Raw genomic sequence first — 115387 nt, forward strand, 5'->3', positions numbered from 1 at the left:
AAGAAAAGCAAGATTGAACACAAGATTCAGGATAGTGTTGAGGGGGTGGGTAAAAATGCAGGGAATGGGATAAAGGGAATCACATTTCTAGTAAAGAATATGGCATTTAAGCTGTGCCATAAAGAATTGGCAAGATTTGGTTATTCACAATTCAGAAGGAATGGAAATCTAGTTAGACAGAATAATATCTCTTTATACCATAGCCCTATATTAATCTCTACCATCACTAAATGTGTATAATACTTATAATCTGTTGAAGTTAGGAATTCTCTGATTGCAAATAATAGAAAAATAATAGGATTGACTTTTAAAAGTAGATGATTTTTCTCACATAGCAGGAAGTTTAAAGGTGGAGATGGTTCAGCAGCTCAAAAATATAGATCTAAGCTCTATTTTTCTATTCTATCACAGTTCAAAAGACTTTCATCATCATGACTGTTGCCTAATGGTGACAAGATGACTGTCATAATTCCTGGCATCACGTCTGCATTTATAGCAGTAAAAAGGGGGAATCCCCCTGAGGACACTAGTGGCATTCATCCCTTTTAAGAGGAAAGTGAAAAAAAAAACTTTCCTAACAAGACCCAACAAACTTCCAGTTACATCTCAAAGGCCAGATTGTTTCCTTATATTTAAGAGAAGGAAAAAAAAAGTTTCTTGATTTTCCTGCCTCAATAACGGAAGCAAGCAAGGTAGATGGGGTTGGGGATGGGAGTTGAGTTAGCCAATCAATCATGACTCCACCATAAAATTTGGTCCAAATCTTATCTTTGAGACTGTTTTAGTCAATCCCTTCATTTTACAGAATGAATATAGAGGAAACTTATAATCCTTTGAGTGCCTGACATCCACTATCCACCCTCCCAACACACATCCCTGTACACATAAACACACACACACTCACTTCCTTAAAGAATCCCAATCTCCATTTTAAAAAATTCTTCTAATGGAAGATAAAGCTAACTCCCCACTACAGAAGCCAGAGAGGCACGATCCTACTTCTCTCCATCTCAGCACAAGCTTGGGAGCAGGCACGTAAGTTAGGTTCAGCTAATCAGCTACTAAGTCCCAGGATCCTGACTTTTTGTTGTTGTTAATCATTGTATTATTTTTGTTGTTGTTGACATATAACACTGTATTAGTTTAAGGTGTACAACATAATGATTTGATATATGTATATATTGCAAAATGATTACAATACGTTTAGTTAATATCCATCACCTCACATAGTTACAAAATAGTTTTTTCCTGTGATGAAAACATTTAAGATCTAATCTCTTAGCAACTTTCAAATACAATATTGTATTCAATGCAATACAATATTGTTAACTATAGTCACTATGCTGTACAGTACTTCCCCAGAAGGTATTTATCTTGCAACTGGAAGTCCTTTTGACCACCTTCATTTATTTCACCCACCCCCTACACCTGCCTCTGGCAACTACTAATCTGTTCTCTGCATCTATGAGTTTGGTTTTTTTTTAGCTTCTACATATAAAAAAAACAGGATCTTGACTCTTGAACATGGGCCACAAGGACATGAGGCTACTTGAAGGACATTCAACACAAGTGACAGCAACAGTGTACTGTTAGAACTTCCTCCTATGAGAACATGCTGTGGTTCTTGTGGTGTGAGCCCCCCAGAGCTCCCCTGGTTCCTGCTCATCCAGCCTCCCTAATCATGTGGGCCCCTGGTAAGTAGAGCACTCAGATAATTAGTTCTTTCTCAAAATCTAATCTCCCTCCCTCTTTTCTTTTAACCATACTTTTTTTAACCAATATTTATATTGGAATAAAACTATTTCCCAGGCACTCTTGTAATATGGTGTGGCCATATGTCCAAGTAGTAAACAACAAGATGTAAGTAGACATGTATTGATAGTATGTAACTTCTAGAAAAGTGTAATTCCTTCTCACTGGATTGCAAGCCTGATACCTAGAGCTTGCACAGCTCATTTAGACCATGAGGTAGATGTCCTGTCCAAATACATATATATTACTTCAATTATAATACATAGCATATAGTAGTTTGTCATATCATGTTTTAATTATACATGTAAACATATATAATGTCTATTAATAGGGTAACCAAAGAATTAATTTTTCAGTAGTAATGGACATTTTTATCTTGGGCACGTTGCATTTATGGGTATATTTGCATACATATAATTTAACAAAATATCATTTATCCTTACTACGTGTAACATACTGATGTTTTTAATCCCATCTATTTTTTAAGGCTGGGTGCCACCCACTAAATTGATTTCATGACCCACTAATGGGTTGCAACCCACAGTGTGAAGAAATATTAGTCTTGAATAACCACTAAGTAAACTCTACCACGAAATCAACAAGAGAGGCTCTAACAGAAGTTAGACAGCATGTGCTTGTGGTTTATAGCTTAGGTGACATATGTCCTCATGCACCCAGGACAGTTCCAGTGACATCTCTTCCCCTGGTGTGATTTTTTTTAAATTTATTTTTAGCTGCATTGGGTCTTCATTGCTGTGCACAGGCTTTCCTAGTTGCTGTGAGTGGGGGCTACTCTTCATTGCAGTGGGTGGGCTTCTCATTGCGGTGGCTTCTCTTGTTGCGGAGCATGGGCTCTAGAGCGCAGGCTCAGCAGTTGTGGCGCACAGGCTTAGTTGCTCTGCGGTATGTGGGATCTTCCCAGACCACTGCTCCAACCTGTGTCCCCTGCATCAGCAGGCAGATTCTTAACCACTGCACCACCAGGGAAACCCCAGCCCTGATGTGATTTTTAATAGCATCCTCTTTCACTCTCAAAACGTCCATTACTACTACACAATAAATTGTCACCTTACTAATATCGTGATATTCTGGAACATTCTACTAAAGATATCTATATTCAAACCTTAGAGAATGGAGGCAGGATGTGTTTGAAATGCCTTTCCTCACTGGCCCATCAGAGGCCCAGACATGAGACCTTGAAGATACTGAGAAAATTCTATTTGTATTTCAGATGTATTCCTGCTAGGCCTAGAATAGCTTTCTTTTTCTCCTCCACTCCTACTAGCAAAATCCTACGTAGGCCAAGCTATAAACCTACCTTCTTCCTAAAACATTTCTTCACTACTCTCTAGAATGTACCCAGGCCTTTCCCTCCTCTGAACTTCAAAGGTCATTATATATATTCTATACCGTACAATCTACCAAATATGGTATTGTATTATTTTCTATTTGTTTCAAGTACTTAAAACACCAACTCAATTTGACTGTAAACTGGATAGGAGCAAGTATCAAGCTTTTGTTTCTCTTGTGTCACTTTCAGACTTACCACAATTCCTAGCTTGTCGTATGCATTCAATAACTCTTAACATCAGGCTTGCAATTTCCCCTGCTTTTCTTCACATCCAAGAGCAATGGATTTTGGAGTTAGAAAGACTTGAGTACACAATGCAACCCTGCAACTTATTAGCTACATCATACTGGGAAATTTACCTAATCTCTGCTAGGAATAACACTAGAACCTAGTTTATATGATTATTCTGAGACTTAAAATAAATCAGATGATGCACGTGCTAAGCACATGGTGAGCACTTGGTATGCGGACCCTATCATCATCATTGTACCATCATTCCTAGAGCAAAAGCATCCATGAAGCAAAAGACAAGATGGTAATTCTATTAGTTCTTTTCTTTTTTTAATACACAGTTTTCCTACATAGGGTTTGAGTAAATGACTTTCTACTCTACAACCACCGAACACTTGATTACAGACAGATTATTCTGCATCTAGAGATCAATCTAATCACAGGTTAATTCAGAGATGTGGAGATAAATTAGATCAAATCTAGGAATATGATTCAGGCCAGAATACTAAAAGCTACCCTTGGTACACCCTTGAATAGAGTTTAATTTCCATATCAATCCAGAAGTAATATGATTAGGGCAGCAGTTCTCAAATTCTATGATCTCAGGGCTCTTCACGCTCTTAGAAATTGAGAACACCAAAAGTGTTTGTTTATGAGGGTTATATCTTCTGTATTTACCATATTAGAAATTAAAACTGAGAAATCTTTAAAATATTTATTAATTCATCTTAAAACAATTACATGTTAACACAAAAGTACAGCTTATAAAAAATAACTATATAAAGACAAAAAATGATGAGTGGCATTATTTTACATTTTTGCACATCTCTTTAATGTCTGGCTTAATAGAAGACAGATGGATTCTCATATCTGTTTCTGCATTCTCTGCAATGATGTGTGATATTGTGATACCACATGTCATGTGGCCTCTAGCAAACCACTGTGACATGTGAGAGAATGAGAGTGCAACGGCAAAAAACATCGAAGAATTAATGTGAAGATAGTTTGACTGGCAGACTCCCTGAAAATGTCTTAGTGATCCCCAGGGATTCTCAGACCATACTCTGAGAACAACTGCATTAAGACTAACCCTCAAGCCACTCCACTCTATAGTCAAGCTCCCAAGACTGTTCTAATCCAAATCTAGACTGAACTAGGATCAGCCTTTCTGTAATAAAAGGACAAAGTGAAGTTTTGTAGGCCATTTATCCTTAGGCCTAACTTTTGAAAGACAATATCTAATTAGGAGAATAAAAGTAAACTCTCATGTGTTTGGTGGTCTTTCACTGACTATGCCTTTCATCATATTGTCCTTTGAAGACAGAGCAAAGAATTCTATTTTCTATGGGTTTTTTCTTCTTATAACATAGAAGATTTAGAATATTTTAAAGTATTTTTACTGTGAATATAAGTTGTAACAAGGTGATCATACTAAGGTAGCTTTTCCTTTCTTCCTTTTATCAACATTCTAGATATTGAAAAAACTTAACTCACTAACATTTTTGTTTTAGAAAACAGTTTTTCCCATGAGAAATATGTAACTTGTGTTTAATATATAGTGGGTTTATTTGTGTTGTTGTTAAAACAATAAACTTTTTTTAATTCTCAGTTTTAAGTTCTAATTCTTACTATACCTATAATATTTACTGTATGGATAGATACTTTCTTTGCCCAGAACAGTTATAACATGAATCAAAATTGCAACCCCACTACATATAACCAACAGTTCACATAGAAAATGAGCGTGGAGAGGGGAGAGGGAGGGCTGGAACTCTGAAGGCAGAATGACTGTGAGTCAGAAGACCCATGCTTTAGTCCTGATTCTTGTATTTATTTTATTAAATATGCGACTTTTCTGAACTTACTCTCCTCAATTGTGAATTGAGAATAGTTCTGCCTTACTGAATTAGTGTGAATTTTAACTACTAAGTGTGAATTCTTTTGAGGCTGCTAAGGCACTAATAATAGAAAATCACATAGGTCCCTACTCCACAGGCATCCCAGTCTGGTGGGAAAGACACAAGTAAATCAGCAATGACAGAGTGAGATAAGGGGCATAATGGACATAAGCAAAGGGTGCTTGGAGAGTAAAGAGGCTGGACCTCTAAATTAGACTCCCGAGTGGGGAGGTCCCGGAAAGGCTTCGCAGAAGAGGGGACACTTCAGTATCGAAGAGCAGGAGTCTTAAAAGGAGAAAAGGGCAATCCAAGTAATGGGATTAGCATAAACAAAAGGCAAGGAAGGCAGACAAGACACTATGAAGTTGTGGTAGAGGAACAGATCTTAAGGGCCTTTTAAGCCAATTAAATTTTTTCTTCAAAAAATGTAGTCCCTTAAGGATTTTAAGTCCCAGCTCAAGGGAAAGGCCTCAAAGGGCGGCCCTGGGCTCCCAGGATTAAACAAAGGGAAGACCCGAGGATACAGACAGTGGCAGCCCCAGTGCGAGAACACGGAGGTGGGGCGGAGGGGGTACCGGTCATTTCTGGGCACCATAGTTCGCCTTTCCGCCTGAAGCCCGAGGGACCGCCCGCGGAGCGTGACCGGCTACGCAAAGCTCGGGGCAAAGGCAAAGACTGAGGACGCCGCGGTTGAGGCCCACTCCCCTCCAGCCCCTGCCGAGCAGCGTGGAGGGGAGATGCCCATTCTCTTCCACGCCCATGCGGAGAGCCCACCCCAGGCCCCTCGGACCCCGGACCCGCGACCCTCCGACCCGCACTCACCGCTCCCTAGGCCCGGGCTTCTGCGGTTACCATGGCGACGGCGCACCGGCGCTCGGCAGCGCCACCCCTCTGAGCGCGGCGGCTCCGGCTGCGCGCAAGCGTCAAGGGTACAAGGTGCAGGAAGCGGGAGGCCAAAGGCGGGGAGGAGTTCGTCAAAATGATTTAAATTGCTGTGTTTGGACGGTGGCGTGCTGGTTTTTTCTTTGTTTTGTAAGTTTTCAGTAATATGGTCCATATTTATTTTACAAATTTAAAAGATAAAATCTAAAAATAAGGTGTGTATATTGGTTGCCGGCCAGTCTTAGACGTTTGGCCTTTAAACGAAAGAATTTTCAGGAAATATGAGGATGCATTCTAAAACAACGGAAGATTGTAAATATAAAACGGACAACTTGCTTAATTTTCTAGTCTACTGAGGATCTTTCTCCTATGGTTCACAGTCATTGTCGCCAACAAAAGGCGTTTCTTGAGACCTCACAAGCGCCCACTATGGCAGGAGCGGAAGCAGTTTGGAAACTGTGTCTCTTTTGATTCAGGAATTTAAGATCCAAAACAGTCTTTTAAAAGGGGGGAAAGGAATGTAGGTGGGATAGGAGCATCGAAAGAAACCAGTAGAGAAGAGGTAAGCGTACCCAGAAATTATGTAAATGTTCATATCGATCACGGAGGGAAGACCGGGAAGTTTTTGTACTGAAAAGGAAAAAAACCTTCATTTCTTTCATCATCTATTTCTACAAGGAAAGGAAGAGGTACCATTTTAGAGAAACTACAAACATTTTAGCTGAAGGCTGAATAGCCTAGTTTTAAAGTGAATATTTGGCCAAAGGCCCAAGCAAAACATCACTATCATAGATCTGAACTTCTGAAATACAAGAGGAATTTTGAAAAAATTTTAAACTGTAGTATTAAAATTTTTTATTCAGATAAGTTGTGGTAATCAGAATTGTAGAGATGACTTTGTAGACAGAGACAGTTGTCTAGAAGCTTTGTCAGCTGCTAGCTTGCTCCGGCAATCACCAATACTGCGTATTTGCTCTACTAAACACTCATTTCCTACTGAAGTTGGTGGAGGAGCAAGACATTTTAGGCATTTCACTTTTAATATGTTCTTTTTCATAGTCTTTGGTTTGGGGAGAGTCTTTTAATGTCTGAATGCAAGATGACTTATGATGCATGACTGTGCATGATTATGTTTTTAATTAATCTTCATTGGTTGTGAAGGAGTCCCAAATACAATTGTTTCTTGAAAGTCTTAAATTGAATTAAATAACTAAAAATTAAATAGAGTTCTTAAAGATTACTTTTAGTACTCTGAATGCTAGAAAGTATGGGAATACACTAAATAGGTCTGAGAAACCTAAAAGTAAAGGGGCCTTGTTCTTAACTCCATGTCAGAAACAGCTGCATGATTCATTGGGGCAGACTAGGTTAGAAACAGCCTTACAAAGGAGATTCCCGCCTCCAGTGTGGCCCAGATGCAGCAGATAGACTCCTACAATCACCTCTAACTCCCATGCCCGCCACCCAAAGCTTGGGATAAAGAGCTATTGGATCTGAAGGGGGTAAATGGATGTACGAGAGACATGTCGACAACAACCTGTAGGTACTAACAATGGGGGTCCAGATAAGACAGTGAAGGCCTGATGTACAAATTACTTAAGGAGCAGATGAGATAAGCACTCTTCCAGCTCCCCTAAAATCAGGTCAGCTCCAAAAAATTATGGTAGAGAGGTTTCCAAATTGATTGAAATTCATTTTTTCCACTCTAGGAGAATGGGTCCTCTGATTAGAATTTAAATTATTGGTCTTCCCTGGTGGTGCAGTGGTTAAGAACCCACCTGCCAATGCAGGGGACACAGGTTCGAGCCCTGGTCCAGGAAGGTCCCACATGCCGTAGAGCAGCTAAGCCCATGCACCACAACTACTGAGCCTGCACTCTAGAGCCCGTGAGCCACAACTACTGAGCCTGTGTGCCACAACTACTGAAGCCCACGCACCTAGAGCTCGTGCTCTGCAACAAGAGAAGCCACCGCAATGAGAAGCCGGCGCACCACAATGAAGAGTAGCCCCTGCTCACAACTAGAGAAAGCCCGCGGGCAGCAATGAAGACCCAACACAGCCAAAAATAAAAATACATCTATTTTTAAAAAAGAATTTAAATTATTTTAATTATTATTATATTTCTTAAATTCCATAGTTCATAGACTGAGAATCATGTTCTTTATACAAGTTAATTTCCGGTGAAATAACAGGATAAATTAGTTGAGAAAGTTAAAGTTACTCCAAGGTAACTTAATGTACTATATTAATATTTATATTTCATTAACTAAAGGCCTATCATATGCTGAGTACTATGTAAGTGATTCTTATAAATAATCCCTAATCCTCAGAGCAACTCTGTGAAGGGAGTATAATTATTCTTCAAACTGGCACTCAACAAAGTTGGGTCACCTACCTAAGACCACACAGCTAGAAAAGAGCTGAACCAGGGTTTGAACCTAGGTCAGTGTGGTTTAAATTACCACAGGTTTGCCACTGGTTAGCTATAAACTAATTATGTATTAGAGGATGCCTGTCCAAACTGATAATTTAATTTTAAAATAATCTAACTTGAGCCATTGTTTTGGCAGTAATTAGAAAGTAACAATACCACTCCTTCTGTATGACTAAAGGACTGTTTCTGCATATAGCTAATCTTCACAGCTGAAACCTGAAGGAGAACGTACTGAACATCCATTGTTTCTGCCTGCCCATCCTTCCTCTTCTGGTTACAGCACACAGTTTTCTAGTAGGCAATCCCTTTCACACACTCTCAGCCCAGGTCGTTTGGGTGGGGCCAGTCCCACTCCAGATCAAGTCCCAGCCAAGCAGTGTTTTCTACACCCCTGGGCACAGTGATTAGGTCAGGAAAAAGCATGGGACACAGATCAGTGTAATCAAAGCTAATCCTGAATTTTTGCCAGAGCAGTAGGTAAATAGGCATTCTTTCTTCAGCAGGGGTTGATGAGAGACAGCCTGAGTTGCCAGTAACCATCTTGCCACTATGTGGAGAGAGCTTGACAGAGCAACGAAGAGCCAAGAAATGAATCCTGAGGCCATTCCTTGAGCCCTGGAGCTAGAAATACCCAAAGCCATTTTTTATCCCCCTTTTTCAATTGTGTAAGTCAATAAATTACTTTTTTCTAATTCAAAAAAAGATTGGATTTTTGTTACTTGTAACATCAATGTCCCATAATATGGAGGGGGGGTATATATAGGATGGCTTTATTTTAGAAACATGCTATCCCTAGGGGTAAATACCTGAAATTTGGAATGGATATTATTGCAGTTACGAGTTTCACTTATGGATGGACCACCGTGCTTGAATATTATTGGTTAGTTGATCAATGTTAACCTGGAGGCAGGTTTCTAGTAAAATGCCCTAATGTTCTGTCACCCTCTCCGTTTCACCATCTCTGAGTTAGTGACTTAAATATAACTATATAAGGCATACTTATCAGATGACCCAAGCCTTGGAATAATAAATATATAAGAGAGGATGACAGAGTGAAAATCCAAACTCAAAAGATAACTAGAAATTCAACAGGCAAAGGAGTAGAAAAAGGCAACCCAAAAGAAATGTAAAAATGCACGAGGCACAAAATAAACAGCAAAGTGCATTAGTGAATACCTAAGTGGGTTAAAATAGCAGGAGAATATGTGGTTGTGAGAGAGGCAAGAGATGTAGTTAGGGGGATTAGACGAGATCAGACAGCAATGGGGAGAATGGTTTGGAGAGGATAAGACTGCAGGCACAAAGAGGAGTCAAGGCTGACTCCCAGGTTTCTATCTTGTGTGACCAGGTGGTTTGTGGCTTGTGGTTTCCTAAATAAGAGAGATTTTGAGGAAGGGCTGGGTCAGAATCAGGATAATGAGTTCAGTCTTAGAAAAGGTAGAAATATCAGTGTGCCTGATATCAGTTACTGTATATTTGAATCCAAAGCTTAGTAGACAAGACCAGGATATAAATATAGATTTGGGAGTCATTGGAGTATAAATGTTATCAAAAACCTAAAAAGAAGATGAAGTCATCCAAGATGAGTGAATAAAAGAAAAGAGGGCTGAGGACAAAGCCCTGGGGAGCAATTACATAAGAAGTAAGCAGAGGAAGATAGGGAAAGAATGATCTGAGAATGAACAGACCCAGATGAGTGTGGCAACATAGAAGCCAAGGAAATAGTTTCAAAAAAGACTGAAAAAATGACAATGGAATTTGGCACTTAGGAGTAACCTTTGTGGGATCAGTTTTAGTGAAGGGTGGTAGGCAAAATCTAGATTTCAGTGGACTGAGGAATGAATGAGAGAGGTCAGGAAGTAGAACCACTAAGTTTTTTTCTTTTTTTAAAGGCTTTTTTGTTTTTGACTCTCTAAATGCAAGAAATATCTTTATTTTTAATGTAAGATAATTTTGGCATTTGTCAGATATAACATCAGGGTCATCAATTTAACAACTATAATTGGAAATGAGGAAGTGCTGGCTGTGAATATACACTACTCTTTTGAGAAGTTTGACTAAGATGTGGAGGGAGGAGATTGCCCAGAAGTTAAAGGAAGACAAGGTATTAAGGGAGATGTCTTGGCAGCGGGAGGATCACAGAAGCCTGAGTGTATCTATAGGATGATATCAAGGAACTAGTAGAAAGAGAAGATTAAGAAAGGAGATGACAGGTGAAGTAAGATCCTAAAGGAAATTAGAGGGAAAAGGGTTAAGGTATAGATGGGAGGGTTGGCCTCAGAGAGGAGGAACGTGGCTTGGTCCTCTAATTCTGGAATGGAAAAGGTAGCAGTGGTGTGGATACAGATAATTTTTCTAGACTATGGTATTGGAAGTTAAAGAAACCAAGCCTGATGGCCTTGAACAAAGTATGCTTAAACTGAGGGAGGAAGAGATGAGTGAGGGGCTTGAAGATTTGGCAAAATAAAGTTTAAAAATATTGATGGCAGGGCGCAGTGGTTGAGCGTCCGTCTGCCGATGCAGGGGACACGGGTTCATGCCCCAGTCTGGGAAGATCCCACATGCCGCGGAGCGGCTAGGCCCATGAGCCATGGCCGCTAAGCCTGTGCGTCCGGAGCCTGCACTCTGCAACAGGAGAGGCCACAACAGTGAGAGGCCCGCGTACCGCAAAAAAAAAAAAAATGTTGATGGCATTGAAGAGGTGAATGAGGATGAAGACCATGAATTTAAGTGACCCCCAACCTGCAGAGTCAAGTGCTTTTCTCCAGCAATGCTCAGACATCCAGCTTGATCTGAAGTGGGTGTGATGGAAGGATAAAGGTACATGAGGATAAAAAGTTCTGGTGAGAAAATGAACAGTAAAAGGATTAACCTTGTCCAAAGAAAAGTTGACCCTTTCCCCCCAGCTTCTTGGAGGTAACATCTAAACCCTTGGTATGTCCTGCCTGTCTTTGTTTACCTGGAGGCCTTGGACCATGCTGCATAGTCTGTGCTGATAATGTGCTTTATGGTGGGGCCATGGGTCATGCAGCATCAGCTCAGCCTCTCGAGCCATCTCTAACATCCCCAATGCAATCAGCGAGCCCAGTTTTGTATTGGCATCTCCTACCATCAATCTGGTCTACAGAGGAGAGCCACTACTGAACTTATTAGTGATTCTGGGTTCCCTTCTCTCTAGCACCTTCCTTATTACTTTGGTAAATGGTGTATCCTCTGGTCTGTCCCATGGAACATTATTGCCTGGTGAGTTTTCCAGGCTTATATATTTAGTACGTATATCCATTTTAGCATGCTCACTTCTTTGAACTTTTTAAGCCCTTGTTCTACTGCCTTCCATGGAAATTCAGGCATCTTTACCTCATTTAGTATGGGCCATCACTATCCATGTGTATGAAACCATTCTGACAGCATGTTTACACCATCTCCTGAGATCCTTGCCAGGTTGTTAAATCCTGTATCCCAGGAGAGTGCTTCCAAATTAATTAAACTCCCTTACTCAACTCTGTATTCTATCCCTCTTGATCCAGCACTCTCAGAATTCAGTCCCATGTGTATTCACCCACATCCTGAACTCCTAGGATATAGTCCCTTTTACTCCACCATCATATGTACCCTCCTGGATCTTGAGCACCTTAACGTATAGTCCCTTTCCTTCATCGTCAGGTCCATCACATCCCCAGTGACTTAACTCTAGTTACCGTATTGGCCTGGAAGGTAGAGCTGACCCCGAAAGGGCTCGAGTTGTCCTGCAGAAAGGAGGATCACTAGCCCTAGGGAGGTGGGAGTCATTTCCTTGGCTCAAAGTGTTCATGGACCTTTGGGAATTAAATATGTTAGGTGCATGAACCCAGATATCCCCATTCCATATGTCAAGGTCCCACTTTTTCCTAATTAGCACCACGTCCTTGGCATACCAGACTTGCCAATATTGAGAGTTTAAGCTCCTTTGAGGCTCTGCTACACTTATGATTAAGCCCTGGACCTGGTCCTCAGCTATTCCTGCTCTCCAGTTGCAGAAGATGAGAGCTTCTATATTTGTTACCAGGGAAATCCTTTAGCTTTCATGTTTAGTTTTTAATAACCAATGAATCACTCTCAGTATTTCATTAAATAGCATCAAATAAGCTTAGCAACATCCACCCATATTTCTTCTATATATCTCTAACACCTGATACACTGTACCCACTAGAATATCTCCTCCCCACCAGTTTGCTAATAGTGAAAGTTTTTAACGTATGCACTGCAATTGCGTCAGGGACTATTTATACACTTTCTACTAGAAGTGATGATATCTTCTGCCAGCCTGGCAGCAGGTGATCCAACACCACCATCTTAGTGACTGCTTCTTGACCCACTCCTGGCATTCCTGGCACCAACTGTCATAGTTGGGTGACCCAGGAAGCATATGCTGAGATGGAGTTTGCATGCAGGAAATTTATTAGGGAGTGCTCTCGAGAGCAACACCTGGAAAGAAAGGTAAAGAAACAGGGCACAAGTAGAATCTGGGCTGCGATATAGTCTCAACAAAGGTTGATGCAGACCATCTGGGGAGCTCTGAAGTTGGGTGGCCCTTCAGAGCTGTCCCAAGATGGGGCAAAGGAGCTGTACCTTGTACCCCTGCGTCAACCAGCTACTGGCTGCAGGCTGCCCCAGGAAGGAAGTGAGACCTTGGTCAGGAAGCCCCTCTCTTCCACCAAGGTGCTTCCCAGAAAGGGCTGCCAGCTGAGATCTCTCTGCCACTAGCACTTCTACTGGCTGGTGGATCGTGTCCCTCATTCCCCGAAAGATGTCTGACTGGTGCATTACAGGATTCACTATATGCCACCAATTTGTCATACAGTTTGGCCCATTTGTTTTTCAATATTCAGGTATTGCTTTTTTCTCTTCTGATTAAATTTTGTTTTAAAATTGTTAAAGACATTTAAATAAAATGCCTTTAATTTTATTGAAATAAAAAATAAATGTTATTTAATAATATATAATAAATAATAAAATAAATTTTTATTTAAATAAAAATGTAACTTGCTTAAATGAATTTTTAGTTATTAAGAACGTTTAATAAATAAAAATATAGAATTGAATACTTTCAGAGGAATCTGGCTTCCATCTCTAATTCCTCTACCCTGTTCCCTCCTTTCCCCGCTAGCTAACCATTTTTATTAATTCTCAGTTTATCTTTCCATTTTTTAAAAAAAAATAAGTAAATACACATATATACACTTGCACATATTTCTACCCCTTTTTAAATCAAACTTAGCGTATTGTAAACACTGTTCACTTAGGTTTTGTTACTTAACAATATACCCTGAAGATCATGCTGCGTAAGTATACAGAGATTGTCCTCACTTCTTTTTTTTAGCAGCATAATCCTCATTATGTGGATATCCCATTGCTTATTCAATCAGTCCCCTATTGAGAAGCCTTGGAGTTGTTTCAATTCTTTTGCTCCCACAAAGAATCCTGCAGTTAATAGCCTGGTGCATAATTTTTTTTAATTTTTGCAAGTGTTTCTTTGGGATAGTGAGTTTGCTGGGTCAGAGGTGAATGCAAATATAATTTTGCTAAATCTTGCCAAATGCGTCTCCATAGAAGTTCGATCATTTTACACACATACTAGCCATGAATGAGAATGCCTTTTTCCCCACAGTCATGCCAACAAACATGTTGTCCAATTCTGGATTTTTGCCTGCCTGATGTCTCAGTACAGCTATAATTTGCATTTATCTTATTATGAATAAGACTGAATATAATTTCAAGTGTTTAAGGGCCATTTCTATTTCTGTGAACTGCCTGTCCATATATTGCCCAAGTATCTTTATTATTTGTTTTTTTTCTCCATTTTTTAGAGCCATGGATGTAATACATTATGAATCCTATATTGCAAATATGTTTTTCCTAATTGTCATTTTCTTACTTCATTTGTAATATTTTTTCCATGGAAATTTTTATGCAGTCAAATTTATCTTTTTGCCTCTAGATTTTGAATCACAGGGAAGTTTTCCTCCACACTTAATAAAAAAATTCATCTGCATTTTCCTGTACTATTTTTTTTTTCCTGTACTATTTTTATACTTTCATTATTTGCATTTAAACTTCTGATACATTTGGTTGTTGTGGGATAGAAAGACCCAGCTCCTTTATTCCAACTTGTGAAAACTCTGAGGGGCCATCCCTGCTTCTGAGCTTCCCATAGTGTCTTCAGAGGCCTTTGTTGAGACTGCACTGGGGTTCAACTCCTTATATGGAATGCATTCAATTTTATCTTTTTCCATAGTATAGTATAATTTATGCAACAGTCCATATATTCCCCACTGATTTGAGATATCACCTTTATCACATGCTAAATATCCATGTGTTCTGAGGTCTATTTCTGGATTTTCTACCTTGCTTTATTCATCTGTCTGTTCATACACCAAAATCACAGTTTTAATTATAGAGGTTCAGAACATGTTGTCATAATATGTTAGGGTTAGCCCTCCCCTTTGCTGTTTCTACTTTTAGGCTATTTCTGGGTATTCTCATTTGTCTATTCTTTCATATGAACTTTATAATCAACTTATCTAGCTCTGTCAAAACTCTGATATTGATTTACTTGGATTGCATTAAATTTATAAATTAATTTATGGAGCACTGTCATCTCTATGAAACTGAGTCTTCTTCTCCAGTAACATAGGATGTCTTTCTCTTTGCTCAAGCCTACTTTTGTTTCTTTCAGGAGTGTCTTATGGCTTTCCTCATATAGTTTCATATAACTATAATGACTCTTGAATGAGAGTTGTAAAGAATTCAGATTCCATTTTACACATGAGAAAACTGAGGTCCAGAATGACCAAGTGATTGACTGAGGTCACAGAGTTAGCACTAGGACTCAGGTCTCCTGGCTCTCATCATGGTGCTCTCCACCCTATAATTCTATGGATGCATCTAGGCAACTAGGAAAATGCTCTTTCATTGTCTGATTTGTGCTCATTCCTCCTGTTATGTTCCTGAACTTTCCAAAGCACTTTCCCATTTCACCAGCTTTGTCTCACACTGCTCTCTCCAGTGAACTCTTGCCAAGATGTCCTTGCCTCTCTGGCTTCTGTGTCTTTGTCCAGAACACTCCTCCATCCCTTCAAACTCTGTCACCTAGTAACTCCCATCATCCTTCATATTCCTACATAAGAGTCACTCCCTCAAGGAAATCTTCTGTGCTACTTACCTATTGCTGCATAACAAGTTACCCAAAATTTAGTAACTAAAAACACAAACATTTATTATCTCACAATTTTTGTGTATCAGGAATCCAGGCATGGCTTAGCTGGATGCTTCTGCCTCAAGATCTCTCATGAAGTTGCAGTCAGGCTATTGACAAAGTCTGAAATCTCATCTGAACTCTCAACTGGGAACAGATTTGCTTCCAACCTCACTCACGTTGCTGATGGCAGGATTCAGTTCCTCGTGGGCTATTGGATTGAGGGCTTCAGTTCCTCACTGACTGTTGGCCAGAGGTCTCTCTCTCTTCATTACCACGAGGACCTCTCCATAGGGCATCTTACAATATGGCAGCTGACTTCCGTCAGAACAAGCAAGTGAGAGAAGACATCCACAACAGAAGCCACAGTCCTTTTGTAAACTAATCCTGGAAGTAACATTCCACCACTTTTAGTATATTCTATTTGTTAGTTACTAGGTACAGCTCACAGTCAAAGAAGGAAATTGCACAAGGGCATGAATACCATGAGGCAGAGAACACTGGGGGCTATTATGGACTAATTTGTGCCCCACCACCTCCCAATTCACATGTTGAAGCTCTAAGTCTCAATGTGACTGCATTTGAAGATAAGGCCTATAAGGATGTGGGACCCAGAAACCAAATCAGCTGGCACCTTGATCTTGGACCTCCCAGCTTCCAGAACTGTTGTTTAAGCCACCCAGTCTGTGGTATTTTGTCATGGCAGCCTGAACCAAGACAGGAGCCATCTTAGAGACTGTCCATCTCACTGCCCCTGATCCTCCAGACCAGATCTGGGCTCCCTACTATATATCTTCTTTAGCATGCTAGAGGTCTCTTTCAGACAATTATCCCAATAGTGATTAAACAATTAGTTGTGTAATTCATGGTTTCATTTTAGAACACCTGTCTCCTCAAGAATGAAATTCCATAAAACAAGGAACCTTGGGAGTCTTATTTACTGCTAAACCTTGAGTCCAAGCATAATATTTTATACACAGCAAAAAAGATATAATTTCTTTTTTTCTATTTATTGACTTTTTGTGGTAAAATATACATAGAATTTACCATCTTAACCATTTTTAAGTGTACAATTCAGTGGCATTAAGTAAGTTACAGTGTTGTACAACCATCACCACTGTTCACCTCCAGAACTTATCATCCCAAATAGAAACTCTATACCCATTAAACAATAACTTCCCATCACCCTCCTTCCAGCACCTGATAACCTCTATTCTAAAAAAAAAAAGGTGTAATTTCTAATTGAAAGATTATAAGGTAACCTCAGCAGCCCCTGATGACTTGTTTGGCTGTTATTACTGCCTCACACCCAATCCAGGTAAAATCTATTTCAGGGATATTTTCAACTAGAAATGCAGGTTTCCCAAGGGCGTAGTCTTACTAAGGGTGACAAAAATCCTTTGGTTGTTGCAAATGTCAGGTTTATTGTATTCATATTTCTAAATGGATGTTTTTAGACTTTGACATAAATAGAAAGGGTTGGTTTACATTTAATGCTCCACTTTAAAAAGAAAAAGTTAGCAGAAGCACAAATCGGATTGCAGTGGGGTAGAGAATGAATCATAGCTTTATAAAAATAGGAGAGAGTACTCTTATCCTGCCCAAGTATTTAAAAACTCAGTCATTGGTTAGCAGCAGTCCTTAACATTTTTATATCCTCCTCATTATAATTTCCTCACGTTGTAGAAGAAGCTAAGGGTCACTTTGAAGACATTTTTCACAACAGGCAATTTATAGAAGAGAAATCTGAATATGGGCTACACATGAAAAGATGCCTTGACTGCATTAAGTAATCAGAGAAATGTACATCTAAACTATAGTGAATTACCATTTTATACACATCATATTGGCAAAACAAATTTAATGTTGGGTAACACCAGGCCTAATGATAATATAGACGAACAAGAACCCTCAGACACTGCTAGTGGGAGAGGCAGCATAGCACTATGGCTGAAAGCATAGACTCTAGAGCCATTTTGCATGGTTTCAAGTCCTGGCTCTGCCTCTTTGGCTTAACTTGACTTTGGGCAAGTTAGTTAATGTCTTGGTGCCACCTGTATGATTGAAATGACAGTAATAATAGTCTCTACCTCAAGAGGACTAATGGGAGTATTGATGAGTTAATCTAAGAAAAGCAGTTAGAAAAAATGTCTGGCATGCAGTGCATGCTATGTAAGTATTTGCCAGGAACAGCAGCAGCAGTAGTAGCAGTGGTAGTAGTACTTGCTGTTGTTGCCATACAACCACATTGCAGAGCAATTTGGCTAGTGTAAAGTTGAAGAAATGCATTGCATACAACCTAACGGGTTTATTCCTACTTCGTATCCCAAAGAAACTCTTACAGGTGTACACAAGAGACATATACAATATGTATATGTATATACATATACAATATGAATACTGTAGAGTTATAATAGGGAAAACTGGAAACAGCCAAAATATCCATCTGTAGGATAATAGTTTTTTTTAAATCTGTGATATATTCACACAATAGAATACTATACAGCAGTGAAAATAAATAAATTAGAGTAGTGGTTCTCAAACTTTAACATACATTATAATCACCTGGAGGTCTTATTAAAACACAGATTACCAGCCCTCACCTCCAGAGTCTCTGATTCAGGAGGTCAGTGGTGGGGCTAAAGAATTTCCACTGCCGAGTGATGCCGATGCTCTTGGTCCAGCATCACATTTATAAACCGCTACAATGGAACCTTTATTGATCAATAGGGATAAATCTTAACATATAATGTTGAGGGATAAAAGCAAGTTGCAGGAGAATACATACACTTTGGTATCATTTATATAAATCTTAAAAACATGCACACACATACACACTACATATAAATATGTAGTAAAAATAAATACAAAGAAAATGCATAGTAATGTTAAAGCAATAACTTTAACATTGGAATGATGTTTACCTTGTGATGAAAGGAGAATAAAGAATCAAGAAGCTTATATAAGGGGCTTCAGTTGTATTTGTGACATTTTATTTCTTAAACTAAGCAGTGGATATAACATGTTTATTATAATATGCTTTATACATTTTAATTTAAAGTGAATTTCTTACAGACAATATATAGTGGTCTTGCTTTTTCTTATCCAATCTGATCATCTCTACCTTTTAATTGGAGTGTTTAGTCAATTTATATTTACTGTGAAATTACTGATATGGTACGCTTTTAAGTTCACCATCTTGCTATTTGTTTTGTAATTGTGCCATTCACTCTTCATTCCCTTTTTCCTTTTTTTAACCTTCTTTTAGATAAATTTGATATATTTTATTATTCCATTTTATCTCCTTTGTGGGTTTATTAGCTGTAACTCTTTGTTTTGTTGGAGTATTTTGTGGATGCTTTAGGGTTTATAGTATACATCTTTAACTATTAAAGTCTACTGTGAAATAATAAGGCTTTCATGTATGTAAATATATAAGAGCCTTACAACGATATACTTCCATTTCCCCCCTCCTCGCCTTTATGTTATGGTTGTCATTAATTTCACTTCTACATATATTATAAACCAAACTATACATTGTTATTATTTTTGCTATAAACAGTCATTAATCTTTTAAAGAGATTAAATATAAGAAAATATTCTTTCACATTTACCCACATATTTACCATTTCTGGTAGTTTTTGTTCCTTTATGTAGGTCCAGATTTCTACTGCATATCATTTTCCTTCTGCATGAAAGATTTCCTTTAACATTTCTTGTACTGCTAATCTGCTAGTGATGAGTTCTTTCAGCTTTTTTATGTGTCAAAAAAAAATCTTGATTTTGCCTTTGTTTCTTGAAAGACATTTTTGCTGGGTACAGAATTCTATGTTGACAGGTTTTTTCTTTCAATGCTTTAAAGATACTGCACCAGTCTTCTGATTTGCACTGTTTTCTATTAAAAAGTCTATTGTCATTCTTTTTTGTTCCTTTGCATATAATGTGTCTTTTTTCTACTTTTAAGATTTCCTCTTTATTGCTGGTTTTAATTGATTTGATTAAGGTATTCATTGATGTAGTTTGCTTCACATGTCTTGTGCTTCCTGCATCTGTGGAATTACAGTTTTCATGAAATTTTGAAACTTCTCAACCAATATCTCTTAAAATATTTTTTATGCTATCCCACCCCTGTCTCTTCTTCAGGAACTCCAATTACACATATATTAGGCCACTTGAAGTTGTTCCCCAGCTCAATGATGCTTTGTTCATTTTGTTCAGTCTCTTTCTCTGTTACATTTTTGATAGTTTCTATTGCTATGTCTTCAAGTTTACTAATCTTTGTTCCTGCATTGTCTAATTTGTTTTTATTCTGATCCAGTGAATCTTTCATCTCACACGTTTTTGCTTCCATATCTAGAAGCTGGAGTCTTTCTCTAATATCTTCTGTGAATATTCTTAATATGTTCAATCTTTCCTCCAACTCCTTGAAAGTATGGAATATAGTTTTAATAACTCTTATTATCTTTGTCTACTAATTTTATCACTTGTGCCATTTCTGTGTCTGTTTCCACTGACTAACTTTTCTCTTCATTATGAGTCAGTCATATTTTCCTGCTTCTTTGAATGCCTTGTAATTTTTTATTTGATACCAAATATTGTGACTTTTACTTTGTTCAGTGTTGTTTATTTTGGTATTTTTATAAATATTCCTAAACTCTGTTCTGGAATGCAGTTAAACTATTTGAAAACAATTTGTTCTCTCAAGACTTATGCTCAAGTTTTGTTACACAATATCAGAGCAATCTTTAAGCTAGGGATAATTTTGTCCCACTACTGAGGCTACACTCTTCTAAGTATTTTACCCTATGTCCTGTGAATTATGGGATTTTTCACTCTGACTGGTGAGAATAATCCCACCCCTATGTACATTCCACAGATTGTCCCTTCTAATCCTAGTGTTTTCCCAGGCCTCAGGTAGTGTCTTCACTTGTATATATTGATCAGTACTCAGATTAAGATTCAAGAGGGGGAACATCCCTGGCGGCCCAGTGGTTAAGACTTCACCTTCCAATGCAGGGGGTGTGGGTTCAATCCCTGGTCAGGAGCTAAGATCCCACATGCCTCGTGGCTAAAAAAATCGAAACATAAAACAGAAGCAATATTGTAACAAATTCAATAAAGACTTTAAAATGGTCCACATCAAAAAAATCTTAAAAAAAAAAGATTCAAGGGGGTCCCACCTTAAAACTTACATAATGTTATATGTCAATTACATCTCAATAAAGTTGGGAAAACAAAGATTCAAGATAAATACTCTGAAGCTGTCTGGAACTCTCCATGTAGCTCTTTCCTCTTTAGTACTCTGCCCTGGAAACTTGGGTTGCCTTGGTCTGCCCAGACTCCTAAATTTGTCTCATCAATTGAAGGAGATTGTCAGGCTCTGCCTGGATTCTCCTTTCCTGATCTGTGGCCAAATCTCCAAGAAAGAATCTGGGACAATCATAAGCTTTGCTTTGCTTGTGTCCACTCTCAGTGTTCATATTCTGTGCTGCCTGAAACTATTATTTCATATATTTTCTCCAGTTTTTAGTTGTTCTTAGTGGGAGGGGAAATTCAGTCCCTGTTACTCCATCTTTCTTTTTTTAAGAAACATTTTTATATCTTAATTATTTCATAGTCATTTCATCCTCTTCTGTGAGTCACTGAGCTTTCCCTTAAATTTTTCATTTAAAAATCTAGGTAATTGGGGCTTCCCTGGTGGTACAGTGGTTGAGAGTCCACCTGCCGATTCAGGGGACACGGGTTTGTGCCCCGGTTCGGGAAGATCCCACATGCCGCGGAGCGGCTGGGCCCGTGAGCCATGGCCGCTGAGCCTGCGCGTCCGGAGCCTGTGCTCCGCAACGGGAGAGGCTACAACAGTGAGAGGCCCGCGTATTGCAAAAAAAAAAAAAAAAGAAAAGAAAAAAAAATCTAGGTAATTGCATTTGTTGAACATCTATGATGTTCCAGGTACTTCCTAAGTACTTCACATATATCATGACATTTATTCTTCATAAGTCGAGACAGCACATCATCATTAACTTTCTTCTTGGACCAGGATAAGACATGACCTTCATTAGGTATTATTTGGGGCATGTATATTCTGGTGTTTAAATATATATATATTTTTGATAGCATTGAAAGGGTTCCACCTGGCAGAAGTTTGAGCACACTCTAAACACTTATTAGGTGTATTTCCTAAGTAGATTCTTCAGTGATTATTGTGATTTTTTTCTTTATTGATGAAGTTTTTTCGTAGTTTTTACAATGGTATGTTTTATTTTTCATGTATATATATGTGTGTGCCTGTATATATACACACACACACACATATTTAAATACATATAAATATGTACAGATTCTCATGTGAATTCTCTATTCAACATGGAGATCTGAATTGTGCATGAGGCCTTTGCCTTAGGATTTGCATTTAAATGGGCTCCGTCAAACTGCAATGTATAGGAGAAAATTTCTCACCCATCCTATGTTGGTAGGGTTATGATTCCATACCTGCTTTACTCTGACTAACAGGATGGCCCACAGTGCATTATGAAAAACAGACAAGCAAACAGAATTAACCCAGTTCTTTTAGGGATTCTCCTTCACTTTTATGTATAGAAAAGTCTGCATGGGTGGCTCCTCCTTGAGCCTTGAGGGAATCTGACATATCCAAGTAAGTAAATTCTCTAAATTTAATGTCTCAGATTACGATCAGCTAGCTACTCAGGATTATACAAATCCCTGGGGCTCTAACCCAGGGCTATAATCAGATGTATCATGAGGTCATGAAAAACTCAGATTTGTAGCTGTCCTTGGCAAAGAGTTTCTCACTCTTACTCTTTATCTGCAGTCTTGAGAAACTGGTATCTGACTAAAACTCATCTAAGGGGATTTACTATGTTTTTCCTCAGAAATATGCTCACAGCATGCTTAGAGTTCTACTTTTTTAAAATCTTCTATTTCTTCACATCTGGGAATAGCTCTAAAGTCTGCCTCCATTTTTATGGACCTTAGTTTCTGGTTACCTTATAAGCCATTAATAATTAGTTTAAATGGTACCCATTTGTAAGTGGTTAGTGTTGCTTAAATGTTAGATTGCTCCTCTACTACAGAATAAACCCATTTTGTGAAATAACTTTGTTTTTCCTTAGCTAATGACTTATTCATCATATGACTGGAGGGTTAGTAGGAGGCAGGGAACAGATTTGAAATTCTAAACTAAGTTAGGTCACTTTCTCCTTAATGAAAACAATGGGACTCTGGAGGCAATCACATCACATGCCTTCACTCTACTCAGTTCTCTCTGGTGACCTAAATGGGAAGAAAATCCAAAAAAGAGGGGACATATGTATACGTATAGCTGATTCATTTTGCTGTACAGTAGAAACTAACACAACATTGTAAAGAACTATACTCCATTAAAAATTTTTAAAAAAGAAAAAAAATAAATGCAGAGGGTTCACAGTATACTGAAGGCATACACAGCACTCAGATTTAGAACCTCTGAATTAGGTGCTGACTAGTCTTATAGATTTTGATAGGCTTTAATTTAATCATGAGTCTAAATTTTATCCTGTGGATAACTGAGAGTCTATATTATATTTTAAGTAAGGATGGAATATGATTATAGTTTTCAAAGAGCATGATTAAAGCAAGTCATTTAAAGGAGGTTCAAACATTAACATATTTGCCATTTAAACAGTAACAATCTGCCTACAATTCATATATATATATATATTTTTTTAAAGACAAAAGCAATACCATTTCATTTAAAGTTTTCTCTCCTTAATTTCTAAAAATTATTTTTGTGGGGTTTTTTTAATTGAGGTATAATTGACATATAACATTATATTCGTTTCAGGTCTACAGAATAACTATTTGATACTTGTATTTATTACAAAATGATCGCCATAGTAAGTCTAATTAACATTTATCACTATACATAGTTACAAAATATTTTTTCTTGAGATGTGAACTTTTAAGATCTACTCTTAGCAACTTTCAAATATGCAATACAGCATTATAAACTACAGTCACCATGTTGTACATTACATCCCCATGACATACTTATTTTATAATGGAAGCTTGTACCTTTTGACCTACTTCACCCATTTCACACACCTCCTGCCTTCGCAACCATCAGTCTGTTCTCTGTATCTATGAGCTTTTTGTTTGCTTGTATAAATGAAATCATATGGTATTTTTCTCTGTGTGACTTATTTCACTTAGCATAATACCCTCAAGGTCCATCCATGTTGTCACAAATGGATAAAATTTCATTATTTTTTATGGCTGAATAATATTCCATTATATATATAACATTTTCTTTATCCATTCATCCATTGATGGACACTTAGGTTGTTTCCATATTTTGGCTATTGTAAATAATGGTCCAATTAACTTGGGGGTATATATATCTTTTCGAGTTAGTGTTTTCATTTTCTTCAGATAAATACTCAGAAGTAGAATTGGTAGTTCTATTTTTTATTTTTTTATTTTTTTAGGAACCTCCATACTCTTTTCCATAGTGGTTGCACTAGTTTACATTCCCCACAACAGTACACAAAATTCCCTTTTCTCCACATCTTCACCAACACTTATTTCTTGTCTTTTTGAGAATAGCCATTCTAAAAAATGTGAGATTATATCTCATTATGGTCTTGATTTGCATTTCCCTGATGATTAGTGACGCTGAGCAACTTTTCATGTGCCCATTGGCCATCTGTATGTCTTCTTTAGAAAAATGTGTATCCAGGTCATCTGCCCATTTTTAAATTAGATTGATTTTTGTTTGTTTGTTTTTTGCCAGTAAGTTGTATGAGTTCTCTATATATTTTGGATATTAACCCCTTATCAGATATATGTGTTGCAAATATTTTCTCCCATTTAGTAGGTTGCCTTTTCATTTTGTGCAGAAGAGTTTCCTACAATTCATATGACAAATTTTTAAATTATAAGATGAGGGGGAGTGGCATTAGATTGATTTTATTTAACTCTATACTTTATCACCTACTAGTTTAATGCTAACTAGCTGCAGAATCTTAAGTCAGTCATTTAACACATATGTACCTCAACGTCCTCATCTATAGAGTGGGGATAATCTCTCTCCTAGTGTTTTGTTTTTAAGGCTATTTTTGTAGAATTTGTGGTGATTATTATCTAATAGTTCCTATAGCACTATGAATATTGTAAAATTGTTTTCCATTTTACAGATGAGTTTATATAAGCACAATTTGGGTTGCTTACACAAGATATCCAAGTTCATGGATTTTAAATCATAGATTTAAATTAAATCTACATAAAACCAACCACATACCCCTCCTGATATCCTAAAACTCCCTAGGATTTCCTATCCCCAACTCAAAACTCACTGCTTTCTGGCTTAGTCTTATTATTTTACACCTGAAGTCAACCTTAAATTCCCAGATGAGAAAGCAAAAACTGAGAGCTATCTTAGTGCCTACATTTGGTTCCTTTATAAGTCATTAACACACTCTGGGACTAATGATTAGCTATGGACAGCAGTTATTTTAGATTATAGCCATTAATTAATTGTATGATTGAATTCTACCAAGGAAAATTTTCTTTTTTAAAGTCCCCAATTTAATCAAATAAAATCTGCCTTTATTTTCCATCAGCCATAGCAAGAACAGTTCTGGAAATATTGATCTGTATTCTTTCTCACATGTGACTGTCCCTATAGTTAATATGGAACTTCCACATTTTCCTCCTCTAATTTTCAAGGTTTTGAATTTAGGATCAGCTGTTAAACCTAAACTGAGCTGAAATATCGCCAAATACCTCCATAGAATTTAAAATAAAATCTGAACTTCTTACAATATCCTACAAGACAATATATGATCTTGTTCTCGCCTATCTTTCTTACCTCATATCTAATATTATTTCTAGTCACAGTGGCTTTTTTTAAGTTCCTTGAACAGGATGAGCTTATTTATGTCTCAGGTCATTTCCCTTTGCTATTCACTCTGCTTGAAACACTCTTCTCCCAGCTTTCCACCTGGATTGCTTCTCCCTCACCTTTCAGATCTCAACCCACCTTTTCAGAGAGCACTTACCTGATCATGCTACTTAAAGCAGCCTCTCCTTTCCCTAAATAGTCACTCTCCATAACATCACCTGTTTAGCTCCTTCCTCGATAGCATTTGCCACTGACTGAAATTATTTTACTTATTTGTTTACTTGTTTATTTTGTCTGTATCCTTTTACACAAACTAGTATGCTTTTGGCTGCAATTAATAGAAACCCCCAACTCACTTATTGGAATTTTATTATCTCACATAACTACAAGTCCAGCAATAGGGAAGTGTCCAGGCAAGGGAAAATGAGTAGTTTAAAAACTACATTCAAGAACCCCAATTCTTTCAGTCTCTCTGTTCTACCATCCTTATTGTCTAGCTTCATTCTCCTCTGCTTTCCCTCATAGTTGCAAAACGGTTGTGGTCTTCCAGGTGTCTCATCCAGGCACAACAATGGCCAAATGGAAAAGATGCTATTTCTTCCTGCATCTCTTCTAAAAATGCTAGGAAATCCTACCCCACAGTCCCCATTAGATTTCCTCTGATTTCTCATTAGTCGGTATTGGTAATTTGCATGGAGATGGTTTAGACCAATTACTCATAATGAAAAAGTTGTTCGAAAGTCAACCATCATAACCACATAAATGATCACTAGAGCTTCAGGATGGTGTCTATCTTGTTCACGACTGTATTTCCAAAGCCTAGCATGGTACTTGGCATGCAATAAGTGCTCAGTTGAGTCCATTTAAAGAAAGAGGAGAGAAAACTGACATTTGTTGAGTGCCTACTAAGTGCCAGACATACATGATCTTCATTATAATTGACTTCTCTCAACAATTGTATAAAAAGAGTATTATTTCCCTTTTATACAAAAGAAACTAATGCCTAAGAGATTAAGAAATTTGACCAAGATCACAAATCTGGTGAATCACAGGACTAGGATTTGAAACTATCGGTGTCTGGATCTAAAGACCATGCATTTCCTACTACAAGCTAATTAACAAAATGCATTCTTTCCCTTTCAGACACAACTGCAAAAATCTGTGTAGATTCCATGTGAAGAACAGCTAAAGAAAATCTGGTTACGTTCATGCTCAGCCTATAATAGTTATCAGGAAACCAGCAACAGTCTTTCACTGATATTACTGAAATTGTATCCCCCACCCTATCACTTGTTTGTTTTCTAAACATATAGTGAAAATTAGGTGGCTGTGTGCTATGGGAAAATCAGGCAAAGGACAAACTGACAAAGATTTTTTTTTTCCTCAGTAATACTAAAGTGAGTTCAGAGAAGTGTTTGGTGAAGTGTCTCTTGTAGAATACTAAGTGAAAGGGAAGCTGACATAGCCTTAAAATCCTGAGTAAAACCCTGGTGTCTTGAAAGCTAAACTGGGAAATCTGGAGCATAATAGATATATGGGGCCTAATAGATATATGTCGACTGAATGTACGCATGTGTCAATCATTCAATCCACAATAAGGGAAAAGATTGTGCCAACAGGAAACGCACCAGCTACAAATAAATCAAAATTCCTGGCTTTCCGTGACTCCTCCCATCTTTCTATTGGCTTCTGATGGGGAGAAGAAAGAAGCCTTCAGTATTTAAATATTGCCAGTTCAGCAGTGAACTAGCACAGTGGTCACCGTGGGGATACAAGGAACTGGTAACGAGGACTGGCAGTCTTTGAAGGGACGTAAGCCCCCAACAAAGGGCGCATCTACTTCCTTATCTGCGCCGGAACCTCTTGGCAGGGTATGTGGGTTCCAGAGGGAACGATTTAGAAACAGGACTACTTCCTGCTGCTGAAGTGGGGCGGGGGGTGTGGGGGAAATAAGCTCGAGGAGCGGCACCCTCCTTGCGCTACCCGAGGCAGAGAAGAGGCCAGAGAGGAGGCGGCGGGCGGAGGAGGCGGAGGAGCCTACTGCAGAGAAGGAAGTGTCGGAGCCGGTAGGTTAGCAGCCTTAGAGTAGGGGACAGTGGACAGCACCCAGGACTCGCTTTGCAAATCTGTGGTCCCAAGTTGCCGAGCTGCCCATTGGGTAGGGGCCGTGCGTCTCCCGCCGCCTGTCAGTCGGCACCAGGAAGGGACTGTTGGGGGACTGGGGCTGGGCCTTGCGGGGCACCAGACTGCGCTCGAGCTGGCTGACAGCCCTACCCCGGAGCCAGGGGAGCCGCTGGGCCGTTCTGCCTGAAGGCGTGGGGTTCCGCACCCTGGACAACTTCCCTAGACAGGGGTTGGAATTTGCGGGGAAGGAAGTGGATATCGTGAGTCCCACTTAACCCTCGGGACCTAGCGAAATCTTGCCAAGTGGGTGGTGGACATTGTTTCGGGAATTGAGGGAAGGGCTTGTAAAGAGAATGTTAGTCTGCAGCCATAGTTTCTCTACCCTGTTCTATCTGCCCGGGCTATCGAAAGTGGAGTTGTTTGTTCTTAAAGGCAAGTGACTGCTCCTACTCCTGTCCCTTCGGGACAACTTAACAGCTTTCAGATCCGTTGTTAAACCAGCGTGTTCCCTATCCGATCTATCATGTTAGTACTGCTATGGGTATCTGGTGAATACTCTGTAGATATACTTGATAGGTCAAAGTTAAATGTCTCCAAAGCACTTTTTGAAGAGAGACAAGACCAACCTGGCAGTCGGGACTATTTAGCGCACTTACCCTCACATTCACATAGAATCTTTTTAGCATTCAGAGTAAAGACGGTCATCTTAAAGGTACTAGGTAAGGGTTATAATTGTGCATGTGCAAAAGGCCTGTCGTATAATAGGATATAAAGTTCTTTATCACTGAACGAAATTATTGTATAGAGATTGTTATCGGAAAGATCAGAAATAGTTTTTAAGTACTGCTTTTCTATTGTCTTAGGTTCGGCTTTAGAGTGTGGTGAAGGGTACTTTTCATGTTGCATGGAAGGAAAGCCAATGCGCAGGTAGGCATTTAGGAAGAAAACCTTCGGTTTCACTAAATGCAATTCACATAATAATCCAGGGCTTCGTTTAAAAAAAATTTTAAACGTTTTCAAATCTTACCAAATTCTGCTTGTAACTAATGATTCTTGTTCTAAAATAAATCAAGAGTAGTATCAGGAATTAATAGCTTTTTAAATAGAGTAAGATATAAAACTTAAATTGCTAAAGAGTGCTGTGAGTTTTATATAGTTAACACTTCAGTTTTCCTTTTTGCATGGTAATTTTTTGTGGTAATCACTAAGTGTACTGTGATACTGTATGGGTTTATTATAGTCTTCAACCATAGAATGTAGAGGGTTCTGTTGCCATATAAGACTAATGATTGCTTATAATACGCTGTACTGAATGTCTAATTATGGTTTTGGTTATTTCATTGATGTTCATTAATACATTTGTTCTATTAATTAAAATAGCTGCATTGCAGGGAAGTTTGGTCAAGGACTAAAAAAGTTATTGGACATAACTTAGTCCATAGAAAAATACAACAGTGTGTGGGAAAACATAGACAATTCTCCTAACCCTAGAATTTAGAAATTTGGTAATGCTTTTTCTCAATCTGTTCCAACAAATAGGACTCAAATCCTTATCGAAAATCAGCCCACTTCTATTTCTTCATTTGTAAAACTCATTTTACATTTATTGAACTGTATTAATCATTTTTGTTTAACATCAAACATAAATAGCTCTGGTAGACCCTTTTAAGAGAAGAAGCATTTTGTGATGGGGGTATGACTTAGAACCAGGAGGAAGAACCAGAATATAAATGTTTTTTCCAAATCAGTTATTGATTTTTTTGATTGCCCTTGACCTGTTCACCTTCTTCGTGCCCCAGTTTACTTCTGTAATATATCTGACCAGGATATTGGGAATTAATGAATGCTTGCAAGTGCTTTGAGATCGCCAGATGAAAAGATGTTATGGATATAACAAATACCATTATCTTATTTGTGTCTGACTCTAAAGTAGGAATAATATTTGACTGAAAGTACATGAAGAAATTAACAACACATATATTAAATGCTTCATCACTTCAACTTCTAACATGATTGCAAGAACCACTGATTGCTTCTCATCCTCAGCTGCCATAAATGTCATATCTTATGTAATTGTTTAATATAAGCTTATTATTTTTCAAAAAGAGAAGGCACAGCATGAGAATGTTTTTGGTTTATCAGTAATTTCTGTATAAAATATTTGCTTAATCACTCATACCTACCCTTTTTTTTCTTGCTTTTTTTATATAACATTGCCAGTTGTTTAAACGTATTGGAGAATTCTGATGCCATTAATTGTTAAGTTACAGTTCTTTTTTCATCACCATCACTTGGCCAGAGCCTGGCCTACCGCTGCTCTCTGGTTTTACTTTTACCTGCTACCTATGTTAAGTCTTGGTCACACCCTTTCCTTATTGGGCTGTCATTCTTGCTGCTGCAACCCAGAAAGCAGTCTCTGGAAAGTAATGTTGGGTTTATACTTACCAGCTATTGGAGAAGCTTTGAATGAGAAATAACTGTTTATATTGAGATTATTTGAATACATGTTTGTTCTCACTACTAGAGTGTGAGCTCTTTTTTTTTTTTTTTGAGTGTGAGCTCTTTGACTGTCATATGTCTTCTGTATCTTTGTATCCCTGGCACCTAATGATCACTGAATAATTGTTTGAATGACTGAACAGCTGAACCGTATCTACAGACTTTTCCCATGAGGGGGGAAAAACTATGAACAAGAAAAGATTGAAAATTGCTGTTAGGGTATTCCGATGCTTAATCATAAAGCTTTATGAAACTGATTGGCATTTTACTAGTAAAGCTTCATTGCATTCATTTATTTAACTACCTATTATGGGTAAATGCTACAAAATTTAAAAGATAAGATATTCAATGAAAAGTAAGTCTCCCAATGCTGACCCTAGCTCCCAATTTTCCTCTCCCGAGGAACCACTTGAAAGCAGTTTCTTATGCATTTTTTAGTATTGTAATGCATATACAAGCATATATAGAATATCTCCCCTTTTTAAAAAACACTAATGTTCACACATCATGCGCAGTCTTCTGTATCTTTCTTTTTTCACTTCACACATTATCTTGTAGATATGACAAATACATAGACCCACCTTATTCTTTTTAATAGTTACATAGTATTTTATTATCTGTAAGTACCATAGTTAACCAGTCCCTTTGAGAGATGTTTATTTCAAATGGTTTGCTGTTACAACCAATTCTGCAGTGAATATCCTTGTATGTAGTTTTTGCCCAGTTCTGTAAGTATAGGATAAATTCTTAGATGTAAAATTGCCCAAAGAGTATATGCATTTCAAGATTTTGGTTAATATTAACATATTCCTCTCCTTAGAGATTATCCAGTCTGAAGTCTCACCAACAGTGTGCCCGTCTCCCAAGATACTATTTTTTAATCATTGATTTAATTTAGAGATACTAAAACATTTTGCAATGTAATTCTTCCATCTTTTCTTAAATATACAAATGGGAAACTGAGCCTGATTTTATTAGGAATTGGTTTATTCACTCACCAAACATTTATATAGTACTTGTTCTATGCCTGTATACTGTAGGTATACAGATGAAGTGATGGAAAGACATGTAAACAGGTACCATAATACGACATGAACAGGACTTTATTTTTTTTGGCTGCGTTGGGTCTTTGTTGCTGCACATGGGCTTTCTCTAGTTGCAGCAAGCGGGGGCTACTCTTCATTGTGGTGCACGGGCTTCTCATTGCGGTGGCTTCTCTTGTTGCGGAGCACAGGCTGTAGGCAAGTGGGCTTCAGTAGTTGTGGTGCACGAGCTCAGTAGTTGTGGCTTGCGGGCTCTAGAGCACAGGCTCACTAGTGTGGCACACGGGCTTAGTTGCTCCGCAGCAATGTGGGATCTTCCCAGACCAGGAGATCGAAACCGTGTCCTCTGCATTGGCAGGCGGATTCTTAACCACTGTGCCACCAGGGAAGTCCCATGAACAGCATTTTAGTAGAGATGTAAACCTGTGCTCTGTGGAGATGAGGAAAGCTCACCTTCACAGAGGTGGTGATATTTGAGCTGGATCTTTTAGAAAGGATAAGAATTTGCTTTAAAGAATGTACTTTAAAGGATAAGAATTAAAGAAGGGAGATAATAAAGACACCATAAACAGAAGGAACAGATATGCCAAAAACAAAAACAAAAACACAAGAAGACACCAAGACCTGGAAGTGTATAACATGTATGGAATGGTAAGTATATCTGGAGTGCAGAGTATATGAGGGAGGAAGAAGGGGAAACAAGGGGGGAAAATCATGGAAAATGAGGCTATAACCATGGGAAAGAGTTCAACTTTACCCTTTAGGTATTTAAGAGGCAATGGATGTTGTTATACAAATCAGATTTGGTTTTTGGGCTGATATTTAAGAAGATAGGATGTAGACCAGAAAGAGGGAAAAAATAATGGCAAAAAATACTAATTTAAAGGAGTTGTAGTAGTTTAGATGAAAGCTGATGAGGCCCTGAAGTAGATCAGTGGCAGCGGGGATTGAGAGAAGAGGATGGAATTAAGAGTTTAATAGTAAAATCAAAAGGATTTGGTGAATATAGAGTGAGGAAAAGGTAACGATATAAATGACTCCAAAGATCTTAGCTTGGGCAACTAGGGGCTGCCATAATGAGATCAAAAATACAGGAAGAGGGGCTTCCCTGGTGGTGCAGTGATTGAGGGTCCGCCTGCCGATGCAGGGGACGCCGGTTCATGCCCCAGTCATGGAGGATCCCACATGCTGCGGAGCGGCTGGGCCCGTAGGCCATGGCCGCTGAGCCTGCCCTTCCGGAGCCTGTGTTCCGCAACGGGAGAGGCCACAACAGTGAGAGGCCCACGTACCACAAAAAAAAAAAAAAATACAGGAAGAGGAACAGGTTTTACTAAGCCAAGAATAGTTCTCTTTTGTATTCTTCAAGATTATTATGTCTAGGAAACAGCCAGGTAGAGATAGCCAGCATGTAATTGGACTATGGATCTGGGGCAGAAGAATAGTTTGGGCTGGAAAGAAAAAAACAATTGTGAGTCATCAGTATGCAGAAGATTCTTGAAGTTGTAGGTGTGAATGAGGGTAGAACAGAAAAGGAAGATGCCAAAAGCAAAATCCTAGGGAGTACCAAGGGTGTTTAAGGTGGGGCCTAAGATGAAAACCCATTGAAAATTCATAAATGGGTAAGAAGCTTTAGGTTCTTTGGGTTTTGTTTTATTAATTGTATCTAGAGATTTTATTGATAACGTTCACTCACGGTGAAGATCACAGATGAGCTCCTTGAGTTCAACATCAAAAGACAAATCCCATTCAGATCTCTTGTCTAGAATTTCCAGTTTATTCTACTTAGCCTAAAATGTATGCTTTAAAATAGTAGTATAAGGAGACTTCCCTAGTGGTGCAGTGGTTAAGAATCCACGTGCCAATGCAGGGGACATGGGTTCGATTCCTGGTCTGGGAAGATCTCACATGCCGCGGAGCAGCTAAGCCTGTGTGCCACAACTACTGAGCCCGCATGCTGCAACTACTGAAGCCCGTGTGCCTAGAGCCCGTGTTCTGCAACAAGAGAAGCCACCGCAATGGGAAGCCCACACGCCGCAACTAGAGAAAGCCCGTGCGCAGCAATGAAGACCCAACTCAGCCAAAATATAAATTAATTAATTTAAAAAAATAATAATATAAGATACACCTGCTTGATTTGGCTCTTTCTTGGTGTGCCATGCCAAGTTGGCTTACTCAACACCTCTCCTTTCTTTCCTCCTACTATATAGACACAAGAAAAAATATTATACTTGATATGTTTAATATTCTTTGCATTTGGGGTTGGCTATGTAACACAGTGCTGCCAATGAAATGTCAGTGGAAGTTGCTGAGAGGTATCTACCTAGGAAGACTTGCTTTCCTGACATAAAGGGAGACCAGCTTGTTTGCATGGCCAATTGCCCTTTCTCCATCTTACCTTGGTTGCTGGGCCAAGGCACCCAATGCTGACCCTCATTTCATCCAATAAACAGTGATGCCTTAAGGCTGAAGTATTCATGACCTACTTTCAGATTAAGGAATTAACTGCCTGGCTTTCTGGTGTGGTAGGGAATGTACTGCCTAGTGGATGCTCTTCTAATAAGCTTCACTGGCACCTTGAGATGTTATTTCTGTTTTAAGGATTTGTATGCTCAAGTCTCTAGCTCTCCCTATTCGTGTGTGCTTAGGACTTTAAATGAGGGTCAACTCAGCTGAATCTTCTAAGAGCAGGCTGTTAATTTCCAAATTAAAACAAATGTTTGAAGTATAAAGGGAGAGATGCTCATTTGATAGATAAGGAGCACAATTCCAAGCTAAGGAAAGATTCTGCAGGTCTTTGGACTAAGAAATAAAACTTGATTATAAATGCTTTAGAAGGCTATGTTTTTCTAAACTTTTTATTGTGTTTGATTTCAAATTATCATAGCCACTTATAGAACATGACTCTTTCCTCAATTAAGACTATTACTTTTGAAGTAGATCTGAGGAACGAGTGCCATGATAGCTGTGAAATTTAAGTTGACTCAAATATTTGGGGTATGTGGAAATGCTGTTATTAAATGTACTTAGGGAGGTACTAAAGTTGTAGCATTCCTTTAGCAAACATGAAGAATATTTAAGATATTTTATTTGTTCTTTGGTTTATGTTTCCTACATGCACATGACTTGATTCTTCTATCATTCGAGATATCAGTATTCATGGGAATGACCCATGCATTTATCTAGCCTGCATTTCCTTGACCTCCTAAATTCTTGGGACTTTTACCTTCACTCACTTCAAAAATTCATTCCTACTATCACTCAGAAAATCTCTCTCCGAAATCGTTTTAAGTCCTGATAACTTGTTTTCTGACCATAACCTCTTGAATGCCCATTCCAGCTGTTCTTTGACCTAATCATAATCAACACACTTTTGTCTCTTGTGTTTTTACAGTTTACTCCTGCAACCACTTTAACCATTTTCTAGCCACCACTCACTGAACTCCCGAGTTTGTCCGTGGCATTTACCCATTCTAGATTAAGGCAGACATTTATATTCTGTAATTTGGGCTGTTGATTACTGCTGGATAAAACCAGCCACAGGGAATTCATGCTACTGTATTCAGAGTCTTTAATATCATTTGGGCCAACAATGTCATCCAACAGTATTTCTGTGAGTCCCTAATCAATGCTTACTCATTCCCCACAGTAGCTATTTCACATCCTTACCCATTCTTCTCATAACCCTCTTAACACTCCTTTCAGTGGCAGCAAGTGACCTGCTCCCCCAAATCCCAGCTTCACAGAAAACAGAGGCCATCAGGTATGAACTTCCTCAAGCTCCTGACACCTCCTTACCCGAAAATAAATGTATCTGTTTCCACACTATGTTTCCTCCCATGCCCTTAATCTGACCTCTTATGGTGAGCTCTCTCCCTTTTGTCTAAGATCCATTCTTCTGTATTTTGTTTCGAAATACCCCCACTTTTCAAGAATTTTGCTCCATCATTTATTCTCTCCCTCTTTACATATATTTTAAAACTTCTCCCTCCTTTTGGTTCTTTGCATCAATATATAATCATTTTCCAGTTATTACTCTCTTTAAACAGACATAGTAGTTTATGTCTCTTTTCACAGCCAAGCTTCTTTCTAGAAATACTGCATACTCACTGTCTCTCTCTTCATCTTCATTGACCACTGCCATTGAATACCTCAGGATTTTACTGAAAGTTTAGGGATAATGAAGGAGACCATAAAGGTTTGGCCATTCATTATTTTCTCACTGGCTGTTTCTCTCCTTAAATCACAACCTGCCACCAGTTTTAATCAGTCTCTGTTTCTTTTCCTTTCTAATTCTCTTTCTCGCCCTAAAACTTTCTCCCTTTGAAATTACTGTTACTTTATTATACTGAGTAGTTTAGTTCTCTTTGTTACAATCTTGCTGCCTCTAGAACAGAGGTTAAAAAACAAAATCCTCGTATATCTTATACGTAGTTCATATAAGTGCATGGCTTTCACATAAGAGAGAGTGGTGGGGTCTGTGGTGAACTAAGATTCCAAGCCCTCCTAATGATATTCAAATTCAATTTAAATTTAAAAACAAACCAAAAAATACTGCAGACGAAGTACATCTAATGGTTTTATCATCCCAAAGAGCCCTCACCTTGCGTTTTATAATTAAAAGGCCCAAATAGATGTTTTCTTAAAAGCACCATCTGTCTCTGAAATAAACATTGCCCTTTCCCACAGAATGTGAAAGAATAATTGAAAAAATTTTAATAGCAGCTTTTTCCTTCCAATTATATGTACAACTTCAAATGTAGTAATTAGTTTTTTGTGTTTTTTTTTTTTTTTGGCTATGTTGGGTCTTCGTTGTGGCACGCCGGCTTCTCTCTAGTTGTGGCATGCAGGTTTTCTCTCTACTTGTGGTGTGCGTGCTCCAGGGCATGTGGGCTCTGTAGGTTGCAGCCCCCAGCCTCTCTTGTTGAGGCGTGAGAGCTCAGTAGTTGTGGCGCGCGGGCTTAGTTGCGCTGCAGCATGTGGAATCTTTTTCCCCGACCAGGGATCGAACCCGGGTCCCCTGCATTGGAAGGCGGATTCTTTACCACTGGACCAACTGTAAGGAAGTCCCTACAGTTTCTTAAAATGATTTCATACATAATGTCTGATTTTTTAGATTTATTGACATTTTGGTAAATGTGAATCCTTCTTGTTTTATTTCATTTTGTATGTTTGACAAGACTTCGCTCTTACTTTTTTTCTTTCCTTTATAGCTACATTTTGAATCATTACTTTCTCCATGTTGTTATTTCCTTTCGACTTAGGTCAACAGTCTCGTTGTAAAAGCCAACAGTTTCCGCTAATAAAGAAATTTTATTTATTAGTCAAATTTATTAGCCAGTTATTAGTCAAACTTTAATTTGTGTTAAAATAACCTGCTTGCTAAATGCAGACTCTGTAACTACACCCCCAGAGATATTGATTCTCTAGCCCCCCTTAAGAATCTGTGCTTTTACCAAGCACCCCCGCATAGCTGGTGTTAGAGAAACAGTATTTTAAAACTTAATGTAACAGCCTAACAGGAAGGGGCAGTCCTTCCACCCCCCCTTTTTTTTTGAACATCTTTATTGGAGTATAATTGCTTTACAATGGTGTGTTAGTTTCTGCTTTATAACAAAGTGAATCAGCTATACATATACATATATCCCCATATCTCCTCCCTCTTGGTGCTGGGAAAACTGGACAGCTACATGTAAAAGAATGAGATTAGATCACTCCCTAACACCATGCACAAAAATAACCTCAAAATGGATTAAAGACCTAAATGTAAGGCCAGACACTATAAAACTCTTAGAGGAAAACAGAGGAAGAACACTCTATGACATAAATTACAGCAAGATCCTTTTTGACCCACTTCCTAGAGAAATGAAAATAAAAACAAAAATAAACAAATGGGACCTAATGAAACTTAAAAGCTTTTGCACAGCAAAGGAAAACATAAACAAGATGAAAAGACAACCCTCAGAATGGGAGAAAATATTTGCAAATGAAGCAATTGGCAGTCCTTTTGTGGGAGAAGGCAAAAGCTCTATTTGGTCTCCTTAGTTTGTTAACTGTGGATGGAGTCCAGAATAATCCTTCCACCTAGCTCCTTCAGCCTTAAAACATATGTAAATTAGTCTTGAAAATTAAGTTAATAAAAATGTTATTTGAGTTCAATTTCTTTATGTATATATTATATAATATATATATATTTGTAATGTCATTAGTTCACTATTGGGATAGAAAAGCAAATAATTTGAGATCCTCTGGTTTTTCCAGATGAATTTTCACTTGGACAATCAGGCTTGCTCCCCCAAGCCTTTAATTAAAAGCTTTCCTAATGAAAAAAAACAAAAAAACAAAAACAAGAAAGCAAATGAACTTATTTACAAGATAGAAATTGACTCACAAACATAGAAAACAAACTTACAGTTACCAAAGCAGATAGTGGGGGGGGGGCGGTATAAATTAGGAGTTTAAGATTAACATATACACAGTATAAAATAGATGTACAATAAGGACATACTGTATAGCACAGGGAAATATATTAAATATCTTGTAATAACCTATAATGGGAAATAATCTGAAAAAGAACATATATATATATGTATGTATACATATATGTATGTATAACCGAATCACTTTGCTCTGCACCTGAAACTAACAACATTGTAAATTAACCATACTTCAATTTTTAAAAAGTGGTTAAAAAAATAGCTTTCCTAGGGTTTTTTCCTCTTGCTGGGGAGCAGTTCACACTTTAGTTTACCACCCCACCCCTCAAATCATTAGAGTACTTAATCCATCAGACTCCAAACAAAGAATTTGTGAATATAGATGTGACAAGGTATGAACACAACCTATTTCTGGGACACTTATTATAACTTCCCCTCAAAGATGCCCAGAAAAATGTATGGGGATGTACGGGGCAGGGTGGGGGGGGAAGGTAGAAAAAACGAACCATTTCTGCCAGTAGAACCCTTTGGATGTGATGAGACTGTTGGAGGATGTGGGCTTAGATTTTTTGAAAGTAAACATTTACAAAAACAAATAGCAGAACCACAGAAGAAATAACTTAATGTATAGAATTAAATATAACGTCTAGAATTAAATTGCTAGAAATAAATACAACTTCTCAGAAGATTTAAAATGAGGCACCCCTTATCGTCTCGGTGATCCTTGTTCTTGCTCCTCATTCTCCTAAAAGAGCAGCATAGTCCAGCCATGTGGCAGCATGCTTGCCTTTTCTCCCTTCTAAGAACAATAACCACGTAAACCAGATTGCCAGGATCATTTCTGCTTCAAATGCTCCATCTAGTTGACCAAAACAGTTCAGGATAAAGCACTGACTTTGGAGTCAGAGGACTTACATTCAGACAAATCCCAACACTGTCATTTTCCTTGTGAGGTAAGTGTAATTATCCCCACAATTACAGATGATGAACTTGAGGATCAGAGACATTAAGTAATTTGCCAAAGATTATACCTAATAAATGATGCAGCTAAGGTTTGAATCTATGTTTGCCTGGCTACAAACTGGGCATTCTTTCAAGAGAACCAGACAGGAAAGTTTGGAGGGTATAGTTTATTTTGGCAGGAAGAAAAGCTGAATTTATTTGACAGCTATTTAATGAGCACTGGATCCACGTGTTGAAGGATAGCATTGAGTAAAAGAGAACAGAGGCCTTGTTTTTATGGAGCTTATGTTCTGGTTGGGAGAGAAAGCCAATACATTATATCAGGAGGTAATTATTCAAGAAGAAAAATTAAGCACAGTAAAGAGTATAGGGTAGTAAAAGTAAGAGATGCTGTTTCGTATAAGGTGGTCTGATAAGTTGACATTTGAACAGAGATCTGAAAGAAATAAGGGAATGAGCTCTGCAGATATTTGGGGAAGAACCTTTCAGGAAGGAGGATTAAGGCTCTGAAGCAAAAGAGGCCTTGGCGTGTCCCAGAAATAGCAAGGAAGTCTGTGTGACTAGAGAACCATGAGTAAGGAGAAAGTGGGAGACGAATTCAGAGTTAGCCGGGGGAGGAGTCATATAGAAGTTCGTAAACTCTATAGGCTTTGTTTTTTGCTACTGATATGAGTGTTTAAAGGATTTTGAGCAGAGGAAAGGTATAGTCTGACTTTTCTAAAGGATCATTTTGGTTGTTTAGAGAAGAGAATATAAATCAGCAAAGGTGGAAGCAAGCAGACCACTTATGAGGCTATTATCATATAAAGAAGTGTGAGGATAGCCTGAATTAGGGTGGGACTAGTGGAAAGGTAGAGAAATGGTTGGATTCTAGGTATTATTTGGAGGTAGAATGACAGAATTTGCTGATGGATTGGGTTTGAGGGTATGTGGAAGGGAAGGGGCTCCAAGATTTTTGGCCTGGGATGTCCCTAGTGGCATAGTGGTTAAGAATCTGCCTGTCAGTGCAGGGGACACAGGTTCGAGCCCTGGTCCAGGAAGATCCCACATGCTGCAGAGCAACTAAGCCTGCAAACCACAACTACTAAGACCGCGTGCCACAACTACTGAAGCCCGCGTGCCTAGAGCCTGTGCTCCACAACAAAGAGTAGCCCCTGCTCGACACAACTAGTGAAAGCCTATGTGCTTTAGCCATTCACATATGGGTGATGGGAACCATGAGATTAAATGCACTTCCCCAAGAATGTGTATAGAGAGCAGAGAAAACAGAACTTTTGAGAATGACCACATTTAAGAGAATTCCTTCCAAGTTTGCAAACCAGACAGTTGATAAGCATAGAGAAATTACCAATTATTGAAAGTCAGAATCTATACAATCTAATACAATCATAAGTGTTTTTATTTGCATACTGTTTTATTTTTAAAAAGTAGATATGTAGAAATTAGCTTTCATATTGTACTTAGGTGAAATAAAAAATTGTTTATGTCTGAGTTCAACAGTACCATCTTTGTGTACATAATTAAGGTCACAACAAAAACTCTTTAATTTCAACATACAATGTCAGTATTATAATGGAAAAATTTTAAATGGTCTTGTCTTTAATGGTGTAACACTGTTAACCACGTGATGTATTATTTCAGCATCTACTACAAACAAGAGACCATTAAGTACTGTGGCTGAAAGCTTTTTTGCTTGTTTACATGGGTGGTAACAATTATCCTTTAACTCAGTTTTGCTCAGTTTTATGTTTCAGTTTTAAATTGTCAAGCATAAACAGTGCTGTTTCTACCAGATGTCAGGAATTATGAACAGTTTGTACTATAGAATACAGTTACCTGTAGGCTGAGGCCAAGCGTAGAAATATTGAATTTATAAGTACTTGGGAAAAACAGGTTGCTGCTGAAGAAAGGAAGAGCTAAGTGTAGTTTCTTCTTCCTAAAATGTCCTTTTATATTCTCCTCTCCTTCCCAGGGGATTCTGTCAACACTCTAGTGTTTTATTATACTGTAGGTCTTGTCAGTGCTACAGCTTTAGGGGTAGTAAACTGATACTGTCTCTTGCAGGCCAGTATTAGACTATCTCAGTACAGTCATAGATGATTAGTTTCTGAGACTCACATGAGTCAGAAGACTGCTTAGTAAGTAGAGAATCAGAAACAGGAGTATAACGATCTGAAGCATGTGTGTAGGATATTTCACCTAAGCTCTGGAAAAATGCAATGTAATATTCCTACTTCACACACACAAAAATACATACCCTTGTAATAACCTGATAGCTTATGCCAGGTCTATGTTCCAGTATAAACAAATAAGTATAGACTTTGCCTTTCTGAACCACATTTTTTATCCTGGTTGCCCGCTTTCGGCTATTCATGTGTCTCTCCTTCTAGATAATTAGGTTCCCTGATTACCTCTTTATATTTCTTTGAATTTTCCTCAGTCCATAGCAAAATGCTCTGTAAAATATAAGAACTAGTAAATATTTGTTAAAAGCATAGTTATCATCTTAATTGAGGGGCATAGATTCTCTTTTTTTCTCCATGTCGATAGATACAGTGTGATGATTATGAAAATCCAAATGTCTTAGTTCTAATTATTTGTCAATAATTTAAGTTTGTGGCATTTACCTAGTAAGTTAGCACCTGAATTTCTACATACAATATACATGTGAAATGCAGGAATTAGCTTCTAAAAATATTGCCATCTTCTCTTCTCTCTCCTACCCCCATCTCTGTAGGTGTACCAACATTCGACCAGGAGAGACTGGAATGGATGTAACAAGCCGCTGCACCCTTGGAGACCCCAACAAACTGCCAGAAGGGGTTCCCCAACCTGCCCGCATGCCCTATATCTCAGACAAGCACCCTCGACAAACCTTGGAAGTGATTAACCTTCTGAGAAAGCACCGGGAGCTGTGTGATGTGGTGCTAGTTGTGGGTGCTAAGAAGATATATGCCCATCGAGTCATTTTGTCAGCCTGTAGTCCTTACTTCCGAGCTATGTTTACAGGAGAATTGGCAGAGAGCCGTCAGACGGAAGTTGTGATCCGAGACATAGATGAGAGGGCTATGGAACTACTGATAGACTTTGCATATACCTCCCAGATAACTGTGGAAGAGGGCAATGTTCAGACCCTTCTGCCAGCTGCTTGCCTCCTTCAGCTGGCAGAAATACAGGAAGCCTGTTGTGAATTCTTAAAGAGACAATTAGATCCTTCTAACTGCCTGGGCATTCGGGCTTTTGCTGACACACATTCATGTCGTGAGTTGCTAAGGATAGCAGACAAGTTCACTCAACATAACTTTCAAGAGGTGAGTTGTACTTGGTGGTGTGATGCATTCACAGTGTATTTGTCAGAAGAACAATATGGGTTCACCATTCTGCTAACACATACCTGTTTAGGTATTTACTGCTAATTCTAACTCATAATATCAAAGAAATGTTACAAATTCTAAGCCTGGTTTTTATTTTATAGGACAATTTTGTGTTCTTTTAGCAAAAGCTAAAGTTTTCAGGGATTGATTTCCCTAGACATATTCATAAAAGGCTCATTTATAAGCCAGAATACAGTTTATTACTGATAGGATAGTTGGTATTGGTCGTTTTTATAAAGCACTTCCTTCCTGATTATATGAGTGTTCAGCAGAATAAACTGTAGATCAGAGATTGTTTGAACTAATAATCAGAAAAATGAATTGGATGTTATTAGAAGGAGTTTTTTATTAAACCTGTTATTTTTCATTTATTCATTCATTTAATAAGTATTTGTAAAGCTACTATACTTCAGCCATTGTGCTTGGGAACAGAGGCTACAGTAATGAACAAGATGCCTAGAATGTCTGTTCTAGTGGAAATTATAATCTAGCAGGGAAGATAGCCATTGAATTCATAATTACAGTTAATGGGTGCTACAGAGAAGAAGCCTTGGATGATTTAACAGTGTATTACAGAGAGATTTAACTTTGGTTCTGGAACACTTCATACAAAATTCTGAAACATGAAGAAGCATAACAAGTTCAAGGAACTGAAAGAAACCCAGTGAGATCCAGAGGGCAAAAGGGAGGATGTAACATAATGATTTTATAGAAAGAATAGAGCCATATCACAATGGAGCTAATAGACCATGTTAAGAATTTGAAATTTAATCTTAAGACCAATAGAAAACCATTAAAAGGGCTTCCCTGGTGGTGCAGTGGTTAAGAATCCACCTGCCAATGCAGGAGACATAGGTTCAAGCCCTGGTCTGGGAAGATCCCACATGCTGTGGAGCAACTAAGCCTGTGCGCCACAACTACTGAGCCTGTGCTCTAGAGCCCTGAGCCACAGCTACTGAAGCCTGCACGCCTAGAGCCCACGCTCTGCAACAAGAGAAGCCACAGCAGTGAGAAACCTGAACACCACATGAAGAGTAACCCCTGCTCGCCACAACTAGAGAAAGCCCACGCACAGCAATGAAGACCCAACATAGCCAAAAATAAATAAATAAATAAATAAATTTTAAAAAAGAAAAGAAAACCATTAAAGGGTTTTAAGCAAAGGAAAGACATGGTTCATTTTATTCTTTAATACCACTCTTCTGTCCAACAGGATAACTTCCAATGGATCAAAGATTTAAAAAATACAAAGTGAAACCATGAAAATAGTAGCAGATGACATGAAGCAATTCCTTTATAATCTCGAAATGAAGAAGGCCTTTCTAATTGACTAACCCAGAAAGCATAGAAGAAAATATTGATAGATTTTACTATATAAAAATTAAAAATTTGTGCATGGTAAAACAAAATAATATCAAGACAAAAATCAAAGACAAACTGGGGGGAAATATTTTCAATTCATATTACAGATGATATATCCTTAATACATCAAGAGCTCCTATTGGTCAATAACCTAGACCAGTGACCTAACAGAAAAATGGGCAGTAAACAAGAAGTTCAGATTGCCCTTAAACATACGAAAATCTGCTCGTTTGTTCATAATAACTTAACAACGAATTAAAACTATACCAAAGTACTATTTTTTATCTATCAGATTACAAATTTGTAATCTATTAGATTGCAGTTATCCAGAAGTTTGATTACACACCCTGTTGACAAGACCATGGAGAAATAGCTACACTGCTAGTGTAAGTATAAATTGATAAAACCCCTCTGGAAGGAAACTGGGCAATATATCAAAATTACACACTTTTTGTTCACACTCTTTGACTCGCCAATATCATTTCTGGGAATCTGTACTAGAAATGGAGAGGGGAACAGTTTGAGGAGGTAAAATCATGGATTCCATTTTAGATATATTCAGTTTGAGATGCCTGTGAGATAGCTAAATAGAGATACTGAGCAGCTCACTGTTTATATGCATCTGTATCTTAGAAAAGAAGTTAGGCTGAGACTAAAATTTAGGAGTCATCAACATAGTAATGAAGTCATAATAATTAAACTATGGCTTAACCCTTTTTAGGCAGGATATAACCTTGAAGCCATAAAAGAAAATGATATATTTGATTGGATATAAATTTAAAACTTTTTAATATTTTATATAAATATAAAACTTTTTTACAAAAATCACCATAAACAAGGTTAAAAAAATCAGTGCCAATGAGATCACCTAGTAGGAAGAGAGAAGAGAAAAGCCCTAAAATTTTTCCAAATATTGAAGGATGATTAGCAAAAAAGCAACTGACAAAGGAAGCTGGGAATAACTAGCGTAGAGAAAGGAGGAAAACCAGCAACGTGGGGGTCATGAAATGCAAAGGAAGGGATTGGTTAAGGAGGATACACACACACACACACCACACACACGTACATATAGTTGGCCTTCCATATTTGCTGGTTCTGCATTCACAGATTCAACCAACTGTGGATCAAAAATATGAAAAATTCCATAAAGTTCCCAAAGATAATGTTTGAATTTGTCAGGTGCTGGCAACTATTTACATAACATTTATATTGTATTAGGTATTATAAGTTAATCTAGAGATGATTTAAAGTATATGGGAGGATTGTGTAGATTATGCAAATACTGTGCCATTTTATATGAGTCTTGAGCATCCATGAATTTTGGTATCCTGGGGGCACAGGGGAGTGGGGTAGAGGGCAATCCTGGAACCAATCCTCCTCAGATACCAACGGATAACTATTTATGCTGGAACAGCCAGGTAGTTTCCAAAATTTAATATTAGAATCATTGGCTTTAAGAAATATTAAAACAATACAGTTTGGAACTAAAGAAGGAACAGATCAGTGGCACTGAGAAGGGTCCAGAAGTAGATGTTTCAAGTCAGTGGAGGAAAGTAAAATTGTTTTAATATGTGTCTTTAGTAAAACTGGTGATTTGGGGAAAAAATAAACTCTTTAAACAGATGGAATTCCCAACTGATAAATAAATTAAACCTAAAAAATTAAATTCTAAAAGTACTAGAAGAAAGCATTAGTAGTCTGGGGGTAAAAACGGCCTTTCTAAGCAGGATATAACCCAGAAGCCATATAGAAAGATTAATAAATTTGATTGCATAAAAATTAAATATTTTTCAACCAAAAAAGTACCATAAACTAAATTAGGTAATGCCAAACTCAGAAAACCTATTTTGTGCATATGTGTCAGAAAAAACACTAATTCCCATAAGACTCATACAAATTCAATGAGAAAAACCATAAAAAATACATTAGAAAAATAGGCAAAGGATATGAATAAGCGATGTGTAAAAAAGATATTCAGGTATAAAATAAACATATGAAAGGATACTCACCATTACACATAACTAAAGAAACATACATCAAAACATTTCTTAACCTATCAAATTGGAAAAATAATTTTTAAACTTTATTTGAAAAAAATTCCAATGTATAAAAAGTTGTAGGAAAAAGAAAACTTTCATGTTCCCTTTACCAAGATTCACCAGTTGTTAACATTTTGACACATTTTCTTTATCATTTTGTCCTTATTATATAAATATTTTTCTTTCAACAATTTGAGAGTATACTGCATACATCATATTCCTTTACTCCTGAATGCTTCAATGTATATAATCCCTTATTGGTCGTATCATTTGCAAATATTTTCTCCCATTCAGTATGTTGTCTTTTTGTTTTGTCAATGGTTTCCTTTGGCATGCAAAGGCTTTTAAGTGTAATTAGGTCCCATGTGTTTATTTTTGCTTTTATTTCCTTTACTTTAGGAGACGCATCCAAAACAATATTGCTGTGATTGTGTCAAAGAGTGTTCTGCCTGTGTTTTCCTCTAGGAGTTTCATAGTATCTGGTCTTACATTTAGGTCTTTAATCATTTTGAGGGGTTTAAAAAAATTTTTTTTTCAAAAGCAGCCAGTTTAATTCATAGTAGTATTCATAGAACTTTTGTGGGGGTGGTTGTTTATTTTTTAAATTTTTATTGAAATATAGTTGACTTACAATGTTGTGTTAGTTTCAGATGTACAGTAAAATGATTCAGTTATTATTCTTTTTTACATTCTCTTCCATTGTAAGTTATTACAAGATATTGAGTATAGTTTCCTGTGCTAGACAGTAGGTCCTTGTTGGTTATTTTATATATAGTAGTATGTATATTTGAATCCCAAACTCCTAATTCTTTTGAGTTTATTTTTCAGAGAATGTTCTAATTCTCTTTTATGTAGCTGTCCAGTCTTCCCAGCACCACTTATTGAAGAGACTGTCCTTTCTCCATTGTATATTCTTGCCTCCTTTGTTGTAGATTAATTGACTATAAGGGTGTGGGTTTATATCTGGCCTTTCTGTCCTGTCCCATTGATATATGTGTCTGTTTTTGTGCAAGTATCATACTGTTTTGATTACTGCAGCTCTGTAGGATAATCTGAAGTTAGGGAGCATGATTCCTCCAGCTCTGTTCTTTTTTCTCCACATTGTTTTGGCTATTTGGGGTCTTTTGTGTTCCCATACAAATTTTTAAATTATTTGTTCTAGTTCTGTGAAAAATGCCATTGGTCATTTGATAGGGGTCGCATTGACTCTGTAGATTACCTTGGGTAGTGCGGTAATTTTAACAATATTGATTCTTCCAATCCAAGAACACAGTATATCTCTCCATCTGTTTGTGTTGTGTTCAGTTTCTTTCATCAGCGTCTTACAGTTTGCAGAGTACAGATCTTTTGCCTTCTCAGGTAGGTTTATTACTAGGTATTTTATTCTTTTCAATGTGATGATAAATCGGATTGTTTCCTTAATTCCTCCTTCTGATACTTCATATTAGTGGACAGAAATGCAACAGATTTTTGTATATTAATTTTGTACCTGCAACTTTACCAAATTCTTTGATGAGTTCTAGTAGTTTTCTGGAGGCATCTTTAGGATTTTCTATGTATAGTATCATGTCATCTGCAAACGATGACAGTTTTACTTCTTCTTTTCCAATTTGGGTTCCATTTATTTCTTTTTCTTCTCCGATTGCTGTGGCAAGGACTTCCAAAACTATGTTGAATAAAAGTGGTGAGAGACTTGGTGGCACAGTGGTTAAGAATCTGCCTGCCACTGCAGGGGACACGGTTTGATCCCTGGTCCAGGAAGATCCCACATGCCACAGAGCAACTAAGCCCACTACTAAGCAACTAAGTTGCACCACAACTACTGAGCCTGCGCTCTAGAGCCCATGTGCCACAACTACTGAAGCCCGCGTGCCTAGAGCCCATGCTCCACAACAAGAGAAGCGACCGCATTGAGAAGCCTGTGCACCACAATGAAGAGTAGCCACTGCTCGCCACAACTAGAGAAAAGCCCATGCAGCAATGAAGACCCAACGCAGCCAAAAAAAATAAATTAAAAAAAAAAGTGGTGAGAGAGGGCATCCTTGTCTTGTTCCTGATTTTAGAGGAAATGCTTTCAGCTTTTCACCATTGAGGGTGTTGTTAGCTGTGGGTTTCTCATGTATGTAGCCTTTACTATACTGACGTATGTTCCCTCTATGCCCACTTTCTGGAGAGTTTTTATTTTATCATAAATCGATGTTGAATTTTATCAAAAGCTTTTTCTGCATCTTTTGAGATGATCGTATGGTTTTTATTCTTCAGTTTGTTAACATGGTGTATCACATTAATTTGCAGATATTTAAAAATCCTTGCATCCCTAGGATAAATCTCACTTGATCATGGTGTATGATCCTTTTAATGTACTGTTGGATTCAGTTCGCTAGTATTATTTTGTTGAGGATTTTTGCATCTGTGTTCATCAGTGATATTGGCCTGTAATTTTCTTTGTGTGTGTGATATCTTTGTCTGGTTTTGGTGTCAGGCATCAGCCATCAGGTATGATGGCTTCATAGAAGAGTTTAGAAGTGTTCTTTCCTCTGCAATTTTTTGGAATAGGATAGGTGTTAAGTCATCTCTAAATGTTTGGTAGAATTCACCTGTGAAGCTCTTTGGTCCTGGACTTCTGTTTGTTGGGAGTTTTAAAATTACTGATTCAATTTCAGTACTGTTTCAATTTCTGTTTCTTCCTGGTTCAGTCTTGGGAGATTGTACCTTACTAAGAATTTGTCCATTTCATCTAGGTTGTGCATTTTATTGGCATAGAGTCGTTCATACTAGTCTCCATGATCCTTTGTATTTCTGTGGTGTCAGGTGTAACTTCTCCTTTTTCATTTCTGATTTTATTGACTTGGGCCCTCTCCCTTTTTTTCTCTCTCTCTCTTTTTTAATTGAAGTGTAGTTGATTAACAATGTTGTATTAGTTTCTGGTGTACAGCAAAGTGATTCAGTCTATATATATATATCAATTTTATATATCTATATATTCAGTTTTTTATGAGATTCTCTTTCATTTTGGTTATTACAAGATACTGAATATAGTTCCCTGTGCTATACCATAGCACCTTGTTGTTTATCTAGTTTATATATAGTAGGGTATATCTGTTAATCCCAAACTCCTAATTTATCCCTTCCCCATCCTTTCCACTTTGGTAACCATACATTTGTTTCCTATGTCTGTGAGTCTGTTTCTGTTTTGTAAATAAGTTCATTTGTATCATTTTTTTAGATTCCACATATAAGTGGTATCATATAATATTTGTCTTTGTCTGGCTTACTTCACTTAGTATGATACTCTCTAGATGCACCCATGTTACTGCAAATGGCATTATTTTGTTCGTTTTTATGGTTGAGTAATATTCCATTATATATAATGGAATATATATAATATAGGGTATACATACATATTATATATATACACCGTATCTTCTTTATCCATTAATCTGTTGATGGACACTTAGGTTGCTTCCATGTCTTGGCTATTGTAAATAGTGCAGCTCTGAACATAGGGGTGCATGTGTGTTTTTGAATTAGAGTTTCTGTCTTTTCTGAATATATGCCCAGGAGTAGGATTGCTGGATCGTATGGTAACTCTATTTTTAGTTTATTAAGGAACCTCCATACTCTCCATAGTGGCTGCATCAGTTTACATTCCCACCAACAATGTAGGAGGGTTCCCTTTTCTCCACATCCTCTCCAGCATTTATTATTTGTAGACCTTTTAATGATGGCCATTCTGACCATTGTTATGATACCTCATTGTAGTTTTGGTTTGCATTTCTCATTAGCAGTGTGGATATCTTTTCATGTGCCTGTTGGCCATCTGTATGTCTTTGTTGGAGAAATATTTATTTAGGTCTTCTGCCTACTTTTTTTTTTTTTTCTTTTTGTGGTACACGGGCCTCTCACTGCTGTGGCCTCTCCCGTTGTGGAGCACAGGCTCCAGACGCGCAGGCTCAGCAGCCATGGCTCAGGACCCAGCCGCCCCGCGGCATGTGGGATCTTCCTGGACCGGGGCACGAACCCGTGTCCCCTGCATCAGCAGGCGGACTCTCAACCACTGCGCCACCAGGGAAGCCCTGCCTACTTTTTGATTGGGTTGTTTGTTTTTTTGATATTGACCTGTATGAGCCGTTTGTATATTTTGGAAATTAAGCCCTTGCCAGTTGCATCATTTGCAAATATTTTCTCCCATTCTGTAGGTTGTCTTTCTGTTTTGTTTATGGTCTCCTTTGCTGTGCAAAAGCTTGGAAGTTTGATTAGGTCAAATTTGTTTATTTTTGTTTTTATTTCTATTGCCTTGGGAGACTGACCTAAAAAAATATTTGTACGATTTATATCAGAGAATGTTTTGCCTGTAATCTCTTCTAGGAGTTTTATGGTCTCATGTCTTACGTTTAAGTCTTTAAGCCATTTTGAATTTATTTTTGTGTATGGTGTGAGGGTGTGTTCTAACTTCACTGATTTACTTGTGGGTGTCCAACTTTTCCAACACCACTTGCTGAAGAGACTGTCTTTTTCCCATTGTATATTTTTGCCTCCTTTGTCGAAGATTAATTGACCATAGCTGTGCAGGTTTATTTCTAGACCCTCTGTTCTGTTCCATTGATCCATATGTCTGTTTTTGTGCCAATACCAATATAGTTTTGGTATATTGTTATATATATTGGTATATATAGTTTTGGTATATTGGTATATATACCAATATAGTTTTTCTGAAATCTGGGAGGGTTATGCCTCCAACTTTGCTCTTTTCCTCAGGATTGCTTTGGCAGTTCTAGATCCTCTGTAGTTCCTTATATTTATATATTTTATGATTATTTTTTCTAGTTTTGTGGAAAATGCCATTGGTATTTTGATAGGGATCACATTAAATCTGTAGCTTCCATTGGGTAGTATGGCCATTTTAACAATATTAATTCTTCCAAGAGCATGGGATATCTTTCCATTTCTTTGAATCATCTTCAGTTTCCTTTATTAATGTTTTATACTTCTCAGCATGTAAATCTTTCACCTCGTTGGTCAGGTTTATTTCTAAATATTTTATTATTTTTTTGATGTTATTTTCAAAGGGATTTTTTTAAACTTTTTTTTCTGATGTTTCATTGTTAGTGTAAAGAAATGCAAGATTTCTGTATGTTAATCCTGTATCCTGCTACCTTGCTGAATTCGTTTATCAGTTCTAGTAGTTTTTGTGTGGAGTCTTTAGGTTTTTGTATATATAGTATCATGTCATCTGCATATAATGACAATTTTACCTCTTCTGATTTGGATACCTTTTATTTCTTTTTCTTGTCTGGTTGCTGTGGCTAGGACTTCCAATACCATGTTGAATAAAAGTGGCAAGAGTGGGCATCCTTATCTTGTTCCAGATTTTAGCAGGAAGGCTTTCAGCTTTTCAGTGTTGAGAATTATGTTGGCTGTGAGTTTTTCATAAATAGCTTTTATTATGCTGAGATATGTTCCCTCTGCACTCACTTTGGTGAGAGTTTTTATCAAGAATGGGCGTTGAATTTTGTCAAATAGTTTTTCTGCATCTACTGAGATGATCATGTGGTTTTCGTCTTTTGTTGATCTGGTGTATCACATTGATTGATTTGCTGAACCACTCTTATGACCCTGGGATGAATCTAACTTCATCATGATATATGACCCTTTTTGTGTTGCTGGATTTGGTTTGCTAATGTTTTGTTAAAGATTTTGGCATCTATATTCGTCAAAGATATTGGCCTGTAATTTTCTTTTTTGGTAGTGTCTTTGTCTAGTTTTGGTATCAAGGTGATGATAGTTTCATAGAATGACTTTGCGAGTGTTCTGTCCCCCTTAATCTTCTGGAAGAGTTTAAGAAGGATTGTTATAAGTTCTTTTTATGTTTGGTAGAATTCCCCAGAGAAGCCATCCAGTCCTGGACTTTTGTCTGCAGGGAATTTTTGGTTTGGGGCTTTTTTTTTCCCTTTTGTTTTGTTTTTAAATTACAGATTCTATTTAAATTCCAGTGATTGGTCTGTTCAAATCATCTATTTCTTCTTTTTTTAAAATTAATTAATTTCTTTTTGGCTGCATTGGGTCTTTGTTGCTGCACACGGGCTTCTCATTGCAGTGGCTTCTCTTGTTGCAGAGCACGAGCTCTAGGCACGTGGGCTTCAGTAGTTGTGGCACATGGGCTCAGTAGTTGTGGCTTGTGGGCTCTAGAGCGCAGGCTCAGTAGTTGTGGTGCACGGGCTTAGTTGCTCCACGGCATGTGGGATCTTTCCAGACCAGGGCTCGAACCCATGTCCCCTGCATTGGCAGGCTGATTCTTAACCACTGCACTACCAGGGAAGCCACATCTATTTCTTTTTGATTCAGTTTTGGTGGGCTGTACGTTTCTAAAAACTTGTCCATTTCCTCTAGGTTGTCCAACTTGTTGGCATATAATTGTTCATATTTTTTCTTATGATGTTTTAGTATTTTTGCAACATCAGTTGTTATTTTTCCCTTTCATTTCATATTTTGTTCATTTAGGACCTCTCTCTTTTCTTCTTGGTGAGCCTGGCCAGAGGTTTATTGATTTTGTTTATCCTTTCAAAAAACCAGCTCTTAGTTTTATTTGTTTTTTCTGCTGGTTTTTTTAAATCTCTCTTTTATTTATTTCCTCTCTGGTCTTTATTGTTTCCTTCCTTCAGCTGACTTTAGGTTTTGCTTGTTCTTCTTTTCTAATTCTTTTAGGTGGTAGGTTAGGTTTTTTATTTGAGATTTTTCTTATTTTTGAGGAAGGCCTGTATTGCTATGAACTTCCCTCTTAGGACTGCTTTTGCTGCCTCCATAGATTTTGTATGGTTGTGTTTTCATTGTCATTTGTGTCAAGATATTTTTTAATTTCCTTTTTTATTTCATTGTTGACTCATTGGTTTTTTAGTAGCATGTATTTTCGTCTCCATATAATCTTTTTTTTTTCATTTCTCATTCTGTGGTTGATTTCTAGCTTCATACTGTGTGGTCAGAAAAGAGCCTTGAAATAATTTCTATACTCTTAAATGTGTTAAGAGTTGTTTTGGGGCTTCCCTGGTGGCGCAGTGGTTGAGAGTCCGCCTGCCAATAGAGGGAACACGGGTTCGTGCCCCGGTCCGGGAAGATCCCACATGCCGCGGAGCACCTGGGCCCGTGAGCCATGGCCGCTGAGCCTCTGCGTCCGGAGCCTGTGCTCCACAACGGGTGAGGCCACAACAGTGAGAGACCCCCGTACCAAAAAACAAAAAAAAAAAAGAGTTGTTTTGTTTCCTAGTATGTGGTCTTTCCTAGAGAATGTCCCATGTGTGCGTGAAAACAATGTGTATTCTGGGTTTTTTTGGATGTAATGTCTTGAAGATATTAATTAAATCTAACTGTTCTATTGTGTCATGTAGGGTCTCCACTGCCTTATTGATTTTCTGTCTGGAAGATCTGTCCATTGATGTCAGTGAGATGTTAAAGTCTCCTACTTTTGTATTCCCATCATTTTCTCCCTTTATGTCTGTTAGTATTTGTTTTATGTATTTAGGTGCTCATATATTGGGGACATGTATATTAACGAGTATAACGTCCTCTTCTTGTATTGATCCTTTTATCATTATATGATGTTCTTCTTTATCTTTCTTTATGGCCTTTGTTTTAAAGTCTATTTTGTCTGATATGAGTATTGCTACCCCTGCTTTCTTGTCATTTCCATTTGCCTGAAGTATCTTTTTCCATGTGTGTGTCCTTCACCCTAAAGTGAGTCTCTTATAGGCAGCATATTGTAGGCTCTCATGTTATTATCCAATCTGCCACTCTTTGTCTTTTGATTGGAGCATTTAGTCCATGACATTTGGGGTAATTACTGATATATATGTATTTATTGCCCTTTTAAAGCTTATTTTCCAGTTGATTTTGTATTTCTTCTCTATTCCTTTCTTTTTCTTTTGCTTTTCCTTTTATGTGTGATGGTTTTCTTTTCTATTATGCTTGAGTTCTCTTCTTTTTCCTTTTTTGGAATCTATTGTATGTTTTTGATTTGTGGTTACCCTGCTTTTCAAGTATGCTAACCCATAACTAGATCTACTTGCTTTAGACTGATAATCACATAATCTCAAACACAGTCTAAAAAAAAATCTACATTTTCTTACTTCCCTCCCCTACATTTTATCATTTTGATGTCCTATTTTACATCTTCATGTTTATCCTTTTGCTGTTTACTGTAATTGTAATTGCTTTCACAAAATATTTTGATTTTTTTAAAAAAACCTCTGTACTGGTAAGTGATCTACAGTCCTTTTATATATTTGCTTTTCCTATTGTGATTTTTTTCTTTCCTATAGATTCTTTTTTCTTTTCTATTTGGAGAAGACCTTTCAATATGTCTTTTAGGAAAGGTTTAGTATTGCTGTATCCTTTTAGTTTTTGCTTGTCTGAGAAATTCTTTATCTCTCCTTCTATTCTAAATGATAATCTTTCTGGGTAGATTTTCCTAGGTTGAACGTTTTTCCCTTTCATGACTTAGAATATATCTTGCCACTCCCTTCCACCATGCAGCATTTCTGTAGAGAATTCAGCTGATAGCCTTATGGGGATTCCCTTGTAACTGACTTTTTGTTTTTCTATATCTGTAACTTTTGCCATTTTAGTTATAATATGTCTTGGTGTAGGTCTATTTGGGTTCCTCTTGTTTGGGACCCTCTGTGCTTCCTGTACCTGGATATCTATTTCTTTCTTTAGGTTTGGGAAGCTTTCAGCCATAATTTCTCCAGAGATTTTTTTATCCCCTTTTCTCTTTCTTCTCCTTCTGGGATCCCTGTTATGCCTAGTTGGCATACTTTGTATTATCCCATAGGTCTCGTATGTTGTTTTCATTTTTTTTTCATTTGTCTTTCTGTCTGCTATTCTTATTCAGTGATTTCCATTATTCTGTCTTCCAAATCATTCATTCTTTCTTCTGTATTATTTAGTTTGCTATTTCTTATTGCCTTTAGCTCAATTTTCATCTCAGCATTTAAGTTGTCTAATTTTGATTGGCTCCTCTTCAAAGTTTCTTGTTACAGTGATCTTCATTTCTATCAATAGCCTTTCTTAATTCCTTCTGCATTTTTATTACCTCCTTTTTGAATTCAGAGTCTAGTAGACTGGAGAGATCTGTTTCATTGTTCTTTCGGGCATTTTCTCTTGTTCTTTTAATTGGGAGTAGTTCCTACCTCTTTGTTTTACTTATATTTCTCTATGAATTTAGGAGAAACAGTTATCTACTGTGGTCTTGAAAAGCTGTTTTTGTACACAGGGAACATCCCTGTGTAGCCTGCATGAATCTAATATTTTTGATGTGAGGGCTGTTTTTGATATGGATGCCTACCATGTCTTTCCTCAGGGAGTGCTGGTTGTTATGCCCTTGATTGGGAGTGTGATTGGTGTTGTGGTGACCAGAGCCTGCGCTGGATGTCACATCCCTGTTGGCAGCAGGGTTGGCTCCCCAATTGTTGGAGTAGAAGCCCCTAGAATCGGTTCTAAGCTGTGGTGTGAGATAAGCTGGACTGGAGCACTGTCACTGGGAAAGGAGCTACTGAGTATTCCTCTGCAGGAGCTGTTCACCAAGACATTTACTCTTTGACATTGCCTGTCACCCCTTGTGCACATTCACAAAGTACAGTGTTGTTGGCACTGCCCTCGGCCCCACCTTAGTTGTGGGAACATGGGCAATCAAGTCCCTCAGGCACTGTGTTCACAAAGCTGCCAGTGCAAATCCGCTGAAATTGCAACACCCAGACCTGCCGTAGTTGCACACCTTGACCCATCTGGGAGTGCTGGGAATCAGCCCATATCCCAGCCCTGCCTCCGCATGTGCACGCCCACAAAGTCCACTGCTTCTAATGCCTGACCTGCCCCAGACGAGGGAGCAACAGTAATCCACTTGCATGTCCCACAGGCACTTCGCTCACAAAACTGCCAGCTGCATAAATTCACCAGAGTCACGCCCCTGCCGGCAACTGGATCAGATTTGAGCCCCGCCTGTGTGTGGGCAACCCACCAATGCTTGCTTATAGCAGCAGAGTTGTGTCCGTCATGAGCACACTGAGAATGAGGATGCTATGATGAGGCCGTGCCCCTCCCTTTGTGTGCAAGTTGATAATGGAGCTCCTGTGACAGACCCGGGCTCTGTCCTGCCCACACCCCAAGTTGTGGCCCACACCACACTACATGACCTTCAGGCTGTCTCCACACAGCCAAACCAAGTCATTTTCTCAGATCTTTCTGTTGAAGCCCAAGTTGCAGCACCCAGCCACTGTACACACCAGCAGGAGTCTTGGGCTGAGAAGTACACCATGGTGTCCAGGACTCTCTGTGCTGGTCTCTCTCTAGCCTACCTGCCACAAGCCAGCCGCTGCACTCTCCTCTGAGCCTCTGAAGCTTCCTTTCTGTCCCAGCTGATCTCCCAGTAGGTAAAGGAGGTTCCAGGGTGAGCGAACCTTTCCCCATTCACAGCTCCCTCCCAGGGGCACAGGTCCCATCTCAATTCCCTTTATTTATTTTCCTTTCCTCCTGCCTGGTTACATGTTGATCTTTTCTTGCAGCTTTGGTTGTATGAGATCTTCTGCTAGTGTTCAGTAGTTATTCTGTAATAACTGTTCACATGTAATGTATTTTGATTAATTTGTGGGAAGAGATGAGCTGCATGTCCTTCTATTCCACCATGTTGATCTCCCCTCCTTTTCTTGATGAGTCTGGCTAAAGGTTTATCAGTTTTGTTTATCTTTTCAAAGAACCAGATTTTAGTTTCATTGTTTTTTTTTAAACTCTCTAATTCATTTATTTGTGCTCTGATTTATGATCTCTTTCCTTCTACTAACTTTGGGTTTTGTTTGTTCTTCTTTCTCTAGTTCCTTTAGGTGTGAGGTTAGGTTGTTTTTTTGAGATTTTTCTTGTTTCCTGAGGTAAGCTTGTATCGCTGTAAATTTCTCTCTTAGAACTGTTTATGCTGCGTCCCATAGGTTTTGGATCTTTCTGTTTTCATTTCTCTCTAGGTATATTTTAATTTCCTCTATGATTTATTTCTTCAGTGATCCATTGGTTGTTTAGTAGCATATTGTTTAGCCTCCATGTGTTTGTGTTTTTTGCAGTTTTTTTTCTTGTAATTGATTTCTAGTCTCATAGTGTTGTGGTCACAAAAGATGCATGACATGACTTCACTTTTCTTAAATTTACTGAAGCTTGTTTTGTGGCCTAGCATGTGATCTACCCTGGAGAATGTTCCATGTGCACTTGAAAAGAATGTGTTTTTTGCTGCTTTCAGATAGAATGCTCTGTATATATCAGTGAAATCCATTTGGTCTAATGTGTTATTTAAGGCCTATGTTTCTTTGTTGATTTTCTATCTGGATCATCTGCCCATTGTTTTAAGTGGGGTGTTAAAGTCCCATACTATTATTGTATTACTGTTGATTTCTCCTTTTATGTCTGTTAATATTCGACATATATATTTGGGTGTATATATATTTACAATTGTTATATCTTCTTGGATTGATCCTTTGATCATTATATAGTGTCTGTCTTTGTCTCTTGTAACAGTCTTTATTTTAAAGTCTGTTTTGTCTGATATAAGTATTGCTACTCCATCTTTCTTTTATTTCCATTTGCATGGAATATATTTTTCCATCCCCTTTGATTCTGTATGTGTCTCTAGATCTGAAGTGAGTCTCTTGTAGGCAGCACATATGCAGGTCTTGTTTTTGTATCCATTCAGCCAGTCTATGTCTTTTGGTTGAGCCTTTAGCCCATTTACACTTAAGATTATTATCGGTGTGTATGTTGCGATTGCCATTTTGTTAATTGTTTTGGATTTGTTTTTGTAGGTCTTTATTTCCCCTTTCTTATTCTTTTGTTCTCTTCTGTTGTGGATTCCTTTTTCTTTTTTGTGTGTATATCTATTATAGAATTTTGGTTTGCAGTTACCATGAGGTTTTTGTATAGCAGTCTATATATAAACACGGTTGTTTTAACTTGCTGATCTCTTAATTTCAGATATATTCTAAATACCCTGAATTTGTACTATCCTCCCCTCAGAGTTACTATTTTTGATGTCATATTTTACATCTAATTGTTTTGTGTATCCCTTAACTGCATATTGTGGATACAGATGATTTTACTGCTTTGGTCTTTTTTTAAAAATAAATTTATTTTTGGCTGCATTGGGTCTTTGTTGCTGCATGCAGGCTTTCTCTAGTTGCAGCCAGCAGGGACTACTCTTTGTTGAGGTGTGCAGGCTTCTTGTTGTGGTGGCTTCTCTTGTTGGAGTGCACGGGCTCTAGGGTGCGTGGGCTTCAATAGTTGTGGCACATTGGTTCATGGGCTCTAGAGTGCAGGCTCAGTAGTTGTGGTACACAGGCTTAGTTGATCCATGGCACGTGGGATCTTCCCAGAGCGGGGGTTGAACCTGTGTCCGCTGCGTTGGCAGGCGGATTCTTAACCATTGAGCCATCAGGGAAGTTCCTACTTTTGTCTTTTAACCTCCCTACTTGCTTTGTGTGTGGATGATTTCCTACCTTTACTGTATGTTTGCCTTTACCGGTGAGCTTTTTCATTTCATAATTTTCTTGTTTCTATTTGTGGCCTTTTCTTTTTCACCTAATGAAGTTCCTTTAACAATTTATTGACTGGAGACCTATTAATGCATCTTTCATTACCTGAACGTTATTGACCAGAGGCGTATCAATGTGTTTTTAGAGAGTGATATAATTAACATCACCATGCGAAGTTGTTAGAGCTTAAAATTGATCAAGGGTTCATTTTACAACTTATGATTGTTTTTATTCACATTTTGCTTCGTTAGGTTTTTGTTCCAACCTTGTGTATGTTATAAATGCAAGTTCATTACCATAAAATTTTTTTAAATGACTCATCACAAAATTTGAATGAAGAATAATTTTTCAGTGAATTTTATGCAGATACTTTCTCCGACTGTCCAAATGACATATATGCTAGTGTGTTAGAAGATGATAGCTCCTCAGAATATAGTTCTGATTCAGACGATGTGGATATTAGACCAACAAAAAGACAAAAAAAAACCTTAGTGATTGATTCTGATACAGAAAGTGAAAATGAAACTCATGGTTCTGGAAAATGCTCCTTTGCTTCCACAGAAGAGTGTATTGAAGACAACATTTCATGAAAATTAGAAGACTTTACAGGTGTGTCAGGTGTAACTGTTGAATGTAATATCCCGCAAAGTGTTAGTGAAATAACAGAACTAATTTTTGGTAACGACTTTTTCGAGTTGGTCACTTCTCAAACTTGTATCACCAACAGAATGAAAAATCATATAAAAAGTATGAGAAGGCTTTAAAATGGACTGATGTAATCAATAGTGACATGAAGAAGATTCTTGGATTATTAATTTTGATGGGACAAATAAGAAAGTCACACTGGAAAGAATACTGATCGACTGATCCCTTACGTGAAGTACATATCTTTCCAAAGATTATCATGAGAAGAAGGTTCGAACAAATGATGACATTTCTTCACTTTAATGATAAATCAGAAACTCCACTTCCTGCAGACAGAATTTCAAAAGTTAAACCTCTCTTGGATTATTTTCTACCAAAATTTCAGTCGATCTTTATACCCAAACAAGAGCTATCACTTGATGAGGCAATGATAAAGTGGAGAGGACGACTCAGATTCAAAACGTATAATTCCAGAAAACTTACAAAATATGGAGTTTTGCTCAGGATGGTTAGCTAAAGTGAAACTGGGTATACATGCAAACTTGAAATTTAAACAGGTGAAGGAAAGAAACTGCAAGAAACAAAATTATCAGTCATACAACTTTATCTTGGTTCATGGCACCATATTTACCAAGTGTGTCCATATCTGAAATATTGTTGAAAAATAAAACCAGAGTTTGTGGGACTATAAGAGAGAATCGTGGTCTACCAAACCAATTAAAGGAGAAATTTTAAAAAGTCTACAGAGGGGAGAAATGACATTCTTATGGAAGGGAGAAGCGATTCTTCTTACATGGAAAGACAAGAGGCTAGTCCGCATGGTGACAGCTATTCATGAAGACTCCACAGCACCTACAGGAAAGGAAGACAGGAGGACTGGCCATCAGATAACTAAGCCCACTTGTATACTAGAGTATAATAAATATATGAAAGGAGTTGATTGATCTGATCTATATCTGGCAAACTTCAGTATCCTCTGGAAAACTCGAAAACGGTATAAGAAAGTGGGTTTCTATTTGAGTAATTACAGTTTATTCAATGTGTTTAAAGTTTATTGTAGCCTTAATGCACAGAATAAAATGACTTACAAGCAATTTTTGTCAGCAGTAGCTAGAGAATGGGTAACTGGGCATTCTGATGAATGTAGTGGTAGTCCCACACCTGGTCCTTCTTGTGGCATTTCTAAAAGAGCCACCTTGTCAACTATCAGGTAAAATAAAAGAACATATTCTAGAGATAATAATACCAACAGGACTAAAAAATAAATAAAAATGCCGCCAGAAAGTGTAAGTCTGCTCTTCCAGGGGAAAGCACAGTGAAACACAGTACATTTGTAAGAGATGTTCTTTTCCCCTGCACAGAGGTTCCTGCTATATTGCCCATCACACTCTAATGAAATATTAGAATGCTTTAGTAAGATATGTACAAAGTTTCAAATAAATACATTAAGTGCAAAAAAAGTTGATATTTACTCAAATGCAGGTGTTTCAATATTCACTTATATAGCAAATCACTGGCCACAGGTGTTAGTTTCTGCAAAAGTCCCCCAGTCAATAATGTGTCAACATTTGTCATAAAGCTAATTTGGTGGTGCTGAACTCTTAGATTTTGCTTGTCTTTAAAGCTTTTGATTTCTCCATCAAATCTGAATGAAAGCCTTGCTGGTGGAGTATTCTTGGTTGTAGGTTTTTCCTTTTCATCACTTTAAATATATTGTACCACTCCCTTCTGGCCAGCAGAGTTTCTGCCGAAAAATCAGCTGATAGCCTTATGGGAGTTCCCTCGTATGTTATTTGTTGCTTTTCCCTTGTTGCTTTTAATATTCTCTCTTTATCTTTAATTTTCGTCACTTTGATTACAGTGTATCTTGGTGTGTTCCTCTTTGGGTTTATGCTGTGTGGGACTCTCTGAGCTTACTGAATTTGGGTGATGGTTTCCTTTCCCAGGTTAGGGAAGTTTTCAGCTAGCATGTCTTCAAATATATTCTCAGGCCCTTTCTTTCTCTCTCCTTCTTCAGGGACCTCTATAATGCAAATATTATTGCACTTGATGTTGTTCCAGAGATCTCTTAAATTGTCCTCATTTCTTTTCATTCTTTGTTCTTTTTTCTGTTCAACAGCAGTGATTTCCACTACTCTATCTTCCAGCTCACTGATCCGTTCCTTTGTATCATTTAGTCTGCTACTGATTCCTTCTAGAGTGTTTTTCATTTCATTTATTGTATTCTTCATCTCTGTTTTGTTCTTCTTTATATTTTCAATCTTAACCACTGGAGCACCAGGGAAGTCTCATAAGTAAAGTTGTCTTTTGTTTTTTTTTAAAAAAACTTCTGACTTCTCATTCTGTGCATCCATTCTTCTCCTGCGTTCTTTGATCTTTATGATCATTACTCTGAACTCTTTCTCAGGTAGATTGCTTTTCCCCACTTCACTTAGTTCTTCTGGGGTTTTATCTTGTTCTTCCATCTGCAATATATTCTTCTGCCACCTCATTTTGTCTAAGTTGGTATTTTATTTGTATGTATGTGGTGTGTTAGTTACATTTCTCAACCTTGAAGAAGTGCCCTACTCTAGGAGATGTCCTTTGCATCCCAGCAGTACACTCCCCTCTTGTCACCCAAGCTGTATGCTCTAGGGGTTCCCTGTAAGAGGGCTGTGTGGGTCCTTCTGTTGTGAAGGGCTGACTATGTGTGTGGACTGTTAGGCTTGGTTGGCCCCTAGTCCAGTTGGTTGCCAAGCTCTGCCTTGTGTTGATGCTGCTGGCTGCTGTTTAGTAGGGCATGGTCACAAGGCAGATGATTGCAGAACCTAGGGGGCCCCAGGGTTATGGTTCACTGGTGGGTGGAGTCAGGGTCCCAAAGACCCTGGGGCCATTGCCCACCCAGTGGTGGGTAAAGCCAGATTCTGGGGCTAGTGCCAGACTACCAGAAGACAGAGCTGGCTCCTGGAGTCTGCTGTAGGGCCCAGGGATCCCCGAGCTCATTTCAGATTATTGGGGAATATGGGGGCATTTCCTGACACAGCTGGGTATGGGTCCACAGTGTCCCAAACCTTGCATTGGCCTGCTAGTGGGCAGGGCCAGGTCCCAGCTGATTCCAGGGTATGGTCTGGCCTGCTGTTGGTGTACTCGATCTACAGGCTACAGGATCATAGTTTTCTTGCTTCTGGTGTCTGCCTCCTGATGGGTGAGGCTGGTCTAGAGGCCAGTGCAGTCTTGTTGGTGGGAAGGGCTGGTGCCTGCCCAGTGGTGGGTGGAGCTGGGCCTTGGCCCTCTGGTGGGCAGAGCTGTGTCTAGGGGCGTGTTTAGAGAGAGCCATGGGCTCAGGAAGTCTTTAGGCAGCTGATGGATAGGGCTGTGTCCCTGCCCACTTAGTTGTTTGGCCCAAGGCATCCCAGCACTGGCACCTACAGGCTATTGGGTGGGGCCAGGTCTTGTTGCTAATGAGCCAAGATAGCAACTGCCAGTAGCATTGTTCACACATTTGAATGTTCCCCAGTAGGTCTGCCACCAGTGTCTATGTCCCCAGGGTGAGCCACTGTCACACACCCCCCCCCCCACCTCTCTAGGAGACTCTCCAAGACCAGCAGGTATGTCTGGCAGAGGCTCCTATCAAATTACTGCTTTTTCCCTGGGTCCCAGTGCACGTGAGATTTTTGTGTGCACGCTTTAAGAGTGAAGTCTCTATTTCCCCCAGTCCTGTGGGGCTCCTGCAATTAAGCCCCGCTGGCCTTCAAAACCAAATGCTCTGGGGGTTCTTCTTCCTAGTGCCTTACTCCTGGCCTAGGGAGTCTGACATGGAGCTCAGAACTCTCACTCCTTTGGGAGAACCTCTGCAATATGATGATTCTCCAGTTTGTTGGTTGCCCTCCTAGAGCTATGGGATTTTTTTTTCTTTTTTTTTTTCTGCACTGCATGCCTTGTGGGATCTTAGTTCCCCAGTGAGGGATTGGACCCGGGCCCTCGGCAGTGAAAGTGCAGAGTCCTAACCACTGGACCACCAGGGAATTCCCTGGGCTATGGGATTTGATTATATCACGAGTCTGCCCCTCCTGTCAGTCTTGTTGTGGTTCCTTCTTTATATCTTTAGTTGTAGAAGATCTTTTCTAGTAGGTTCCAGTCTTTTTCATCTATGGTTCTTCTGCAGATAGTTGTGATTTTGGTGTGCTCATGAGAGGAGGTGAGCTCGGGGTCTTTCTGCTTTGCCATCTTGGCTACTCTCCCCTCTTAGCTCTTTTATATTCTTATTTTTTGTCCACATATGTTAGTCTCTTTTTATTAATGTGTTTCTAGCTATTACCCCTTGCATTATCTGTAGTTATATTTGTTGTCACTATGTTGCTTGATGAATATATAATCCTTTTGTATCTTACTTATAAATTGTAACTTTTAGCTTTGTAAAGTGTCCTCCTTTGTCAGATTCAATTATTTTGTTCTCTGAATTCTATTTTGTTTGATATCTGGCTTTCTGTTCCTGTTTTCTTATTGTTTTCAGTTGCTTGATGTATCTTTGCCCATCCCTTTACTTTTAGTCTTTTTGCATCATGATGTTTTAGGTATTTTTCTTGAATTGGGTTTTGCTTTATGAGCCAGTTTGAAAATCTTTTTCTTTAAATAGGCAGTTAAAACCCACTTGTATGTATTGCTATGACTGATACGTTTGTTCTCAACTCTGTTATATTATATTTTTGTAAATAGTATCTGATTTAGTTGTTTTTACTCTATTTCTCTGTATAGTGTCTTCTTTGCTTTTCATTTTAATATCTTTTAGTATATAGGAAGGTTTGTATTTTTGTTCCAGTGGTTACTTTTGTAAACTAGAAAAAAAGAAGAGCAAATTAAACCCAAAGTAGAAGGAACAAAGTATAAAGGATGAAGCAAAAATCAATGGTACTTTGAAAAAAATTGATGAACCTCTAGCTGTACTGATAAAGAAAAAACGGAGAGAAGATACAAATTACCAGTATCAGAAATAAAAGAGAGGACATCACTTCAAATCCCTCAGACATTAAAAAGGACAATAAGGGAATATCATGAGCAATGTTTTGCCAATAAATTCAACAACATGAAATTGACAAATTGTTTGAAAAACACAAATTACAAAAACTTAAGAAACAGAAAACCAGAATAACCCTATATCTGTGAAAGAAATTTTAAACCAATGATTTAAAAACCTTCCCACAAAAAAAGACACCAGTCCCAGAAGGTGAATTCTATCGAACATTTAAGAAAGAAATAATACTAATCCTATACCAAATCTTTCAGAAAAAAGTGGTGGAGGTTGCCAAACAAGGTCAAAATCACCCTGATGTCAGAAACGCAGACACTAAAATAAAACTACAGATCAATATCTCTCACGAATTTAGATGAGAAAGTCCTTAATACAATATTATTAAATTGATTCCAACAAAATATAAAAAGAGGAATACACCATAACTAAATGGAGTTTATACTTCATTAAAATTAATTATTGAGTCAGTATTTTATAGTCACACTTAATTTCTCATTCAGAGTAACTCCTTCACACAACTTCTTTAACAGATTTGACTCTTAACTTCATTCCACTATTTTTAAATATCAAATCCATTCTCCAAAAAATAAAGATTTGCCATCATTTAGGATTTCCAAAATAATTTGCCAAAGTCATTGGACCCCAGATTAAGAAATCCCTGCAGTTCTAACCCTGCCTCCAAAGTCAACTGATTGAAATCCCAGTGAGGAGACCTTACCCTTGATCATGGACTAGAATGGTTCTGTGTAGATGCAAAGAAAGTTACCATTTGGGGCTGAAAACTTGTGATTCATTTAAGTTATTTTCGAACTTAAATCTATATTTAATTTCCTTCTATTTTATTAGGCATAACTTAATTCATACGGTGTTACGCTTGCTCATAAATTTAAATTTTTTCTTTCAACTCAGCATCACTGAATTCACCATTCATTTCTGTTACAACTCTAGAATACTTTCCTTATTCATTCCTATTGTTTTCAGCTTTATTCATTCTTCAGATTCTATCTACATTTATCTGAAGAAACTAAAAGTAAGCACATTACCATAATAGTGTGGGACTTAAAATTAGATCTCCTGCAAACTCTTATTTTAAAAGCGGGTATTTTAAAGCATTATTTTCTTAACCTGGTTGTTTGGTTCAAGGATAGACTTCAGTGCTAGATTTGCCCTAATGGTAGATCATTAACATCTTTTTCTTGTTGATGGAACAAAGAGAAGTGACGTTTTAATCAGACTTTGTTCATCAAAAATATTATTTTTACTCTTTGCTCTTAGTGCCAAAAAACATTTTCTCACACAGATGTTTGTGTCTTCTTGCCATCTTGGTGTTCCTTGATATTTATATATTTGTTTTATAATCACTAAATTGGGGAAAAAATTTATACTCTGACAAGATCCTAAAAGAATGTTAACGTACTTCACAAAGATTTACAATACCACTTGTCTTAAGTAAAGAAATCAGAGTAAAAAGAAAATAAGAGGAAAGAAAGATACAACTATGGCTAAAATTTTGTATGCCGTGAAGGCCAGCATACTTTATTTGGAGCTAGGCCCCAAATCTGGCTCTTGACTTTATAGCCCCCAACATAAGGCTGTCAGATAAAACTACAGGATGGCCAGTTGAATTTGTTTTAGATGAACAACAAATAGTTTTTAGTATAAATATGCCCTGTACTCTTATTTGCTAAATCCAACAACCCTGCCACAGAGAGTACAATGCAGGCATTCTAACTAAGTGACCTGGCTAAGCAACCTCACCTAAAATTTAAAGGTTTCCTATTTCATTCCTGAACCCCAGAAAGTCTCTCACTCAGATGATATGAAGACTTGTGCCATAAAACTCAAAGTACTCATTAGTGTTTTCTACTATAAGTACAGATGACTTTATAGCCCTTAACTTTTATTTTGAGATTTGCATTTTTTCTAATGTACTTGGGGGAAAATTCTTAATCACATATTCACATTGTTATGGCTTATCTCGTTTCCTGCTAAATATTCTGACTTCTTGATGAGCATGAAAATAACCCTGTCCCGAGAGAATACATCGTCTGCATCAGAGGTTGCATGGTGGAAATTTGAGCTCTTAAACCATATCCTTCCTACACTAACAGACATCACATGTAGCATACTCTTCTGAAGGGGAGAACAAAGCACATGGAGTATAGCAGTGACCATCTCCCTTCTCTGCATTGCACCTTGTCCCTTTTACTCTACATACCGATGACAAGCTTTACAAGATTTGGGGATTAGTGGCTGGACTGCACGGCAATGTTGCCATTTCATCTCCATTCTGACAATGCCCTAAAGCCTTGGGTACAGATAAATAATTGGTGTGTTTGTAGTTTCATATATATATATGAGAATATGAACATATCAGAGTGGTTTGGTCCTCAGAGGGGTTTTCCTGGGTCTAATGCTCTCATCGTTATGTTCATTCTTGCTTGTAGAAATGCTGACATGCTCATTCTTTTTTCAAACTGGCCCCTTGGGTGTTTCTGCCCCAGACATTGCCCTTTCAGCAACTAACCTTCCTCTGAAAGCTTTTCCTGATTTTTTTTATATGCCTCTTACATTTCTGGGAGTTCTAATTTGGTATAGTTAGTTTAGTTTATTTTGAATATAAATTTTTATCTTCATACTTCATTTTGGAAAAAAGTATCATTTTTCTTAAATTGCTTAAATCACAAATTATTATTTTTCCTAAGTTTTAATTGTGCCCTCTGTATTCTATGTTCCCTTTTTAAAAATTAATAAACTTTGTGTTTTTAGAGCAGTTTTAGGTTCCCAGCAAAATTGAGCAGAAGTACAGTTCCCATGTACCCTTTCTTTTCCACACACACATAACCTCTCCCAATATCAACATCTTGCACCAGAGAAGTACATTTGTTACAACTAATGAACCTACCTTGACATGTTATTATCACCCAAAGGGTGATAATACATTAGGGTTACATTAGGGTTCACTCTTGGTGTACATTCTATGAGTTAATACATTAGGTTACATTAGGGTTCGCTCTTGATGTACATTCTATGAGTTTTGACGCATGTATAATGATATGTATCCACCATTGTAGTATGATATGTATCCACCATTGTAGTATCATACAGGATAGTTTCATTGTCCTAAAAATCCTCTGTGCTCCACCTATCTCTGTTTTCTTTTTAAACTTTTCTTGTTCTCTGGTACTATTTTGAACTTCAGCTCCATTGTGGAATAGAGTTTTGCCCTACAACCCTGAAGAAAAATATTAAAACAATCAAATCTGATCAGAGTTCTTTTTTTTTTTTTCTTACTGAACTTCAAACAGGTGATGGAAAGTGAAGAGTTCATGTTGCTTCCAGCCAATCAACTCATTGATATAATATCTAGTGATGAACTAAATGTTCGCAGTGAAGAACAGGTGTTCAATGCAGTGATGGCCTGGGTTAAATACAGTATTCAAGAAAGACGTCCTCAGTTACCCCAGGTATGATGGAAATGCTTCTTTAAGTAACTGTTTGGTACTGGATGAAATAATATGTATTTGACTTGCAGAAAAGAAACAGTCTTCACTAGCCTTCATATTAGACTGTAAAAAAGACCATCTCTTTCCAATAATCAAGGAGATAAGTGTTAAGAAGCATTTTAAGCGTTTATCATTATGAACTTTTTGCTCCTTCTTCTGTTTTGCATCAACTCTAGGTTTGGGCCATAGCACAAATCAGAACTTAAATGATACAAAATGAACAAAAGAGAGCAAGGATAGCAATTATCATGCTTCCCTTCCCTATGGCTTGGAAATCCCACCACAGTTTGAAGAGTAAAGAATTAAATGGGTCATAAGTGGTCACTAAATGAAATATTTAATGTTCTTGTTATTATGATGATAGTCCTTAGCAATTTAATGGGATATTCTTCTAGATTGTTAATTACAGCCATGTGAGCTAATTATAGAAGAGCTTATAGCAACATACTTCTGAAAGCATAAAGTAGCATTCTAAAGTGATATTAGTGTGCTTTCAATTTTCTGATTATTCTAATTACTGAATTGGTTGTTAGAATAAATTTGGTATTTATGCCTTCCCTCCATCTTCATTGTTTATTAGTTAGATCAATTAATTAATCCAATTAGATCTCAAACTAGTTGGAAACACAGTAGGGAGCATGGGTTATGTATTCTCTTAAATATCTTGCAGATGGGAGTTTGTGCCTTTAATAGTGTTTATTATCTCACAGGTGCTGCAGCATGTTCGTTTGCCTCTGCTTAGTCCCAAGTTTCTGGTGGGTACTGTAGGCTCTGATCCCCTCATCAAAAGTGATGAAGAATGCAGGTATGAATGACCCTGGATGGGAAAAATCAACAACCAAACATTCCTGTCCTCTCCTAATTTCCTTATTTATATTGCTTCCTAAATATTGTGTTTTTTAGTGCTGAAATCAAGGCAGTATTTAAGTGGTTTTTCTTCTGGGCTAGGGTCAAAAGTGGATGGAAAAAGAGATGACTGAACTTACAGTATTCCATTCCATTAGTTTTTTTATGTGTGGTATTTATTGGTGTAGAAGTGGCAATAAAGAGGTAGATTTCTAAGATTTAATGCAAGCTTGAGTTTGAAGAGGCAGTTCTCTGCTAATACATCTTTTCTTGAGATAAATAATGCTCTTGACTCCATCAAAAAAGTGTATGAGGAGCACTTTTTCATTCCATCACATATGCCTGGTTAGGGAATAGGATCAGCCTTGCTTTCTGAGATCGTGGACAGAGTTAAAGGTCTACTACACCCCTAAAGTAGCTATGGAAAGATTTCCACTAGAGCTTGATGAAGCAGTTTCATAATGTTTTTTTGACTGAAAGAAACTCTAAATGCTTTTACATGACAAACAAACAGAACACCTACTTTATTGGGCTATCTCTGTACTATATACAAAATCTAATAAACTACTTTTCCACTTGACAGATTTTAAGGTTCAGTTTCAAATCTTAAACTATACGGTGTTTTTAACTATTGTTTCCCAGCATGTTCCATATATAAAAATGAAAGAGTGAGTCAGAACTCTCTTTAAACTATACCAACCTTTGGATCTCCTTTTGTGACTAAAGAAACTTGTTCTAGAATCAGGAATCTCTAGAACAGAGATAGGACATATAGATTCATTTGCATTTCTTCTATAATCTGAAGTGTGTTCCTTTAACAGGAGATGTTAGAGAGGGTTTTAGGTGTTTACCTTTTAAACTTAAAGACAAGTGGCAATTAATTCCCCCAAAATATTTATAACAGCAGAAGGAAAACCACATGAACTATGGCTGCTGAAATCTGAAGAAACAATACAAAGGTGCCCCTCTCCCATAAAATAGAAATTGGATTGTACTGATTCCAATGCAGAAATTAAAGATACTTCTAAAGTCACTTTTAAAAGAAGCCCATTCCTGATATCCTGACCTTATTCTTTACTAGCTGTGTGACCTTATTCAAGTTACTTAAACCTCTTTCTGGTACAGTTACTTTATAAAATAGGGATAATAACAGTACCTATTCCACAGGGCTGTGGCGGAGATTAAATGAGTTAATATGTATTAAGCCCTTATTATTGTTACTATTAATTTTGTGTTGGCCACTAAGTATTAGCTCTATAGTACTCTTTCTAGGAACCCTTGAACAACTTAATTAAAAACCAGTAATTAGGAGATCACAGTCTTTGTTTTTAGCTGAGGAAGCTAGAAAAAGTTCTTGGCCATCAGCTTGGGATTTTGGGGGAGTTTTGTTTGTTTTTGTTTTTAGCATAAATAAACTCAGATGAGGCCTTAGCAAAGCCATATACTGGAAGTACATTACTGGGTCATGCCTGGGACTGGTCCAGCAGGAATAAATTACTCGATGTAATATAAAGTAAATAGAGAAATGAAAATATAGTGTAATTTAGGAGACACTTTCAGAGTTGAGAAAGAACAGAGTGACAGATTGACTTTGCACTAGTCACACATTGAATCACTCAAAGGACTCAAGTGAAATAAGTACATAAATAGTTTGAGTTAGGATATTGTATTTAACAAGTGTAATTACTAGGTTCTTATAAAGTACCTTAATAGAAAAAAAAAAAAACTGTGTTCATCCTCAGTAGACTTGTTGAGAATAAACTATTCATACAGTACCAGATAGAAAATTAATATTAAATGACAATAGTGTTTCTTTTTAGCAATCCAATTTTTGACCTAGTTTTGTTACTTTAATCTAGCAAATATCTAGTGTCATGGCTGATGTGCTACTTTGCCAGTGTCCTGCAAAATCTAGTAAAGTTCATTAGAAAGCAGTAACTATGCAGGCTGATAATTAACTTGTAATTTTTAGTTTCCCATAAGTTATTGTTAGCATCAAGCATGTTGAGTTTTAGGCTAAATTTGCAGTAAGATATGAAGTCATGATGGAAATACCAATCAATTCACAGCTCACAGTGTGACTGGCATCATTGCTCGCATGTTTGTTACCTTTTTAATGTTGGCTGGCATTCATGATTTGGTTTGATGTATGCTTGCTCCCCTTTGCCATCTTACATATTCCTTAACCATATTGGGATTTGACTAACAATATTATTTAGACATCTGGAATAACGGCAGAATTTTTCCACAGAGACTTGGTAGATGAGGCTAAAAACTATCTTCTATTGCCTCAAGAACGACCACTAATGCAAGGACCAAGGACAAGACCACGGAAACCTATTCGATGTGGAGAAGTACTCTTTGCAGGTTTGGATCTTAATACACTGTGACTAAACCGAATATTTTCCCACTTGAGAGACTGTCATTTGAGTATCCTTTGGTCGGTTGTGATATCTGTAAGAAATGCATAATAATTTATGATGTGGACTTCCCTGGTGGTCCAGTGGTCAAGACTCTGTGCTTCCACTGCCTGGGGCACAGGTTCAGTCCCTCGTTGGGGAATTAAGAACCAGCATGCTATGCAGCACATAGCCAAAAAAATAAAATATACTTTTTTAATTGTAAAAAAAAAATGTTCACACCTTTTAAAAACAAACAAAAAATAAGTTATGATGTATCTTGACTCTTAACTCATGATCCAACACTGGTGCTCTCCAAAAGAATGCTGCATTTTTATATAAATCTAAAAATGTCATGCAGTGGATGTTTTGTTATAATAAATCATATGCATGAATTTTATTTTCCAGTGTGCCAGTCACCTCATAATTACATGGAACTGTCAAGAAACATTACCTTACATTAAACAGTTACACTGTTTCCTAGCTCTCCTGAGCTAGACTGAGCCCAAGACATCCTGCTGTATCATTCTGCTCCCACTGTCTGCCCCTAAATATCTGAGAACTTTCAATCTTAGATATTTCACTTCTGTGCACATAAATTCAGCTCTCTTAGTCACTTGAATAACAACTTTCTCACTGTTTGGTAAAACTTCTCACTAGTTCTGTCTTAGTCCATTCAGACTGCTATAACAGAAAACCATATACTGGGTGGCTTATAAACAACAGAAATTTATTTCTTATAGTTCTGGAGGCTGGCAAGTACAAGATCAAGGTGCCGGCAGATTTTGGTGTCTGGTGAGGGCCCACTTTGTCCTTCTTCATAGACTCCATCTTTTCATCTTTTGCTATGTCCTCATGTGGAGGAAGGGGCATGGGAACTCTCTGAAGTCTCTTTTATAAGAGTACTAATTCTATTCATGGTGGCAGAGCACCTCCCTAAGGCCTCACCTCCTGATACCATCACATTGAGGAATAGATTTCAATATATGAATTTCAGAGGGACACATTCAGTCTATAGCAAGTTCTTTCTCTTCAAATTTTTTTTCAAATCCTGATTCATGGAACTAGCTGGAACCTATTGTATTCTTTGTATTTATGCTCCCACATTTCAGTAATTCCATGGCTCTTAAGTGTAGGCTTCCTCGGATTCTGTTTGATATGTTAAGTGTTCTATTCCTTTTCATCAGGGAATTCTATGTAATCACTGGGGCATAGTATCCTTTCCCTTCAGCCTAACCACTTGCCTATCTTTTTCCCTTTAATTTTATTTTCTCTTGGCCTGTGGGAATGTATCTTCCCTTACATTTTTAGAAGAAAAATTTGATAATTTATGTTTGAGATCTCCTTTTTAAATGTTTTCATCTAAATTTCTTCACATAGAGGACTGTAGCATTTCTTCAAGAAGAAAATTGATGCCACATTTTCTTTTTCTGTCTAATCCTCATCGGGCTTTTTCCTTCTCTTTTGAAAGATTCCTTCATTCCTGTTTTAGATTTCAAACTTGATTATTAATTCATCATGTACTGAATTCTCCCATACTCTCAGTATCCTATGTCTCTTGTTTATTGTTATTAATAGAGTTATTTCTATTATCATTCTTATTTATTCCTATGACTTTCATTCCTATATATGCATGCACAGGTACATATTCACATACTCATGTGAGTCTACTTGCTTGCATGCTCACACCTATGTACATCTGCCTCCTCACTCCCACATACCATCTATAGTTGCCATAAATCGGTGAATAAATTCATTGCCAGATCTGGTTAAGTTCTCAGGGAGGTCTTTATAACATTTGTTTAGCTTTGTCGGTTAAACTAGATAAATTATATTGTTAAATGTCTTTTATTTATAAAAGTAGTTTATGTGCCAGCTCCCTATACATACAAGAATGCTATAAATTACATCAGCGTTTCTGTTTCCCCAATTATGAAAGTCAGTTATCTATTTTTTTTTTAATTAGAAGGATGCAAGATCTAATTATTTGGTACCTAAGGTTTATTTTCATGATGTCATGTTGGTTTCAGGAATTCTAGTACTAGTAGGGCCATCTTTGTGGAGGTATATCCATTGTTATCAAGATCTATTAACTATTTTATTTGGCTGTTATGGTACCTGGAGAAGGGATGACAGTATACTACTGTTTCATCAGCCTCAGAACATTCTGGCAGTGAATTAAGAACTAGATTAAGGAAGAGGGGAGGATAATGGGAACTCAGGAGAAAATGGAACAGAAGAGAACCTTCCTATGATCAAAAGCTAGAAACAAAGCCAAATAGGTTTATGGAAAGTACAATACATTTCAGGTCCAGGGTTCTTTATGGATTCAGTGGGGGTTACCAATCCAGTGGAACTAGACAAGGTACACCTTGGGGATGCTGAGAGACAATAATGTAACTCCATTAAATAGAAATTTAAACTTGACTTGAATTACTCAACAGCTGCCATCTTTATCCTGCTGGTTCCTACCATATTCTTCCAATATAACATGATTATAAATTGTCAGGTGCCATGTTTTCAATGTGTAACCATCTTCACTAAAATCTCATTTGCCTCTGTTGATTAAATCATGGTATTAATGAAATCACACTTTGCCTTCTTTAGAAGCCAGTTAAATTGGATCAATTTCATGATCTCAAACTTTTTTTTTTTTTTGGCGGTACGCGGGCCTCTCACTGTTGTGGCCTCTCCCGTTGCGGAGCACAGGCTCCGGACGCACAGGCTCAGTGGCCATGGCTCACGGGCCCAGCCACTCCGCAGCATGTGGGATCTTCCTGGACCGGGACACAAACCCATGTGCCCTGCATCAGCAGGTGGACTCTCAACCACCGTGCCACCAGGGAAGCCCCATGATCTCAAACTTTTGCTAGTAATCTCATAATTTCATATTGCTGATTGGGTATCTGATTCCTCTACTATATTTTTAACTACTTCAGAGCAAGGACCATTTCTGATTTATTTTTGTAGTTTCCAGATTGTATAGCAATCTTGTCAGAGCAGGCATCAATAAAGATTAATTGCATGCTGTTGATCCTAAGGAACACTAGTGAGAAATTAGCATCGACCCATCATGATTAATGGAAAAGGAAAATTGGAAAACAATAATGGATTGCTAATGTCAGTTTGTGCATGAAAGATAACCTATTTTTATTTTTTTTTAATATTTAATTTATTTATTATTTTTGGCTGCGTCGGGTCTTAGTTGTGGCATGTAGGATCTTCGTTGCGGTATGTGGGATCTTTCATTGCAGCATGGGCTCTTTTTTTTTTTTTTGTGGTACGCGGGCCTCTCACTGTTGTGGCCTCTCCCGTTGAGGAGCACAGGCTCCGGATACGCAGGATCAGCGGCCATGGCTCACGGGCCTAGCTGCTCTGCGACATATGGGATCTTCCCGGATCGGAGCATGAACCCATGTCCCCTGCATCGGCAGGCAGACTCTCAACCACTGCGCCACCAGGGAAGCCCCAGCACGGGCTCTTTGTTTCAGTGCACAGCCCTCTCTCTAGTTGTGGGGTGCGGGTTTTCTCTCTGGTTGTGGCGTGGGCTCCAGAGCACCTGGGCTCTGTAGTTGTGGTGCACAGGCTCCAGAGCATATGGGCTCTGTAGTTTGCAGCACACGGGCTCTCTGGTTGAGGCACACGGGCTCAGTAGTTGTGGTGTGGGCTTAGTTGCCCCGCAGCATGTGGGATCTTAGTTCCCTGACCACGGATTGAACCCGTGTTCCCTGCACTAGAAGGTGGATTCTTTACCACTGGACCACCAGTGAAGTCCCACAATAACCTATTTGTAAATAACACTTTTTAAAAAGTTTTTCTGATTATAGAAGTGAATACACATGAAATATAGAAATATTTGTTAACACAGAAAAACATAAAGAAGAAAAGTTAAATCGTCTGTCACCTCTTTTCCACTATTAAACTAAAAGTTTCCTTTTTCATTTGTAGAGAAAAACCATTAGGTCTTTTTCTTACAACTGTATTGGTTTTCCCTGCTTTCTCAGTCTTTTTATGCTATCCAGATCTGACCTCTATTCTTGAGTGATACTGTTCCACTGACATTATTTTAGATCTTGACCCACCTGTCTCTACTTAAAACTTAATCCTTAATTTGCTTTGGTTTTTATTGCAATTTTTTCATTATCTTTGGAATGCCAAATTACCAGTTCTCACTTAACTTTGGAAAATTGAGTCTTCATTTCTTCATCCTGGAAGCCTAAGATCAAATCTATAATCTCAGTAGTTTTATTACTCAGCATTTTACTCCTACTGATGTCTTCTGGTTTGTCCTCTTGTTTTCCATTAGGTTTCTTGATGCTTCTCAATTCTGTGCTTCTTTTTTGTTGGGGATTTTTTTTTTTTTTTAGTATTCAGTTCACTGATCCTTATTCCAGACACTTTGTGAAAGTTGCCTACTTTAAGGTAACACTTTTTGATCAAATCTGTCTGTGAAGTAATTCTTTTCACAGTCAACATCTCACGCATATAAAACTATATGTCACCTTTTCAGCAATATTTTTTCTTAAGTACATCACTTAACACAAATTGAGAGTTCTCACAGCAGAAACTATGCATACACTTTATCTTGCTAAGTACAGTGTACTGGCTTATAATAATAACTTAGCTAGTTCTGTCCCCGTTATGCCATCACCTGCTGCCTTGGAAATAATGATGCACATAAAATTGCCATGAGGCAGTGGAATTGAACAACTTTTTCCTTTGCTTTTTTCCCCAGGTCACAGGAAAGGTTTAAATTTGATTTCCTAACGGCCTATTTTTTTTCTTTAGTATCAAAGAACACAGATTATGAAGTGATATTAACTTGATTTGGAGCCGTGTAATCCAATAAACAGCTGGTTTTAATAGCTTTCATTATAAATTGTGCCTGAGGTTTAATAATTAGGCTGTTTGATTTGTCTCAAGTGCTTATAACCCTCACATTTGCAGCCAAATTTTATGTTGGAAGTTAAGATGTTTTCTCTGATATTGAAACTCCAGGCATATATCCCAGAAGAGAATTCAAATTTAAGCAAATTAATATAGACAAAACTTACTGTGATTTAGTATTAGTTGAATATCCTAATTTAAATGAAATCATAATAAAATGTATACAGCATATTGAGATTTGAAATAAGGAATGAGTTTTCAAATCCACCAGAAGAAGGTTAGAAACATTCGCATTTTATTCTGGCTCAGGAAGTTATTGAGACCTCCAAGAAACCATTAGTTTTCAAATGTTTTGAGGTTAAGTTATCCTTAGACTTCACTTTTTAAGCTCCAGAATCTAGCTCTTATTTTAGATTGAAATAGAGATGATTTTAAAGAATAACAAATTAAATTTATCTGCTATAATTACACTTTTTTTCAGGGAACACTCAGAGAAGCTTTATTGAGCTCAGTTTGAACCTGTTATTCTGAGTATTACTTACTTATGAAAAATGTAATTTCTTCAAAATGTTTTCTGATCCTGAATGTCATGTTGGATATTGTAGAATTCAGTACAGACTGCAGATTAAACAGAAGGCAAAACATTTTATAAGTCTTAAGAATTTTTGTATTTAGTCACAAGATGAGGTCATGAGCAGATGAGCCGAAATCCCTCTCCCCTAATAGAATAAAAGAAATTTTTTTTTTAAACAGGCTTCTGAGGTATGGTTCTTCTTTTGGTTTTTGATAATACATTACATTTATGTAGAGGCAACAGTCAAGCCCTAGTTTTCTAACTAAATTCAATGTTCTAGCCATTAAATGCCACATTACTTCCCAATATAATTTGAATTGGTGTCCTTGCCCTCCTCTGTAAAATGGACCTAATACTAACTTATTTAGAAAATTCTAAAGATTATAGCAATCCCAGTGGAATAAGTAAAAATCATAACTTATGTTTTAACCTGCTTCTAGAGGCGTTTGGTAAGTCCAAGCATTAGGACTTAACCAAATAAAAGTTAGCAGTGAGTGATACATTCTATGCTTTAGGACAGGTATTCTCCTGACCATTTGTTACTTCCCCAGTTGGTGGTTGGTGCAGTGGAGATGCCATTTCCAGTGTTGAACGATATGATCCACAGACCAATGAATGGCGAATGGTAGCTTCAATGAGCAAAAGGCGATGTGGAGTTGGGGTCAGTGTTCTTGATGACCTGTTATATGCAGTAGGAGGCCATGATGGGTCCTCTTATCTCAATAGTGTTGAAAGGTAAGTAGGGTCAATTTGAAATTTTTTTCTCTCCTATTCATATTGTTTTGTTTGAGATGTTAATTTGAAACAGATGTAACGTGTTGCTTTAGTTTTGTGTCTGTGGCACTAGCTGGCAGCCTAGACCACTTACTGTGACATACAAGTCCTTTATGATCTGACCTCCACCTGTTTCTCCAGTCTGTCTCCCCTGGCACACCACTATTCCCTAAACACGCTAGTGCAGACCCACCAAATTGTTTGCAGTTCCTTAGACATGCTGTCCTCTTTCGTGCCTCTTTGCCTATATATATGCATGCTGTTCGTTCTTCCCTGGAATATCTTTTCAAGATTCAAATGTTACTTCTTATATAAAGCCTTCTCTGGCACCATAGAGACAGGTTAGTTACTCAGTCCTCTGATCTTTCACAAGTATTTTGAACATACTTGTACATATCACATTGGCTGTAACTGTTTATTGAAATGTCTTTTCCCATATCTGTGACAATGCCTGGCACATTAGAAACCTACAATAATTTATTTTTTAATAACTTCTAGGTTCTTGTTCTCATCCAATCCTTTTTCATTCAGCTGTGTTCTTGATACTTACCAAACATATCTATGAAACCCTGCAGCATATCAAGATCTAGAGATACAGATTGTATAGTTGGAAAGAAAAAACAACAGAGGGATCAGCTCCATAGAAGTTTTTAAAAAAAAAGCACACTTAAAAACAAATTGAGTTAACTAAATAAGGGTGGACATGATTACATATTTACAACTTAATAACAGTGAAGCCCATGAATATCAAAATGTGTGGTCTGCAACTAAAGTAATATTCAGAGGCAGATTTATATACATTATAACTTATGTGCATTCATTTGAAAATAAGAAAGACGGGAAAATAAATCATGCTTTTAAATAAAAAAGTTATAAAAAGAGCAACAAAACCCAAGAAAATAGAAATTAACTGGAAAGAAAAGTTAATGAAATTAAAAACAAATATATAGCTACAAAAAGAGCAATTTGATAGTATTTTTTTTAATTAAAAATGAAGAGGGGGACCTTCAAGATGGTGGAGGAGTAAGACATGGAAATCACCTCGCTACCCACAAATACATCAAAGATATATCTACAAGTGGAACAACTCCTAAAGAACATCTACTGAATGCTGGCAGAAGACCTCAGACTTCTCAAAAGGGAAGAAAATCCCCACGTACCTGGGTAGGGCAAAAGAAAAGAGGAAAAACACAGACAAAAGAATAGGGATGGGACCTGCACCTCTGGGAGGGAGCTGTGAAGGAGGAAAAGTTTCCACACACTAGGAAGCCCCTTCACTGGCGGAGACGGGGGGTGGGGGGGGGGAAGCTTCAGAGCCACGGAGGAGAGCACAGCAACAGGGGTGCAGAGGTCAAAGCGGAGAGATTCCTGCACAGAGGATCGGTGCCGACCAGCACTCACCAGCCTGAGAGGCTTGTCCGCTCACCCACTGGGGAGGGTGGGGGCTGGGAGCTGAGGCTCGGGCTTCAGAGGTCAGATCCCAGGGAGAGGACTGGGGTTGGCTGCATGAACACAGCCTGAAGGGGGCTAGTGCACCACAGCTAGCCAGGAGGGAGTCTGGGAAAAAGTCTGGACCTGCCAAAGAGGCAAGAGTCCATTGTTTTGGGTGCACAAAGAGAGGCAATTCCTTCCCTCTGTGCCCACAGAAGGCAGAGCACTGCCTAAGCGAGCTCCAGAGATGGACGCAAGCTGCGGCTATCAGCTTGGATCCCAGAGATGGGCATGAAATGCTAAGGCTGCCGCCACCATCCACTAAGAATCCAATGTGCAAGCACAGGACACTATCCACCACCCGCCGTGGGAGCCTGTGCAGCCTGCCACTGCCAGGGTCCCGTGATCCAGGGACAACTTCCCCAGGAGAACACACGGCATGCCTCAGGCTGTTGCAATGTCACACTGGCCTCGGCTGCCACAGGCTCGCCCCACATTCCCATTATGACTACTGTACCCCTCCCTCCACCCAGCCTGAGTGAGCCAGAGCCCCCTAATCAGGCGCTGCTTTAACCCCCTCCTGTCTGGATGGGGAAAAGGTGCCTCAGGTCTTGGTGGGGAACAGATGCCTAAGGGTGACCTACACACAGAGGTGGGACCAAAACCAAAGCTGAACCCCAGAAGCTGTGCAAAGAAAGAAGAGAAAGGGAAATTTCTCCATGCAGCCTCAGGAGCAGTGGATTAAATCCCGACAATCAACTTGGTGTACCCTGCATCTGTGGAATACCTGAATAGACAACAAATCGTCTCAAAATTGAGGTGGTGGACTTTAGGAGCAACTGTAGACTTACGGTTTGCTGTCTGCAGCTGACTTGTTTTTGATATTTATGTTTATCTTAGTTTAGTTTTTAACACTTGTTATCACTGGTGGATTTGTTTATTGGTTTGGTTGCTCTCTTTTTATAATTATTATTTTTTATGTTAATAATTTTTTTTTATGTACTTTATTTTATTTTACTTTATTTTTTTCTTTCTTTTTTCCTCCCTTTTCTTCTGAGCCATGTGACTGACAGGGTGTTGGTGCTCCGGCCTGGTGTCAGGCCTGAGCCTCTGAGGTGGGAGAGCCAAGTTCAAGACACTGGACCACCAGAGACCTCCTGGCCCCATGTAATATCAATCAACACTAAGACCCAGCTCCACTAACAGAGAACTATGCAGCTGATGAAGCAGCAAGGTAAAGACCCACCAGACCATACAAATGAAGAGGGAATAGGAAGTCTACATGAAAAAGAATTCAGAGTAATGATAGTAAAGATGATCCAAAATCTTGGAAATGGAATGGAGAAAACACAAGAAACGTTTAACAAGGACCTAGAAGAACTAAGGAGCAAACAAACAATGATGAACACCACAATAAATGAAATTAAAAATTCTCTGGAAGGAATTAATAGAATAACTGAGGCAGATGAACAGATAACTGACTTGGAAGAGAAAATAGTGGAAATAACTACTGCAGAGCAGAATAAAGAAAAAAGAATGAAAAGAATTGAGGACAGTCTCAGAGACCTCTGGGACAACATTAAACGCACCAACATTCGAATTATAGGGGTCCCAGAAGAAGGAAAGAAAAAGAAATGGTCTGAGAAAATATTTGAAGAGATTATAGTTGAAAACTTTCCTCACATGGGAAAGGAAAGTCAGTCAAGTCCAGGAAGCACCGCAAGTCCCATACAGGATAAATTCAAGGAGAAACATGCCAAGACACATATTAATCAAAGTATCGAAAATTAAATTCAAAGAAAAAATATTAAAAGCAGCAAGGGAAAAGCAACAAATAACATTCAAGGAAATCCCCCATAAGGTTAACAACTAATCTTTCAGCAGAAATTCTGCAAACCAGAAGGGAGTGGCAGGACATGTTTAAAGTGATGAAAGGGAAAATCCTACAACCAAGATTACTCTACCCAGCAAGGATCTCTTTTAGATTCAAGAGAGAAATTAAAACCTTTACAGACAAGCAAAAACTGAGAATTCAGCACCACCAAACCAGCTTTACAACAAATGCTAAAGGAACTTCTCTAGGCAGGAAACACAAGAGAAGGAATAGACCTACAAAAACAAACCCAAAACAATTAAGAAAATGGTAAGAGAAACATACATATTGATAATTACCTTAAATGTAAATTGATTAAATGCTCCAACCAAAAGACATAGACTGGCTGAATGCATACAAAGACAAGACCCGTGTATATGCTGTCTACAAGAGACCCACTTCAGACCTAGGGACACATACAAAGTGAGGGGATGGAAAAAGATATTCCATGCAAATGGAAATCGAAAGAAAGCTGGAGTAGCAATTCACATATCAGAAAAAATAGACTTTAAAATAAAGACTATTACAAGAGACAAAGAAGGACACTACCATAATGATCAAGGGATCAATCCAAGAAGAAGATATGACAATTGTAAATATTTATGCGCCCCAAATAGGAGCATCTCAATACATAAGGCAAATGCTAACAGCAATAAAAGGGGAAATCAACAGCAACACAATAATAGTAGGGGACTTTAACATCCCACTTTAACCAATGGACAGATCATCCAAAATGAAAATAAATAATGAAACACAAGCTTTAAATGACACACTAGACAAGATGGACATTAATTTTTATGTATAGGACATTCCATCCAAAAACAACAGAATATACTTTCTTATGTGCTCATGGAACATTCTCTAGGATAGATCATATCTTGGGGCACAAATCAAGCCTTGGTAAATTTAAGAATATTGAAACATATCAACTGTCTTTTCCGACCACAATGCTATGAGACTAGATATAAATTACAGGGAAAAAACTAAAAAATCCAAATACATGGAGGCTAAACAGTATGCTACTAAATAACCAAGAGATCACTGAAGAAATCAGAGAGGAAATCAAAAAATACCTAGAAACAAATGACAATGAAAGCATGACAACCCAAAACCTATGGGATGCAGCAAAAGCAGTTCTAAGAGGGAAGTCTATAGCAATACAATCCCACCTCAAGAAACAAGAAAAATCTCAAATAAACAACCTAACCTTACACCTAAAGCAATTAGAGAAAGAACAAAAAAACCCCAGAGTTAGCAGAAGGAAAGAAATCATAAAGATCAGATCAGAAATAAAACAAAATTGATAAACCATTAGCCAAACTCATCAAGAAAAAAAGAGAGAAGACTCAAATCAACAGAATTAGAACTGAAAAAGAAGTAACAACTGACACTGCAGAAATACAAAGGATCATGAGATTACTACAAGCAACTATATGCCAATAAATTGGACAACCTGAAAGAAATAGACAAATTCTTAGAAAAGCACAACCTTCTGAGACTGAAACAGGAAGAAATATAAAATATAAACAGAACAATCACAAGCACTGAAATTGAAACTGTGATTAAAAATCTTCCAACAAACAAAAGCCCAGGCAGGACCAGATGGCTTCACAGGTGAATTGTATCAAACATTTAGAAAAGAGCTGGGACTTCCCTTGTGGCACAGTGGTTAAGAATCCGCCTGCCAATGCAGGGGACACGGGTTGGAGCCCTGGTCCGGGAAGATCCCACATGCCGCGGAGCCACTAAGCCCGTGTGCCACAACTACTGAGCCTGCGTGCTAGAGCCCGCATGCCCACGTGCCTAGAGCCCGTGCTCCACAAGAGAAGGCACCGCAATGAGAAGCCCGCGCACTGCAGTGAAGAGTAGCCCCTGCTCGCCGCAACTAGAGAAAGCCCGCGTGCAGCAACGAAGACCCAACGCAGCCAAAAATAAATAAAATAAAATAAATTAAAAAAAAAAAAAAAAAAGAGCTAACACCTATCCTTCTCAAACTCTTCCAAAATTTAGCAGAGGGAGGAACACTCCCAAACTCATTCTACAAGGCCACCATCATCCTGATGCCAAAACCAGACAAAGATATCACAAAGAAAGAAAACTACAGGCCAATATCACTGATGAACATAGATGCAAAGATCCTCAACAAAATACCAGCAAACAGAATCCAACAGCACCTTAAAAGGAGCACACACCATGATCAAGTGGGGTTTATCCCAGGGATGCAAGGATTCTTCAATATATGCAAATCAATCAATGTGATACACCAAATTAAATTGAAGAATAAAAACCATGGGATAATCTCAATAGATGCAGAAAAAGCTTTTGACAAAATTCAACACCCATTTATGATAAAAACTCTCCAGAAAGTAGGCATAGAGGGAACCTACCTCAACATAATAAAGTCCATATATGACAAACCCACAGCCAACATCATTCTCAATGGTGAAAAACTGAAACCATTTCCTCTAAGATCAGGAACAAGACAAGGTTGCCCACTCACACCAGTATTATTCAACTTAGTTTTGGAAGTTTTAGCCACAGCAATCAGAGAAGAAAAAGAAATAAAAGGAATCCAAATCGGAAAAGAAGAAATAAAACTGTCAATGTGTGCAGATAACATGATATTATACATAGAGAATCCTAAAGATGCTACCAGAAAACTACTAGAGCTAATCAATGAATTTGGTAAAGTAGCAGGATACAAAATTAATGCACAGAAATCTCTTGCATTCCTATACACTAATGATGAAAAATCTGAAAGTGAAATAAAGAAAACACTCCCATTTACCATTGCAACAAAAAGAATAAAATACCTAGGAATAAACCTATCTAAGGAGACAAAAGACCTGTATGCAGAAAACTATAAGACACTGATGAAAGAAATGAAAGATGATACAAAGAGATGGAGAGATGTACCATGTTCTTGGATTGGAAGAATCAACATTGTGGAAATGACTGTACTACCCAAAGCAATCTACAGATTCAGTGCAATCGCTATCATATTACCAATGGCATTTTTCACAGAACTAGAACTAAAAGTTTCACAATTTCTACTGAAACACAAAAGACCTGAATAGCCAAAGCAATCTTGAGAAAGAAAAATGGAGCTGGAAGAATCAGACTCCCTGACTTCAGACTATACCAAAAGCTACAGTAATCAAGACAGTATGGTACTGGCACAGAAATAGAAATATTTATCCATGGAACTGGATAGAAAGCCCAGAGATAAACCCACGCACATATGGTCACCTTATCTTTGATAAAGGAAGCAGGAATATACAGTGGAAAAAAGACACCTCTTCAATAAGTGGTGCTGGGAAAACTGGACAGCTACATGTAAAAGAATGAAATTAGACCCCTCCCTTATACCATACACAAAAGTAAACTCAAAATGGATTAAAGACCTAAATGTAATGCCAGACACTATAAAACTCTTAGAGGAAAACATAGGCAGAACACTCTATGACATAAATCACAGCAAGATCCTTTTTGATCTACCTCCTAGAGAAATGGAAATAAAAACAAAAATAAACAAATGGGACCTAAGGAAACCTAAAAGCTTTTGCACAACAAAGGAAATCATAAGCAAGACGAAAAGACAACTCTCACAATGGGAGAAAATATCTGCAAACGAAGCAACTGACAAAGGATTAATCTCCAAAATATACAAGCAGCTCATGCAGCTCAATATCAAAAAAACAAACAACCCAACTGCAAAATGGGCAGAAGACCTAAATAGACGTTTCTCCAAAGAAGATATACAGATTGCCAACAAACACATGAAAGGATGCTCAACGTCGCGAATCATTAGAAAAATACAAGTCAAAACTACAATGAGGGGGCTTCCCTGGTGGTGCAGTGGTTGAGAGTCCGCCTGCCAATGCAGGGGACACGGGTTTGTGCCCTGGTCCGGGAAGATCCCACATGCCGTGTAGCGGCTGGGCCTGTGAGCCATGGCTGCTGAGCCTGCACGTGCAGAGCCTGTGCTCCGCAACAAGAGAGGCCACAACAGTGAGAGGCCCGCGTACCACAAAAAAAAAAAAAAAAAAAAAAAAACTACAATGAGGTATCACCTCACACTGGTCAGAATGGCCATCATCAAAAAATCCACAAGTAATAAATGCTAGAGAGGGTGCAGAGAAACAGGAACCTTCTTGCACTGTTGGTGGGAATGTAAATTGATACAGTCACTATGGAGAATGGTATGGAGGTTCCTTAAAAAACTAAAAATAGAACTACCATATGACCTAGCAATCCCACTACTAGGCATATACCCTGAGAAAACCATAATTCAAAATGAGTCGTGTACCACAATGTTCATTGCAGCTCTATTTACAATAGCCGGGACATGGAAGCATCCTAAGTGTCCATCGACAGATGATTGAATAAAGAAGATGTGGCACATATATACAATGGATTATTACTCAGCCATAAAAAGAAACAAAATTGAGTTATTTGTAGTGAGGTGGATGGACCTAGATTCTGTCATACAGAGTGAAGTAAGTCAGAAAGAGAAAAACAAATACTGTATGCTAACACATATATATGGAATCTAAAAAAAAAAAAAGGTTCTGATGAACCTAGGGGCAGGACAGGAATAAAGACAGACATAGAGAATGCACTTGAGGACATGGGGAGGGGGAAGGGTAAGCTGGGGCGAAGTGAGAGAGTGGCATGGACATATGTACATTACCCAATGTGAAATAGATAGCTAGTGGGAAGCAGCTGCATAGCACAGGGAGATCAGCTCGGTGCTTTGTGACTACCTAGAGGGGTTAGATAGGGAGGGTGGAAGGGAGATGCAAGAGAGAGGGGATATGGGATATATGTGTACATGTAGCTGATTCACTTTGTTATACAGCAGAAACTAACCGAACATTGTAAAGCAACTATACTCCAATAAAGATGTTAAAAAAAAAATGAATGTACTCTTTGCTCCATGATTCTGCTTCTCATCATCCATTGCACAACGAGAAATATACAAGGGTGATCACTGTTTTTAATAACAAAATGTCACAATGTAAGGATACATCAATAGAAATATGATTTAAATAATATATGGCACACACAATATAATTAAATAGTTCAAGAGAAATCTAGAGCTATACCTATTATGAATAGATCTCAGAAATATATTGAGTGAAAAAGCAATGCATAATATGTGGCATTACTTATGTACAGAAAACATGCTTGCATATAAAGAAATATATATATGTGGATAGATATATACCTATTTAAAAGAATTTTACCGAAAAATCTTGAAGGATGTACACCAAATCAAAATGGGAAAATAACAGAAGTTGGGTGGAACTCAAAGAGAATTTTAGCTTTATCTATAACATTCTGAAAAAAAATTTTAAAGAAAATATATTTATATGTAACTTTTTAAGTAAAACTGAATTTCAAAAACTATATATAAATTAGACTATCACATATTTAGTTATTTATCAGCCCATATTTGGGGAAAGAATATATATATCATATATCATTGCATGTATAAACATAGCCCTCTTTGTGTAATACGAACTGTGTTCTTGACATGTTCTCTGCAGGTATGACCCCAAAACAAACCAATGGAGCAGTGATGTTGCTCCTACAAGCACCTGCAGGACAAGTGTTGGTGTGGCTGTGCTTGGAGGCTTTCTCTATGCTGTGGGTGGCCAGGATGGAGTGTCTTGCCTCAACATCGTTGAGAGGTGATTTTTTTAAAGTCATTTTCAGTTTTTTAAAAGAAACAATTTAGGACACTAGGGATTCACTATTCAGTAGATTTCCCATGGGCTTTAAGGCAAAAGTTTTCAGTTAACTTTAAAGTCTAGGAAGATGAAAGATATAACCCAATTTTTAAAATTATGTGTTACACTGAGTGAGCCTAGCATTGAAGTGTTGGAATCATATTTTAAATTTCATTTTATATATGATATCAAGGATACCACTTCTGAAATCTGTTCTGATTTTTTTTCCCCAATAATTGGAATAACTTTGCTCAGACTTCCTCCAGAAAAAATGATTAAAGCAATCATTCTTTGTGTAGCATACCTTATAAAACTCCAAGGTATTTTGTATGTGGCTTCTCATTAATTCTTTTTTTAAGTTTTTATTTGTTTGTTTATTTTGGCTGCGCTGGGACTTTGTTGTGGCACGCAGGGTCTTTGTAGCAGGGCTTCTCTAGTTGCGGCATGCAGGCTCAGTAGTTGAGGCATGCCGGCTCTCTAGTTGCGGTATGTGGGATCTTAGTTCCCCAACCAGGGATCAAACCCAGGCCCCCTGCATTGGGAGCATGGAGTCTTACCCACTGGACCACCAGGGAAGTCCCTGGCCCCTCTCATTAGTTCTTGAAGTTGAAATCTTGGTGGGTTGCCATAATTTACTATATACTTTTTTTTTTTCCTTTTTGTCTGCGTTGGGTCTTCGTTGCTACACATGGGCTTTTCTCTAGTTGTGGACAGTGGGAGCTACTCTTCCTTGCCGTGTGCAGGCTTCTCATTGCAGTGGCTGCTCTTGTTGCAGAGCACGGGCTCTAGGTGCACAGGCTTTGGTAGTTGTGGCTTGCAGGCTCTAGAGCACAGGGTCAGTAGTGGTGCATGGGCTTAGCTGCTCCACGGCACGTGGGATCTTCCCAGACCAGGGCTCAAACCCGTGTCCCCTGCATCAGCAGGCGGATTCTCAACCACTGGGCCACCAGGGAAGCCCCTATTATCAGATTTTTTGAAGCAATACTTTATGCCAGAAGAAAATGGAGTAACATATTTTAGATAGGGAGGGTGGAAGGGAGATGCAAGAGGGAGGGAGATGCAACAAAGAATTCTTTGTTGGGTGGGGGAGGGGCTGTCCTGTGCACTATAGGGTGTTTAACAGCATCCTTGGCCTCTACCGATTAAGTGCCACTAGTACATGCCTGGTTGTAATAACCAAAAATGTCCCCAGACGTTGCCACATGTCCTGGGGGGTGGGGTTGGAGGCACAATCACCCCAGTTGAGAACCAGTTGTGCTAGAGCCATCTAGTCACTAGGAACCCTCAAAATTGACCAGCCAAGATGGCTTTCCAGGACAGGGCCCACACTTCTGGGAGCAGAGTCAAAATTGAGCAGGACAAGGACAACAGATACAGTGAAAAGAAGGCCAGGTTAAAAGTAGGAGTATTGAATAAAGCCAATACATCTCAGGAGGCAAACCACTATATTTTTTAATGCTACGTGAAAAAAAAAAAAGAGGGAACTCCATGAAACTGGAAATATTAGCACAAACCACTCTTTCTTCTAAGAGTTCAGGAAAACTCATTTCATGTAAAAATGAGCAACAGAAAGGTGTTGAGGCTAGATCCCATTAAAGTTAATATATGAAGAGAGAATAAGCAGCAATTACGTCTCTATAGAGAATGAAAGCATACCAGAAAGATACAACTACAGAACAGATCAAAACTGTAATCAACTATTTCAAAAATATGCTAAAAGGCATTAGGAAAACAGTGCAAGATATGAAAACACACAAGTCAGAATCTGAAAAGCTCAGAAATGAGATGACAAAACTCAAAAAAATATTAGAAATGTAAGAAAAAATCACTTTAGAATGAAGGGTTAAATTAGAACAAATAAGCAAAACAGATAATGCCAAAAGACAAATAGAAGGTGAAAAAGAGGAAAGTTTTAAAGTCAAAAAGAAATAAAGAGGTAAAAAGGATTTGAGAGACAGCAACAAATATTGAAGACAGGTAAAAATCCACTGTACAGATAATAGGAGTCCATGAAGAAGAAAATGAAAACAAGGGAACAGAGCAGATGCTAAAAACTGTGATTCAAAATTATTTTCCTGTTGTAATTTTTTTAAAATTGAAATGGTTTATTGAAATAATACACTATATCCTCTGAATACTGACCCAGAACAATGAACACTAAGATATATTCTAATAAAATTACTGGACCTTAAAGAAAAAGGAAAAAAATCCTTTAGTTATCAACAAAAAAATACATGTTACTTATAAGGGAAAAAATTTTAGATTATTATCAGATTTTTTTTTTTTCGGTATGCGGGCCTCTCACTACTGCGGCCTCTCCCATTACGGAGCACAGGCTCCGGACACACAGGCCCAGCGGCCACGGCTCACAGGCCCAGCTGCCCCACGGCATACGGGATCCTCCCGGACCGGGGCACAAACCCACGTCCCCTGCATCAGCAGGCGGACTCCCAACCACTGCGCCACCAGGGAAGCCCCTATTATCAGATTTTTTGAAGCAATACTTTATGCCAGAAGAAAATGGAGTAACATATTTTAGATATCCAAAGAAAATGTAAGCCAATGATAAGCCAATGATTTTTTACCTAGAGAAACTGACCTTGAAGTATAAAAGGCACAGACAAACTGTTAACATGTAAGAAATCAGGAAACGTTGTTCCCATGAGTTCCTGAGGAATCTACTAGAGAACAAGCTTCAGAAAAATTACTAGAGAGAGATTGACAGAGGACTAATAGTGAACATGAAACATACAGTAAATCTGAGAACTATGACTAAATAAGGGTTATAAGAGAGTGTAGCATGCCCTGGCTGTATCGTCACTCAATGTAAATTAGTTCAACTATTTTTTAAAGTGGGGGAAGAACGGGAAGAGATATGCAGAAAGAAATTTTAATTCTCAGGAATAGTGAAATGATAATATTGCTATTTTAAGACTGCTATGTGTATAATGTGGAATAAAGGAAATGAGTATAGGTTATTCTGATTCTGTCCTCTTCTGTGTCCTTGAAAACCAGGAAGATACGGAAGAATATGGATGTAAAATAGAAGAGTTTAAGTAAAACACCTTGTGCTGAATTTGAGTTAAATTTTTCTTTAAAAAAAATTATATTCTAGCTCTATCAACTGAAGAGGCCTAGAAATAATGACCAGCCAAGTCAGTGAACATCTCTACTCCCTGACTGTCTTGAAATTCCTTTTCCCACTAGAAGAAACCAGGGCTTCTTAGAGAAATGTCTGATTCCAGATTTAGGACAGGGAATGTATAGATGAGCCTGGACCATCTTTTCATACCAGATAGCAAGCAAGCTATCAAAGACTACTAGATATCAAAAAGATTCAAGAGTCAATTTGAAGATGTTCCACTGACCAAAGATGACACAATTTTAACCTTAAAAGAGATAATTGTAATTGATTAAAATCAAATAAATATATTTAAATCTATGGGTTCCTGTTGGTATTTTTAAAAAACCTAATTAGTTACCTTTGGAAGATTTTATTTATTATCTTGAAAACTAGTAAGCATATATCCAGGCTTTCTTTTACCAACTGTATCACATATGAATTGGGTAATAAAATAGTAGGAAACAGAGGCAGAGAGAGAGAGAGAAAGAAACAGAAGCAGAGAGAGAGTGAGAGAGAAGGAGAGGCAAGAAGTGGGGAGAGAGAGAGAGGATCCATAGATAAGAGGATTGTTTCTTTTTATAAAGTATTCCAGCAAAAGAAAATAAAGGATAGAATATCACCATATTGCAACACTCAGTAAATTAATGCACCTAGGAATTAATAACAGCTCCTAACACACCGCCTTCTGTAGTGTTGCCAAAGGGACCAAACGTGGTTTGATCTAACCTCTGAATCCAGCTGCCAGTTTGCAGAACATACAGAGGACAGGCCAATGTGTAGAGCTGCACTATAAGTGTACAGTCGATCAAATCCATATTGTGGGCGAAGTTGCAGGTCAAATGCCCAGGTTCTAACACATGAATGAATTCTGGGAGTGGGGGAGGGAGAAGGAGAATAGAGGAAAAACCTGTAGAAAAAAGGAGACTTTTTAAAAATATGAAAAAGTGGTCCAGTTGTTAAGACCCCGCGCTTCCATGGCAGGGGGCACGGGTTAGATCCCTGGTCGGGGAACTGAGATCCTGCATGCTGCGTGGCACGACCAAAAAATAAAAAATACAAACTAAGCAAATAAAAATACAAAAAGAAATTAATAAGTAAGAGTAAGTGTCTAGGGATGTACACGTGGCTGATCAAACTATAAAGAAATGCAAGGAAGTGATTACTGTAAAAGTCAGGATAATGGTTACCCTGCCTGGGGGAAGGTTTTGAGATTGGAAAGGGACACGTGGAAGGGCTTCCAGTGTGGCAGGCAAAGTTATTTTTCTTGGCCTGGATGGTGGTTATAAGTAGACTTTCTTTATAATAACTTACTAAACTATACATTTGTTCTTGTGTGGCTTTCTGTATCAATATTTTATTTTACAATAAAAGGGTTTAAAAAGTTATGCAAAGGCTTTTGCTTCTAAGTAGAATGCAGTAAGTAGTGACAGCCATCATTCCCACTGCAACAACTAGGAAAAAATGACAAAGTACAAATATCATATTTTTAAAATCATCAGAGACATGTAGAAGTAACAAGGACTAGATGAGCTAAGAGTCCACTGAAGAAAGAGCCCATCTTATGTGAGCTGAGATCATCAGCTATTTTCTTCCCAAAAACATTTGCCAAGTTTTAACATGGGTTGAATACTGGACTTGGTCTAGGCAGAGGGGTTCTCCTGGAGGAGGATAAATCAGGGGAACTTTTGACAATCATGTAGGCTGGCATGACAGATTGGATTCTGGAACATACTTTTGTTTTTCCCAGTGGGACGTTTGCTGAGTGCTGGGATAGCACAGGAGAGTAGTGGACCAGGTTAAGTGAAATCTCATACAATCTTACAGTGCTTAAAAGATAAAGTCCTACTATAGGGAGGGGCCTGCAACAAATACAAGACATCTCATCCTTGAGACATTTAAAAACAAAGGTGGACTGAGTCTAACTAAAGCTCAGTTCCTTTTTTTTGAAAAATATTTTTATTGGAGTATGGTTGATTTACAATGTTGTTAGTTTCAGGTGTACAGCAAAGTGAATCTTTATACATATACATCTATCCACTCTTTTTTAGATTCTTTTCCATAGGCCATTACACAGTATTGAATAGAGTTCCCTGTGCTATACAGTAGGTCCTTATTAGTTATCTGTTTTATATATAGTAGTGTGTATATGTCAATCCCAATCTCCCAATTTATCCCTCCCCCCAACTTCCCCCTGGTAACCATAGGTTTATTTTTTTCTTATTGGTGTGAAATTGCTTTACAATGTTGTGTTAGTTTCTGCTGTACAATGAAGTGAATCAGCTATGTGTATACCTATATTCCCTCCCTCTTGGATCTCCCTCCCCCCCCGCCCCATCCCACCCATCTAGGTCGTCACAGAGCACCGAGCTGAGCTCCCTGTGCTATACAGCAGGTTCCCACTAGCTATCTATTTTACACATGGTAAGGTATTTATATGAAACCTAATCTCCCAATTCATCCCACCCTCCCCTTCCCGTGCTGTGTCCACATGTCCGTTCTCTATGTCTACATCTCTATTCCTGCCCTACAAATAGGTTCATCTGTACCATTTTTCTAGATTCCACATATATGCATTTATATATGATACTTGTTTTTCTCTTTCTGACTTACTTCACTCTGTATGACAGACTCTACGTCCATCCACCTAACCACAAGTAACTCAATTTCATTCCTTTTTGTGGCTGAGTAATATTCCATTGTACATATGTACCACATCTTTATCCATTCTTCTATCGTTGGACATTTAGGTTGTTTCCGTGTCCTGGCTACTGTAAATACTGCTGCAGTGAATACTGGGGTACATGTGTCCTTTTGACTCATGGTTTTCTCAGGGTATATGCCCAGTAGCAGGATTGCTGGGTCATATAGTAGTTCTATTTTTAGTTTTTTTAAGGAACCTCCATACTGTGTTCTCCATAGTGGCTGTATCAATTTACATTCCCACCAACAGTGCAAAAGATTTCCCTTTTCTCTACATCCTCTCCAGCATTTATTGTGTGTAGATATTTTGATGGTGGCCATTCTGATGGTGTGAGGTGATACTTCATTGTAGTTTTGATTTGCATTTCTCTAATAATTAGTGATGTTGAGCATCTTTTCATGTGCCTCTTGGCTGTCTGTATGTCTTCTTTGGAGAAATGTCTATTTAGGTCTTCTGCCCATTTTTTTTTTTCTTTGCAGTACGCGGGCCTCTCACCATTGTGGCCTCTCCCATTGCGGAGCACAGGCTCCGGACGTGCAGGCTCAGCAGCCATGGCTCATGGGCCTAGCCGCTCTGCGGCATGTGGGATCTTCCCAGACCGGGGCATGAACCTGTGTCCTCTGCATCGGCAGGCAGACTCTCAACCACTGCGCCACCAGGGAAGCCCCTTCTGCCCATTTTTTGATTGGGTTGTTTGTCTTTTTAATAGTGAGCTCTTTATACAGTTTGGAGATTAATCCTTTGTCCATTGATTCATTTGCAAGTATTTTCTCCCATTCAGAGGGTTGTCTTTTCGTCTTGTTTGTAGTTTCCTTTGCTTTGCAAAAGCTTTTAATTTTCATTAGGTCCCATTTGTTTATTTTTGTTTTGATTTCCATTACTCTAGGAGGTGGATCAAAAAGATCTTGCTGTGATTTATGTCAGAGTGTTCTTCCTATGTTTTCCTCTAAGAGTTTTATAGTGTCTGGTCTTACATTTGGATCTCTAATCCATTTTGAGTTTATTTTTGTGTTTGGTGTTAGGGAGTGTTCTAACTTCATTCTTTTACATGTAGCTGTCCAGTTTTCCCAGCACCACTTATTAAGGAGGCTGTCTTTTCTCCATTGTACGTTCTTACCTCCTTTGTCATAAATTAGGTGACCATATGTGCATGGGTTTATCTCTGGGCTTTCTATCCTGAACCATTGATCTATATCTCTGTTTTTGTGCCAGTACTATACTATCTTGATTACTGTAGCTTTGTAGTATAGTTTGAAGTTGGGGAGCCTGATTCCTCCAGCTCCATTTTTCTTTATCAAGATTGCTTTGGCTGTTCAGGATCTTTTGTGTTTCTGTACACATTATAAAATTTTTTGTTCTAGTTCTGTGAAGAATGCCATTGGTAGTTTGATAGGGATTGCACTGAATCTGGAGATTGCTTTGGGTAATATAGTTGTTTTCACCATATTGGTTCTTCCATCCAAGAATATGGTATATTTCTCCATCTGTTTACATCATCTTTGATTTCTTTCATCAGTGTTTTATAGCTTTCTGAGTACAAGTCTTTTGCCTCCTTAAGCAGGTTTATTACTAGGTATTTTATTCTTTTCTTTGCAATGGTAAATGGGAACGTTTCCTTAATTTCTCTTTCTGATTTTTCATTGTTAGTGTATAGGAGTGACAGAGATTTCTGTGCATTAATTTTGTATCCTGCAACCTTACCAAATTCATTGAACTCCAGTAGTTTTCTGGTGGCTTCTTTAGGATTTTCTATGTATAGTACCATGTTATCTGCAAACAGTGACAGTTTTACTTCTTTTTTTGCAATTTATATGCCTTTTCTTTCTTTTTCTTCTCTGATTGCCATGGCTAGGACTTATAAAACTATGTTGAATAAGAGTGGCGAGAGTGGACATCCTTTGTCTTGTTCCTGATCTTAGTGGAAATGCTTTCAGTTTTTCACCATTGAGTATGATGTTTTCTGTGGGTTTGTCATATACAGCCTTTATCATATTGAGGTAGGTTCCCTCTATTCCCATTTTCTGGAGAGTTTTAAATCATAAATGGGTGTTGAATTTTGTCAAAAGCTTTTTCTGCATCTATTGAGGTGATCATATGGTTTGTTAATATGGTGTACCACATTGATTGATTTGCGTATATTGAAGAATCCTTGCATTCCTGGGATAAATCCCACTTGGCCATGGTGTATGATCCTTTTAATGTGTTGTTGGATTCTCTTTGCTAGTATTTTGTTCAGGATTTTTGCATCTATGTTCATCAGTGATATTGGTCTGTTATTTTCTTTTGTTGTAGTATCTTTGTCTGGTTTTGGTATCAGGGTGATGGTGGGCTTCATAGAATGAATTTGGGAGTACTCCCCCCTCTGCAATTTTTCGGAAGAGTTTGAGAAGGATCGGTGTTATCTCTTCTCTAAATGTTGGATAGAATGCACCTGTGAAGCCGTATGGTCCTGGACTTCTGTTTGTTGGAAACTTTTTAATTACAGTTTCAATTTCATTACTTGTGATACGTCTGTTTATATTTTTTAGTTCTTCCTGGTTCAGTCTTAGAAAATTGTACTTTTCCAAGAATTTGTCCATTTCTTCGTGGTTATCCATTTTATTGGCATATAGTCATTTGTAGTAGTCTCTTATAATCCTTTGTATTTCTGTGGTGTCAGTTGTGATTTCTCCTTTTTCATTTCTAATTTTATTTATTTCAGTCCTCTCCCTGTTTTTTTCTTGATGAGTCTGGCTAAAGGTTTATCGATTTTGTTTATCTTCTCAAAGAACAAACTTTTAGTTTTATTGATCTTTGCTATTTTACTTGTTTCTATTTCGTTTATTTCTGTTAGAAAGAATTAAAAAATAAAAATAGAGATGAAACAACAACCAGAAGGTAAAACAGAACCACAATAGTAAAAAGGAGGAAAAAAAAAGCGGAAAAGGCCTTGACTCTGGGGGGTGGGGTTTAGGTGGTGGGTGGGGCCTATGCTTAGATCCCACAGGGCTGGATAAGGCCCTAGGAGGGTGGGGGCTTAGGCTCAGTGCAGCAGCAGGGGCCCAGGAGTGCCTCTGGCTTTGGAGGGTGGAGGACCAGGTCCAGGACCCCAGCAGGCTCCCTGGGCCCGAGAGGGCAGGGGAAACGCTAGGCGAGTTCCCCCCGATCCTCCAATCCCTGGAGGGCCCCGCCCCATTCGCCTCTCTTCTTCTTCCCCGCCTCCTCCCTCCTATGCCCCTAGGACCCACAGATCCAGAGGGGGCCCCAGAAGGCAGGGGACCAGACCAGGAAGCCCAACAGGCTTTCCGGGGGCAAGTGGGCAGGGGAAACGCCCTCTGTGCCTCCCTGATTCTCCAATCAAAGAGGGCTTCGGGGCTTCCTGGTGGTGCAGTGGTTAAGAATCCGCCTACCAATGCAGGGGACATGGGTTCAAGCCCTGGTCTGGGAAGATCCCACACGCTGTGGAGCAGCTAAGCCCATGTGGCACAACTACTGAGTCTGCACTCTAGTGCCTGCGAGCCACAACTACTGAGCTCGTGTGCCACAACTACTGAAGCCCATGAGCCTAGAGCTCATGCTCTGCAACAAGAGAAGCTACTGCAATAAGAAGCCCACGCACTGCAACAAAGAATAGCCACAGCTCGCTGCAACTAGAGAAAGCCTGCGTGCAGCAATGAAGACCCAACACAGCCAAAAATAAGTTAATTAATTAAAAAAAAAAAAAAGAAGCCTCCACCCTGTCCTCCTCTCCTCTTCTCCCCCTGCCTCCCTCCTACGCCCCTAGGACCAGCATGGCCCAGAGGGGGCCTCAGAGGGCAGAGGACCTGGCCCAGGAACCCTGCAGGCTTCCCGGGGCCTGATTGGGTAGGGGAAACGCTAGACTTGCTCCCCCTGATCTCCAAGCCCCCCAAGCGTTCCTCCAGGTATGGGAACCCCTTCCCCCTCCCAGCCACCCCTCAGGGGCGCCGGTCCTGTCTGGCCTCCACTTCTCATCCCCCCTTACTCCCCCCGACGTCCTACCCGGCCTCTCAGGGGTTCCTCCCATCTCCTTGGGCATCGAGGTCCCCTACCAGTGTCCGGCCAGTGCCCTAGTTGTGGGGAGGCGTGAACTCCATGTCCTCCCCTGCCGCCATCTTGACTCTGCCCCGTAAGTTTATTTTCTACATCTGTAACTCTATTTCTGTTTTGTAGATAAGTCCATATGTAGCCTTTTTTTAGATTCCACATATAGGCGATATCATATTTGTCTTTCTCTGTCTGACTTACTTCCATCAGTATGACAGTCTCCAGGTCCATCCATGTTGCTACAAATGGCATTATTTTGTTCTTTTTTATGGCTGAGTAATATTCCATTGTATATATGTACCACATCTGCTTTATCCATTCATCTATCATTGGACATTTAGGTTGTTTCCATGTCCTGGCTATTGTAAATAGTGCTGCAATGAACATTGGGGTGCATGAACCATTTTGAATTATGGTTTTCTCCAGATATATGCCCAGGACTGGGATTGCTGGATCATATGGTAGCTCTATTTTTAGTTTTTTAAGGAACCTCTATACTTTCTCCACAGTGGCTGTACCAGTTTACATTCCCACCAACAGTGTAGGAGGGTTCCCTTTTCTCCACACCCTCTCCAGCATTTATTGTTGTAATTTTTTGATGATGGCTATTCTGATGGTGTGAGGTGATACCTTATTGTAGTTTTGATTTGCATTTCTCTAATAATTAGTGATGTTGAGCATCTTTTCATGTGCCTCTTGGCCATCTGTATGTCTTCTTTGAAGAAATGTCTATTTAGATCTTTCGTCCATTTTTTGGTTGGGTTGTTCGTTTATTTGATATTGAGCTGCATGAGCTGTTTGTGTATTTTGGATATTTTCTCCCATTCTGAGGGTTGTCTTTTCGTTTTGTTTATAGTTTCCTGTGCAAAAGCTTTGAAGTTTAATTAGGTCCCATTTGTTTATTTTTGGTTTTATTTTCATTACTCTAGGAGGTGGATCGAAAAAGATCTCCCTGCGATTTATGTCAGAGGGTGTTCTGCCTAGGTTTTCCTCTAAGAGTTTTATAGTATCTGGCCTTACATTTAGGTCTTTAATCCATTTTGAGTTTATTCTTGTGTATGGTGTTAGGGTGTGTTCTGATTTCATTCTTTTACATGTAGCTGTCCAGTTTTCCCATCACCACTTATTGAAGAGACTGCCTTTTCTCCATTATATATTCTTGCCTCCTTTGTCATAGATTAGGTGACCACAGATGCATGGGTTTATCTCTGGACTTTCTATCCTGAACCATTGATCTATATTTCTGTTTTTGTGCCAGTACCATACTGTTTTGATCACTGTAGCTTTGTAGTATAGTTTGAAGTCAGGGAGTCTGATTCCTCTGGCTCCGTTTTTCTTTCTCAAGATTGCTTTGGCTATTCGTGGTCTTTTGTGTTTCCACACAAATTGTAAAATTTTTTGTTCTATTTCTGTGAAAAATGCCATTGGTAATTTGATAGGGATTGCATTAAATCTGTGAATTGTAAAGCTTAATTCCTGATTGGATTGAGGTGTTCAACATTTCACCGTGTCTGCCTAATATAAGAAAGAGTGAATCCATTGTTTGGGGCATAGGTGTTGTCAACCGGGGGTATAATATCAATTTCAGTTTCTAGGATTCCATTATTTTATGATAATGCCAAGCATACAATAAAAAAATATATGAGACATATAAAGAAACAGAAAAATATGGCAAATAATTGAGAGAAAAAGTAGACAACAGAAGCTGACTTATAGATAATCCGTATTTGGAGATGACAGAAAAAGACTTTAAAATAAGTATAATAAATACATTGAATAAAATAGAGGAAAAGATCAATGGGTAAAAAGTTGGAGAATTTTAATATAGGATTGGAATCTAAAAATAAGATGTACATTTCTACAATTGGAAAATATAGTATCTAAAATGAAGAACTCATTGAATGAGATTAAATAGACAGAGTAGAAGTAGACTGGACACAGCAGAAGACAGAGTTAGTAAACTCAAAGTCAGATTAATAGAAAATATCCAAAAAGAAGAACAGAATGTAAAGAACAGACCATAAGGAACTCAGGGAACACAAATAGACTAAAACACATATGTAATTGGAGTCCCAGAAGGAAAATAGCAATAAGAGCAGAAGCAATATTTGAAGACAGAATATTTGGCTGAGAATTTTCTAAAAGTGATGAAAACTAAACTTTATTCAAAGTGCATGAACCTCAAGATACCTTTACTGACTAACCATAACCTTTCTCCAGGGCCTTCATTCTGCAGCACTTATATCTCTGCTTCTTTCATCTCTGTGAGTTACTACATTCTCAGAATTTGTTTGGAGGTTTTTCCTTAAGAATGTGCTATGTCTCCCCAGCTTGTTCTTAAGAACAAGGGCTATTTTTAGTATTATTTATTTTATATCCTGTAATATTGATATGGTTTGCTATACAATACTTACTATACTAACAGAATTTTTCACCTATGTAATAAAATGCCCAGCACAATTCCAAGTGATTTTTGTCATATTTATTTCTGAACACAAATAATTTATCAATCAGGGCTCAGTTAAAAAAAATGGAAACCATATCAGCTATTTTAGTAAAGAGAATTTAACATTAAAAAATTGGCTAGGGCTTCCCTGGTGGTGCAGTGGTTGAGAGTCAACCTGCCGATGCAGGGGACACGGGTTCGTGCCCCGGTCCAGGAAGATCCCAAATGCCGTGGAGAGGCTGGGCCCGTGAGCCATGGCCGCTGAGCCTGCACATCCGGAGCCTGTGCTCCACAACGGGAGAGGCCACAACAGTGAGTGGCCCATGTACTGCAAAAAAAAAAAAAAAAAAAAAAAAAAAATTGGCTAGCACATATTGAAGGGCTGAAAAAAAAAAAAAGAAAAAAGGACACTGAAGTAACTGTAGGAACCCTAGGTCTGGGAAGATAAGTAAAGAGATTAGAGTTATTAGAGCCTAGAAGCTTGGAGGAGAGGTCCCATAGAACTAGGACCATCAGCACCTGAGGAGAGGGTGCCCTGAACAGCTGTGACTCACATCTCCATGGAGGGTTATCTGCCTGGCTAGTTCTGGAAGGCTGTATTTTCCGAAGATGGTTACAATACCTGACATCTCACGTGCTCTTCATACAATCTGACTTTGAAACTCTTCACTGAGAGATGAGGTCTGTGTTTGCTCCCCTCGAATTTGGGCTGGCTTATCAGTATATGGTAGTAGCTCTATGTGACTTGTGAGGCTAGGTCATAAAAGGTGATACATCTTTCACTTGTAACTCTTGGGGCACTCACCTTTGAAGCCTTTGGCTGTCTGAGGTCGCCATGCTGAGAGGAAGCCCAACTAGCCTACATGGAGAGACCCTGAGGCTACATGGAGACATGCCCAGCCAGTGCCCAGCTGCTTCAGCACCTGGCTGTTCCAGCTCTAGCCACAATTTGACAGCAACCACATGAGACACCTGAGCCAGAACTTCCCCTGTGAAGCCCTTCCTAAATTCCTGATGCATGGAAACATAAGAATTAGTAAAATAATTATTGTGGAAAGTCACTGAGTTTTGGGGTGGTTTGTTACACAGCATAGATAACCAGAACACTGGTACTGTTATCTCAGGAGCTCAGAGGAGCTGCCTCACAGAGCTGTGACTGAAACCCCCAACAAGGCTAGCTTTGGAAGTGCCAGAAAAAGTCTAGAAACTGAAATTAACTGCTACTGTCAGAGTGAAAGGCCAATGTTGAGACAATATTGACAGGGTTGGCAAGCAAACAGAAAGTGTCTAGTCCTTCCTTTTGGCAGAATCTAGTAGAGAGCCAGCCTGGCAAAGGAGAAATGTAGTTTTCAGAGTTCTAGCCCCAGTTCATAAGTCAGAGTACTGATAACTATGTAAAAATATGTTAGATTCTCTCTGTACATTTGACCTTAGCAAATCTATGTATCTAACATATCTTTAGCATAATTTCATACCTTATGGAAAAGGCTTCACTTAATAAAAACATGCGTGCAGTCTTTGGTTTCTCTTACCGCAGGTATGATCCGAAGGAGAACAAGTGGACTCGGGTGGCTTCTATGAGTACTAGGAGACTAGGCGTGGCTGTGGCTGTGTTAGGAGGGTTCTTATACGCTGTAGGTGGCTCTGATGGGACATCTCCACTCAACACAGGTCAGTTCCTTCCAAAGTCAGTTTGGTTTCCCCAAACCAATACATTTTTCTTAGGAGAGTCCCCTTACAAAAAGTATAAAAAGTTCATGTTATCCTATCATTTATTAAGAAAATTATTTTCCCTCTAGGAGAGTTCAACTGTTAGCTCTTCCTCAGCTCCTTCTGCAGTCATAGTCTACTAGTATATTCCCAAAGTATTTCTTTCTCCCTTCATTTCACAAGTTGCTAGGAATTTATAATGAATAAAACAACAATTTTCTTAATATTATTTCCCTCCCCCAACCATCTTTCCTTAAAAAACAAATAAAATCCTCTGTATTATAATCTAAAAATAAATAAAAACTTATAAACTGGTTTATAGTCTAATCCTGTCATTTAAAGATAAGGAGAGATGCCACGAGTCACATAGCTAATGAGTCATATAGCCAGAACTAGAACTAGGTACCTTGACTCCAACACATGCCCTTTCCATCAACCATACCTAAAAGAAATCAGTCCCTGATGAGAATATAGTAGTATTATCCAAAGGTAGATGATTCCTTCTCAGAAGCAAAAATCAGATTGCTTATTGAAAATATGTTATCACAAAGTGAAGTAGCTATGAAGAAAACTAGAGGTGAAAGGAAATGATTGCATGGTCACTTACTGGTTTTTCTTTTCCCTGCAGTGGAGCGTTATAATCCTCAGGAAAACAGATGGCACACCATAGCCCCTATGGGAACCCGGAGGAAACACCTAGGCTGTGCAGTGTATCAGGATATGATCTATGCCGTAGGAGGTAGAGATGACACTACAGAGCTTAGCAGTGCTGAGAGATACAACCCCAGAACCAACCAGTGGTCTCCAGTGGTGGCTATGACATCCCGCCGTAGTGGAGTAAGTGCCCGGCTACTGAAAACTTTGAAAAGCAAAAGCACCAAGAGAGGGCTGTGCAGAAGGAGAAGTCTGATCTGTAAAGTATAATACAATGGGACAGTGAGGAGATGCACTGTATAGGCAAAACAACCCCTGTCACTTTTGTACTGGAAAGAAAAGTTAATTTCTTTTGATTACTATTATCTCAAGTTAAATATCTTATATCCAATCATATCTTTAGAGAATTATTTTTATGATTTATTTACTTTTATTGAAGTATAGTTGATGTATACTATTATGTTAATTTCTGCTGTTCAGCAAATGATTCAGTTATACATATATACATTCTCTTTTAATATTCTTTTCCATTATGGTTTATCACAGGATACTGAATATAGTTCCCTCTGCTATACAGTAGGACCTTGTGGTTTATCCATTCTATATACAATAGTTTGCATCTTATGATTTATCTTGTAATCATTTGCTTCTTTGAAAGGCATCGCCCTGTCTTATCTACTACCTTATCTAACTTCACTCGAATTCATTGATATTGGATTGGATTGGATATATAGATTCATCCATATCTAATAGAGAGCAGTTTCTTCAGCAGCCACTGTGTTTTGGTCCCATAGGTTGGCCTGGCAGTAGTGAATGGACAGCTCATGGCTGTAGGAGGTTTTGATGGCACAACGTACTTGAAGACCATTGAAGTTTTTGATCCTGATGCCAATACATGGAGGTAACCTTTAAGCTATGTTGCAAATCACCTCACTGCTGACTTGAAAATCATGGGCTTGAGATAAAACATGACCATCAAAATCAAGATGGTCAGTATATTGAATTACCTCTTGCAGTACTTTGAAAAGGGCTCAAAGTTACCCATATTCGATGGCTTATTTTGACTTCATTGCTCTAAAGTGGCTGACATCTTACAAAATTCCTCTCTTTGGTAACTGTCCAGTTTTATAATTGGAGGTAGCAAAAACAGAAAAAACAATCTCCCCTCTAGCTCCGTCACGTTCAGCTGAGGAAACTAAAGCACTGAGAAATAAAGAGACCTGCCTAAGCAAGTTAGTTAGTGACAGAGTTAGAATTAGAACCTAGACCTTTGGCTGTCAATCTGTCATTGCAATTTTTATGCCCAGGAAAAGCAAATTGCAGTTACCGTTTGAAAAATAATACTTTATTTCATTTTAAAACTGATTTTTTCTCTTGAGTTTTAAAAATATTTAAATATGTTGTTACTCTATTTTAATGTCTAGTAAATTGTAACAGTCACTTTTAGCAAGGAGGCTACATCTTAGGAGAGTTTAAGTTAAGCTGTATTCATAGGCTTAATTTTACTTTGCTTTTAAATCCTTAATTGTCTAACAAATCCTTCCTAAATACTTAAGTAGTTCTTATAAATTCACATAAATTGGGTGACTCTTGCATTTATTTTAAATATTCAAAAACTTTTACAAATGTAGCAAAATTCTCTTAAACCTTTCAACTTAAAATCCTGTCTAAATCTTTGCTCAGTCACACATATTAAACTTGATCTTTGCTCAATCACACATTTTAAGCTTGACTGACAAAACTAATCTGATAGATGCTCTGATATGCCAAAGTCTCTTAAACACTACAAGTTTAAAAGGTCAAATATATAGTTAATTCTCATTTTTAATATAAAATATTATTAATAGTATGGGTTTGAGGTACTTTATATCTATACTAATATCTATTTTAAATACTAGCTTTGAAAAAAAAGAGTTTTACCTTCTAAGTAGTTCTTTCTCAGAGAATTGGGCTTATTTGCCTAAACACGTCTGGTGTAACCATCTCAGTGGTTGAGGTTGCACATAAACCACAGATAGCAGTCTAGATATGATATCTGAGGCAGAAGACATTCTGAAAGATTTTTCTCATGACCAGGAAAGATAAGTTGACGTCTTTTATAGTCACTTTTATATTCCAGAAGGGGCAGTCTTGTAGTCCATTCCTGCTGCATTCTGAGTATACATTTTCTAATTTTGAGCCTGTAACTATCACCCAGATTTTTTTCATTAGTATATAAGATTCAACTAATGAATTTACTGGGTTCTTTTTATAGTCTTCATCTCTGGGAAACAGGGAAAGCCACAACTTTGACAGATACCTGAATGACATTCTTTGGATTCTGCATCTCTCTCATGCTCTGCATGGCTCAGTGGTCACAATACTAAAGTCAGACTAATAACACTGTAGCACTTTTTGCTTATACATCACATTTTCACAACCTTGTTCATGAAGTAAAGATTTACTGAGTGCTCTAGACCCTGGGGATACAAAAGTGAACACAACAAAATTCCCTGCCCGCCTGGAGCTGACATTACGAGGGAGATAGTGCCATACCAGGGGTGGAAGTGCTATGGCAAATAGCAGAGAGGCAGGGAGTCCAGGGAGGATTATCCACTTTAAAAGGTAGCCCAGGGAGGCCCCACTGAAAAGGTAACATTTCAGCAAAACCCAACAGAGGTTAAGGGAAAGAGAATGGCAGGTTTTCATGAATAGGAGCCTCTCACTTATGGTGTATTTTCTTCCATATACAGCTTTCTATTTTTAGTGGGAATCTGGGTAAGCATAATTTGGGAAGACAGCCAAGTTTATTTCTGCCACTTAATGACTATGATCCTATGTAAGGACTTGTTTCTCAGTAACTGTTACTAATATATGTTAGTAATATTTGACCAAGTAATATTCATGAAATTCTTAAGGACCATCTGTTGAGGGATTACTATATAAATTTTTGTAGTTACATATCCCAAATTTAAAGCCAATTTAAAATCAATACTTACAGTTGACAGAGGATCTAATATTCTTTTCCATGGAAATCCTTAAATTTGAAGATGATCTTGTTCACATATCAAAAACTAGATGCAGACTTTATTTAATCATATCCAGCTTTGTTCCATAAAGGGTTTGAGAAGACTTCTAAGAATACATACAAAACAAAAGGATAGAAATAAATCATTGAAGTTTAGGCAAAAGCAAAATGTGGGTGGGAAAATATTATAGCCAGGGTCAAAATTAGACACAAAAATGTAGAATATGTGATTCTGTGTAATTGTTATAAGTCAGTCTACATGTAGAGTTATAAAGTTACAAGGCAAAATGGATATGGTGCTCTCTTAAAACAGTGTCCTAAAAGTCAGAGAATTTCAGTCAATGTCTGAAATAATTCTGCTACTTGCCAGTGCTCAATTCCAGCTCCTACTCTTTGGAAGAGATGTATGAAGCTAAAAATATTAGTTGTGATATAAAACAAAGAATTGTGTTTTATTAACATCTACATTATGGAAGAAATAGTGCTTTTTCTATTTAGAAATCTGATTGTGTTTCTTTCTTTGCAGGTTATATGGCGGGATGAATTACCGTCGGCTTGGAGGTGGTGTAGGAGTTATAAAAATGACACATTGTGAATCCCATATATGGTGACCATATAGAAGACAGTCATGCATTTGCTCCTCTGTATTGTGGAGAGCTTTGACTTTGGAGCTTTGTACAGCTCTAGAATACACTAAACAAATTTTATTATTTGCCGGTGCCTCAACATGTGGAAATACAGATACATTGAAAGTACTTCACCTGCAAGACGCCACCTTTGCACAATAATTTTCAGTTCTGTGCAGAAGAATATTTATTTTTGGTTTTAATTTATCATGGGATTTTTGTTGCTGGGTTTTTGGTTTTTTGTTTTGGGATTTAGCCTTCCTCCCACCAAAAGAGAAAAAAAGGAAAGACAAAAAAAAAAAAAAAATTTTCAAGCAGTAAAACCTTATTTTGAAGATACTGATTAAGTTTGAAACTACTAATAAGGGAAGAGGTCTATATGGGATCTAGTTGTCAGTTCTAAGCACTCCATCCACAAGACTCCACTACTTACAGGGACTTATCAGTGACAAAGATAGGTATGCAAGGTGTATTAGGCATCATTCTTGCAGTAAGCACCAGAAGACTTGAAAATCTAAAAAACAAAACAAAGGAAACATCTCATTTAACTAGAACAATTCAAAAGGAATATTAAATCAATAAGACCAGGACTCAGATGCCAAAGTTTTCATCAGTAGAAGCTCACATCTTGTTTCCTTCCTTATGGACTTGCTTGCCACTATAAAGTCTTTTTTTCAATTATTTCCATAGAGTTCCTGCTAGATCTAGAGCTCTGCTCAGTGCCTCTACAAAAACAGTATATGATTCTCATATACTGTCTTGAGAATCCCCCAGTAGAATCACGTGTAACTCTCCAAGTTTTTGCTCAAAAACGTTACTGACTGAAGCAACTTTCCTTTCTATTTCCTATTGCTACTAAGGACCAGCAGGGAGAAATGTCCTCTCCCCAGCAGTGAATACTGTTATGCAATTTACACTTGATGCTCAGGCCTGCTGAAGCTGAGGCTGACCTGTAATCACAGTCTCCAAGGGAATGAATTCTTCAGTTCATGAAATAGTATGCTAACGAGTATAAAATCAGTTGAGGCATTTAATTAATAAAATCTTGGTTCTTTTATAAAAACTATATATCATTATCCTCATTCTATAAAGCCACTATTACCACTACTCTCAAATTGCACTTTCTGGTAAAAAGTTAACATTTTTAAGGAAAAAAAAGAATACAGATTTCAGTGGTTAAAGTGTTTTTGTTATTGTGATCATACACCAATTTTTTCCAATGTATCTTGCAGGAAAAGCTTTGAAAAAGACTTTAACCACAACCATAAGGAATAACCTTCTTCTCCCTCCCCTCACTACAAAAATGTTTGGCAACATTTGTGTTTACATTTAAAGATCATTTGCACCTTTATAAGGAAAAAAAATAAGTATTTGGTAAACAATTGTTTACATGCATCATTTATGCTTTTTTCTAGCATGTATAACTTTTTAAAATAAAGGTAGTACTTACCATAAAAAAATTTTGGTTAATGCTTGTATCTCTGCTACTTAATTTAGATTTTCTGTTTCTGTATCATTTACACTTCCTATTATAAAGTTAAAAGTACTTACAACCTGAAGGAATAAAGGGATTACCAGCTAGAATTATGAATTTTTATTATATATTTTATATAATAGTAGTATATTACCTAACCTCCAAACTTATTTTCTGGTGTGGGACTTGGAATCAAACGATTTTGAGCTAGAAGGACTTTTAACAATCATCTGGTCCAGGGACTTCCCTGGTGGCACAGTGGTTAAGAATCCACCTGCCAACACAAGGGACACGGGTTCGAGCCCTGGTCTGGGAAGATCCCGCATGCCGCGGAGCAACTAAGCCTGTGCGCCACAACTATTGAGCCTGCGCTCCAGAGCCTGTGAGCCAGAACTACTGAGCCCATGTGCCTGAACTACTGAAGCCTGCACGCCTAGAGCCCGTGCTCCACAACAAGAGAAGCCACTGCAATGAGAAGCCTGCACGCCGCAACTAGAGAAAGCCCACGTGCAGCAACGAAGACCCAACACAGACAAAAATAAATTAATTAAAAAATCATCATCATCATCAGGCTTCCCTGGTGGCGCAGTGGTTAAGAATCCTCCTGCCAATGCAGGGTACACGGGTTCAAGCCCTGGTCTGAGAAGATCCCACATGCCACACAGCAATTAAGCCCATGTGCCACAACTACTGAGCCTGTGCTCTAGAGCCCTCAAGCCACAACTACTGAGTTCATGTGCCACAACTACTGAAGCCCACTGTGCCTAGAGCCTGTGCTCCACAAGAGAAGCCAATGCAATGAGAAGCCCGTGCACCACAATGAAGAGTAACCCCCACTCGCCGCAACTAGAGAAAGCCCACGCACAGCAACAAAGACCCAATGCAGCAAAAAATAATTTTTTTTAAATGGCTAAATAAAATCATCATCATCATCTGGTCTAAACCCATTTATTGCTCTGCTTTAAGAATGAAAACCAAGGAAGTCCTGCCTAAGCGTAAATAGTCAATGATAGAACCAACATTTGAAATCAGTTCCCCTAACTCCTACTCCATTTCTCTTTCTATGCCACACAGCCACTGCAGACCTACCTGAAACATGTCCTGGAACTAAATATACTAATAGACCTTAATTTTAAGGTCTGGTATGCAACATTGAAAAGGTATAAAAATTTTTATGAGATCATTACGGTACTGCATCACTGTCAGTCTTCAAGACAAAATCACATATTTCCAAAGACTCTACTATTTCATATATTTGAAGAAAAGGAGGGGAATAGTAACAGCAACAAAATTCTAGGGATTAGACTTTCCATAAGCAGGGAAATCCCCAGTGAGAGCAATTCACATGGCAGTGATTCAAGAGTAGAGACCCAGGAACTATAGCACTGGCCAAAGTGACCATCTGAGTCTAAAGGGTCTTTTTTTTCCTTACACTGAAGGTGCTCCAGTTTTATTGAGTGAAGTGTACTTATTCTATAAAAGACATTGGTGTAAAATAGAATATTTATTAACTTATTTGCATAGTGATTTCCACAATACTATGAAGTAAACTTCGGTTGGGTTGGTGGTTATCTTCATTTTATAAATAAGTAAATTGAAGCTTAGAAAAGTTAAAATGACATGGTAGATGCTGAACCTCAAATGCACATCCCCTGATTCCAAACCCATTCTTCTCTATAGTGCTCTCCACATTCCCATTTCTAATGTCACTGTTCCCCAGTTTTGTTCTCCAATATTTTACCTGCAAATAATCTACACTGCAGAGACTAGTTCTTGACAACTGTGAAGTAGAAAAGGTCCCTCCTGAACAATATTTGAGTGAAAGCAGGGAAAAAGCATTTCAAACTTTATATTAACTTAGGAAACAGATGGGAAAAGAAAAAAATTGGGATAAGGAAAGAAACAGAGGAGAGAAGAAGGAAGAGGCAAAAACAGACCAGTAAACCCAAATATCACTGGCTGGTTGTCTAAGTACTTTGTGACACTGGCTCTTTAAATTGCTTTGAGGTCTCTGTACTGGAAGTGACTGATAAGAATAGTTCCTAGAAATGACAAAACTCTTCAACTAGAGTTGTCTTAAGTGTCCTTAACAATAGTAACCTTTAAGTTATTTAGTCATGGTTAGGAACTTTTAAATGTAGAAGACGGATGGTATTATACTAACATTAAATATTCAGGGTGTTCCAATAACTGTCAGTAACCTATTAATATCCCTATCCTAGAAAGTCAGAATATTTACTAAAGGGATTCTGAATTCCTAGGAAAAGAGGACATGTATCTTCAGTGTGAATTTAGATCAATATATATTTGGACTCCTACTAAACAGAAACAGTCCCTGCCTTCAAAAACCTTACAGTTAGTTTCAAGTAGACCTTCAAAATGGCAGAGGAGTAAGACGTGGAGATCACCTTCCTCCCCACAAATACATCAGAAATAACATCTACATGTAGAACAACTCCTACAGAACACCTACTGAATGCTAGCAGAAGACCTCAGGCTTCCCAAAAGGCAAGAAACTCCCCACGTACCTGGGTAGGGCAAAAGAAAAAAGAATAAACAGAGACAAAAGAATAGGGACGGGACCTGCACCAGTGGGAGGGAGCCGTGAAGGAGGAAAGGTTTCCACACACTAGGAAGCCCCTTCACGGGTGGAGACTGTGGGTGGTGGAGGGGGGAAGCTTCAGAGCCACAGAGGAGAGGGCAACAACAGGGGTGTGGAGGGCAAAGCGGAGAGATTCCTGCACAGAGGATCGGTGCTGACCAGCACTCACCAGCCCGAGAGGCTTGTCTGCTCACCGGCTGGGGCAGGCGGGGGCTGGGAGCTGAGGCTCGGGCTTCCGAGGTCAGATGCCAGGGAGAGGACTGGGGTTGGCGGCATGAACACAGCGTGAAGGGAGCTAGTGCGCCACAGCTAGCTTGGAGGGAGTCTGGGAAAAAGTCTGGAACTGCTTAAGAGGCAAGATACCACTGTTTTGGGGTGCAGGAGGAGAGGGGATTCAGAGCACTACCTGAACAAGCTCCAGAGATGAGCGCAAGCCACGGCTATCAGAACAGACACCAGAGATGGGCATGAAATGCTAAGGCTACTGCTGCAGCCACCAAGAAGCCTGTGTGCAAGCACAGGTCACTATCCACACCTCCCCTCCCAGGAGCCTGTACAGCCCACCACTGCCAGGGTCCCGCGATCCAGGGACAACTTCCCCAGGAGAACACACAGTGTGCCTCAGGCTGGAGCAACGTCACGCAGGCCTCTGCCACCACAGGCTCTCTGCATTCCGTACCCCTCCCTTCCCCTGGCCTGAGTAAGCCAGAGCCCCCTAATCAGCTGCTACTTTAACCCCATCCTGTCTGAGTGAAGAACAGATGCCCTCAGGCGGCATATATGCAGAGGCGGGGCCAAACCCAAAGCTGAACCCCAGGAGCAGTGCAAACAAAGAAGAGAAAGGGAAATTCCTCCCAGCAGCCTCAGGAGCAGCGGATTAAATCTCCACAATCTACTTGATGTACCCTGCATCTCTGGAATACCTGAATAGACAACGAATCATCCCAAAATTGAGGTGGTGGACCTTAGAAGCAACTGTAGACTTGGGGTTTGCTTTCTACATCTAATTTGTTTCTGGTTTTATGTTTATCTTAGTTTAGTATTTAGAGTTTATTATCAGTGGTAGATTTGTTTATTGATTTGGTTGCTCTCTTCTTTTTTTATATATAGATATATATTTTTTTCCTCCTCTTTTTGTGAGTGTATATGTGTATGCTTCTCTGTGTGATTCTGTCTGTATAGCTTTGCTTTTACCATTTGTCCTGGGGTTCTGTCTGTCTGTTTTTATTGTTTGTTTTTTAATATAGGTTTTAGCACTTGTTATCATGGTGGATTTCATTTTTGGTTAGGCTCCTCTCTTCTTTCCTTGTTTTTTTAATTACTTTTGAATTATTTTTATTTTTAATAATTTTTCTTACTTTTTATTTTAATAACTATATTTTATTTTATTTTTTTCTCCCTTTTCTTCTGAGCTGTGTGACAGGGTCTTCATGATCTGGCAAGGTGTCAGGCCTGAGCCTCTGAGTGGGGGAGCCCAATTCAGGACATTGGTCTACCAGAGTCCACCTGGCTCCATGTAATATCAAACAGCATAAGCTCTCCCAGAGATCTCCATCTCAACGCTAAGACCCAGCTCCACTCAATGACCAGCAAGCTACAGGGCTGGACACCCAATGCCAAACAACAAGCAAGAAAGGAACAACCGTACCCATCAGCAGAGAGGCTGCTTAAAATCATAATAAGGTCAATGACACCCCAAAACACACCACCGGATGCAGTCCTGCCCACCAGAAAGACAAGATCCAGCCTCATCCACCAGAACACAGGCACCAGTCCCCTCTACCAGGAAGCCTACATAACCCACTGAACTAACCTTACCCACTGGGGACAGACACCAAAAAAAACGGGAACTACGATCCTGCAGCCTGTGAAAAGGAGACCCCAAACACAGTAAGTTAAGTAAAATGAGAAGACAGAGAAACACACAACAGAAGAAGGAGCAAGATAAAAACCCACCCAACCAAACAAATGAAGAGGAAATAGGCAGTCTACCTGAAAAAAGAATTCAGAGTAACAACAGTAAAGATGATCCAAAATCGTGGAAATAGAATGGAGAAAATACAAGAAACATTTAACAAGGCTCTAGAAGAACTAAAGAGCAAACAAACGATGAACAACACAATAAATGAAATTAAAAATTCTCTAGAAGGAATCAATAGCAGAAAAACTGAGGCAGAAGAACGGATAGTGACCTGGAAGATAAAATAGTGAAAATAACTACCACAGAGCAGAATAAAGAAAAGAGAATGACAGAGACCTCTGGGACAACATTAAATGCACCAACATTCGAATTATAGGTGTCCCAGAAGAAGAAGACAAAAAGAAAGGGACTGAGAAAATATTTGAAGAGATTATAGTTGAAAAATTCCCTAATATGGGAAAGGAAATAGTCAAGTCCAGGAAGCGCAGAGTCCTATACAGGATAAATCCAAGGAGAAACATCCCAAGACACATATTAATCAAACTATCAAAAATTAAATACAAAGAAAACATATTAAAAGCAGCAAAGGAAAAACAACAAATAACATACAAGGGAAGCCCCATGAGGTTAACAGCTGATCTTTCCGCTGAAACTCTGCAAGGCAGAAGGGAGTGGCAAGACATATGTAAAGTGATGAAAGGGAAAAACTTACAACCAAGACACTCTATCCAGCAAGGATCTCATTCAGATTCGATGGAGAAATTAAAATGTTTACAGACAAGCAAAAGCTAAGAGAATTCAGCACCACCAAAACAGCTTTGCCACAAATGCTAAAGGAACTTCTCTAGGCAGGGAACACAAGAAAAGGAAAAGACCTATAATAACAAACCCAAAACAATTAAGAAAATGTTACGAGGAACATACATATTGATAACTACCTTAAATGTAAATGGATTAAATGCTCCAACCAAAAGACATAGACTGGCTGAATGCATACAAAAACAAGACCCATACATATGCTGCCTACAAGAGACCCACTTCAGACCTAGGGACACATACAGACTGAAAGTGAGGGTATGGAAAAAAATATTCCATGCAAATGGAAATCAAAAGAAAGCTGGAGTAGCAATTCTCATATCAGATAAAATAGACTTTAAAATAAAGATTATTACAAGAGACAAAGAAGGACACTACATAATGATCAAGGGATCAATCCAAGAAGAAGATATAACAAATGTAAATCTTTACACACCCAACACAGGAGCACCTCAATACATAAGGCAAATGCTAACAGCAATAAAAGGGGAAATCGATGGTAACACAATCATAGTAGGGGACTTTAACACCCCACTTTCAACAATGGACAGATCATCCAAAATGAAAATAAATAAGGAAACACAAGCTTTAAATGAGACATTAAACAAGATGTACTTAATTGATATTTATAGGACATTCCATCCAAAAACAACAGAATACACTTTCTTCTCAAGTGCTCATGGAACATTCTCCAATATAGATGGTATCTTTGGTCACAAATCAAGCCTTGGAATATTTAGGAAAATTGAAATCATATCAAGTACCTTTTCTGACAACAACGCTATGAGACTAGACATGAATTACAGGAAAAAGTCTGTAAAAAAATACAAATGCATGGAGGCTAAAGAATACACTACTAAATAACCAAGAGATCACTGAAGAAATCACAGAGGAAATAAAAAAATACCTAGAAAGAAATGACAATGAAAACACGACAACCCAAAACCTATCGGATGCAGCAAAAGCAGTTCTAAGAGGGAAGTTGATAGCAATACAACAGTAGGTCAAGAAACAACAAACATCTCAAATAAACAACCTAAACTTACACCTAAAGCAACTAGAGAAAGAAGAACAAAAAAGCCCGAATTTAGCAGAAGGAAAGAAATCATAAAGATGAGATCAGAAATAAATGAAAAAGAAATGAAGAAAACAATAGCAAAGATCAATAAAACTAAAACCTGTTTCTTTAAGAAGATAAACAAAATTGATAAACCATTAGCCAGACTCATCAAGAAAAAAAGGGAGAAGACTCAAATCAATAGAATTAGAAATGAAAAAGGAGGGCTTCCCTGGTAGCACAGTGGTTAAGAATCCGCCTGGCAATGCAGGGGACACAGGTTTGAGTCCCGGTCTGGGAAGATCCCACATGCCATGGAGCAACTAAGCCCGTGCACCACAACTACTGAGCCTGCACTCTAGAGCCCGGGAGCCACAACTACTGAGCCCATGTGCCACAACTACTGAAGCCTGTGAGCCTAGAGCCCGTGCTCCGCAACAAGAGAAGCCAACGGTTATAAATCAGAAACTAACACACCATTGTAAAGCAATTATACCCCAATAAAGATGTTAAAAAAAAAAAAAAAAAAAAAAAAGAGAAGCCAACGCAATAGGAAACCGCGCAACCCAACGAAGAGTAGCTCCCACTCTCCACAACTAGAGAAGAACCAGTGCTCAGCAATGAAGACCCAACGCAGCCAGAAAAATAAATAAAATAAAATAAAATTTTTTTTAAAATCTTCCAGCAAACAAAAGCCCAGGGCCAGATGGCTTCACAGGTGAATTCTATCAAACATTTAGAGAAGAGCTAACACCTAACCTTCTCAAACTCTGCCAAAATATAGCAGAGGGAGGAACACTACCAAACTCATTCTACAAGGCCACCATCACCCTGATACCAAAACTAGACAAAGATGTTACAAAGAAAGAAAAACTACAGGCCAATATCACTGATAAACATAGATGCAAAAATCCTCAACAAAATACTAGCAAACAGAATCCAACAGCACCTTAAAAGGATCATACACCATGATCAAGTGGGGTTTACCCCAGGAATGCAAGGATTCTTCGATATATGCAAATCAATCAATGTGATAAAACATATTAACAACTTGAAGGAGAAAAACCATATGATTATCTCAACAAATGCAGAAAAAGCTTTTGACAAAATTCAACACCCATTTATGAAAAAAACCCTCCAGAGGGCTTCCCTGGCGGCACAGTGGTTGAGAGTCCACCTGCCGATGCAGGGGACACGGGATCGTGCCCCGGTCTGGGAAGATCCCACATGCCGTGGAGCGGCTGGGCCCATGAGCCATGGCGACTGGGCCTGCGCGTCTGGAGCCTGTGCTCCGCAACAAGAGAGGCCACAACAGTGAGAGGCCCACGTACCACAAAAAAAAAAAAAAACACCCTCCAGAAAGTAGGCATAGAGGGAACTTACCTCAACATAATAAAGGCCATATGTGACAAACCCACAGCCAACATCATTCTCAATAGTGAAAAACTGAAACCATTTCCTCCAAGATCAGGAATAAGACAAGGATGTCCACTCTCAGCATTATTATTCAACATAGTTTTGGAAGTTTTAGCCACAGCAATCAGAGAAGAAAAAGAAATAAACGGAAGCCAAATTGGGAAAGAAGTAAAGCTGTCACTTTTTGCAGATAACATGATACTATACATAGAGAATCCTAAAGATGCTACTAGAAATCTACTAGAGCTAATCAATGAATTTGGTAAAGTAGCAGGATACAAAATTAATGCATAGAAACCTCTTCCATTCCTATACACTAATGATGAAAAATCTGAAAGAGAAATTAAAGAAACACTCCCATTTACCACTGCAACAAAAAGGATAAAATACCAAGGAATATAGGGGCAAGACGGGAATAAAGATGCAGACCTGCTGGAGAGGGTGTGGAGAAAAGGGAACACTCTTGCACTGCTGGTAGGAATGTGAATTGGTACAGTCACTATGGAGAAGAGTATGGAGGTTCCTTAAAAAACTACAAATAGAACTACCATATGACCCAGCAATCCCACTATTGGGCATATACCCTGAGAAAACCATAATTCAAAAAGAGTCATGTACCAAAATGTTCATTGCAGCGCTATTTACAATAGCCAGGACATGGAAGCAACCTAAGTGTCCATCATCAGATGAATGGATAAAGAAGATGTGGCACATATATACAATGGAATATTACTCAGCCATAAAAAGAAACGAAATTGAGTTATTTGTGGTGAGGTGGATGGACCTAGAGTCTGTCATACAGAGTGAAGTAAGTCAGAAAGAGAAAGACAAATACCATATGCTAACACATATATATGGAATCTAAGAAAAAAAAAATGTCATGAAGAAACTAGGGGTAAGACAGGAATAAAGACACAGACCTACTAGAGAATGGACTTGAGGATATGGGGAGGGCAAAGTGTAAGCTGTGACAAAGTGAGAGAGTGGCATGGACATATACACACTACCAAACGTAAAATAGATAGCTAGTGGGAAGCAGCCACATAGCACAGGGAGATCAGCTCGGTGCTTTGTGACCACCTAGAGGGGTGGGATAGGGAGGGTGGGAGGGAGGGAGATGCAAGAGGGAAGAGATATGGGAACATATGTATATGTATAACTGATTCACTTTGTTATAAAGCAGAAACTAACACACCATTGTAAAGCAATTATACTCCAATAAAGATGTTAAAAAAAAAAAAAAGACCCAGACCTACTAGAGAATGAACTTGAGGATGGGGGAGGGGAAAGGGTAAGCTAGGACAAAGTGAGAGAGTGGCATGGACGTATATACACTACCAAATATAAAATAGATAGCTAATGGGAAGCAGCTGCAAAGCACAGGGAGATCAGCTCGGTGCTTTGTAACCACCTAGAGGGATGGGATAGGGAGGGTGGGAGGGATGGAGATGCAAGAGGGAAGAGATATGGGGACATATGTATATGTATAACTGATTCACTTTGTTATAAAGCAGAAACTGACACACCATTGTAAAGCAATTATACTCTAATAAAGATGTTAAAAAAAATATCAAGGAAAAAACCTACCTAAGGAGATAAAAGACCTATAATGCAGAAAACTATAAGACACTGATGAAAGAAATTAAAGATGACACAAACAGATGGAGAGATATACCATGTTCTTGGATGGGAAGAATCAACATTGTGAAAATGACTATACTACCCAAAGCAATCTACATATTCAGTGCAATACCTATCAAACTACCAATGGCATTTTTCTCAGAACTAGAACAAAAAAATTCACAATTTGTAAGGAAACACAAAAGATATGAATAGCCAAAGGAATCTTGAGACAGAAAAACGGAGCTGGAGGAATCAGGTTTCTGGACTTCAGACTATACTACAAAGTTACAGTAATCAAGATAGTATGGTACTAGCACAAAAACAGAAATATAGATCAATGGAACAGGATAGAAAGCCCAGAAATAAACCCACTCACATATGGTCATCTTGTTTTTGATAAAGGAGTCAAGAAT

At 38.3% G+C, this 115387-nt stretch overlaps 1 protein-coding gene across 1 annotated transcript; it reads left to right on the forward strand.

The window, feature by feature from the left end:
- The first annotated feature begins 6174 nt into the window (after positions 1-6174).
- KLHL20 (kelch like family member 20) lies at positions 6175-105525 on the forward strand. Its single transcript, XM_065877317.1, has 12 exons — positions 6175-6264; positions 28668-28731; positions 41481-42054; positions 67037-67195; positions 67945-68039; positions 70332-70447; positions 76492-76675; positions 85571-85714; positions 99606-99739; positions 100407-100615; positions 101227-101333; positions 103966-105525. Exons 2-12 carry the CDS (start codon positions 28709-28711, stop codon positions 104048-104050), a joined length of 1830 nt encoding a protein of 609 aa, XP_065733389.1. The 5' UTR covers positions 6175-6264; positions 28668-28708; the 3' UTR covers positions 104051-105525.
- Positions 105526-115387: the final 9862 nt, after the last annotated feature.

This window comes from Phocoena phocoena, chromosome 1 (genome assembly GCF_963924675.1).
Source record: "Phocoena phocoena chromosome 1, mPhoPho1.1, whole genome shotgun sequence".
NCBI lineage: Eukaryota > Metazoa > Chordata > Mammalia > Artiodactyla > Phocoenidae > Phocoena > Phocoena phocoena.

What these genes read in the sequence shown, in the direction of transcription:
- KLHL20 (XM_065877317.1), top strand. Translation starts at nt 28,709, where the DNA reads ATGGAAGGAAAGCCAATGCGCAG. An exon ending in TATCTCAATAGTGTTGAAAG is followed by an intron (nt 76,676 to 85,570) that starts GTAAGTAGGGTC and finishes TGTTCTCTGCAG; the next exon opens with GTATGACCCCAAAACAAACC. An exon ending in TGACATCCCGCCGTAGTGGA is followed by an intron (nt 100,616 to 101,226) that starts GTAAGTGCCCGG and finishes TTGGTCCCATAG; the next exon opens with GTTGGCCTGGCAGTAGTGAA.